This window comes from Myotis myotis, unplaced genomic scaffold (assembly GCF_014108235.1).
Source record: "Myotis myotis isolate mMyoMyo1 unplaced genomic scaffold, mMyoMyo1.p scaffold_m19_p_22, whole genome shotgun sequence".
NCBI classification, from domain to species: Eukaryota; Metazoa; Chordata; class Mammalia; order Chiroptera; family Vespertilionidae; genus Myotis; species Myotis myotis.
Window position 1 is genome coordinate 632270 of NW_023416327.1, and position 112086 is coordinate 744355.

At 54.2% G+C, this 112086-nt stretch overlaps 3 protein-coding genes across 8 annotated transcripts; 1 reads left to right on the top strand and 2 right to left on the bottom strand.

The window, feature by feature from the left end:
- The first annotated feature begins 11606 nt into the window (after window positions 1–11606).
- Window positions 11607–26520, top strand: CTXND1 (cortexin domain containing 1). The gene is made up of 3 exons (XM_036355514.1): window positions 11607–11666; window positions 22927–23067; window positions 25382–26520. The coding sequence occupies exon 3, from the start codon at window positions 25444–25446 to the stop codon at window positions 25621–25623; it is 180 nt and encodes a 59-aa protein (XP_036211407.1). The 5' UTR covers window positions 11607–11666; window positions 22927–23067; window positions 25382–25443; the 3' UTR covers window positions 25624–26520.
- Window positions 26521–27335: 815 nt separating this feature from the next.
- Window positions 27336–47875, bottom strand: FAH (fumarylacetoacetate hydrolase). Of its 2 annotated transcripts, none has more exons than XM_036355494.1 (14): window positions 47699–47875; window positions 44563–44673; window positions 41854–41975; window positions 40372–40421; window positions 39199–39289; window positions 38200–38297; window positions 38032–38084; window positions 34641–34794; window positions 33646–33776; window positions 32259–32334; window positions 31603–31649; window positions 30009–30110; window positions 28763–28880; window positions 27336–27561 (listed from the first exon to the last, which is right to left on the bottom strand). In XM_036355494.1, exons 1-14 carry the CDS (start codon window positions 47777–47779, stop codon window positions 27482–27484), a joined length of 1314 nt encoding a protein of 437 aa, XP_036211387.1. In that variant the 5' UTR covers window positions 47780–47875; the 3' UTR covers window positions 27336–27481. The 2 variants fall into 2 exon arrangements, with proteins under 2 accessions (XP_036211387.1, XP_036211388.1); XM_036355495.1 differs by having other exon boundaries at window positions 34641–34740; window positions 47699–47874.
- Window positions 47876–51390: 3515 nt separating this feature from the next.
- On the bottom strand, window positions 51391–102522 carry ZFAND6 (zinc finger AN1-type containing 6). Of its 5 annotated transcripts, none has more exons than XM_036355420.1 (6): window positions 102374–102522; window positions 64835–65005; window positions 63285–63393; window positions 62312–62412; window positions 54887–55000; window positions 51391–52333 (listed from the first exon to the last, which is right to left on the bottom strand). In XM_036355420.1, exons 2-6 carry the CDS (start codon window positions 64986–64988, stop codon window positions 52185–52187), a joined length of 627 nt encoding a protein of 208 aa, XP_036211313.1. In that variant the 5' UTR covers window positions 64989–65005; window positions 102374–102522; the 3' UTR covers window positions 51391–52184. The 5 variants fall into 5 exon arrangements, with proteins under 5 accessions (XP_036211313.1, XP_036211312.1, XP_036211315.1 ...); XM_036355419.1 differs by having other exon boundaries at window positions 102364–102511; XM_036355422.1 differs by lacking the exon at window positions 102374–102522 and adding an exon at window positions 93825–93910.
- Window positions 102523–112086: the final 9564 nt, after the last annotated feature.

Genomic DNA, 112086 nt, shown 5'->3' on the forward strand with positions numbered 1-112086 from the left:
AGAAAGGTTTTAGTAAAATTTCATAACTTATTTTTACAATGTCCTGTTGTACATCATTATGAACAGCGAGCTACAATGTTCGCTGATGACTGATGACTGTCATCGTGTTGCATTCGCGTCCCTCACCGCCTCACGCGCAGGCGCACCGTCTCTCCCCACTGACACCGGCAGCGAAGGTCCCAGCAGCCGGTGGCCGCGTCCTTGGTCTGGGCCTGACCTGCTTGGTGTGGCAACAGGAAATACCTCGCTTCCGGAGAACGAGAGAAATGGGTTTATCTGCGTGACGCTTATCCATTTGTGCAGTTACTCAGGGTCTGGTGAGTTCATGTCCAAGGAAAAGTATTAATTTCTATTAAAACGTTCTATTCCTTTAGGTGAACGATGATGCATTTATCTCCGCCCTTTGCATTCAGCACGGCTCCATCGAGATAAACCTGCGTTTCTATGAAAACGGAAGCTTTTGTCTTTTTGCGGCCACGTCCACGCAAACCGTGTTCATCTGGCCCGTGTCGGCCTCTGAGTGGGACATGCTCGCTCTGAGCCAGCGGTTCTCAACCTTCCTCACGCCGCGGCCCCTTCATACGGCTCCTCGTGTTGTGGGGACCCCCGATTTCATGGTTACAAATTGAACATCATGAAAGCACAGTGATTCATCACAGAAACAATACGTAATTATAGACGTGTTTTCCGACGGTCTTAGGCGACGCCTGTGAAAGGGGCGCTCGACCCCCAGGTTGAGAACCGCTGCTCTAAGTGCAGGCCAGGCTGGAATCCGGGCTCCCTGGCTCATTCCAGTTCCGTGTTCCCTGTGCAGCCCGGGCCGTGCCCAGGGCTGCTCCGTGGACGTGGCATTCATACTAATCGATGGTGAATAGGACCACGTGGTCCCTTTCCTTCTTGTTTGAGCAACTCTCAGCTCAGCACCGCCTTCTGGAGGGAAGCAGCCGTCCATGTTTTTTGGTTTTTTTTGTGTGTATTTTGTTAATGCTCCCCCGAGGATATTTTCCCATTGATTTTTAGAGAGAGTGGGAGAGAGAGGGAGACACATCGATGGGTTGCCTCCTGCAGGAGCCCTGACCAGGGCCGGGCCGGGGAGGAGCCTACAACGGAGGTCCGTGCCCTTGACTGGAATCAGTCGGCAGGCAGATGCTCTAGCCACTGAACCACACCAGCTGAGGCAGCAGTCCTTTATTTATTTATTTTTATTTTTTTTAAAATATATTTTATTGATTTTTTACAGAGAGGAAGGGAGGGGGATAGAGAGTTAGAAACATCAATGAAAGAGAAACATCGATCAGCTGCCTCCTGCACGCCCCCTACTCCGGAGGTGCCCACAACCAGGGCATGTGCCCTTGACCGGAATCGAACCTGGGACCCTTCAGTCCGCAGGCCGAAGCTCTATCCTCTGAGCCACACCGGCTGGGCAGCAGTCCTTTTTTTATTTTTTTTTTATGTTTGAGAAAATGCACAGAGGTTTCTTTTTCAAAATTAAATCCACATTTAAAAAAAAATGATACAAGACTTGCCCGGCCGGTGTGGCTCAGCGGTTGAGCGTCGACCTATGAACCAGGAGGTCAGGGTTCGATTCCCGGTCAGGGCACAGGCCTGGGTTGCAGGCTCCATCCCCAGTGGGGGGCGTGCAGGAGGCAGCCGATCCGTGATTCTCTCTCATCATGGATGTTTCTCTGTCTCTCTCCCTTCCTCTCTGAGCTCAGTAAGAATAAAAGAAAAGAAAAGAAGGGAAGGGGAGGGGAGGGGAGGGGAGGGGAGGAAAGAGAAGAAAAGAAAAGATAATAAAATAAAAAAAAATAAATAAATAAAATAAAATAAAATAAAATTAAATAAAATAATTAATAAAATAAAATTAATAAAATAAAATAAATAAAATAAAATTAAAATAAATAAAAAATTAAATTAAATAAATAAAATAAAATAAATAATAAAATAAAATAGATAGATAAATAAAATAATAAAATTAAATAAATAACATAAAGAAGAGTCCTGAGGACTCGGCCACGGGCTCTCCCGGCCGCTGGACCGTTCCTTCCTCCTCCGAGCTCTGCCCTCCCTGCCTCCGTCCTTCGTTCCGGAGCCATGGACTCTCGGAACCGCCCAGCGCCGACCCGCCCCCTTCCTGCCCCGGCCTCTGCCCGGCCGCCCCCCCAGATGGGGCCGGAGCCGGACTCCGCCGGTCCCGCTGGCAGCCAGCCGGCCCCTCCCGTGTGTGCCCGGAGGACGCGCGGGACACCGGGCAGCTCCCCTCCCGCGGGCTCGGCACGGAGCCCGGGTCCAACGGGGAGGCCGGCGCCGCGGGGGATTCTGCGATCGGCCCGCCCGCCCGCCCGGCCTCCGGGGGCCCCGCCGCCGCTGGGATGGGGACGGAGGCGCCGGTGGGGAGAACGAGGGGTTTTGTTTTTCCTTTTGCTTCCGGGCCGGGGACAAAGGCGGCGCAGGGCGGCGCGGCTTCGGAGGGGAGCCCCGGGCGCCTGCCTTTGCTGTCGGTTCCCGGGGCCGCCGGCGGAGGGCGCGCTCGGGGCGGGGACGCCAGGGCCGCTCCTCCCCGGAGCCTCGGATGGACGGGCCGGATCCCTCTGCTGCGCCCCCCTCCCGGGCCCGAGGGAGCGGGCGGAGCGGTTTCCTTCGGAATCCTGAGCGGATGCTTCCTTTCCTTCCTTTCTTTTTGCTTTTTTGTTTGGTTTTGTTGTGGTTAATCCTCGCCCCGCGATAGTGTTCCCATTGATTTTTAGGGCGAGTGGAAGGAAGAGAGAGAAACAATGATGTGGGAGAGACGCATCCATGGGTGGCTTCCTGCACGAGCCTTTTCATTTAAAATATATTTTTATTGATGTCAGAGAGGAAGGGAGAGGGGGAGAGAGAGAGGTAGAAACATTGACGATGAGAGAGAATCATGGATCGGCCGCCTCCTGCGCGCCCCACATTGGGGATCGAGCCTGCCACCCGGCCCTGTGCCCTGGACCGGAATCGAACCCGGGACCCTTCAGACGCTCTATCCACTGACCCACCCCAGCTAGGTAGGTCCCTGCACAAGTCTTGACCAGGGCCCAGGCCGGGAAGAAGCCTGCAACCCAGGTCCGTGCCCTTGACCGGAATCGAGCCCCAGACCCTTCCGTCCACAGGCCAACGCTCTATTCACTGAGCCACACCAGCTGGGGCTAAATATATTTTTTTATTGGTTTCAGAGAGGAAGGGAGAGGGAGAGAGAGAGAAACATCCATGATGAGAGAGAGACATGGATCAGCTGCTTCCTGCACGCCCCCCACTGGGGACTGAGCCTGCAACCAGGGCATGAGCCCTGACCGGAATGGAACCTGGCACCCTTCAGTCCGCAGGCCACGCTCTGTCCACCGAGCCACACCGGCCAGGGCCTGAGCAACATTTATATATATATGTGCGTTTATATATATTTGCTTTGTTAATCTTCACCTGGGGCTATTTTCCCATTGATTTTTTTAGGAAGAGGGAGAAACAGAGAGAAACATTGATGGGAGAGAAACACATCGATGGGTTGCCTCCTGCACGCGCCCCGACCAGGGCCCAGGCCGGGGAGGAGCCTGCAACCCAGGTCCGTGCCCTTGACCGGAATCGAACCCGGGACCCTTCGGTCCGCAGGCCGGCCCTCTATCCACTGAGCCACACGGCCAGGGCAGGAGGTATGTGTTGCTACATCACCAAGCTAGAGAGACACCTACAGGCTTATTATGTGAAGGAGACTCATTTGCTGGAGAGAAGGCACCCAGATCCCCTGATTGGACTGAAGGGTCAGTGTCACCCCTGAGTTCCCCTCAGTGAGGTTCCCTGAGCTGCAGGCCGTGCTCGGAGCGCGTGGGAACGGGCGGCCGAGTCGCCCCTTTCATTGGCCATCCCGAGGAGTAAACGTGACAGAACCGCACTCCCTATTTCAGCCGGCGGCTCGGGGACGGAGGCTGGGCGGGCTCGCCGGACGAAACAGGACCGAGCCGCCCTGAATCCCTGGGATGAGGGCACAATCACGTCTTTCCCATTTTCTGTCTCAAAAGCGAGCACTGAACTCTTCAAGCTTTCCTCTCCGAGGGTCAGTCATTGACCTAAAAGCCAGAATGGATGGCTGCCGGCCGGCGCGGCTCAGTGATGGAGCGTCGACTCAGGAACCAGGAGGTCAGGGTTCGGTTCCCGGTCAGGGCACAGGCCCGGGTTGTGGGCTCGACCCCCAGCGTGGGGCGTGCAGGAGGCGGTCGGTCCATGATTCTCTCTCATCACGGATGTTTCTCTCTCTCTCTCTCTCTCTCCCCCCCTGCCTTCCTCTCTGAATTCAATCCTATATAATAAAAGCCCAATGTGCTAAGTGTCCGGTTGTTTGCTCAGAATTGTCCTTCTCAAAGGTGACACGGTAGCCATCGGCCAAGATGAGTGTCTTTGAGCAACCGAGAGAAGGGCAAGGCCCTCGGCCCCTGCACATGGGTGCGATTTCACCAGCTGTTGAGTAGGTACATGTTAGCAAGACAGACTGTCCCACCACTCCCGTCACGTGTGCCTGAGAAACAACAACATCTGCCCAAAGTAGTAATAGGCTTGGGAAGGCTACCCAAGAGGCATGATGGTATCAGCCTGTCGCTTTGAGGAACCTTCTTTACACCTTCAGTTAGAGAAATTCTGCGCAGCTGGTCTTCAGGTGGTTCTCTGTGATGGGCGTTCTATAATTCAGTTTTAATTCTGATGTGCTTCATTGACTTTTTTACAGAGGGGAAGGGAGAGGGATAGAGAGTTACAAACATCAATGAGAGAGAAACATCGTTCAACCAATCGATGCGTAATATGCTAATGATATGCTAAGGCCGCTCAACTGCTAGCTATGACATGCACTGACCACCAGGGGGCAGCCCCTCAGACTGGTGGATAGCAGCTTAGCTTGCTGCTGGGGTCTGTCCAATCGGGAAACGACCTCGAGCCCTCCCGTGGTCCCTCCCCGGCTGGCCAACCTCCCGCGTCCCTCCCTGGCCCAGATCGTGCACCGGTGGGGTCTCTTGACCTGGCCTGCGCCCTCTCGCAATCCGGGACCCCTTGGGGGATGTTGGAGAGCCGGTTTCGGCCCCATCCCGCAGGCCAGGCCGAGGACCCCACTGGTGCACGAATTTGTGCACTGGGCCTCTAGTAAAAATATATTTAGAAAAAATAATAAATGGCTATAAAGCCCAAATGACCGCACTACCGTTGACCATCAGTGCCTGTCACTCTCTTTCTGTCCAGCTGCCTTCCTTGGTCATGGAAATAGTTTCAAAAGAATAGCCCAGGCCCTGGCCGGTTTGGCTCAGTGGACAGAGCCTTGGCCTGCGAATTGAAGGGTCCCGGGTTTGATTCCGGTCAAGGGCATGTACCTTGGTTGTGGGCTTGATCCCCAGTAGGGGGCGTGCAGGAGGCAGCCGATCCATGAGTCTCTCTCATCATTGATGTTTTTATCTCTCTCTCCCTTTCCCTTCCTCTCTGAAATCAATATATATATATATATTTTAAAAAGCATTGGCAATTTAAAAAAAAAGAATAGCCTGGTATGCTCAGAATTTGACAACTTTCAGTGTAGAGTTGCCTGGCCACGGGGACTCCACGGCCCAGATACTCACAGCTGTGCATTTTTATCTGCTGAGTATATATATATATTTTTTTAATATATTTTATTGATTTTTTACAGAGAGGAAGGGAGAGGGATAGAGAGTTAGAAACATCGATGAGAGAGAAACATCGATCAGCTGCCTCCTGCACACCCCCACCTGGGGATGTGCCCGCAACCAAGGTACATGCCCTTGACCGGAATCGAACCCGGGACCCTTCAGTCCGCAGGCCGACACTCCGTCCACTGAGCCACACCGGCCAGGGCTGTGTTTTTATTTTTAACGAAGAACCGGCTCAGTGTGTCTCCCTGACACGTTTAACCTTGCTCTCCCGGGCACGTCTCCCGCGGCTTGCCATCCCTCATCCCGCTGAGCTCCGTGCAAGGCTGAGCGGGGAGGAGAACATTCGGGAGCGCTCCCATCCCTGCTCCACCTATTGGACACCAGAAATCGCTTCCTGTGAGACAGCAGCGTCCAAGCGGCAGGGGCCTCCGTGACTGATAACTCATGGCCTGGCCGGGAGGGTTCGTCCCTGCTGTCCCCCACTGTCCCCACCGGCCAAGGCTACCTGCGCCTCATCTGTCCACCTCTGAGGGCAGGAGGGGAGCCACGCAGACCTCAGATACTGATGGGAAAGTGTGCAGGAGTGGGGCACCCAATGGGTGGGTGGATGGATGGATGGATGGATAATGGATGGATGGATGGATGAATGGATGGATGGATGGATGGATGATGGATGGATAATGATGGTGGATGGTGGATGGATGGATGGATGGATGGATAAATGGATGGGTGGATGGATGGATGGATGGATGGATGGATGGATGGATGGATAAATGGATGGGTGGATGGATGGATGGATGGATGGATGGATGGATGGATGGATGGATAAATGGATGGGTGGATGGATGGATGGATGGATGGATGGATGGATGATGGATGGAGGGATGGATGGATGGATGGATGGATGGATGGATGGATGGATGGATAGATAAATGGATGGTGGATGGATGGATGGATGGATGGATGATGGATGGATGATGGATAAATGGATGGGTGGATGGATGGATGGATGGATGGATGGATGGATGGATGGATAATGGATGGGTGGATGGATGGATGGATGGATGGATGGATGGATGGATGGATGGATAAATGGATGGGTGGATGGATGGATGGATGGATGGATGGATGAGGATGGATGGATGGATGGATGGATGGATGGATGATGGATGGTGGATGGATGGATAATGGATGGATGGATGGATGGATGGATGGATGGATGGATGGATGGAGAAATGGATGGATGGATGGATGGATGGATGGATAAATGGATGGGTGGATGGATGGATGAATGGATGGATGGATGGATGGATGGATGGAGGGAGGGATGGATGATGGAATGGATGGATGGATGGATAAATGGATGATGGATGGATGGATGGATGGATGGATGGATGGATGGAAGGATGGGTGGATGGGTGGATGGATGGATGGATAAATGAGGGTGGATGGATGGATGGATGGATGGATGGATGGATGGATGGATGGATGGATGGAAGGATGGGTGGATGGATGGATAAATGGATGGGTGGATGGATGGATGGATGGATGGATGGATGGAAGGATGGATGGATGGATGGGATGGAAGGATGGGTGGATGGATGGATGGATAGATGGATGGATGGAGAAAGAACCAAGGGCTCTCGCCCACACAGGGCTGCTGCCAGTACATGGAGACTCCGAACCTTCCCTGTTCTTTAAACAAGTCCTGGCTGCTGCAAGTCACAGGGAAGGGAAGCAGCAGGCCGGCCGATGACAAGCTGTGCCATCCTGAAGCCTAAACAACAGGGCCATCTGGGTAGGGAATTATTTTTAAATGACTGAAATGTCTAATTAGCATGGTGTATGTCTTGTTCATGCTTGCACCCAGTGGGTGTTATATGAATATTTGAATACTTGATGACCGATTAATACAAATTGCTGGGGCCTGTCGTTGTTGAGAAGGATTCAAACCAGTTGCTTTTTTAAAAAGTATATATTACCCGGTCGGCAGGGCTCAGTGGTTGAACGTCGACCTAGGAACCAGGAGGTCACGGTTCGATTCCCAGTCAGGCCACAGGCCCGGGTTGCGGGCTCCTTCCCCAGTGTGGGGTGTGCAGAAGGCATCCGATCCATGGTTCTCTCCCATCATGGATGTTTCTATCTCTCTCCCTCCCTCTCCCTTCCTCTCTGAAATCAATAAAAAAATACTTTATACTACACACACACACACACACACACACACACACACACTAGAGCAGGGGTGGGCAAACTTTTTGACTCGAGGGCCACAATGGGTTCTTAAACTGGACCGGAGGGCCGGAACAAAAGCATGGATGGGGTGTTTGTGTGAACTAATATAAATTCAAAGAAAACATCATTACACAAAAGGGTACGGTCTTTTATTTCAATAGTTTTATTCATTTCAAACGGGCCAGATCCGGCCTGCGGGCCGTAGTTTGCCCACGGCTGCACTAGAGGTTCGGTGCACGAAATTTGAAATTTGTGCAGCTGGTGGGGGAGGGGGTCCCTCAGCCCAGCCTGCACCCTCTCCAATCCAGGACCCCTCAGGGGACATCCCTCTCGCAATCCGGGACCGCTGGCTCCTAACCGCTCACCTGCCTGCCTGCCTAATCGCCCCTAACCATCTCTGTCTGCTGACCTGATGCCCCTAACTGCTCCCCTGCCGGCCTGATCGCCCCTAACCACCTCCGCATCTGCCTCGGCCTTGCTACCGTGGCTTTGTCGGGAAGGACGTCCGGAAGATGTCCGGTCTAGTTAGCGTATTACCCTTTTATTAGTATATATATATATATTATTGACCCACACTCAACCACTGAGCCAACGCCAGCCAGGCCAACTGCTTTTTTTTTTTAAGGCTGCCACTATATGGGGAAAAAAGTAAAATAGGGTCAGAATAGGCTGAGGGCCATTATAGCATATCTCACATGTTTACCTTTAATGAAAGGCCCCGGTGACCTTCAAGGCCCCGGTGACCTTCAAGGCCCTGGTGACCTTCAAGGCCCTTTCAACCCCTAACAACGTGACCAAGAGCGCGGCTAGGACTCACCCGGACCCTCAGCTCCCTCTGTGAGGGCTCCGGGTGCCTGCGCTGCCCGCCTCGTGCCGCTAGAGGGCAGGCGGGAGGCGGGCGCAGCGGGCGGGGGTTTCACCGGAGCCTGCAGGCCCGGGTTCTGGGTTCTGATCCGAGCGCCCAGAACCGGGAGGGAGAAGCCAGCTTGGGAAGAGCCTGGAGTCCAGCGATGGCGAACCTTTTGAGCTCGGCGTGCCAGCATTTTGGAAAGCCCTAACTTAACTCTGGTGCCGGGTCACATAGAGACATTTTTGGATCTTTGCAACCAGAGTAAAATGAAGGCTTATATTTTTGATATTTATTTTATATATTTAAATGCCATTTAACACAGAAAAATCAAGCAAAAAAATGAGTTCAGGGGTCACCTCTGACACGGTGTCATGGGTTCGCCATCCCTGGCCTAGAACAACAAAATGCCGAAGGATCAGTTTGCGAGGTGGAAATTTACCCCCAGGATTTTTCTCTTTCTCAATCAGGGATGGATTTGGCCCTGGCCGGTTTGGCTCGGTGGATAGAGCGTCGGCCTGCAGACTGCAGGGTCCCGGGTTCGAATCCAGGTCAAGGGCACAGGCCCGGGTTGTGGACTCGATCCCCAGTGGGAGGCATGCAGGAGGCAGCCAATCCATGATTCTCTCTCTCCCTCTCCCTTCCTCTCTGAAATCAATAAAAATATATTTTAAAAAAATAATGGACGGGTTTGGAACTTGTCTTGGTCTGGGGAAGTGGGTAGAAAAATCAGCCCCGGTCATATTCCAAATGACTCTGCAGGTATTCCAACACCAATTTTGGGAAGAAAATCCACCTATTCTATCAAATTCAAGTGCCACCTTAACCACCACAGTTGCTTATGTTCTTATAACTTCGGGCTCTTTGTCTCTTACCCCATCGGGCAGTCATTTCTGGGCTGGCAACATGTGGGGGGTGTTATTTATTATTTTTTTAAGGTATGTGTTTATTGATTATTTTAGAGAGAGAGGAAGGGAGAGGGATAGAGAGATCGAAACTTCGATGATAGAGCAACGTTATCCATCGGCCACCTCCTGCACGCCCCCTACTGGGGGTGGAGCCCACAACCCCGGGCATGTGCCCTGACCGGGAATCGAACCCGGGACCTTTCAGTCCGCAGGCCGACGCTCCATCCACTGAGCCACACAGCCAGGGCCTCCATTCTACTTTGTATAAAACCTCTAGTCTCGCAGGCCAGGGTGGCTCAGCGGTTGAGCATGGACCTGTGAACCAGGAGGTCAGGGTTCGATTCCCAGTCAGGGCACAGGCCCAGGTTGCGGACTCGATCCCCAGTGGGAGGCGTGCAGGAGGCGGCCGATCCATGATGCTCTCTCATCATGGGTGTTTCTATCTCTCTCCTCCCTCTCCCTTCTTCTCTGAAATCAATACAAATATTTTTTTAAAATATATTTTATTGATTTTTTACAGAGAGGAAGGGAGAGGGATAGAGAATTAGAAACATCGATGAGAGAGAAACATCGATCGGCTGCCTCCTGCACATCTCCCACTGGGGATGTGCCCGCAACCCAGGTACATGCCCTTGACCAGAATCGAACCTGGGACCTTTCAGTCTGCAGGCCGACGCTCTATCCACTGAGCCAAACCGGTTTCGGCAATACAAATATTTTTTTTTTTAAAAAAAAGACAAAGTAGCACAGATGCCCTGGGCGGTGTGGCTCAGTGGATAGAGCGTCGGCCTGCGGACCAAAGGGACCTGGGTTCGATTCCGGTCAAGGGCACCAACCTGGGTTGCAGGCTCCTCCCCGGCGGGGGTCCTGGTCAGGGATCATCATGCAGGAGGCAACCCATCGATGTGTCTCCCTCTGTCTCTCCCTCTCTCTTCCACTCTCTCTAAAAATCAATGGGAAAATATCCTCGGGTGAGGATTAACCAAGGAAGGAAGGAAGAGAGAGAGAGAGAGAGAGAGAGAGAGAGAGAGAGAGAGAGAGAGAGAGAGAGAAAGAGAAAGGAAGGAAGAAAGAAAGAAAGAAAGAAAGAAAGAAAGAAAGAAAGAAAGAAAGAAAGAAAGAAAGAAAGGGATTTTTCATCCCCATTTCTAAGCGGGCGGTGAGCACAAGACCACCCTGACTGTGGCATGTCTCCGCTGCACGCAGCAATGGCTTTCCTCCTGCTTTCCGATTTTTCTTTAAATATATGTAATTTTTCTTTATATATAATAAAAGGTAATATGCTAATTAGACCAGACAACCTTCCGGATGAAGCCGGGGCTGCAAGGGAAGCTGGTGCCTGCAGCCGGGGGAGCGAAGATCTACTCTTGCACGGATTTTGTGCACCGGGCCTCTAGAGTGTGTGTGTGTGTGTGTGTGTGTGTGTGTGTGTGTGTGTGTGTGTGTATTGGTTTCCCAACTTCAGCATTTTTTTTTTTTTTTTTTTTTTTTGCCCCTTTCTGCACGGGCCAGGGTTTGCAGCGCCGCTTCCTGGCCTGGACCTCACTTCCGTGGACATGCCCGTGGGGTGATGGATGGGGCATGGGGAAGGCAGACGCACGGCGAGGGGTGTCTGCTCGCCCCTCCAGGAGGCCATCTGCAGGGGAGGCTCGTTGGAGGAGCCGCTCAGATGGCCCGCGCGCCCCCGCTGGGTCTGGCCCGCGCGCCCCGCCCGCCCGCCCGCCCGCGCGCCCCGGTGAACTTTCTCCCCCGGCGTTTCCGCTTGAACCCCATCCAGCCGCCTCGCCTTTAAAATGCCAGGCCGGCCGCCGGCTCGGCTCAGAGCCCCCTCGGCGTGCCCGGCCCTGCCTCGCCGGCGCCCGCACCCGCACCCGCACCCGCACCGCCCGGGCGCTGACTCAGCCGCAGCCCGGCCGCCGCGCGCCCCGCCGGGCCCGGCCGCGTCCCCTGCGCCCCCGGCCGCAGCCCTCCGCCAGGCCCCCCGGCGCGCGCGCACGGGACCCGCCTCGCCAGGTAAGGGGTGCGGGGGGCTCCCGGGACCCGCCTGCGGGCTGGGGCGCAGCATCGTGCGCGCTGGCGAGGGCGGGAGGCGCGCAGGGGGGTCCCGGGCCGCGCGGGCGAGACCCCTCCTGGGGGCGCAGCGCCGGGGGGCGCGCAGGGATCGGAGAGGGCCCGCCTGTCCCCTCAGCCCTGGGGGCCCCGGGGAGCCGGGGAGCCCCGCCGGCCCGCCCTGCAGCGGCCCGGGCTGTGCGGCTGGCGCGGGTCCCCACACCTGGGGGAGCGTGGTGCTGCGTTCGGGCATCGCCATCTCCTCTCCACTGGGGACCCGGGGCCATCCCGGCTCCAGGCGGGGGTCCTGGGCGCCGGTGCCACGGAGGCGGCTGCGCAGGGTGAGTTGTGTCGCTGAATCAAAGTTAAGAGATCGCCTCCAACTTCGGTGCCGGAGAGGCAGGGCCCTCCCTCCCGCGGCTACGGGAGCGGGACCAGGGGGTTTGCGGTTTTGCTCCGCGTAGCCCTGAAGGTCACGGTGGGTGTAACTTCGGGGGAAAGTTCTGGGGGGGCCTGGCCGGCCTTTTTCCATGTCAGGTCTCAGCGGGCGGCCCAAAGGCTGACATGGGCGGAGAGAGACGCAGAGCAGGGGTGTGGGTGGTAACTGGGGGGATGGGTTCTAGAACCGGATGTTCTAGGAGCTCCTACTGTGCGCAGGGCAAGTTCTGCAAGGGAGGGACCAGGTGGGCATCAGGCACCTTCTCACCAGATGCTCAGAAAGGTCAGTCACCCAGGTGAGGTGTCGGGCCTGCCCTCGCCCTAAGCCGCCTCCCTTTCTCTCTCTCTCTCTCTCTCTCTCTCTCTCTCTCTCTCTCTCTCTCTCTCTCTCTGCCTCACCCGAGGGTATTTTTCCATTGATTTGTAGACAGAGTGGAAGAGAGAGGGAGAGGCAGAGAGACACATCGATGGGTTGCCTCCTGCACCTGCAGACCAGGGCCTGGCCCAGGGAGGCGCCTGCCACCGAGGTCCGTGCCCTTGACCGGAATCGAACCCGGGACCCTTTGGTCTGCAGGCCGAGGCTCTACCCACTGAGCACACCGGCCGGGGCTCTGAAGCCGCCTGTTGACAAGAAACTGCAATCGCCTGAACTGTGGTCCTTGCAAACAGCAAGGCCTCCCGGGTGGTTTGCAAACAGGATTTAGATCGAGGCCCGTTTGCAGGGGTGGCTCGGCCTAGACACCCGCCGGCTGGGGGACGCGTGGGAAGGGAACCCGCACCCGCAGACAGGGGTCTGGGGGGGGGAGGCCTGTGCTGAGACCAGCAGCGCCCATTCATCCCCAAGACAAAGTGGGGGGCGGCTGCTGGCTTATCGGGTGCCACCTCTGCGTTCGTGTGCTCTCGGGGCCCAATGATTGCTTTCTCCGTCACTTCTTTTTTTAAAATATATATATTTCTTTATTGATGTCAGAGAGGAAGGGACAGGGAGAGAGAGAGAAACATCGATGATGAGAGAGAATCACGGGTCGGCCGCCTCCTGCACGCCCCCTTCTGGGGATCGAGCCCGCAACCCGGGCCTGTGCCCTTGACGGGAATCGAACCCGGGACCCTTCAGTCCGCAGGCCGACGCTCTATCCACTGAGCCACACCGGCCAGGGCTCAGTCACTTTTTCTAGTGGCTTTTTTTTTTATTTTAATTCCTGGACGAAATGTAAGTAATGAATTCGTGGCATTGAATGTGTCTGAATTCGTGGCATTGAATGTGTCTGAATTCGTGGCATTGAATGTGTGTGAATTCGTGGCATTGAATGTGTCTGAATTCGTGGCATTGAATGTGTCTGAATTCGTGGCATTGAATGTGTCTGAATTCGTGGCATTAAATGTGGCTCTGAATTCCAGTGGGCCTGGGAATCGATGGCCAACAGCTCTCGCCAGGAGATCTTTCCGACGTCCGTGTAAAATAAACACGATGATGGAGGGATAACGGTTTCTTTAAAAATAAAACAGCAGGAACCTTACGTAGCCTGGGAAATGGAAAACAACCCGGCTCCAAGAAGCCGACCGGCCGCTTGTAAGTCGCGATGGAGAGAGCGTGTTTATGGTTCCAGTTTATTTCCTTTACGGAGTTAAAAAAAAAAAAAAAAGGCAGCCGGTCTGAGTCTGCCGGCTGGTCTTTCTCCAGCAAATATTGACGCTGCCAGGCCGCACGGTCACAGCGCACTCAGAACCCGCAGTCCTGCCCGCCGGCGCGGCTCCGCGGCTGAGCGTCGACCTAGGAACCCGGAGGTCACGGGTTCGAATCCCGGGCAGGCCACGTGCCCGGGGGGCGGGCTGGATCCCCAGGGTGGGGCGCGCAGGAGGCAGCCGATCCGGGATGCCCTCTCACCGTGGACGTTTCTCTCTCTCCCTCCCTCTCCCTTCCTCGCTGACATCAGTACAAAGATATTAAAAACAAAATAAAACCAAAACCCAAACGCCTGCAGTGCTAAGGTGGCTTGTGGATAGCGTCTTTCCCATCCAACCCCGTGGCCGTGATTTAAATGGACAATGACATGGTCTCAAGGAACATCTCCTGAAATTATTCGTCTGGCCACAACAGAGAAACTGCTTACGAACTTGACGGCGTTCCAAGGCTCTTAGCGTAGTGTTTCTAGCAAGCGCCGACGGGGGGAGACCAGCATGTGGTGAGTTTTGGCATGGAAAGCGGTGGAACGGGTCCATGGCAGGAAAAATAATAATAATTTTTTTAAAAAAAAACCAAAGTTCACATTACAGTTTTCAGTGCGACGACCTTTCCGAACGCGGGTGAGTTGCCTGGGGAGGAAATATTCCTGAAGTGCGTCCGGGCCTTCCCGCACCCCGAGGGCCGGTGCCGGGAAGGGATGCGTTGGCGAGGCCGCAGGACCGGCCGGAGGGGCAGCGATCTCTCTCGCGTCCGGAGGGGAGGAGGAAACCTGGGTTCGCGGCCGGCGGTCGGCGTTCCGGGGGGCGCACTGAGTGGCCCTTGGAGATTCGGGTCTCCGCGTTGTTATTTATTTATTCTTTTGGGGGGAGTCAATCCTCCCCTGAGAATTTTTTTTTAATTTTTTTTATTGATGTCAGAGAGGAAGGGAGAGGGAGAGAGAGAGAGAAACATCCATGAGGAGAGAGAATCACGGATCGGCCGCCTCCTGCACGCCCCCCACTGGGGATCGAGCCCACAACCCGGGCAGGTGCCCTTGACCGGAATCGAACCCGGGACCCTTCAGTCCACAGGCTGATGCTGTATCCACTGAGCCACCCCAGCCAGGGCCCGAGGGTATTTTTCCCATTGATTTTCAGAGAGAGTGGAAAGGAGAGGGAGGGACGGACAGAGAGAGAAACATCGATGTGAGAGAGACCCATCGATCGGTTGCCTCCCACATGGGCCCTGACCAAGGCCGGGATGGAGCCTGCAACTGAGGTCCGTGCCCTCGGGCAGAATCGAACCCGCGATCCTTTGGTCCGCAGGCCGACACTCTAGCCACTGAGCCACACCAGCCAGGGCCAGATCTCTTATTTTTATTTTATTTTATTTTTTTTAAACAATTTCATTGATTTTAGAGAGGAAGGGAGAGGGATAGAGAGATAGAAACATCAATGATGAGAATCATTGATCGGCTGCCTCCCGCACGCCCCCCACTGGGAATCGGGCCTGCAACCCAGGCCTGTACCCTTGGCTGGAACTGAACCTGGGACCCTGCAGTCCGCAGGCCGACGCTCTATCCACTGAGCCACACCGGCCAGGGCCAGATCTCTTATTTTTAAAGTCCTTACTACATGCCAGGTGTTTTATAGATTTAAATGCCATTCCCAGAGTAACAATTATTTATTATTTTTTCCCAGAGTAACAATTATTATTTTTTTAACCAGAGGCCCGATGCATGAAAATTCGTGCAAGAGCAGGCCTTCCTTCCCCCGGCTGCCGGCACCGGCTTCCCTCTGGGACCCGGGACCCAGGCTGCTTCGCTCCGGCCCCAGCTTCGTCCGGAAGGACGCCCGGAAGGACGTTCGGTCTCATTAGCATATTACCGTTTTTTATGATAGATCCTCACCCGAGGACATGCTTAGAGAGAGGAAGGGAGAGCGAGAGACACATCAAGGCGCCAGCGAGGCATCGATCGGTTGCCTTCTGTACGCGCCCTGAGCGGGGCTCCAGCCTCCAACCCAGGCGTGTGCCCTGAGCGGGCATCGAACCGGCAACCTTTCGGTGCACAGGATGGCGCGCACCCAACCGAGCCCCTCTGGCTGGGCGGGGGTAGCAACGCTCACCCCCATTTTCCCGACGAGGAAGCTGGTGATGGGAGAAGCACCTTGAACGCCCCCAGGTCGGTTCGGGGTCGGAGAGCAGGCCTGTGCCAAACGGGGGTCGGGTTTTTGTTGTCGGTGCTAACCCTCAATGGAGCATATTTTCCCGTTGATGTTTACAGAGGGAGGGAGGGAGGGAGGGAGCCACAGAGAGAAACATCGACTGAGAGGGACACATCCATGGGTTGCCTCCCCCACGTGTCCTGCCTGACTGGGGCCAGGGGTCGAACTTGCAACCCAGGTACGTGCCCTTGACCGGAATCGAACCCGGGACCCTTCAGTCCGCAGGCCGACGCTCTATCCACTGAGCCACACCGGTCGGGGCGATAAAAATATATTTTAAAAAAGTGAAAGGACAAATAGATGAGGAGTCGTGCCGTCCAGGCCTGGGGCAGACCCTGGGGGTTGGAATACGATGTTCTTTCCGGGGACACGAATGTCCATGCGCAGGCGGCTGTGACGACTGGGCCCCACGCGACGGGCACGGGGGGTGGGGGGGGGTTGGGGGTCTGTGTGGCACCCAGCAGCTGGCACTGTGGCCAACAGGAGGCCTGGGACCCTACGGCCTGTGTCCCCCCGTCCAGCTCCCTCGGGCCACGCCGCGCCCTCCTTGGCGCAGACGGAGCCCCCTGGGCCACGGGGGCGGCAAACAGATGGCGCCCGTCGGCCGGAGCAGACACGGCGCATCCATCAGGATCCTCTTCCCCACGGAGCCCGGGAGGCCTCAGGGTCCCTCTGCTCAACCCCCTGGCGCCCGCCACCTCCTCATGGAGACACGAGCGTGACCTCCGACCTTTGTTTGTTGTGAATCCTCCCCCATTGATTCTGAGAGAGGGGGAGGGAGGAGGAGAGACAGAGAGACACATCGATGGGCTGCCTCCTGCACGCGCCCCGACCAGGACCCGGGCCGGGGAGGAGCCTGCAACCCAGGCACGTGCCCTTGACCGGAATCGAACCCGGGACCCTTCGGTCCGCAGGCCGACGCTCCATCCACGAGCCACACTGGCTAGGGCCTGACTTTATTTTTTAAATATATTTCTATTGCCCTGGTTGGTGTGGCTCAGTGGATAGAGAGTCAGACTGCGGACTGAAGGGTCCTGGGTTCGATTCCCGGTCAAGGGCACAGGCCCGGGTTGTGGGCTCCATCCCCGGTGTGGGGCGTGCAGGAGGCAGCTGATCCATGATTCTCTCTCATCATGGATGTTTCTATCTCTCTCTCTCCCTCTCCCTTCCTCTCTGACATCAATTTCAGAGAGGAAGGGAGAGGGAGGGAGATAAGAAACATCCATGATGAGGGGGCTGGGGGCAGGCTAGAGAGGTCAGTGGGGGGAAAAAGGGGACACATGTAATACTTTCAACAATAAAGTTTTTTAAAAAAAGACATCCATGATGAGAGAGAATCAGGGATCGGCCGCCTCCTGCACGCCCCACGCTGGGAATCGAGCCCAAACCCCGGGCATGAGCCCTTGACCAGGAGTCGAACCCTGACCTCCTGGTTCCCAGGCCCACGCTGAACCCCTGAGCCCCGCCGGCCGGGGAAGCTCCGAACCATTTTTTGTGGTTGTTGCTCCTCATCTCAGGATATTTTTTCAGAGAGAGGGAGGGGTGGAGAGAGGGAGAAACAGCGATATGAGAGCGCCCATCGCTTGGCTGCCTCCCGCATGTGCCCCGGTCTGGGCCAGGGATCGGACCTGCGACCTTGCGGTTTCCAGGCTGACGATCTAACCACTGAACCACTGGCCGGGCGCTGTCCTAACTCTTAGGAGGAGTTTCCAGAGGCGAGAACATGTGTAGTGAACTCACAGGCCGGGTCTGAACCTCACAGTCCAAACACGCCTCCTCGCCCTGGCCGGTGTGGCTCAGTGGGTAGCGCGTCGGCCTGCGGACCGAAGGGTCCCGGGTTCGATTCCGGTCAAGGGCACGGACCTGGGTGGCAGGCTGCTCCCCGAACCGGGGCCCTGGTCGGGCGCATGCAGGGGGCAACCCATCGATGCTTCTCTCTGTCTCTCCCTCTCTCTCTAGAAATATCCTGGGGTGAGGAATTAAAAAAAAAGTCAACTTTATTGATTTCAGAGAGGAAGGGAGAGGGAGAGAGAGAAACATCCATGATGAGAGAGAATCATGGATCGGCCGCCTCCTGCACGCCCCCCACGGGGGATGGAGCCCGCAACCCGGGCCTGTGCCCTTGATGGGGAATCGAACCCTGACCTCCTGGCTCCTCGGTCGACGCTCACCACTGAGCCACGCCGGCCGGGCTGCTGACCCTATGAGCTCATCGTCACCCGTTTCACCCGGGGGGAAACAGGCCCAGAGAGGCCCACGCTGCCCTGCTAGTCAAGGGGACTGGGCTGAGATTCAAAACCCAAGGACTGGCTCCGTCCCTCCTCCCTCCCCTGCCCCCCGCCCCCCCCCCGGCCCCCCCACACTCTCCCTGCCGGTGGAGGCGGCCGGGACACAGATCGGGTCCCAGGAGGGGTCGGTGCCCTAGGGCTGACCTTGCTGCTGTCCGCGGGGGAGATCCGGACCAGCAGCCGTCGCACCACCAGGGGACCCATGAGCAGCACGACTCCTGGCCGCTGTGTCACCTTCGCTGGGCGGCCGAGGGCAGCGTCTGCCTGTCTCTCTCTCTCTCTCTCTCTCTCTCGGCCGGGACTGTGCACACCCGGGGCCTTGCCGACCAGCCCCCTGCACCCGCCTTTCCTGCACAGACTCAGCCCGGAGTCTGCCCGACGCTTCCCCCTCCCCACGCAGAGACACGGCCAGGGCTGCGCATCCTCCTGGGAGAACACGGGCGGTCACAGCAGCCTCGGGCCCAGCCCGGGGCCCCCCATCCCCCTCTGTCCTGAGTGCGAGGCTGCGCCCGTCCGTCTGTGTGTGGGAGTCTGGCTGGCTGGGCCCGGCTGGGCTCGGGGAGAGGACGCGTGGGGCAGTGGGTGTGAGTGGGAGGCTCTGTGCCGAGCGGGAACGGGCAGGCACCTCCAGGACTCCAGGCGGACGGGGGTGGTTAGCAGCATCACCCAGAGCCCCGGCCGGTGTGGCTCAGTGGGGAGAGCGCCGGCCTGCGGACCGGAGGGCCCCGGGTTCGATTCCGGTCCAGGGCACGGACCCGGGTGGCGGGCTCCTCCCCGGCCCGGGCCCTGGTCGGGGCGCGTGCGGGAGGCAACCCACCGGTGTGTCTCTCTCACATCGATGTCTCCCTCTGTCTCTCTCTTTTCCACTTTCTCTAAAATCAATGGGAAAATATCCTCTGGTGAGGATTAACCAAAAACAAATTTTTTTTTAAATATGTTTTTATTGATTTTTGAGAGAGGAAGGGAGAAGGGTAGAGAGAAACACAGATGAGAGAGAAACATCATGGATCGGCTGCCGCCTGCACGCTCTCCTCTGGGGACCGAGCCCACAGCCCGGGCGTGTGCCCTGAGCGGGAATCGAACCCTGACCTCCAGGTTCATAGTTCAGTGCCCAACCACTGAGCCACACCAGCCAGGCCAAAAATTTTTTTAATTAAATTAAAATAAAATGAAATACTTTTTTTTTTTTTTTAAAGGGTCTGGATTCCCTAGGGAACAGCAGCAGCTCTGGCCTCTGGTCTGAGGCATTGGCTGCCACTGTTGAACTTGACCTTTGAACTTGGCCTGTGAGGATGCTGCCATGACAGAGTCCCCCTGCCCCCCCTCCTCACACTCACCCCACGATCGGCCACCCTCGTCCCCTTTCCAGGGCTCCTGGCCCGGATCAGAGAGCAGCCCGAGGTGAGGGGAGGCGAGGGGTGTCCCCTGGGTGGAAGGGGGCACCTTGCACCCCACCCCGGAGAAACCCCACTTGGCGATCCCCACCCCCAGCAACCGGGCCACCAGGAGGCCCTCCGGAGGCTCCCAAAGCCAGGCCCTGCCGGCTGTGCTGCCCGACATCCGTGCCGGGTGGCAGGGCCAGGGACCTGGGCAAGGGCGCCTGGCACGGCCTCCTTCCTGAGTGAGGAGGCGGCGGCAGGACTCAGGGGTTGGCAGACGCAAGCGGCAGGGCCCGAGGTGCTTACAAGCCCACGGCTCCCTAGCAACCTGATGGCGTGACTGCAGGACCTTTTCCACTAGGATCTGCCACCCCCACCCCACCCTGAAAGTGCACGCTTGGAGCCCTGGCCGGTGTGGCTCAGTGGATAGAGCGTTGGCCTGCAGACTGAAGGGTCCTGGGTTCGATCCGGGCAAGGGCATGGACCTTGGCTGCGGGCACATCCCCAGTGGGGGGCGTGCAGGAGGCAGCTGATCAATGTTTCTCTCTCATCGATGTTTCTAACTATCCCTCTCCCTTCCTCTCTGTGAAAAAATCAATAAAATATATTAAAAAAAAAAAAAGAAAGGAAACTCAGGGGAGGAAAAAAAGTGCACAGTTGGGGCCCTGGCTGGTGTGGCTCAGTGGATAGAGCGTCGGCCTGCAGACTGAAGGGTCCTGGGTTCGATTCCGGTCGGGGGCATGTACCTTGGTTATAGGCTCCTCCCCGGCCCGGGCCCTGGTCAGGGCGCGTGCAGGAGGCAACCCATCGATGTCTCTCTCACATCGATGTTTCTCTGTCTCTCCCCCTCCCTCCCACTCTCCCTAAAAATCACTGGGAAAATATCCTCGGGGGTTGGATTAAAAAATAAATTAAAACATAAATAAATAAAGTGCCCGGCCCGGCTGGTGTGGCTCAGCAGATTGAGCGACCTCCCATAGACCTAAAGGTCCTGGGTTCGATTCCCGGTCAAGGGCACAGGCCCTGGTTGTGGGCTTGATCCCCAGTGGGGGAGCATGCAGGAGGCAGCCGGTCCGTGACTCTTTCTCATCAGTGATGTCTCTTTCTCTCTCTCTCTCTCTCTCTCTGCCTTCCTCTCTGAAATCAAGAAAAATATATTAAACAAATAAAAAAAGAGTAAAAAAAAAAAAAATGACCCCACAGCCATGTCCCTTGCGGTCATTCACGCGCCCAGATCAGCACCCCGGATTCTGAAGCAAGTTTGCATCCAGCCCCGGCCGGTGTGGCTCAGTGGATAGAGTGTCGGCCTGCGGACTGAAAGGTCCCGGGTTCAATTCCCGGTCAGGGCACAGGCCCAGGTTGTGGGCTCCATCCCCAGTGGGGGGCGTGCAGGAGGCGGCCGATCAGTGATTCTCTCTCATCGTGGATGTTTCTCTCTGTCTCTCTCCCTCTTCCTTCCTCTCTGAAGTCAATAAAAATATATTTTTTTTAAAAAATTTGCATCCAGTGCCCCGGAAAGCTGGCGATGGGCCGCGTGGCTAGTGCAGCCTCAGGGCTGAAGGTCGAGGCAGTCATGTTGGGGACCACAGGGCAGGCTGCTGGGAGGGTGTCCCCACCCCACCCCGGGAAGGAGCAGCATCTGTGTTCAGTGCTGTGTCCCCCTGGGCACCATGCCCTCCCTTCCCCAGGGAGCCGGCTGGGGCTGTGCCCGCGGGTGGTTCAGGCTGGTGGGCAGGCTCCATCTGGGAGGCGGGGAGAAGGCAAGTCTGCTGCCCTCCGCGTTCCCATTCCTGGCACTCGCCCCCGATGGAAAGCTCTAGAACAGTGGTTCTCAACCTTCCGGCCCTTTAAATACAGTTCCTCATGTTGTGACCCAACCATACAATTATTTTCGTGGCTACGTCATCACTGTCATGTGGCTCCTGTGATGAATCGTCATGTAAATATCTGATCTGCAGGACGGTCTCAGGCGACCCCTGTGAAAGGGTCGTTCGACCGCCAAAGGGGTCGCGACCCACAGGTTGAGAACCGCTGCTCTAGAGGATGCTGGCTTCCTCTGGGTCCGCCTTCGGGTTACAGGACCCGACCCGGGCGCCAGGAGATTTGGGGGAGGGTTGCCAGGTGGTCTCTCTGTGTCTGACGCCTACAATCCCGTGGGGCTCCCCTGTGAGCTGGACGCACACCCTGGACTGGGGAGGGGGGCGTCAGAATTCAGGGTCCTGCTCTGAGGCTGAGGGGCGTGGAACTCTAGCCCCTCCATCCTCCCCCAGCGCCCCTGAGGGCCCGAGGAGTACACATCCCGGGCCCACGCGCAGGCCCGGGGCGGCTCAGACACGCGGGTTTGCTCCAAGTCGGCTGTGTCATTGCTCTGAGCTTTTTTGTTTTTCCTTTAAATATTTTATTGATTTTTTACAGAGAGGAAGGGAGAGGGATAGAGAGTTAGAAACATCGATGAGAGAGAAACATCGATTAGCTGCCTCCTGCACATCTCCTACTGGGGCCGGAGCCTGCAACCAAGGTACACGCCCTTGGCCGGAATCGAACCCGGGACCCTTCAGTCCGCAGGCCGATGCTCTATCCACTGAGCCAAACCGGTTAGGGATGAGCTTCATTTTTAATCCTCACCTGAGGATATTTTTCCATTGCTTTTTTAAAAAATATATCTGTATTGATTTCAGAGAGGAAGGGAGAGGGAGAGAGGGAGAGAGAGAGGAACATCCATGAGAAGAGAGAATCATGGATCGGCTGCCTCCTGCACACCCCCTCCTGGGGATGGAGCCTGCAACCCGGGGTATGTGCCCTGACCGGAATTGAACCCAGGACCCTTCAGTTCGCAGGCCAAAGTTCTATCCACTGAGCCACCCGAGCCGGGCACTTTTCTGCGTTGTAAGTTTGTCGAACAATTACAGCAGCAGATCTTTGACTGCAGTGAAGAAGGCACCTTCCTGCTTCCCTCCCCTCCCTCCCCAGCACATGCATTTGAACAATCCTGAAGTTCCCTTTGCACGATGAAGAAAATTCTAGAGGCGGTTGGGGGGGGGATGGCTGTGCAACATGTGGGTGTACTTAACCCACTAACCCGCACACCTAGCCATGGTTAGGATGGCGAATATCGTTACTCCTGTGGTACCAGAATTTTTTTTTAATTATCATTTTTAACAGGGAGCAATCAACATCAGAATAAAGCCCAGGCCAGAACTGACCCTGACCCTGTGCCCTGCTCTGTTTCAGCCACACCGACCCCGGCGCCTGCTCTCCGAGGGACCGGTCACTGCTCTCAGCGGCTCCCAGCTGCGATGCCCGGCCACTGCCCCTCCCTCCTGCAGCAGCCCCACCCAGGGTGCCAGCCCACCCCGTGGCCCTTATGAAGAGGTGACTCCGTTTTCTCTCATCTCCTGCTTCTCTCCTGAATCTATTTAATCTCTCCCTTGTCTGTGGAATCTGTTTTCTCTGCACTCTCGCTTCTGTCTTGAGTTATCCAGTTGATTTTTGCTGAGTCATGCAATTGATTTTGCTGAGTCCTCCAATTGATTTTGCTGAGTCATGCAATTGATTTTGCCGAGTCATCTGATTGATTTTGCTGAGTAATGCAATTGATTTTTGCTGAGTCCTCCAATTGATTTTGCCGAGTCATGCAATTGATTTTGCCGAGTCATCTGATTGATTTTGCTGAGTCATGCAATTGATTTTTGCTGAGTCCTCCAATTGATTTTGCCGAGTCATGCAATTGATTTTGCCGAGTCATCTGATTGATTTTGCTGTCATGCAATTGATTTTGCTGAGTCCTCCAATTGATTTTGCTGAGTCATGCAATTGATTTTGCTGAGTCATGCAATTGATTTTTGCTGAGTCATCCAATGGATTTTGCTGAGTCCTCCAATTGAGTGACCAGTCCGGACCAGCAGGTCAGTGCCCTCCGGGGACAGGTGAGGAGGAAGACAAGGTGTGGGCGAGGGGACAGCATGGTCCCCTATGGTTACAGGTAGGCCAGGTTGCCAAGCAGAAGCCGGCCCCCAGGTGTCCTCCGGACGCTTCGGATCGGGTGGGGGAGCCGGATCCACTGCTTCCACCAGAGGAGGGCGGGGCCTGCAAGGCCCACGGCTCAGGAGGTGGTCCTGGGGTGACTCATTTCCCCTTCCTGGGCCTCAGTTTCCACAGTTATAACACGGCCAGAGTGACGCCTGGCTGACCTGCCTCCAGGGCTGTCGTGAGGATGACATAATTGACGGCAAGGGGAATGCAACGTGCAACTACGTGCGCCAAGATTTCGCACTTGGCTCCCGGGGGGGCAGGGGGAGCAGCGGGCTGTCACTCCAGGGGGCCGAGGCAGATGAGGAGGGGAGTGGGTGCCCTCCCCCTGCCTCAGGCCAGTGGGCACAACCCTCCCTGCCCACAGGAGGACCAGGGTCCAGAGCTTCTGTTCCATGTTGCAGCCGGGTCCAGTTCAGTATTCAGACTAATTAAAATGTACGTTAGTCCACGGTGTGGGTCCCTCAAGGCCGTGGGCCACGTGAGTGCAGGGGAACGTGACCCCTGCGACAGGCGTCCCCAGAGGGTCAGAGGGTCAAAGGCCAAGGGCCAAGAGCCGAAAGCGCCCTCCTTCACTCAGAAGTTGAAATACTCAGGTTTCCTGCCCTGGCAGTGGCCACAGCCTATTTGGCCACCAATTTGTTTCCAGGGGTGACGGACAGACAGGTAAACACCTTCCCATACTTCTCAGACCTTACTGGACATGCGTCTCTTGACCAGGGCCTTCCCCCATCAGTCAACAAAAAACAGGCCTGGAGAACGTTAAATGGACAAAGCTATACTATTCAATCTTTCTTTTACTCTTTTCCTATCCTATATAATAAAAGGCTAATATGTAAATTGACTGAATGGTGGAACAACTGGCCGCAATGACACACACTGACCACCAGGGGGCAGACGCACAGCACAGGAGCTGCCCCCTGGTGGTCAGTGCGCTCTCACAGGGGGAGCGCTGCTCAGCCAGAAGCCCTGGGCTGGCTCACTGCTGGTGAGGGCAGCAGCGGTGGCGGGAGCCTTTCCCGCCTCTGAGGCAGTTGGACATCCCCCGAGAGCTCCCGGACTGCGAAAGGGTGCAGGCTGGGCTGAGGGCTTCCGCCCCCGGAGTGCATGAATCCCCCAAGTGCATGAATTTTGTGCACCGGGCCTCTAGTTAAATAATAACTGCCCAGAAGGTGTGGCTCAGTGAGCCTCAACCTATGAACCAGGAGGTCACGGTTCGATTCCCAATCAGGCCACATGCTGGGTTGCGGGCTCGATCCCCAGTGTGGGGCGTGCAGGAGGCAGCTGATCCATGATTCTCTCTCATCATGGATGTTTCTGTCTCTCCTTCTCCCTTCCTCTCTCTGAATCAATAAAACTATTTAAATAATTTAAAAAATAATAATGAAATGATGAGCCCTGACCAGTTTGGCTCAGTGGATAGAGCGTCGGCCTGTGGACTGAAGGGTCCCGGGTTAGATTCCGGTCAAGGGCATGTACCTTGGTTGCGGGCACATCCCCAGTGGAGGGTGTGCAGGAGGCAGCTGATCGATGTTTCTCTCTCATCGATGTTTCTAACTCTCTATCCCTCTCCCTTCCTCTCTGTAAAAAATCAATAAGACATATTTAAAAAATAATGAAATGATGACCACGATCTCGCTGGCACAACTCTCCGCAGGGCTGGAAGATGGTCCCAGGCCCCCGGCAGCCGGAGGAGGAGCCCCCCGCCGCCGGCCCGCGATGGAGGAACCCACGCCCGAGCCCGTCTACGTGGACGTGGACAAAGGACTGACCCTGGCCTGCTTCGTCTTCCTCTGCCTCTTCCTGGTGGTCATGATCATCCGCTGCGCCAAGGTCATCATGGACCCGTACAGCGCCATCCCCACGTCCACCTGGGAGGAGCAGCACCTGGATGACTGATGGGGGCGGGGCGGCCACTGGGGCGGCGCCGTTGGGTCCCCGGGCACCGGGCGCTCAGCCCGTCCACACGGGAGGGGACGCGGTTCCCCTGTGGGCGGAGAAAGCCCCCCTTGGCCTCACCTGCTCCCACCCGCGCGTCAGGGTGACATGCTCGGGGTGCCCCAGGGGTTCCAGCCGGGGGTGAGTTTGGGGAACGCGGTGACTACGGGGCGGTCACCTCCCCGGGCTCCAGCAAGACACCCAACGTGACACCACCGTGGCCTCCTTTTCGGGGGCCCTCTGCTCATCAGATGCAAACCGGCCCGTGCACTGGCCCTGGGGGACCCCCAGCACAGATGTCCCCCCAGAACCCAAGCCCCTCTAGGGGGCCATTGTGAACGGGGGGTGAGGGGGACCCCCCAAAAAAGCCCCATAGAAGGCACGGGGACTGCTTCCCGGCTGCATTTTTAAAAACTGAAAACAGAGAGGGGTCTATTTTTCCTGTTGCCGGTGAAGTGTGCGTTTCAGAAATTTGGGGGAAAATACAGAATCCTAGAACCCCGCCTCCCAGAAGCCGCTCCTCTGAAAGGGTCGCCCAGCCTTTGCGACACACGGATTTCACATAGATCGCACCGCGTGCAGGACGTGTCGCTCATGTGACAGCGTGAGGACTCCCGGTCTGTCACCCGCAGTCCCTGTTGGTGGCGAGGTCGGCGGCCAGGAATCCTCTCCTTTGGTCCGACACTGAAATCTTCTGCTGATTTTCTCTCCCACAAAATTGTTGCAGCCAGTCACAGCTTTCTATAAAAATATGCTCTTATGGATTTCAGAGAGGAAGGGAGAGAGAGAGAGAGAAACATCCGTGATGAGAGAGAATCGCGGACCGGCCGCCTCCTGCACGCCCCACACTGGGGATCCATCCCCCAACCCGGGCCTGTGCCCTGAGCGGGAATCGAACCTGTGACCTCCTGGTTCCTAGGTCGACGCTCAGCCCCTGGGCCACGCCGGCCGGGCAGACGTTGAATGATGTTGCCGGTTTTGCCTCCCACGAAACTGTCTCACCACTCACGCCTTGACAGTGCGCCATCCCCACAGGAATGATGGACGGACGCGGAGACCTGGGTTCATACGTCAGCCTCTCTCTCCAGGGCTGTGTGCCCATGAGCAAGTCCCTCCACCTCTCGGTACCTCTGTTTAAATTTTATTTATTCATTTTTCTTTTTGGTGAATCCTCCCCCGAGGATATTTTTCCCATTGATTGATTAGAGAGAGTGGAAGGGAGAGGGACAGAGAGAAACATCGATGTGAGAGAGAGACACGTCGATGGGTTGCCTTCTGCACGCGCCCCGACCAGGGCCGGGTAACCTGCGACCAGGGCATGTGCCTGTGACCGAAATCGAACCCGGGACCCTTCAACCCGCAGGCCGACGCTCTAGCCACTGAGCCACACTGGCCGGGGCTGCATGTTCTAATTGGATTGGGAGAGCCGTGCCTCCCTGTCCCCTGAAGCCGTCCCAGAATTCCAGGCGCTGGCTCAATGCCCAAGGGGTCCTGGTCCGGACGCCAGGCCGAGGGACCCACAAGCCTGTGTGTCCACTGGTGCGGGTTCATCCCCCCCCAGCTCACCCCCCATCCCCCCCGCGCCATCTCACTGATAAAAACAGACGAATGAATGGCTCCCCGGGGAGCGGTTCCCACCTCGACCCGCCGAGTTAAGACGCCCACACTGCGCCCACAGGGCACCATGGCTTTTATTCATTTGTTCCTGAAGGCGGGCGGGAGGGGCCCACAGCCACAGAGGGGCCCCTGGTCCCGGGGTCGGTGGTGGGGGGGGCAGCTGGGGGTCCAGCCAGGTGTGTCCAGGACGCCCGAGAGGACCTCACGCCGGTGGGAGGGCGGGCAGCACCTTCCCCGTGCAATGGCCGAAGCCCACGCGGTAGCCGTCCCCCTGGCAGTGTCCTGGAACAGAGGGGACAGGGGTCAGCGGCGGCCGCTGGGGCACGGGAACCAGAGGCTGGGCAGCGGCAGCGACAGCCGTCACGGAGCCGGGCCCGGGGCGGGCGGGCGCCGACGGGAGGACGGAAGTGCGTTTTCCACGGGAGGACAGCCCGTCGTAGCCGTCAGGGGACTTCGAGGTGGGACTCCGGGCCCCAACCCCCCCCACGGTCCCTCGGGAAACACCCCAAGGGGCTGCACAGCTTCCCGCGTGGGTTTGGGTTTAGCCTGAAGCGAGAGGCCCGAGTTCAAAGCCTGGCTTCCCCACCGACCGGCCCCGTGACTCAGTTTCCCCATCTGTGAAATGGGTTCAATGAGCAAGCACAGCAGGGAGGACTGTCGGCAAGATGAGATGGACACACAGAAAACTGAGCTCGGCCCCCTCACCTGGGAACAGGAGTAACGGCCCCCGTCTCTCAGGTACATGAGGATCCGATTAAATGCCCCGCGTAGCCCCCCTCCCCCAGCACATGCTCGCCTACAGAATAGATGCCCCACTGGCGTTAGTGCCATTCATTGAATCCCCCCTCACCCCCAAGGATATTTTGAGGGGAAGGCAGAGAGGAGGGTCCAGCACGTCTAGACAAGGGTTAGAGGAGAGAAGGCAGCCAGGCGCCGAGAGGGCAGGAAGGAGGGAACATCTGAGCTGGGCATTGACGGGTGAGTAGGAGTTTGCCGGGAAGGGCATGCCAGACAGAGGGAACAGCATGTGCAAAAGACACAGACTGCGTTTGCTTCCTGAATGCAGGCGGCGATGACATCCTCTCACTCCACCCCCCTACTCGGTCCCGGTGGGCAAAGCTGGCCCCCACCGCCCCCTCCCCTGTCTCACAGACACCCGGACCCGGGTCTCCGCCAAGTCCAGATGGACGGCGACCTGACATTGTTTTTTCGCTCTGCGCAGGGAGCCGGGGACAGAGCAGGGCATCCGGGGCCTTTGTGGTCTGGGAGGGTCCAATGGAGAACCCCTGGGGCCCCAGGCTGGGGTGAGGGACAGAGCGAGCAGACATGGGGATGCCGGAGGGGGGCCGAGCCAGCCAGACGCCACCCAGCCGACGGCACAGCGCACACAGGCAGGAGACGGCACAGCACACACGGGCAGGAGACGGCACAGCGCACACGGGCAGGAGACGGCACAGCGCACACGGGCAGGAGGCGCCCGCACCTGTGATGATGACTTCGTCCCCGTCTTGCAGGAACCGCCGGGTCTGCCCGATGCCCAGCTCGATGGGCTGCGTGCCGCGCCAGGACAGCTCCAGCATGGAGCCGAAGCTATCTGGCTCCTGCGGACAGAAAAGGCAGGAGGTGTCACAGGGCCTCGCGGGCGTGGCTCCGTGGCTGAGCGTGGACCTAGGAACCAGGAGGTCAGGGTTCGATTCCGGTCACAGCACAGGCCCAGGTTGCGGGCTCCATCCCCAGAGTGGGGCGTGCAGGAGGCAGCCGGTCCGTGATTCTCTCTCATTGATGTTTCTCTCTCTCTCCCTTTCTCTCCCTTCCTCTCCGAAATCAATAAAAATATATTTTTAAGAAAAGAAAGAAGAAAAACAAAGAAAGTATCACAGGGACCCACCTCTGGGTAGCCTGTCGGCTCCACACGGACAAGACCTGGGAGCCCCGGGCGGGGGCGGGGGATCCGGGCCCCCCCAGACCCTGCCTTGGTGGAACCACACAGGAACGCCCTGGGGGGATGCCAGGCCCCGCCCCCCACTGGGGACAAGAGGCTGCAGTCAGGACCTGGCCGGAAGGGACTGGCACATGCACTTCCCCCTCACCCCCCACCTCATTGGCAAGGCACCATCTCTGGGGTTCTGAGACCCTACCCTGGCCTGACAGTGGCACGGGGATGGGGGTGGGGCGGGGCGGGGAGACCACAGCAGCCAGGCCATCCTGGGAGCACACAGTGTGGGATGGTGACACCACACACTCAGGCTGCTTCTCCCTCCCTCCCCCCACCGTCCCCCCCGCCCCGACAGACACAGCCTCCTGCTCCCATGCCCGTCTCTTTCCCTCAGAATTTGAAATTACAAATATTTTTAATTTTTTTTAATTTCGGAGAGGAAGGGAGAGGGAGCGAGAGAGAGGAACAGCCATGATGAGAGAGAACCATGGATCGGTGCCTCCTGCACGCCCCCCACTGGGGATGGAGCCTACAACCCAGGCCTGTGCCCTGACCGGGAATCGAACCCTGACCTCCTGGTTCCTCGGTCCACGCTCAGCCACTGAGCCCCGCAGGCCGGGCCCTTTCGCCCTGAGTTTGGAAAGGAAGCCCCTCCCCCACCCAGACGTGGAGGAAGCAGAGTAGGACAGAGGCGTCCACACGCCCGCCGGGGGGTGAGCTGGGGCCCTGGGGGCTGCGTGGGGAGCAGGGAGGGGGGCGTGGGGGGCTGGATCTGCGTGAGGTGGGTACTCACCGGCCCGCTGATGGTTCCGGAAGCCAGCAGGTCCCCGGGCCGCAGGTTGCAGCCGTTGACGGAGTGGTGAGTGAGCTGCTGCAGCATCGTCCAGTACATGTGCTGCGGGCGAGGGGGGGGGCGGGGGATGGGCCCTCACACAGCCAGGCCTGCACAGCGGCCCCCGGGCTTCTTCCAGGCCCCCCGGATTCCCCCCCACACCGCACCCGCTCTCCCAGGTTCCTCTGGGCCATGACAGCAGCCCAGGGACCACCCCCCTCTGTGCCAGCCCTGCACCCCCACCCACCTTCCCCTCACAGCCTCAACGTGCAGCCCACTCCTCTGTCCCTAAGGACACTCTGCCCCTCAAGTGCCCCCCCGAGCCCAGGGGCACAAGGTCCTCACCACGGCAGAGGCCCCTCGTGAGCAAAGACCCCAAGTTCTTTCTCCCACCCAGGGCCTCGGAACAAGGCACCTGCAGGGAGGTCGGGTGGGGGGGGTGGGGGGCCGGGACCATGTGCCCCTCCCACAGGCTCAGGTGCAGGGTCCTCCCGCGCCTCCCCACGCCCACAGTGTCCGAGATCTGCCACCCCCAGAGCCACCCGTCCAGGCAGAGGACTGACTCCTCAGAAACGACTCTTGCCCGGCCAGCGTGGCTCAGTGGTTGAGCCCCGACCTATGAACCAGGAGGTCAGGGTTCGATTCCCGGTCAGGGCACAGGCCCGGGTTGCGGGCTCCATCCCCAGTGGGGGGCGTGCAGGAGGCAGCCGATCCGTGATTCTCTCTCATCACTGATGTTTCTCTCCCTCCCTCTCTCTCCCTTCCTCTCTGAAATCAATTAAAAAATATACTAAAAAAAAAAAAAAAGTTCAGCCCTAGCCAGTTTGGCTCAGTGGATGGAGCGTCAGCCTGTGAACCGAAGGGTCCTGGGTTCGATTCGGGTCAAGGGCATGTATGTCGGTTGCGGTCCGGGTCGTGCGGGAGGCAACCATTCGATGTGTCTGTCTCCCCCTCGCCCTTCTACTCTCCCTAAAATTCAACGGGAAAATTATCCTCAGGTGAGGATTAAAAAAATAGTAATTAATACATTTCTGAAAAAAGAAGTTCACTTAAAAAAAAAAAGTCACTCTGACCCATCCAGCCCCTAGCTCAGCGGTTCTCAACCTGTGGGTCGCGACCCCTTTGGCGGTCGGACGACCCTTTCACAGGGGTCGCCTAAGACCATCCTGCAGATCAGATATTTACGTGACGATTCATCACAGGAGCGACATGACAGTGACGAAGTAGCCACGGAAATAATTCTATGGTTGGGTCACAACACGAGGAGCCGTATTGAAAGGGCCGGAAGGTTGAGAACCGCTGCCCTAGCTGGACAGAAGCCCAGACTAGACCCTCCCGGGAACATGAGTGGTTTCCCAGGAAATCCCTGGCCTCCCTCTGAAGGCCTCGTGACCCAGGGCCGGCTCCGTGGCGTCCACAGGCGACCCTCCAGCATCTCCCCACATGGACGCTGCTCCCCGGTTCCCGCCAGAGGGAACGGCTCTCCTGGTCCCTCCTATCCGTCCGTCCGTCCGTCTGTCCGTCCGTCCGCGGCTGGCCCAGCGCCCACGCTTACCTTAAAATTGGACTTGCAGATGGGAACGCCCTGGCTCATTCCCTCTCCTGTGGGAGAGACGGGGAACATGGACAGAGGGACTCACTTCCGTCCATTCAGAAGGAATAAAACCAAAAAACCCCAATAAAAACCACCTTGTAGGGTGGACTTTGTGGCCTGAGCTGCCCACCGCCCAACCTCATGTTTGCCTAATGAGTCCCAAAAGCCATCGGCGCGGCCCTGGCCGGAGCTCAGTTGGTCCGAGTCTCGTTCTGATCCGCCAAGGACTCGGGTTCGATCCCCAGCCAGGGCACACCCAGGGCTCAACCAGGGCCCGGCGGGCGGGGCTCAGGGGCTGAGCGTCGACCTAGGAACCAGGAGGTCAGGGTTCGATTCCTGGTCAGGGCACAGGCCCGGGTTGCGGGCTCCATGCCCAGTGGGGGGCGTGCAGGGGGCAGCCGGTCCATGATTCTCTCTCATCATCAATGTTTCTCTCTTTGTCCTTCTCCCTTCTTCTCTGAAATCAATTAAAATATATTTTCAAAAAGAAAAAAAGAAAAGACGTGTCTCTAAGGCTGCAGCAGGAAATACCCCCCCTTCTCCCCCTCACCCCCCTGCCGGCCCCCGAGCTCAGGAGCCCAGAGCCCCTGGCCACACCCTCCAACCCTGGATGGTACCTCTCAGGGCGACAGAGAGTTTGATGTCGAACGTGTAGGGCTGGTCATGGCAGAGATACGGCAGCGGCTTGGGGTCCTGCGAGGGCAGAGCACACAGAGGGTCAGTGGTGGTGGTGGGGGGGGAAATGGGGGGGGGGAGCTCAGCGGAGGACACGGGGTAGAGGGGCAGCTCTCCAGCGACCCAGCGCCAGGTCCCTGGTCCGTGAGAGGTGAGGGTGGTCCCATGAGCCAGACTCCAGGGAATGCGAGGCTGAGGGAGGGGCAGGTCAGAGGTGCAGGGGCCAAAGAAGGGGCGCCCCAGACAGGCAGGGAGGGGCGCAGTCGGGTTAGCCTGGCTCAGTGGTTGAGTTTTGTCGACCTATGAACCAGGAGGTCACGGTTTGATTCCGGTCAGGGCACATGCAGGAGGCAGCCGATCCATGATTCTCTCTCATCATTGATGTTTCTCTCTCTCTCCCTTCCTCTCTGAAATCAATAAAGAAATATTTTTTTAAAAGAACAGAAAAATAAAAGAGCCGTAGCTGGTGTGGCTCAGTGGGTAGAGAGTCGGCCTGCGGACTGAAGGGTCCCGGGTTCGATTCCCGGTCGGGACACATGCTCAGGTTGTGGGCTCGATCCCCAGTGCGGGGCGTGCAGGAGGCAGCCGGTCCATGATTCTCTCTCATCATGGATGTTTCTCTCTCTTCCTCTCCCTTCCTCTCTGAAATCAATAAAAAAATATATATTTTTTAAAAATAATAAAAATAACGGAAAAACGCTGAGTAATCAATGGTTCGGAAGTGGCCAGAGTCCTGCCGGTTGAGCCCAGGTGGTGACCGGGAAGGGCTGTAGAGGGGGGTGTTTGGGTGCAGGGGCGCAGAGGGGGTGGGGGTGGGGGTGGGGCTCGAGCAGGGAGATGCCGGGCAGGGGTGGAGGACGGAGTCACGTGGCCACAGCCCAGGACGGGAGACGCAGGGAAACTGGGCCAGGGCACTGGCCGGGGGGTCACAGGGCGCTGGGGGAGGCCACGCGGGGAGGGGGAGGGGGGGCGAGGGTGAGACGAGGCCGGAACATCAGCTCCAGGACCAGCTCCCAGTGCATTCTCCCCCGTGGCCCCCGGGGGGCGCCATCGCACAGACAATACCGGCCGCCTGGTGCGTTGTGCAATGCGGTGACCCTGGCAGGGACTCTTTGTCCTGCCAAATGCCAGGTCCCCTGGCCTCAGAGGGAGGGTTCCGCAGGTTACAAAACGGTGTGTTTTCCCCCAAAAGAACTGTGCGCGGGGAGGGGGGTGGGGGGGCGGGCGGGGGAGGGGGCGGGGACAGCACAGCGGAGTGATGGGCGCCTGCCTGGAGGTCACGGTGCGCACAGGGCCGGGGTGCGGGGCTCCCTGCGGACGGGCGCTCACCTGCTCCGGGTTGGGCACCACGAAGGGCATGAGGGCCTCCATGGGCACCACCCACGGGGAGATGGTGGTTGCGAAACTCTTCCCCAGGAACGGCCCCAGCGGCACGTACTCCCACCTCTGAATGTCTCGGGCTGCGGGAGGAGGGCGGGCAGGGCTGACCCAGGCTGCCCGGACCTCGGCCCCCGGCTCCCTCCTCCCCTGACCCCGGGGCGGAGGTGCCCAGCACGGCCGCCCCCACTAGGCCCCACCCAGGCTGCCCGGACCAAGGGCTATCGGCCTCCGATGCCCAGGACAGAGGTCCTTTGGGGGGGGGGTGTCACTGTGCCGGGATGACCCGGCAGGCGGGATGGTCCCCCGTAAAGGGGCTGGACGCTCCCAGGCACCGTCTCCCTCCCGCATGGGCCGGGGGTGGAGGCAGGTTCGGAAGCTGGGCTGCTGAGTTTGATGGAAACCGTAGCTCAGCAACTAACGGAGACCTCTCTGTGCCTCAGTGCCTCATCTGTAAAATGGGGATGATAAGATCGCCAGGAGGCCCGGCCGGCCGGTGTGGCTCAGTGGTTGAGTGGTGACCTAGGAACCAGGAGGTCAGGGTTCGATTCCCGGTCAGGGCACCGGCCCGGGTTGCGGGCTCCATCCCCAGTGGGGGGCGTGCAGGAGGCAGGCGATCCGTGATTCTCTCATCATGGATGTTTCTCTGTCTCTCTCCCTTCCTGTCTGACATCAATAAAAATATATTAAGAAGAAGTCTCGCCAGGAGGCATTCGGACGGCCACACACAGTGCTCAGACCTGTTAGCTGTGCCCTCAGCCGTGTCCCCGGCCCGGGGAGGGGAACGCGGGGCTCAGAGCGGAGAAGTCTGTGTGGGGCCCATGCCCACACCCCGGGCTCCCCGAGCCAGCACCGCCCCCAGGGAGCCAGCGGGGCCTCTGGGAAAACGCCCCCGACACCCCGTCTCCGCCCGCAGCGGAGCGTCTGCAGGGGGCAGCCCCACTCACCGCTCCAGTCGTTCATCAGGACCATCCCGAAGATGTGCTCCTGCGCCTTGGAGATGGGGATCGGCTCCCCCAGGCGGTTCCCGGGGCCTACGAAGAAAGCCTGCCGCGGGGAGCGGGTGAGGTCTGGGCTCACCGGGCGCCCCAGGTCGCGCGCCTGGAGGGCAAAGGTCAGGCCTGTCTCAGGCCCCGAATGCAGTGTTTCTGACGGGGGCGGGAGGGGGATATCGGGGGCCAGCTAGAACCATAAGACACAGCGATCACGCTCAGTTAACCGCGACTGTGCTGTTCTGAGTAGAGGAGGCGCCTATTAGCCTGGCCTGATGGGAGCTGCAGTGGGACCTGGGAGCTCACCTGGAAGTGCAGCCCATCCTCCCACCCAGGACCTGCCTGTTACCATGGAAACATGACAACCTGGTTGCAGAAACCAGGGCCCCCAGCCCTTTGAGGACCCCCAGCCTTTGCATACCCACAGGCCTTTGCATACCCACAGGCCTTTGCAAACCCCCAGCCCTTTGCAAACCCCCAGCCCTTTGCATACCCACAGGCCTTTGCATACCCCCAGCCCTTTGCATACCCACAGGCCTTTGCAGACCCCCAAACCTTTGCATACCCACAGGCCTTTGCAAACCCCCAGCCTCTGCATACCCACAGGCCTTTGCAAACCCCCAGCCTCTGCATACCCACAGGCCTTTGCAGACCCCCAGCCTTTGCATACCCACAGGCCTTTGCAGACCCCCAGCCTAAATTGCCTGTGCACCACCCACCTGGCCCACCCTTTGCCTCCTCCCCATGCATCTCTGTCCTTCTCCCCAGTGTAAGCAGCCGCCGGTGGTGGGGGCAGAGCGGATGTTTGTGGGTGACCTGCTGCTCCCCACGCTGCCGGCGGGATTGGAATCAACGCTCACAGGCGATGCCAGCCTGTCTCGGCCGCATCGGCTCAGGGAGGGACAGGCGGCCCAGCCCCCTTGCGTGTCCGGTTCTATTTCTAAGTCGTGTGCTGCTCCTCGGGGGACCCATGGCCGCCTCGGGGAGCTGGGGCACTCCAGCCCATGAACCTTCTGATCAGCCCTGAACGCCAAGCACAGCAGCCGCCTGGCTTCTGCCCTGCTGCCCCCCACAGCTCTGCATTTCAGGACCCGACGACACGTGAGGCTGGTGGCAACTGAGGGGATCAGCCCCGGCAGGTGTGGCTCAGTGGATAGAGCGTCAGCCTGTGGACTGAAGGGTCTGGGGTTCGATTCCAGTCAAAGGCAAGAATCTGGGTTGCAGACTTGATCCCCGGCCCGAGTCAAGGCATGTGCTGGAGGCAACCAATCGATGTGTGTCTCTCACATCGATGTTTTTCTCTCTCTCTCTGTCTCTCCCCACTGCCCTGCCACTCTCTCTAAAAGTCAATGGAGCCCGGCTGGCACGGCTCAATGGTTGAGCATCAACCTATGAACCAGGAGGTCATGGTTTGATTCCCAGTCAGGGCACATGCCCGGGTTGCGGGCTCGATCCCCAGCAGGAGGGCGTGCAGGAGGCAGCCCATCCATGACTCTCTCTCATCATTGATGTTTCTATCTCTCTCTCCCTCTCCCTTCCTCTCTGAAATCAATAATATATATATATATATATATATATATATTAAAAATCAATGGAAAAAATATACTCAAGTGAGGATTCACCCACAAAAAAGGGGAAAAAAATAATTATTCGTGTAAAATCAAAAGGCTGCCTCCAAAACGCAGCCAAGAAGCCGGTGGGGTGTACCCTCCCCACCCCAAGCCCATCACCCACCGCCCCGGGGAGAAAAACACCCCCAACACAATGGCCAGGAACCAGCAGAATAGCCACACGTCATGGGGGCAAACTGGGGCGATGACCGTCAACAGCACAGAGTCACGGTGACATTTGCAAAAACAGAACCGGAGTCCTATTTGCTGAGTGATGAGTGTTTACACATGGCAAACATCTCCTCCAGGTCAGACAACAGACCCAGGGCCCCGGCTGAGAGCGGGTCGCACCGCAGCCAAGACCAGGGGCCCTGCCCTCCCCTCCCCGGCTCTGCACCGGGAAGCACCTGCCCGCAGAGTCCTCGATGCACCCGGAGAGAAGGGCGCCCCCAACCTGGGCTTGGAGGGTCTGGGCTGGGAGACCTGCTCTGGGGTCCACGGGGCACCGTGGCTACGGCAGCAGGAGGCAGCAGGCCGGCTGAGAGGGCCTTGCTGGGGCTGGGGGACCCCCCAGGAGGTGCCCACACATTTCCTTCTCTGGACAGAGTCGAAATAGACCAGCAGGCAGGACTGGACAGACCGGGAGCTCCTGCTGCCTCCAGCCGACCTGGATTTCCACAGCCACAGCCCTGGGGCGGCGGGTGGGGAGCCCACACCCCTTCTCCTCCACCTGCCGTGAGTGGACACCCAGAGCTTCCCCAGGCCTCACCTAAACCATGGGCGTGGCTATGAAAAGTCCCTCCATGCCCTGGCTGGTGTGGCTCAGTGGACTGAGCATCAGCCTGCAGACCAAAGGGTCCTGGGTTCGATTCAGGTCAAGGATACATACTTGCTTGCAGGCTCCTCCCAGGCCCGGGCCCTGGTTAGGGCACGTGCGGGAAGCAACCCATCGATGTGTCTCTCTCACATCGATATTTCTCTCTGTCTCTCCCTCTCTCTCTCTCTCTTTTTTTATATATTTCTTTATTGATTTCAGAGAAGAAGGGAGAGAGAGATAGAACCATCAATGATGAGAGAGAATCATCGATCGGCTGCCTCCTGCACGCCCCCCACTGGGGATCAAACCCGCAACCCGGGCCTGTGCCCTTAGCCGGAATCGAACCTGGGACCCTTCAGTCCGCAGGCCGACGCTCTATCCACTGAGCCACACCGGCCAGGGCTCCACCACTCTCTTTAGAAATCAATGGGAAAATATCCTTGGGTGAGGATTAACAACAACAAAATTAATTAATTAAAAAATAATAAAATAACAGGAAAGAAAGTGCCTCTATGAGGCAGGCTGTTCTCCCCGGCTGGGCCAGGCTCCACCATGTGGCACCCAGCCATCGCTTCTTTTTGTTTGTTTTGTGACTCCTCTCCCAGGGGTATTCTCCATTGATTTAGGGAGAGTGGGACGGAGGAGGGAAGGAGGGGGGAGAGAGAGAGAGAGAGAGAGGAACATCGATGCAAGAAAGACACATCGATTGGTTGCCTCCTGCATGTGCCCCGAACGGAGCTGGGGATCAAACCAGCAGCCCAGGTACGTGCGTGCCCTTGACCTGGCATTGAACCCAAAACCCCTTGGTGCTGGGGCCGACGGGCCGACCCCTGAGCCACACCGGCCGGGCTTGCCATCCTGGTTACGGAGAGCCCGTGCCAACACCACGCGGAGACCCCGAGACCCCACAGACGCTTACCATTTCCAACTCGATGTCCAAGAGTTTGCTGGGGCCGTACACGGGAGGCTTCGCTGCAACGACATCGGGGACAAGGGGCTGCCGTGAGGGCCGGGCCCGGGGACACGCGTGGGGACACGCGTGGGGACACGGGGCCGCGCGGGCGGGGCCTGGCCGCGGGGCACTCACAGTCATCCGGTCTCATCTGGCCCATGGGCCTGCGGATCGGCGTGCCCGACACCACGATGGAGGAGGCGCGGCCGTGGTAGCCCACGGGTAAGTGCAGCCTGGCGGAGGGAGGCAAAGGGCACCGGCGTCAGTGCCGTCGCGTGTGGCAGAAGACATGTCAGCATTCTTTTTTAAAAAGATCTACTTTTACTAGAGGCCCAGTGCACGAAATGTATACACGGGGTGGAGGGGGTCTCCCTCAGCCCAGCCTGCACCCTCTCCAATCCGGGATCCCTGGCTAACTGCTCGCCTGCCTGCCTGCCTGATCGCCCCTAACTGCCACCCCTGCCGGCCTGATCATCCCTAACCGCCTCTGCCTGCCTGCCCCCAACTGCCCTCCCACCCCTCCCCCCGCACCAGCCTGGTCACCCCCAACTGTCTCCCTTGCTGGCCTGGTCGCCCCCAACTGCCCCCCTTGCCAGCCTGGTTGCTCCCAACTGCCCCTCCCTGCTGGCCTGGTTGCCCCATGCAGCCTGCTCTGCTGTTCATTCGTTTGGTCGTCCCTCACTAACCCCCCTGCCGGCCTGCCCGCCCCACACAGCCTGCTGTTCAGTTGTTACTGTTACTGTGACGGTGTCCCGGAAAGTTAGCAGATTCCTCTATCATTAGTATAGACTGCTTCCAGAGAGGAAGGGAGAGGGAGAGAGAGAGAAACATGGATGATGAGAGTCACTGATTGGCAGCCTCCTGCACGCCCCCTAGTGGGGACCGGGTGAGGATGGACAAAAATAGGAGATGAAGGGACTGCCCCCTGATCCCACAGCAGGTCCGGGCGGAGCTGAGAGGACCAGACGCTGAGACCCTTGTTTCCAGAAGGGGTGACATGTGATCGTCATCACCGTCGGTTTTTCCTTCAACTGGTTTTCGGAACCCCAGGAGGACTTGGCCGCTCCCGGGACCGCGTGCCGCTGGGAGTGGACGGACAGGCTCGGAACCGTCGGACTCGGGCCTGGGACGTACCAATTGGGCATCAGGGCGTTGTCCTTGCCCCGGAACATGATCCCGACGTTCGCAGCGTGCTGCCGCGAGGAGTAGAAGTCCGTGTAGTCACCTGCGGAGGGAAGTCGGAGAGAGAGAGAGCCCATCGGGGACCCGGGTGCCTCCGGACAGAGAAGGGACATGCCAAGGATGGGCTGACAGGAACCAGGAGAGCCAGCTTCCTGGGCACCCCGTTCCGAGGGGCGGCAGGCGGGGGCACCCCCCACAGCATTGGCACCAAAGCTCAGCACAAGATGGACACAAATGAGCCTAAAAAATGGTTTCAGACCGGCCGGCGTGTCTCAGTGTTTGAGCGCCGACCTAGGAACCAGGAGGTCAGGGTTCGATTCCCGGTCAGGGCACAGGCCCGGGTTGCCGGCTTGATCCCTAGTGTGGGGCGTGCAGGAGGCAGCTGATAAATGATTTTCTCTCGTCATTGATTTTCTCTCTCTCTCCCTCTCTGAAATAAGAAATATATCAAAAAATAAATACCCTGGCCAGCATGGTAAGTGGTTGAATGCCGACCTACGAACCAGGAGGTCAGGGTTCAATTCCCAGTCAAGGGCACAGGCCCGGGTTGCGGGCTCCATCCCCAGTGGGGGGCGTGCAGGAGGCAGCCGGTCCGTGATTCTCTCTCATCATGGATGTTTTTCTCTCTCTCTCCCTCTAGCTCTCCCTTCCTCAATTAGATCAATAAAAATATATTTTTAAAAAACTCAATCAAGCCGTAGCCAGTTTGGCTCAGTGGATAGAGCGTCGGCCTGGGGACTGAAGGGTACTGGGTTCAATTCCGGTCAAGGGCATGTACCTGGGTTGTGGGCACATCCCCAGTGGGGGGTGTGCAGGAGGCAGCTGATGGATGTTTCTCTCTCATCGATGTTTCTAACTCTTTATCCCCCTCCCTTCCTCTCTGTAAAAAATCAATAAAAATATTTTTTAAAAAATGCAATCAATAAAAATGTATTTAAACAATTAAAAAAAATAGAACATTATGTCAGAACTCCTCACTGAGAAACAAACAATACAGAAGAGCTCCAGCCTTCGACTGGGCCCGAGTCGGTGATGGGGAGGGGGGTCCCAGCCCCAGAGCCCCTCCCACCAGGAAGCAGGGACCGGCCACGCTGGCCCAGGAGGCCGCCCCGAGCAGGGACTCACCGATGGCAGCCGGGAGGTGCATGGTGGCGAGAGCCTGGGGGACCAAAGCACTGAAACAGAGCCAGGGGTTTCAGGGTCAAGCGCGTGGCGAGCCGAGGCGCCCCCTGGGGGTGGCCACCCGCAGGCTCAGCCCAGCCCCTCCCAGAATCCTGTGCGCGCTGCCGGGTGACTGTCTCCAGGCGGGGCTGGGCCGGGGAGGGGTCCACCCACTAAAGCCGAGATACCGCCTCTCTGGCTGCAGATCTCATCCTAGGAATCGGGCGCAAGCCCTCCACTCGGAACCAGACAGGGACACGGAGGGCCCGGCCGGTGTGGTTCAGTGGTGGAGCGTCAGCCTAGGAACCAGGAGGTCAGGGTTCGATTCCCGCTCAGGGCACAGGCCCGGGCTGCGGGCTCCATCCCCAGTGGGGGGCGCGCAGGGGGCAGCCGGTCCATGATTCTCTCTCATCATCGATGTTTCTTTTTTTTTTTTGGTTTGTTTTTTTTCTCTCTATTTATTTATTTATTTATTACTTTTTTTTTTTTCATTTTTTCCATCATTGACATTTCTATCTCTCTTTCCTTCTCCCTTCCTCTCTCTGAAATCAATAAAAATATATATATTTTCTCTCTCTCTCTCTTTTTTTTTTTATTGCTTAAAGTATTACAAAGGGTATTACATATGTGTCCTTTTTTCCCCCCCGCCCTTGACAGTCCCCTAGCCTCCCCTATTTTTAAAAAAACCTGCCCTAATCGATTTGGCTCAGTGGATAGAGCATCGGCCTGCAGACTCAAGGGTCCCAGGTTCGATTCTGGTCAAGGGCATGTACCTTGGTTGCGGGCACATCCCCAGTGGGGGGCGTGCAGGAGGCAGCTGATGGATGTTTCTCTCTCATTGATGTTTCTAACTCTCTATCCCTCTCCCTTCCTCTCTGTAAAAATCAATAAAATATATTTAAAAAACAAGCAAACAAACTTAGCCGTAGCCAGTTTGGTTCAGTGGTTGAGCATTGACCTATGAACCAGGAGGTCAGGGTTCAAACAGTCCAAGCCCGTTTGCCGCAGTGGATAGAGCGTCAGTCTGTGAACAAAGGTCCCGGGTTCGATTCTGGTCAAGGGCACAGGCCCGGGTTGTGGGCTCCATCCCCAGTGTGGGGCGTGCAGGAGGCAGCCGGTCCATGGTTCTCTCTCATCATGGATGTTTCTATCTCTCCCTCTCCCTTCCTCTCTGAAATCAACAAAAATATATTAAAAAAACAACAACACACAAATGTATTAAAAAAAAAAAACTTTTAAAAAAAGGACCGGCTGATGCTGATGAGGCAGGAAGGGGGCCAGTGGCCAGGGGTAATTCAGTCCCCCCGGAGCCCTGCCACGGACGGGCAGCCTGGGCCGGGGCTCCCCGAGGCCAGGGCAGCCCTGCGGTGACTGCGAATGGTCCCGGCTGTCACGTCACCGTCGCCCTCCCCGCCCCGGCCCCCGACGTCCCCGCGCGCTCCTCACCGCTTGCGCAGCTCCGCGTCGTCCCGCAGCCTGGCCTGGCCGGCGGACAGCAGGTTCTGCAGGAAAGCGCGCGCCTCCTTCCAGGCGGCCTGGCCCAGCCCCATGAAGTTGTTGAGAGTTGGCTGCAACGGGGGAAGAGAGGGAGAGAGAGAGAAACATCAATGAGGAGAGTCAGTGATTGGCAGCCTCCTGCACGCCCCCTCATGGGGATCCAGTGAGGATGAACCAAATACGCAACCGAGAAGAGAGATGGAGGGACTGCTCCCTGATCCCACCAGCAGGTCCGGGGCGGAGCTGAGAGGACCAGGCGCTCCTCCGTGGGATGGGAGAGAAGGTCACGGGTGGGACAGTGCTGGGCGGAGCCCCTCCTGCCCACAGGGGAGGCCGGCCTGCCCTCCAGGGCCCTGTCACTCCTCTCCTGGGCACGGCAACGTCCAGGACGCTCACTCTTAGCTCTGTCGCCCGTGCATCAAGGTGGGGAGAGGGGTCAGCTCTCCTGATGGGACTCAGCCCCTCACGGACTCGCACACACAACGGGCAGAGCCAGGAGCCGCTGTCGGACGCTGCCGGTGCCGCTCGGCCTGGCCCTCGGTGGGAGGTGGCTGTGTGGCTCCACCGGACTCTCCAGTCTGCGGGTTATCACAGTCTATGCCAGCCGTGGACAAACTACGGCCCGCGGGCCGGATCCGGCCCGTCTGAAATGAATAAAACTAAAAAAAAAAAAAGACCGTACCCTTTTATGTAATGATGTTTACTTTGAATTTATATTAGTTCACACAAACACTCCATCCATGCTTTTGTTCCGGCCCTCCGGTCCAGTTTAAGAACCCATTGTGGCCCTCGAGTCAAAAAGTTCGCCCACCCCTGGTCTATGCACACCCCCGTCAGTAAGTCAAGAAAAGGTTTCTTGCCTGGTCAGTGGGGCTCGGTGGTTGAACGTTGACCTATGAACCCGGAGGTCACGGTTCGATTCCCGGTCAGGGCACATGCCTAGGTTACGGGCTCGATTCCCCAGTGGGGCGTGCAGGAGGCAGCCGACCCATGATTCTCTCTCATCATGGATGCTTCTCTCTCTCTCTCTCTCTCCCTTCTTCTCTGAAATTGGTAAAAAATACATTTTTTAAAAAAAGAAAAAGAGCCCGGCTGATGTGGCTCAGTGGTTAAGCATCGACCTATGAACCCAGAGGTCACGGTTCAATTCCCGGGTTGTGGACTCGATCCCCAGTGAGGGGCATGCAGGAGGCAGCCAATCCATGATTCTCTCTCATCATGAATGTTTCTCTCTCTCTCTCCCCCTTCCTCTCTGAAATCGGTAAAAATATATATATATATGTTTTTTAAAAGAGCCCGGCTGGTGTGGGTCAGTGGCTGAGTGTTGACCTATGAACCACGAGGTCACAGTTCAATGCCCGGTCGGGGCACACGCCCGGGTTGCGGGCTCCATCCCCAGTGGGGGGCGTGCAGGAGGTGACGGATACATGATTCTCTCTCATCATGGATGTTTCTCTCTCCCTCTCCCTCTCCCTTCTTCTCTGAAATCAGTAAAAACAATTTTTAAAAAGAAAAAGAAGAGAAGAGGTAGCTTAGCCAGTGCGGCCTGGCAGAGAAAGCGCTGGTGAATGCCGAAGGCTGGAGGTGCAGCCCCAGGTCCAACACGTGGAGCCAAGTGAGCCGGGAGAGCCACGTCTCCCTTCAGATCATCGAATGAGGGTTCGACGTCTACGCCAGAGGCGCTGTGAGGACCGGGCCAGGAGGGCGCTGTGTGTGGAAAACTCCTGGCCCAGAGCAGGTGCCCAGTGGATACCACTCTCCCTCCTGACCCCTGGGATGGGACGATGCCTGCAGCGGGTGCGGCTCAGTGACTGAGTGTTGACCCAGGGAGCAGGAGGTCGCCGGTTCGAATCCAGGGCAGGGCACATGCCTGGATCGCGGGCTCGATCCCCAGGAGGGAGCGTGCAGGAGGCAGCCGATCGATGATTCTCTCATCATTGGTGTTTCCCCCTCTCTCTTTCCCTCTCCCCTCCTCTCTGAAATCAATAACACACACACACACACACACACACACACACACACACACACACAAACACACACAGAGTGGCCAGATGATGATGGCCACCCCATCGGTACAACGAAGTGAATTAGTTATGCAAATAATAATAATAAAACCTTGAGAGTATTTGCTTAGGAAGTTCTCAATATTCTGTATTTTTGGAAGCGTCCATGAAGTACTGATGGGGTGGTCATCATAACCTGGCCACTCAGTGTGTGTATATATATATATATATTAAAGCCATAGTTAGTTTGGCTCAGTGGGTAGAGCGTCGGCCTGTGGACTAAAGGGTCCTGGGTTCGATTCCTGGTCAGGACACATGCCCAGGTTGTGAGCTCCACCCGCAGTAGAGGGTGTGTAGGAGGCAGCCGATCCATGATTCTCTCTCATCATTGGTGTTTCTCTCTCTCTCTCCCTGCCTCTCTGAAATCAATAAAAATATATTTTTTTTAAAAAAAGAAAAGCACCAGACCTTCTTCAGGGGAGTGAAGTCACATCCCACAGGTGTGTACCCTGCAGGCTGCCAACACAGAGGGCACTGGGCCCAGCTGTCCCCGCCCCCCCCCCCCGCCACGTGCCCCCCCCCAGCCCCCCGGGGCTGTAGGTCCGGCTCTGCAGGGCCACTGGGATCGAGGCCACGCCATGCCGCCATGCCCTACCTGCACAAACACATCCTGGTGTTTGGAGAGGACGGGCCCGGTGAAGAGGTGCTTGATGACGCTCAGGTCCAGGATCTGGTCGCCGATGGCCACGCCGATCCTCGATCTTGGCTGGGAGGAAGGCGGCACGGTCAGCGCAGGGGAAAGCCTCAGCCGAGCGCGGCTCAGCGACCCAGAACGTCTGTCTGCTGAGGAGCCCAAGGGCCCCCCGTAGAGGGACAAAGGGACCGGGTCCTTAGCACCGAACCCCAGCTTTCCGTGCCCCCCAAGGGGCTGAAACCGCTGCAGTGACAGCTTTCGATGAGGCCCAAAGGCCCTGGAATCTTCGGGAAGGCCAGAGGCCAAGCCCCCACCCCAGCACTCTCCAGAGGGTGGTGGGAAGGGGCGATCTCCCCCAGATGTCCCTCGTGGCTGTCCCTGCAGATTCCCACAGGAAACGGGGGGGCGTGGGGCGGGGGAGCCTCGGGCCAGTGGCTGGATTGGTTGAAGCATCAATCCTGTACAGCAAGCGTGTCAAACTCAGAGGCGAACGCGGGTCAAACAAACAAGGTTTGCATGGATGTGGCCGCGAAAAAACTAAAGCTTCCATTTTCATAGAACTAGGTTTGTTTCGATGGAGCCGTGCTGAATGCAAAGGCTGAGATAAACGAGTCATTGTTCACATAAAGTAATAGAACGTTTTAATAAAAATCATTATTTTTTTCTTGGACATGAACTCACCAGACCCTGAGTCCCTGCACAAATGGATAAGCCTCACGCAGATAAACCCATTTCTCTCGTTCTCCGGGAGCGAGGTATTTCCTGTTGCCACACCAAGCAGGTCAGTCCCAGACTAAGGACGTGGCCACCGGCTGCCGGAACCTTCGCTGCCGGTGTCAGTGGGGAGAGACGGTGCGCCCGCGCGTGAGGCGCGTGAGGGACGCGAATGCAGCACGATGACAGCGAACCTTGTAGCTCGCTGTTCATAATGATGTACAACAGGACATTGTAAAAATTAAGTGATTAAATTTTTATTAAAACCTCTCTTGCATACCGTTACATTGGCTGGCCACAGAAATACTCATTGTGGGCCGCATGTGGCCCGCGGGCCGCGAGTTTGACATGCTTGCTCTACACCAAAAGGTTGTGGGTTCAATCCATGGGCCTCAACCAATCCATGTCTTTTCTCTCACATCTATGTCTCTCTCTTTCTCCCTCTTCCTCTCCAAAATCAATAAAAGCCGCTCTGGCCGGTGTGGCTCATGGATACAGCGCCGGCCTGTGGACGGAAGGGTCCCGGGTTCGATTCCGGTCAAGGGCACGGACCTCGGTGGCAGGCTCCTCCCCGGCCCGGGCCCTGGTCGGGGTGCATGCAGGAGGCGACCCATCGATGTGTCTCGCTCACATCGATGTTTCTGTCTCTCCCTCTCTCTCTGAAAATCAATGGAAAACTATCCTCAGGTGAGGATTAACAAAACACACACACACACAAAAAAACCCAAAACCACAAAATCAATAAAAGCAGATCCTCGGGTGAAAATTAAAAAAAATAAAAACAAACAGCCTGGCCGGCGTGGCTCAGCGGCTAAGCGTCGACCTATGAACCAGGGGGTCAGGGTTCGATTCTGGTCAGGGCACACGCCCGGGGTTGCGGGCTCCATCCCCAGTGTGGGGCGTGGAGGAGGCGGCCGATCCATGATTCTCTCTCATCATGGATGTTTCTCTCCCTCTCCCTTCCTCTCTGAAACCAATACAAATATACTTTAAAAAATAAAAATAAAATAAACAGCACCCAGCCCCGGCCAGTGTTGCTCAGTGGATAGAGCGTCGGCCTGCAGACTGAAGGGTCCCGGGTAAGATTCCCTCTTAGGGCACAGGCCCGGGTTGCGGGCTCCATCCCCAGTGTGGGGCGTGCAGGAGGCAGCCGATCCATGATCCTCTCTCATCATGGATATGTCTCTCTCTCTCTCTCTCTCCCTTCCTCTCTGAAAAATCAATAAAAATATATTTTAAAAAAACACAGCAGAAGGGGACGGATCTGCAGGCCACTGGCCGCCCTGCCAGGGGCGGTGATTCCAGAAAAAGCCCGTCCCCGCACCCCACCTGCCTCTGGCCACAGCGTCCCCCCCTCATCGCTGGGTGCTCCCCGAAACAGTGAGGCCAGGACCTCCGGGGACAAATACCAGGGCCTCGCAGCCGCTGGGGTGCTCATCGGGTTACGGTTTAAGCTGCCCGCCCCCCCCCCCCCCCCCCGCATTGTCTCTGCGCCCCGTGTCCCTGCAACCTCTGCCCAGGCCTGGCAGGTGCTCGGCCACAGGCCGGCTGTCCCAGACCGACAAATGGACGGAGGCACTGGCTGCAGGGTGGCCACAGAGGCACCCTGCCTGGGGGCCAAAGGTCACCCTGGGGGCAGGGGCCCAGGCGGCACCCAGGGGTGCAGGCCGGGTCTGGGGTTCTGCGGTTTCACCTTGAAAGCTGGGAGCCGGCGTCTAAGCAACATGACCACCAACACCCGCAAAGGAATGGGGGTCCCCTTCCCCGCCCCCCAGCCCCCAGCGCCCCCCCCAACCCGGGGCCGGTTCACCCCCGTTTGCCCATGAGCCCGTCTTCAGGGCTCACGTCCACCCAAGTCAGGCCACACGGCGGCTTCCAACCGGCGTGCGTGTCGCAAGAATGTCCAACCGGCATGTCGCAAGGTTGGAAGGTCGCCGGGCCCGGCCGCGCGAAGGGAGAGTGGGGTTCCTGGCCCCCCAGGGCGTCGGAGGGACCCCCAGCCCCGCGGCCTCGAAGCCCCGGACGACACGGGGCGCCCGCGCTCCGGGGACCCGGGGTCCCGCCGGCCTGGGAGCGCGATCGCCGAGGGCAGGGGCGCCCCCGATGCCCGCGGGGTCCTGGGGACACGCTGCCTCGGCGGGCGACCTCCGTTTGCATCTCGTTCCCACGCAAACCTGCAGCGGCACCGGGAACCCGCGGGCGCGCACGACCCGCTCCTCGGGTGCAGAGTGGGCCGGCCCCCCGCGCTCCTCGGGGCTCCCCGGGGCTCCTCGGGGTTCCCCCGGGCGTGCAGACGGCGCGGGGAGGCCCGAGCGGAAGGGGAGGGTCCCTCCCGGGTGAGGGGTCCAAGGTGAGGGGTCGCCCGCCCGCGCCCCCGGCTCACGTTGGCTGCGGTGGAGAAGACGCCGTAGGGCAGGTTGTGGATGGAGAAGTCCGAGTCCTCGGCCACCGGCACGAACGACATGCTGACGGGACCCGAGCCGCGAGCGGGACTCCGGACTCAGCGCCGCGGTCCGTCCCGCCGGAGCACTCCTGCGGGCCCGCCCCCCCGACGTGACGGACAGCCCGCCGCTGACCACGCCCCCGAAAAACCACGCCCAACTAGCCACGCCCCTCGGCAGCCGCGACCCTGCTAACCACGCCTCTCGGCAGCCCCTTCCCCCCGACCACGCCTCCATTCAGCCCCGCCTCAAAGGCCACGCCTCTCGCAGCTCCGTCCCCGCGGACCAGACCTCCCGGAAGCCCCGCCCAATTTGCCCCCGATACTCCCGCCCCCTCTGACCACGCCTTCCGGAAGCCCCGCCCAATTTGCCCCCGATACTCTTGCCCCCGATACTCCCGCCCCCTCTGACCACGCCTTCCGGAAGCCCCGCCCAATTTGCCCCCGATACTCCCGCCCCCTCTGACCACGGCTCCGGGAGCCCCGCCCACTGACCACGCCCCCGGGAAAAGCCCCGCCCCATGGACCCAGCCATTCTCCCGCGGGCTCTTTTTTTTTTTTTTTTTAAAATATATTTTTATTGATTTTTTACAGAGAGAAAGGGAGAGAGATAGAGAGTTAGAAACATTGATGAGAGAGAAACATCGAGCAGCTGCCTCCTGCGCATCTCCCACTGGGGATGTGCCCACAACCCTGGTACATGCCCTTGACCGGAATCGAACTTGGGACCTTTCAGTCCGCAGGCCGCAGGCCGCCGCTCTATCCACTGAGCCAAACCGGTTTCGGCCTCCCGCGGGCTCTTGACTTGTTCAGTCTGCACAGGCCTGACCCTCCCCTTAAAGGCAGCAAGGTTTCATTCTGTGAGCAGCTTGGTCAACACCCAGCAAAACACGGGGTACAGAGGGGCGCTCCATGATGCCTCAGGGATTGATTCAAAACTAGTGACGAAAGCAACCGACCCCCAGCTGATGTGGCCTGTTCTATGCGGGGGTGTGTGTGGCCATAGGATGACTGAAGGGGAAGATTTCATCGTTTTAAAATAGACCTGCCAACCCTCTAATTACATATAAGTGTCTGAAAAGGCCAAAACTGTTGTGTTTGAAAATAAAAACCACTGGAAGTCACTTGCAAATACACTCTACTTCCTTTTCTCCGTTTCGGGGTGGGGGTATGTTGAACATGCCCGTTACAATGATAATAAACCAAACCAAACAAAAAACAGCCCTGACCAGTTTGGCTCAGGGGATAGAGCGTCGGCCTGCGGACTCAAGGGTCCCAGGTTCAATTCCGGCCAAGGGCATGTCCCTGGGTTGCGGGCACATCTCCAGTAGGGAGTGTGCAGGAGGCAGCTGGTCGATGTTTCTAACTCTCTACCCCTCTCCCTTCTTCTCTAAAAAATCAATAAAATATATTTAAAAAAAACAGAAAAAGATTGCCTATCATCCCAGAAACCTCCATTCTTCATTTTCTCGTTACTTGTTACTTTGTGTTTTTAAAAAAATATATATTTTTATTGATTTGAGAGAGGAAGGGAGATAGAAACATCAGTGATGAGAGAGAATCATGGATCAGCTGCCTCCGGCACGCTCCGTACTGGGGATCGAGCCGCAACCTGGGCCTGTGCCCTTGACCAGCATCGAACCCGGGACCTTTGTCCACAGACGGGCGCTCTATCCACTGCGGCAACCGGGCTCCGGCTGTTTGTTCCCTTTGCATGCACGGCATTTTCCCATCTTTGTGAACTTCACGAAGGGCAGTTTTTCGGGCTGGCCCTCCATTTTTCTCCTGAACACTTTTCCCTGGCCAAACAGGCTTCATTCCCGTCACTCTCACCGGCGGAAGAGGCTGCCATGCTTTGAGTGGTGACAGTAATAGAGCAGTGGATGGAGATCTGTGTTGTGACTTCCTGTTGGCGGGGATCTGCAACGTAACTTTGAATTACGTACGCCGTGAGCGCGGGCATCCCTTGGTTTCTCTTTTTTTTATAATATATTTTTATTGATTTCAGAGAGGAAGGGAGAGGGAGAGAAACATCAATGATGAAAGTCATGGATCGGTGGCCTCCTGTACACTCCCTACTGGGGATCAGCCTGCAACCCAGTCCCTGACCAGGAATCGAACCTGGGACCCTTCAGACCACAGGCCGACGATCTATCCACTTAGCCACACCGGCCAGGGCCCAGCCCTTGCTTTCTGACTTTGAAAGGGAATGAGTTGTCTCTTTTTACAAGGTGCCTGCTTTCTGTGTGGCTGGTTTTACACGGAAACTATCAGTATAAGGCAATTCCTTCCTAGTGCTCACTTATCATGAGTTTTTAAAAATCACGAATGACTGCTAAATTCTATCAAATACTTTATCTGAATCTGTTGAGACAGTTCTAATGGATTTCCTCCTGTTTTCGTCTGTTCATGTGATAAACTTACATTTACAGATTCTCACGCTCAGCCACCATGACACACTAAGACAGAACAAGACATGTCGTAAGTGGACACACTGAAACCTAGAGCTTTGCATGGTGACGATACTGCTGTTTTACATCATATTTCTTGGTTTAAAAAGGATGGCTGCCTGGTGAAGCTTGGAGGGTCTTTCTCTCTCCACAATTCTCCAACTGCTCGGTCTGAATTTACGCGCTGTTTTTCTTTTCGATTTTTTCCCCCTAGTTAGTTCTCTTTATAGACTCTGGTTATAGGAAAAGGGTGCCTGTGTGCCGCCGGGGCCACCACTCGGACAGGGCTGGGCTATTTACAGGCCCACCGAGAGGGCTATACCATGGCGCCTCCCGCCAGCGCTCAGCCAGGGTGGGGTTGGCAGGGGCTGTACACACAAATTCGGGGGCTGGGCCTCAATACTGTCAAGGGAGGGGGCTGTAAACATGGCCGGGGGGTCCTGCCCACCCCTAGTGGTCTGTGACTGGATCTGGTCCACCAACTGCGGGGCCGACGGCACGTCCTGGGCACAGAGGTTGTAAACACGATGAGTCGCCTTCCCATCGAAGGCGGCCTTCTCATCTGCCGTCTTGGGGGCGCCACAGGTGGGAGTGCCAGACACCATGGCCTCCTCCTCTGCCAGGCTGATGACCCCTTTGCACTCTGTACCCATGCGGTGTAGCTGTGCTCCGTTCTCATCTTACCAGAACAGCAGTTCTCCTGGGCCAGTGACGGCGAACCTTTTGAGCTCGGCGTGTCAGCATTTTGAAAAACCCTAACTTAACTCTGGTGCCGTGTCACATACAGAAATTTTTTGATATTTGCCACCATAGTAAAACAAAGATTTATATTTTTGATATTTAGTTTATATATTTAAATGCCATTTAACAAAGAAAAATCAACCAAAAAAATGAGTTCGCCATCACTGTCCTATGCTGACTCGGTGTGACCGAGAGCAGAGCAGGGAGCCAGACAAGAGCTAGCAAGTCTGACAGCTCAGCGACAGACGCTCTCGGCTTTAAAGACATGCTGGCATCCTCACCTCACGGGCGTGTGCGATCACTGTAGCACGGGAGATCACTCACGGGCAGGTGCGAGCTGAGCAGGGGGCCCTCAGAGGATGGGCGAGGCAGGCGGGACACAGCAGGACGGGGAGTGGGACGAACCGCCAGGAGAGGAACAGAAAAGGCAAGCACGCGGGCAGGTCGTGGTTTTGCTTTTTATTTAATCAAAGACTGGTGGGTAAACATAAATACAGCACAATTACTTCAGATCATTCTTCATATCGTGTACACACAGACCGATGAACGCAATCTGAAAGAAACCTGCGGTCAGCGATGAAATGCACTCAGCTTTCTCTTCCCTCGCTCAAAAAAAAAAAAACAAAAAAAAATTTAAAACATACAAACTCTAGGATCTCCTCAGCACACTCTCTCCTGTGACAAATGATTCAGACATAAATAGTGGGTGCAAAGAAACGCTATGCTAACGTATGCAGAACCTTTGTTAAGGAAGAGACCAGAAGCAGCCGTAATGATTCAGATACATTCAGTCACCGATAACTAGCCGTGCCCCGGAAGGCATTACCAAAGGAGTCGTGCTGCAGAGAAAAGCTCTATACACATACACAGTGAGAAACCAACCGCAAGGTTAACGCATGCATGTTTAATACTGGGGGGGAAATAAAGAAATCACAGCCCGCCAAAATCTCTCCACGTTTGTTATAAAAGCCCTCTGCGCTCAACTAAAATGAAAAGGATCTTAAAAGGATAATACTTGTAAAGTTTACTTAAGTCTTCTCAGCCACAGAAACTGCAATGGAAATAAATGTTCAAGAGTCATTTTCAAAACAAAAACAAAAATCTATTCTTCTGGTGACATGCATGATTAAAAGGTCTATGCAAGGGACACTGCGCTACCCGCCCACTGACCAGGAAAAACACCTCAAGTCAATGTTTAGTTTGCAGATGGTCAAAGGATTTTGTATTCCAGCAGGAGCTCAAATCTTCTGGATCTTTTCGCCGACCACCACCGGGTTTTCTTTTCGGATTTTCTCAGCAGCGTCGGCTTTGTAATTGTAAGAGCAATTGTGTACATCGGAGTAGCGGTGTACCCCACAGTAAACATTTCCACACCGGCATTCAAACCCTGAAACGGGGTGAACACACACATCTGAGTCGGGGGCAGGTGGGAATCGGGAGCACATTTCAAGTTCAGCACAGATCGCGTGTTCGGGTCGTCCGCTAGAGCACCGTTCACAGCCCAAGAACATTCGAGTTCACTAGCTGGTCGCTTCGGGTTTGAGCCAGAGCACGGCTCCGGGCTCCAGGTCCCTCACCTATGACAGGGCCACCACTACCTCCTCTCAAAGCAGACTGCTAAGTGGAAGAAGGGAAACATTTCTCGCATCTAAACTCTGCAATGTGACAACAGGCACATGGTCAGCGGGCAGGCTTACATGTTAACTAAGAAAGACCAACGGCCCCTGACAGCTGTTAACAAGTAACAGCGCCCACACAGCTGTCCTTAGCTAACCCCTCCCCACCCCCCACCCCCGCCCCCCGATGGAAAGGGAGCTGAACTTTGGCTCAGCGGCTAAGACCAGGGGGTGCAGTTAGGGTGCCCGTGCATGAACCCACTGCTAACGCGGGCCAATTCCTTAGCCGCTCTGAGCCTCAACTGCCATTGTAATTTTGGAATAAGAAGTTGCTGTAAAGGATCAAATGAGGACTGTTCCTTGACACAGAGTAAGCAATGGACAAACGCTACTTCGTTCAGGAAAATGCCCAGCGTTGAAGCCAAAAGAGAGATGGAAGGAGGGGGGCTGGGTCGTACACAAAACTGGCCCCGCTCCCCTAATGAGGATTGGATGGTGTGAGAGAATTTCTGGGAATGGAACACAGGATTTTCACCACTGACAATTCCTTTGCTACGTTTTTTAAACGTTAAAAGTATATTCTGGCCCTAACAGGTTTGGCTCAGTGGATAGAGCGTCGGCCTGCGGACTGAAGGGTCCCAGGTTTGATTCCGGTCAAGGGCATGTACCTGGGTTGCGGGCACATCCCCAGTGGGGAGTGTGTAGGAGGCAGCTGATGGATGTTTCTCTCTCATCGATGTTTCTAACTCTCTATCCCTCTCCCCTCCTCTCTGTAAAAAATCAAAAAATATATTAAAAAATATAAAAATAAAAATCATCATTCTCCCCTTAAAAAAATTAAAAAAAAAACAACAACTATACTCCGTAGCTTTCTCAGAAGCATGAATGACAAGGAAGCCAGCAGCGACCCCAGGCGGACGGCCTGGGCAGGGCGGGGTCAGGAAGTCTGCGGCCCCGTCGGAGTGGGAGGGTTTCTGAGCGTTGGAAGGCCTCGTCTGACACTGAGTGCTGTGTATTTCCGCGTGTCTTCTCTGCGCGTGCTCGGACGGGCCCGTCTTAAACATCTTGGATGTGAGACTAACACCTCCTTCCGCTTTTCCTCCCACCTGCTCCTCGGCAGGGACCCCTTCCTCACACACGGTTTTGTTCAAAATCCGACCCCCGCTCCTCTCAGCTCGTGCTGAAGTCAGCACAACGCCGGGCACACGGCAGACAACGAATGTCGCCAGTGCAGCTGCGGCTGCTCCCCCCGTGCACCCCCGTGGGCCCCAGTGCACCCCCGTGCACGGCGCTAGCCTCTCCTCTGGTCTGCCTGACCCTCACGTGCTCTGCCCGCGGCCACCGTCCCCGCTCCTGGTCCCTGAGCTGCCCTGTTCCCTCCCTTCTCGAGTTTTCCTCAGGCGACTCTTTCTGGCTGAAACGCCCGTTTCCATCAGGGAAGCCCCGCTCATCTCTCAAGTCCCAGCTACATCATCTGCCTCCATCACACTTTCCTCCACGGGCCTCTCCTCCTTCCCTTCTTTTTAAAAAAAATACGTTTTTACTGATTTCAGAGAGAAAGGGAGAGAGAAACATCAATGAGAGAGAATCATGGACCAGCTGCCTCCTGCACGCCGCCCCCTACAGGGGATCGAGCCCGCAACCCGGGCCTGTGCCCTTGACCGGTAATCGAACTCGGGACCCTGCAGTCCGCAGGCCGATGCTCTATCCACTGAGCCACCCCAGCCAGGGCGCCTCTTCTTTTACTCAGTAAGTCCGTCACTCCCGCCCCGACCTCCCAAACCAACGTGATAGCACTTCGTGCCCTTCCCTTGCTAAATACCCAAGTGGCATCTGGAACACTCTCCCTCCCTCTCCTAACGACTACGCCACCTGACAGCCCTGCATAGCGGTCCACACGGATCGATCCCGTATTGCGTGGCAGCCCGGGGCGCACTGCCTTACATGCGTTAACACGTGTGAACTCACGGAACCCTCACAGCAGCCTATGGTCAGCCCTTTATCCGAAGCCCTTCACAGCTCGCCCGGCTCTGACAAAGCCTCTCCACTGCCGGCCCCGAAGGCAGGGGCCACAGCCTGGCTCACGGACCTACCTTGTCTGACTCCCTCAAACTCCGCTGCAACCATCGCTTAAGAGAAAACTATCCACTCCGCTTTTAGGTACGGAATTAAAGCTGCTTTTATTTCGTTACGGAAGCGCAGAAGCTGAGCTTGCCCATGTCCCCTCTCCCGGGAACAGAGCCGGCCTCGCTGAGGCCGGGAGCGGGGAGCAGGCGTCACTCAACACGCAACCTTACGTTCGAAGCGTTTGCCGGAGCCCTTACCGGTAAGTCCCACTTTCTTCCTGCACATGAAACAGCGATTCTTTTTCTGTTTTGGTTTTTCGAGAGATTTGTTCTGCTCTTCGGTCGGCTGCTGGGCCGTATCTGATACTGAAGCTGACAAAAACAGGGCGGGGGGAGATGCGTTATTCAGGAAGGGGGGTCGGGTGGCCGCTGTCCCGCCCCCCCCCCCCGCCCGCCCCAGCTGGTCTGTTACCCAGAGGATAAATGAGGGATTTTGTGACATTAGTTACGAAGCAGTTTCTGTAACCCCACCCTTGCTGTTAAACGTATGTAGGTTTGTATGTAATGTATGTACACACATGTTCACAGTGACTCCAAAAGGTGGTGGAATTTCTATATTTTGTGATAATTATGTATTTGACCAATACAAGGTATGCGTGCGTACGTACATGTCCGTGTACACACGTACGTGCGTGCGCGCACACACACACACACACGCACACGCACGCGCACACACTACCTGTTACCCTGAGCGAGTGCTGAGAAAACGGCCCATGCAAACGTGTGAACGTGGCTGGGTCAGAACTACGCAGGTTCCTGGGGGGCCGGGGGAGGGAGCTGAAACCAGACTCAGTGGAATGCGAAGGATGTTTACAATTTTCGGAATGCCTCGCATAAAACCTTCAAGATGCTCACAATAAGATAAAGTGATGAAGTTTTATGGTTAAGGTCACACATGGATGCATTTAAGTAGTGACAGCAAGGCCAGCGGAACCAGGGCCCGCGTCAGATGACTGCCCTGGACCTCCTGTGCCCCCGTCCCCTGCCCCCACCCGCTCGGCCTCCGAGGCGTCACCAGGCCCGTCTGTAGCACGACCAGCAGACGTGACCCGGGCTGCGCAGCACCGCCCTGCCCGGACCAAGGTCTCAACCTCCCCACTGCGTCACCGCGGGTCCCCCTCCTTCAGAAGCTCAGCCTGTGGGGCCAGGCCGGCCCCTCCGCCACTCCCAGTCCAAAGGCCTCCCCGTCTCTCCCTTACGCCATCGAGGTCATCCTCACCTTTTAAAGGCACACCTGGATGATGCTCTCACCGAGCTCCCAGCCAGGGCCAGTCTTGTAAGGCTGAGTTCAGCGCCCGTCCCCCGGGACGCCCCGACCCAGTTCTCTGCAGCTCCCCCTCGGATGACCCAACACGGGGCCACGGACCCTCTGCAACCCACGCTTCAGGCGCCCGCCATCTGCCGTAAGTGACAAATCTAACCGCGTGCTGGCGGGCGGGACCGGAAACGAGACACGCAGCCCACATGGTCAGCGGCATCTGACATACTGTCAGGCCGGACCCCATGTTCGCCCTTCCACCGGGGCCGCCTACTGCATGGCAGGCGTCGATCAACATCTGCGGGACCAATTCCTGATGACGCCCCACTGTCTCATGGGCCCCGTTTCCCGTCTACCCTGTAAGCCCACGGAGGGGTAACACGCGTCTTATTCCGCTTGACTCTCCAGCACCTGCCGCAGAACTACACGTAGGAGCTGCTCCGACACTGGAAGTCATAACTCTAACCCTGTGTAGCTCACGTGCCATTGTAACCAAATATGATGAAGGGAAAACACCACAAACAAACAGGTAAACAGGCACCAGCTACGTGTGAGCACGGCACCTCGGCATCAGAAGCTGACGGAGGAAGTGCTAATACACAGTTTATTTTTGAAAAGCACATGGCCACGGAAGACCCTTTATTTTCAACTAGAGGTCTGGTGCACAAAATTCGTGCACTGTGTGTGTGTGTGTGTGTGTGTGTGTGTGTGTGTCAGCCCAGCCTGCACCCTCTCGCAGTCCGGGACCCCTCGGGGGATGTCCACCCACCTGCTTGCTGCTCCTCCTGTTGCAGTCGGGGACCCCTCGCTCCTTACCGCCCACCTGCTCGCTGTTCCTTAGCACTTCCGTGGAGACAGGAGAGGCTCCTGCCATCGCCGCTGCACTCGCCAGCCTCGAGCCCGGCTTCTGGCTGAGCGGCGCTCCCCCTGTGGGAGCGCACTGACCACCAGGGGGCAGCTCCTGCATTGAGCGTCTGCCCCCTGGTGGTCGTTCCACTGTAACGGTCACTTAGGCTTTTATTATATAGACAACGGACTGTCCCTGCAGGTACACTCCACGGGGGCGGGGCGGCATGCCTCGTTTCCAGTCCTACCCTCAGCCTAGAACAGTTCCCGATACGGCTGGGCTCAGAAAAGGTGTGACTTGCAACCTGAAAACAATCTATTCTATTTCTTGCCTCTGAAATCTCGAAGCTGGAATACCTCACCTGTTCTCCCGCTCACATTCGAATAAACATACCTAAATAGCGCTATAAGGGCAGGGCCGCCACAAGGTCGCGTTTTGAACAGAACTGGCTTCCTGCTGAGACGCAAGCTCTGAGTGGCAGGTGGAAACGGGGAAGATGGAGAAGTGAGAGACACGGCGATCTGCGGGGCACACGGACGCCACTGCACAGCCCCCGGCCGCTCCGCAGACTAAACCTGGAGACCGAGTGGTTCCTCTTTAACTGAGTGAGCGCACCCCCCCCCTCCCCCCCCACTCTGCATCAGGACCCTCTGAGAGCGGGAGAGTGAGGCCCCTTGTGAGGCCGGTCGCGTCCTCTGACCCTGGGGGCCGGCGGCCTGAACGGAAACACCCCCCAGTGGCTTCGTGGGAGATGACAGAGTCCCTGTGAGCGTCTGACTCCCCGGCCGCCCCCTCTGTTCCTATGTGAGACTTCCGACCAGCGCGAGCCTGGTTCTCTTACGTAAAAGGAAGGAGCAATCCTTTCCCAGGGCCGAGCAGAGGGCTCCAGGCCCAAGGACCATCCCCTCACGGACCCTGAAGCCATGAGGGCAGTGCCCCGCACAGCAGGGCTCCGTGTCCTGGGAGGAGGCCGCCTGCTGTTACTCCTTCACAGCGGTGACTGCAGAGCGGCAGCCTCGGGGCCCAGAGGTCTTTGGGGGCCTCTGCCAGGCGCCTCGCTGGTCAAACAGCCTGCGCAGCACTCGCTCACGCGCTTCTCAGTGGGAATGCCAACTCGACGAGTCTAGGGCCACGACTGTTAATATACTTCCCAGAGCAGCAGGCAGGTGAGAGGACGTAACCACCCACAGGGAGGGTCACAGTCAGGAGGAACAGGCCCTCTGCTCTGGGTCCTGCGGAAGGACGGACGGACGGACGGAAGGAAGGAAGGAAGGAAGGGTGGAAGGAGGGATGGAAGGAAGGATGGAGGGAGGAAGGAAGGGAGGGAGGAAGGAAGGGAGGAATGAAGGAGGGATGGAAGGAAAGAAGGAAGGAAGGAGGGAGGGAGGGAGGGAGGGAGGGAGGAAGGAGGGAAGGAAGGAAGGAAGGAAGGAAGGAAGGAAGGAAGGAAGGAAGGAAGGAAGGGAGGGAGGGAGGGAGGGAGGGAGGGAGGGAGGAAGGAGGGAAGGAGGGAGGGAAGGGAGGAAGGGAGGGAGGAAGACACGAACAGAGCCATGAGGACACAGAGCCGTCAGCACTGCCTCTGGGCAGATGCACCTGCAGGTGAGGACTGAAACTGAACATCACACGGATCCAGTGTCCACGTCACAGGCCGGGTACCCTCCTCCCGGAGCCATGACAAGCCTCTCCTGCTCGATGCACATCCCACCCCAGGGACACGGAGCAGCCGCTCGACACGCCTACTGAGCAAGCGCACGCGTTACCATCGCCACGGCCACAGCCACGGAGCCCACTTCCCTCTCTGGACCGCCGGTCCCGGCATGCCAAAGGAGGGGCTGGGCCCAATGACCGCTAAGTGCCTCCCAGCTCAAAAATTCCTGACCAAAGGAGAACACTGTAAACATTCAAGAGAAAAATAGGCCTGCCCAGACCGGTGTGGCCCAGTGGGTAGAGCGTCGGCCTGCGGACTGAGGGGTCCCAGGTTCGATTCCGATCAAGGGCATGTACCTGGGTTGCAGGCACATCCCCAGTAGGGGGCGTGCAGGAAGCAGCTGATCGGTGTTTCTCCCTCATTGACGTTTCTAACCCTCTATCCCTCTCCCTTCCTCTCTGTAAAAAATCAATATAATAAAAAAAGAATATATATATATATATATATATATATATATATATATATATATGTTTAAAAAGAGAAAAATAGGCCTGTCTGGTATCAGGGTCCAAAAGAAACATGGGCGTCTTCTATTTAATTTTCTGTTTTCTAGCAGCCACATTAAAAAACAAGACGGATAAATCAATATACATTATCATTCAAAAATGTACTCAATACGAACCATATTAATGAAATGATAGTTCATGTTTTTTGGTGCCAAGTCTTCAAACCCAGAGCATCATGAAGCGCACAGTGTGACTGGCAAACACATTAAATGCTAAATATGTAGCGCCTTTCAGACCAGCCCATTCCAGTGCCGAGAGCCACTCGAGCCGGGGGCCACCGTCTGGGGCAGAGCAGCTCTGCCCACAAGACCAGTTTCCATCAGCAGCTACCTGGGGGCAAAAACTGTTGAATGAGTCTCTTTACAATACAACGTTGTTTCTTTATCTTTTTAGAAATGTATTTTTACTGATATCAGAGAGGAAGGAAGAGGGGGAGAGAGAAATATCAAGCAGAGAGAATCATGGATCGGCTGCCTCCTGCACGCCCCCTACTGGGAACGAGCCTGCAACCCAGGCCTGTGCCCTGACCGGGAATGGACCTGGTTCATAGGTCGATGCTCAACCACTGAGCCACCCGGCCGGGCCAACTTTGTGTTCTTAAACAAACAGCTCTCTTCCCTGACCCCTGGTGAGAACCAAGTAGCTTTAGGTATTTCCACACTCTGGTTCCAAATCATCTTTCCAGCTCTAGTTCCAACGTACACCTGCCTGACACAGTCACCCAGACCCGTGTTCTGTCCGTTCCCCAATATCAGCTTCCCGCCCTGTACACCTGCCTGACACAGCCACCCCAGAACCTGTGTCCTCACTGCCCGTTCCCCAGTGTCAGCTTCCCGCCCTGTACACCTGCCTGACACAGGCACCCCAGAACCTGTGTCCTCACTGCCCGTTCCCCAGTGTCAGCTTCCCGCCCTGTACACCTGCCTGACACAGTCACCCCAGAACCTGTGTCCTCACTGCCCGTTCCCCAATATCAGCTTCCCGCCCTGTACACCTGCCTGACACAGTCATCCCAGAACCTGTGTCCTCACTGCCCGTTCCCCAGTGTTAGCTTCCCGCCCTGTACACCTGCCTGACACGGCCACCCCAGAACCTGTGTCCTCACTGCCCGTTCCCCAGTGTCAGCTTCCCGCCCTGTACACCTGCCTGACACAGCCACCCAGACCTGTGTCCTCACTGCCCGTTCCCCAGTGTCAGCTTCCCGCCCTGTACACCTGCCTGACACAGCCACCCAGAACCTGTGTCCTCACTGCCCGTTCCCCAGTGTCAGCTTCCCGCCCTGTACGCTTCTGCTCACCATTTCTTCTCCTCTTCATGCACCTGGCGTCCACACACCTGGACCCACACAGCAGGCACCCCCTGCCACGGTCCTTGCATTTAGCAGGTTTCAAAGTTCGCCCCGTGGTAGCAGGACCAGCACGTCATCCCTTTCGGCGGCTGAATAGCACCCTGTGCATGTGTTTGTCCACTCACCTGCTGATGGCCACTGGGTTGTCCCCACACTGTGATAATTCTGAGTAAGGCTCCGGCCATGCTTCAAGTTTCTGCCTGACTACCCTCATGCCCGCACCACGAGTCTTGATTACGGTCGTGTGTCGTTTAGTCCTCCGCCAACATAGCTCTACTTTTTCTAGACTATTCTGGCTCTTCTCACCCACTCTTTACAATCAGGATAAATGTGATTTTGAATCCACGCAGCTTTCCTAAATTAGTTCGAAGGGACTGTTCCTCTCTGACTGTCTGAACCACTGACTCAATGATTCCACTCTGTATGGAGGCGGGAACCCTCAGAGCTGGAAAGAGTCCGAGACCCCGCCTCGCTCTGCCCTGAGCCTGGCAATGACCCGCTGTCCTAGAATGCTCCCGTGACGGGGAGCTCACCACCTCAGGACAGGCCTTTGTTCTGCTGCTGGGAAGCTGCAAAATTCTCGCCCTGTCACCTCCAAAGGAGCTTTTAATATTGAAATTCGATTCCTTTCCACTAGCTCTATGTGAAACCTGTCGAACCAGGCTGCTCCCTTCCGCCTCCCAGCCTGAGGCAAGGCACACGCCACGCCACAGACCTGACCGCATCAGCACCCCGTCTGACCTCACATGTCGAGGGGATAACTACGTTTTGGGAATTTTCTCATTTCTACTTTTAAAATACCCCTCATCTCTACCCTTTCTTCAACATTTCTATTCAACTAAAACATGAAACTATACACTTATATTTACTAGAGGCCTGATGCATTAAGATTCGTGCAAGAATGGGCCTTCCTTCCCCTGGCTGCTGGCTCTGCCTTCGCTCCGGCCCAGAGCTGCCTTTCCGCCTTCCCATGCTGCCTAGAGGCCTGTGTATGCAAATTAACCCACCGTTGTTGGGTTAATTTGCATACTCACTCCTGACTGGCTGGCGGGCATCATGAAGGTACGGTCAATTTGCATCTTTCTCTTTTATTAGCGTAGATGAGTTTGTAAGGACTAGAACAGTTATGTTGGCCAGGCAGCACATCATTTGTTGGCAAGAAGTCAGAGCAGGGGGATTCGCTGTCTTAACGAATTTAAACTTGAGCAAACGGAGGTGGAGAGGGACGGATGTGCCCGTCCTCACCATGCAAACACCATGTACAATGGAAGGTTTCCCTGGCGAGGGCGTCTTCCCCTTGAAAGCGTCCCACAGGCAACAGGACGCACCGTGCATCCCTGGCCTGTCTTCACTTCACACACCAGGGGAATTAACTCAGGAAACACGGGCCACTGAACAAATGCCTCCTCTACGATCTCTGTGGCTAAGAGCCTTTCTACACGCCCCCACGTCTTCCTAGGTCCCTGGGACCCACGGCTGGGACACAGAGAGGAGGGGCCAGGACAAGAGACATCACCTGAAAATGCCAGCAATGCATGCACCTGTGCACCGTGAGTCACGGGTGGGGAGAGGTGACTGCCAGGCCAGTTCAAGAGTCTCTTAGGAAATCGGAGTCAAAAATAGGAGGTTCCTCTCAACCCAGCAGCCCCAGTTTGCTCGGAGAGGAAACAGCACTTAGGCTAAACTCGCTGAAACAATTACAGATAATCATATAACACGACCACGCATTCAGTTCCACGTATCTGTCAAACGAAACAGAATGTGACGTTGCTGAGCCTATGAGGCCTCTCCGTCAGCTAAACACTTGATTAGAGAAAACACTCTGCTCAGAGGAACATGAATGTGAGATGTTTGAGGCGACGAATTTAGGAACTGTGCGCACGCAGGACAGTGCCCGACCCATCAGTCACATGTGACATCAATGACAAAGGAGATGCCGGCTCGTATGCAAACCTTGCAGGTCTTCTGTCTCAGGCGCTGCTTTGTCCGCAGATGTGCTATCCCCTTGGGAAGATGTTACAGATTCTGATAAAAGTGGCTGATTTGATACAGGACTAGAAAAGCAAACACATTTTAGGTTTTAAAATGGCATCTCTACACATGAACAGTAACTAAAGGGACATAATAAGAAGAGTTCAGCATCTCTAACTAGATCATTAAGACAAGAATTCACACAGAAATGCCTTTGTTCACTGAATCACAGAACTCTGAAACTAGAGGCTCATTGGGACCCCCAGTTTATAGTTTTGGAAATAAGGCAACAGGTGCGTTCCCTGTGTGTGAATTCAATGAATGAAAACTGGTGTGATACAGACACGCCCAGGCAACCCTAATACAAAGTTTATACAGTATCCTGGCAAAATGGAGTGGGACATCTCCCGTCATGAAGTGAAAAAAGAAACGATGTAGTAGAAACCTAGGATTTGTTTCCTAACAGTAGAATAAAAATAAAACAAATATTCTGTATTTTCTGGCTTCTAAATGATGTGACGTCCAAGTTTAAAAAAAAAACCACACACTACGATACAAATAACTATGAGTTCCACATCATGATATGAAACAGAGAGGACCTGTGAGAAGACTACTTTTTAATATGAAATGCTACCACTTGCAGAATAAGACTACAGCTGGAAGAACTTCGTATGCTTCTGAAGGACTTTAGGGTTGGATCAGATATACGAGGAGGAATAAGAGAAAAGCTTTCTGAATAGGAAATCTGAAAGACAATCTCCCCAACCCCACCTCAACATAAAACCTGAAAAAAAAGGCCTTTTCTAACTCGTCAGGAATAATAATGAGACAGACAGGACTTGAGGCCAGTTAATCCTGACGTGACCTGACATAATTTTCCTTAACAAGACTGATCCCACACAGAATAGGGTCTTTACTTCCTCGCTCCCCAGTCCTGCCCAGAGGCCACACCTACCTTGGCTGCATAGATGAAGACGTCGAGTCTAGCGTGGACGGTGCTTCCGGGACACTGCCGTCTGTGCACTGAACTGGTAGAGAGTCAGACAGGCTACTGACAGATGTGGCTGCAACGGTACCACATTGCGTATTAGTGATTCTGCACACGGGACAGCCCACCACCTCATCTAAAAAAATCAAGATCGGTTCTCCACAAAATGCAGCACATGAACCTGGTTTTCCTATATAATAGGCTGGTGAATTGCTTCTAGTTAAAGTGTTTCCAATACTATGGTTTTCCAACGAAAATACCGTGGATGTTTAATCATGAAGGAAACCATACACACTCACGTGTTAGCACATGGAGCCGCTGCTCTGCGGACTGAGTATCACCAGGCCCTGTGCCTCCCAGACAGCTCCCAAGCCCAGCGCGGAAGCGAGATGGTGGCAATGAGATAACTTCCAGGGAGGCGAACCCAGGCTCAGAATGGAAACCCTGCTCAGCACATTAGGTCGCATCATTTTCCCTGCCCTTCATCAGGCAGAAACACGGATGATGATTTCGGTTAAAAAACAGTCATTTGTACGCCTAAGGAAACTTGGAGAAGTTTGAACAAACAGTTCTAGCTCTTGGCTTGAACACAAAGTGCTGGTGAGAAAGATTCTGTAAAAAACATTTAGCTCTAACCGGCTTGGCTCAGTGGTTAGAGCATCGGCCTGCGGACTCAACGGTCCCGGATTCGATTCCGGTCAAGGGCATGTACCTTGATTGCGGGCACATCCCCAGTGGGGGGTGTGCAGGAGGCAGCTGATTGATGTTTCTCTCTCATCGATGTTTCTAACTCTCTATCCCTCTCCCTTCCTCTCCGTAAAAAGAAAAAAAAATCAATAAAATATATTTAAAAAAACACACATTTAAATGAACTAACAATCGGCCAGCATGTCCATCAAGCACAGAAACTAGACACACGGGATTAACCTGTGCGTGGCCCAGCCTGGGGAGTTCTAGAAACGCCTGACTTTTGCAAAGCTGACCCTCGGAGTCCCTGCCTCCCCCCCGCCCGTCACTTTCCACAGCTGTTGACCCAGAAGCCCGCCTCACCCCCAGGAGGGTCCTCTGACGCGGGAAGGCACAGAGGACTCAGTGGCTGGCGCTGCACGCCCCTTCCCCGCCACGCCTCTCCTCCCTCGCGGGCTCAGACTTCCTCTCGGGCCAGCTGTGGCTACCCGTCACCTCTTTCCTTCAGGAGTCCTCCAAGATCCAAGAGCCACGGCCCTCCTGCAGCCCCCCCTGACCTTACGCTCCTGGATGGTGGGCACACCGGAGGCCAGCCTCTGTTTTAATAGGACAGCGGAGTCTGCAGCTCCGAGGCTGTGACAGGGGCTGAGGGTAGTTCTTCTCAGCGGGCCACTCCCATGCCGCTGCCCTACCACTGATCACCACGCTGCGTGACGAGACGTGTCCCAGGCACGGACGGAGTAGAGCGAGCAGGACAGGGGAGCTTTCGGGAAAGGGTCCGGTGCGCGCCCTGCGCCATCCCAGTCGCTGCACTGTGCGGGGTCACTCACCGGGGGGGCTTATCCTGTCGTTACTGCTGTTCTGTCGCTGGAGGTGCTCCTTGTAGCACACGGAGCACATGCCGTTGGTGCGCGGGTTCCCGTAAAACCCGCAGCCCGTGGAGCACAGCATAGGCACTTGGCTGTGGTTCGCTTCTTGCGCCATGTTCCTCCGCTGCACACCTGGAACGGACAGAGGGTGAGCAGACGTTCACGCTGCCGTCACACGCCACCCAGATGTGCTTTGTGTGATACAGAGAAGCCCACACATCCTCCCCCCGAGCCCCCACAGTGCAGGGAAAGAAAACATAAACGTTACAAGGACACACACTGAGCCTGCATCTCTTGCCCGCTCTACACGAGCAGGTCTGCCAGCGGAGAGAGCAGGAACACCTCCCAGAGAAAGGTCCCCCTCAGAAGACTCCACACCAGCAGAGGCTAAGGAAAATCCTCTAAGCCTAGCTCAGTTTGGACTCCTAATCGTACCTAATAATAGACAAACATGTAAATTGACCGTCCCTCCGCTATGCTCACCAGCCAATCAGGAGAGTATGCACATTAACCCAACAAAGATGGTGGTTAATTTGCATATGTAGGCACGAAGCGGCAGAGCGAAGACTGAAGGCTCCGGCCGGAGCGAAGGCCTGGGTCCCGGGTGCCGGCAGCCAGGGGAAGGGAAGGCCTAGTGCACAGATCTCTTCGTGCAACGGGCCTCTAGTAATAATAATAATATACCTTATACTAGTAAATGTTGCTCTGTAATACTGTTAATGTCTAACAGTTTAAACTGTGGTCTGAGGCCACGTTTTAACGTGCGTAATTTCTTCTGTTTAAAAAGCATGTAGCCTAGCATCCGTGCTGGCCAGGGCATGGGGAAGTGGGCAGATGCTGTGAAATGAGAAACTGGGGCAATGATTCTGGAAAGCAACCTGGCCGTTCCCCCTAAGGGCCCTGTGAGAGACTGCCCTGCGGCCCCTCACGCTCCCGGAGGGTCTCCCATGGGGGTAACTAGGCACCATCAGAAAAAGAAACGGCACAATGTGAAACGCACACACAATATGCTGCCAATTCGGCTAAAAGGGCATCGATGAACCATCCCAAAGGACGGATCAAGATGGCAAAGCGAACGGCGACTCTTTCTGATCGGCACCTTTTAAAAGCCTCTTCAGGGAAGACACGACTTGCCTAATGGAACAATGTTTTTAAAGATCATTTACGAATTAAAAACCACCAGGACAGAGGCCCTGTGTGGGGAGCACGTGAAGGCAAGGGCAATCGGAGCGGATGGGAGGGCCCCGCGTGCCCTCTCTCAGCAGCAAGGGGCACTGGCCGTGAGCAGCATGGCAGCGGGGACAGCAGGCTCTTCCTGTAAAAGCTCCCACAGGAACGGAAGGTGTAGGTACATTAAGATGTGTCTGTGTTCCGGGATCTGGAACACGAGGGGCCGCGTTTTGCCATTCATGTTACCACCCCGACGTTTCCACACCTGAACTGCCAGGACAGACGCCGGTGGGGGGTGGGGGTGAGGGGGGATCTAACGCAGATTCAGAACCAGGAGCCACAATGCACTTGACTGGATCACAAACCAAGGCAGCCAGCTGATGGAGCGCCTTCAACCCTCAGGATCCAATTTTGGGTTCTGACAGCCACCTTTCTTCCTCCACGAAGGCAGGTCATCCCAGGACCCGATCCTGCCGCCCTGGAACACACGTATGTGCGCCACTTCAGGCCCCGCCCCCGCACGGTTCTGTGCAGAGCCCTGTCACATTTTACACAGTAACTAACAGTGACGAGATACAAAAGCTGCGAACACACATTTTCTGCCTGGGGCCTGGCTCCTGAGGGAGGTGTGTTTGCCTGGCCTGGGTGCCAGGGCCAGGGCTCCAGGTCACGTACGCAGCTTGGAAGTGATGGCCCTGGGCTCAGTCCAGGTGGTCTGGCTCCGAAGTCCGCGCTGCCCCCGGGCTGTCCACGTGTGCGCCACGGGGCCCGGTCACACTTTTGTACCAACACTCATTAGCTATTTGCCTTTTCACTCTGACGTGTTACAGAAGCAACAGGGGACACGCCTGGGGCCTGGCCAAGGAGCCAAACCCTGCCAGGGCCCCCGAGAAAAGCTGGGGGACTCTTCATCGCCACAAGCTCACACAAGTCCATTTTTCTGAGTCTTGGCCCTGAACACGTGTCTTGTCAGTAACCTGTGTGACGGGCTGGGCGGCACGCATGAAGCACGCCTGGCTGAGCACGGCGGCAGGACAGGTGGGAAGAAAGAGTGCTGCGCTCTGTCCCAGCTGCACGCTGACTGAGTCTTCTTTTCCTGAAACAGGCTTTTTGTTTCAACAAACTCTCGTTATTCAGACGTGAGTACACGGCAGACATATTCTCAAAAATGAACACAGGGAGCCTGTCACTGGAAGAAACACAGCTAATAGCACTTATGCCAAGGACAACATCCGAGCGGAAAACCATCGAGACCAGCACCCCCAATAGTTAGGGGGCTCTGGCTAAGATCGGTGGTGACACTGATGAGAAGTGGGTGGCTGGTACCACATCAACGTTTGCAAGATCAGTGCCAGTCAGCGAACCAGTATTTTCCGAGTGACCACTGCATAACGGCACAAAATTACTCACGAACAAAATAGCTATTCGAAGTGAAAGACAGACCAATGTATTTTAAAGCAACAGAACAAAAGTCTTTATGGTGCCTGAGATCCTACACTGCATGGACCCCTTTAAGAAGCTACACACAGTTTTCGGGTGATGCCAAAGGACCCCTCTGTTACCTGAGAAGGTTACTGACATGCTCCTTCCCCTCCCACTACACACAGTGTGACACCGCGTCTCCGCAGCATCATAACAGACCGAGCACAGGGCACCTGGGAGAACTGGCTGTTGGCTACGAAGCCAGGCCCCGAAGCGACGGCAAGAAGGGGCAACATGCCACTTCCCCACCTAACCAGACAGACACACACACACACACACACACAGACAGACACACACACACACACACACACAGACAGACACACACACACACACACACACACACACACACACAGACACACACACACACACACACACACACACACACACACACTAGAGGCCCGGTGCATGAAATTCACGCACGGATAAGGTCCCTAGGCCTGGCCAGCGATCAGGGCCAATCGGGGACTTCCTTCCGGCTGCTGGCTGCCCGCTGGGGCCTGCCGGCCGGGGGGAGGGACCAGGGGAGCGTGGCTGTGGGAGCGCAGTGACCACCAGGGGGAAGCTCTTGCATTGAGCATCTGCCCCCTGGTGGTCAGTGCGTGTCATAGCACCCGGTCGTTCTGGTTGTTCCAGTCGCTTCGGCTTTTATATATAGAGATACGTATGTGTGTATGTATGTAAAATGCAGACGCAGACATACAGTATATCTGTAAAATTAAAATTGTATAGAGTGGGAGTCAAATTAGGAACAACTGTGTTAAAAGGCTTCTCAGGTGTGCAATAAAGCAAAAAAGACCAAGGGAACACTGTTCTAAACCACCTCTTGGATGCTGCCGAATCGTGACGCTAAAATGAAGATAAGAACTAAAGGAACTTTGCCCACTGGCACTTTACTACATGGCTGGCAATCACATACCCCCCAAAAGATAAATATTCTCTTTCTACTAAAACTCAAGTAAACAGCCACAGATTAAAAAGTACATGACAACTGAGCTGTTCTATGTCACAATACCCGCTTTGAACAGTAAGATTAAAATGGAAAACCCAGGAACGCTGGCCATTTCCCGAAGCCAAACTGCCCCACACAGCAGCAGATTCACAATGATTTTCAAAGCCAAGAGCGTTCTCAGAAAACACTATTGTCCTGGCAGAGAAGAAGCACAAAGGATTTCACAGCTCCCTTCACAGCAAGAAAAGGGAGGGAGAACCAACCTTCCGTACTCAGGTCCAGGCCTCGCAACGCAGATGCGGAAGAACAAACCACAGAAGGCTCCTGGTTACGGGAACGGGGGGGGGGGGGGGGGGGAGATGTGGGACCTCCGTGGCCACTGTGCCCACTCAGCAGGTAGCACAGCGCGCGAGGCCCACGGGTCTGGCATTCGGAGGGAAGGGAGGAGAATGGAAGGGTAGGATGGTTCCCTAGCTGCAGTTCTGTGGGATTAGAAAGCTACAAATCCAGAGAGATCAGGAATGGCATTACCAGCCCTGGCCGGTGTGGCTCAGTGGATAGAGCGTCGGCCTGCGGACTCAAGGGTCCCGGGTTCGATTCTGGTCAAGGCATGTACCTTGGTTGCGGGCACATCCCCAGTGGGGGGCGTGCAGGAGGCAGCTGATCAATGTTTCTCTATCATCGATGTTTCTAGCTCTCTATCCCTCTCCCTTCCTCTGTAACAAATCAATAAAATATATTTTTAAAAAAAGAATGGCATTACCAGATATAAACAAACAGAATTGATGAGCATGGTGTAATTTTTTTTTAAAAGTCTAAGAATTGCAGAGAAGTCAGAAAGTGTGTTTTCTGACTCTGAGTAACATTTGTCATCAAAACCGCAACCTGATGCCCTAAATGGTTTGGTTCAATGGATAGAGCGTCGGCCTGCGGACTCCAGGGTCCCAGGTTCGATTTCGGCCAAGGGCATGTACCTTGGTTGCAGGCACATACCCAATAGGGAGTGTGCAGGAGGCAGCTGATTGATGTTTCTAACTCTCTATCCCTCTCCCTTCCTCTCTGTAAGAAATCAGTAAAATCTATTTTAAAAACACACACAAAAAACCCGCAACCTGAGAGGGTAGAAGCCCTCTAGACAGGGCTGCAGAATGGGTCGGAGCTTCCTATGGACCAAGAAGTGCTGAGCTTTATTTACATGATCTCAGTTAGTTCTCTCCAGAATCCTATGGTGTTGGTGCTACTGATAGCCACCTCCATTTCATTTTATTTTTAAAAAAATATTTTTATTGATTTTAAAGAGGAAAGGAGAGGGAGGGAGGGAGGGAGGGAGGGAGGGAGGGAGAGAAACATCAATGATGAGAGAGAATCATTGATCAGCTGCCTCCTGCACGCCCCCTACTGGGGATGGAGCCTGCAACCAAGGCATGTGCCCTTGACTGGAATCGAACAAGGGACCCTTCAGTCTGCAGGCTGACGCTCTATCCACTGAGACACAGCGGCTAGGGCAGCCATCCCCATTTTAAAAACCAGGACTTAACAGAGACTTTACAACCTGCCCCATGTCACACAGGTAGTAACAGCTAGGTTTTTATTTAAAAAATGAAGATAATGACTTTCAGAGTCCATCCTCTAACTTTCTGAACATTCATCACTTCTTAATTTCTTAATTTGAAGATCATTTAAAATCTCATTCATTTATTATTCAACCATAAGATATTATGTAGCTCTGATTAGCTTAGCCAAGCTCTTTAATTTTCCATTAAGTCCTTTTACCTAAGGAATTGTCATGAGCATAAAAATTCAAGATCGTATATTTTATTTTATTTTTAAAATATATATTTTATTGATTTTTTACAGAGAAGAAGGGAGAGGGATAGAGAGTTAGAAACATCGATGAGAGAGAAACATCCATCAGCCGCCTCCTGCACACCCCCCACTGGGGATGTGCCCGCAACATGCCCTTGACGGGAATCGAACCTGGGACCCTTCAGTCCTCAGGCCGATGCTCTATCCACTGAGCCACACCGGTTAGGGCAAGATCATATATTTTAAGGCTGCAAAGAAATTCAATAGCAATTTTTAATTGGGGGATGTCACCTAAAAATTCCCGATTTCCAGCTTCACTGGGGAACTAGCAGGCCCAATTCCAGCCGCCCCCACTCCCAGCGCCCCGACTCATCGTGTAAGCATCGGTTGCTAGTTCCTAGGTTATGCCCTCTGACCGTTTCAACCCGGGGTCTTTACTGCTCATTCTGGGGGAAGGAAACATTCAGACCATGTTGAGTTAAGTAAGAGTGGACAGCCAACTGACCTTGCACTGCAGGCACCAGAGGGCGAGGCCAGCTTTCCCCTCCCCGCCTGCCTTTCGCAACCCTCAGAATTGGCTCATCGACTTTGCAAGCTGATCAAATGGACAGCCCAGAAAAGGACAAAGTAGGACTATGGCATCCTCTACTGTAATTTATATTTATGTATTTATTTATTAAATGTATTTTTATTGATTTTGGAGAGGAAGGAAGGGAGAGAGAGAGAGAGAGAGAGGGGGAGAGAGAGAGAGACATCAGTGATGAGAGAGAATCATGGACCAGCTGCCTCCTGCACGCCCCCCCCACTGGGGATGGAGCCCACAACCCGGGCCTGTGCTCTTGACCGGAATCGAACCTGGGACCCTTCAGTCCACAGGCCAACGCTCTACCCACTGAGCACCACCGGCTACGGCACGGCTGAAGCGTTTAGAGACCCTCTGACTGGCATTCCCACCTGCGACGCCCTCAGGCTGCCTCTGCCCGCTCCCTGGCCTCAGGGTTGGCCGCTTTCTGTGAATGACTGCACAGGGCCGTAGGCTTCTCGGACCTGCACACAGGCTCTGCTGCCACCACCTGACCGCACGGCGGTGCGAAGGCAGCCACAGACAACCATGAACACAGACGTGGCTGCCGTGGCCAGTACAGCCACACGATGGCCACTACACCCCGAATTTCATAGAATTCTCACCTCACAAAATGTCACTCTTTTAATTCCCTCCATCCCCCCCCAAAATTCTCAGCTCATGGGCTGAACAAAAATAGGCGATGAGCCCTGACCGGTGTGGCCCAGTGGATAGAGCGTTGGCCTGCGGACTGAGGGGTCCCGGGTTCGGTTCCGGTCAAGGGCATGTACCTTGGTTGCGGGCACATCCCCAGTAGGGAGTGTGCAGGAGGCAGCTGATCGATGTTTCTCTCTCATCATGGATGTTTCTAACTCTGTCCCTCTCCCTTCCTCTCTGTAAAAAAATCAATAAAATATATTTTTTAAAAAATAGGCGATGAGCCACAAACTTGCCCATCTCCGGATTGACTAAAGAAACACCTTTCGTGTGAGATGGAGGGAGGCTGGGGGGACATGGGACTTAGCACGGAACTATTAACTGTGGGTTCTCCGACCCAAAGCTGAGTGTAAACTAACTAGAAGCCTGATGCGCGAAATCGGTGCAGGAGGCCTTCCTTCCCCCGGCTGCCGGCACCGGCTTCCCTCTGGCACCCGGATCCCGGCTTCCCTCGCAGCCCCGGCCGGACGTCCGGTCTAATTAGCATATGATACTTTTATTATTATAGATAAGTGTTACTCTGCTCTCATAGCCGATCAATGATTCTCTCTCATCATGGATGTCTCCATCCCTCTCCCTCTCCCTGCCTCTCTTTGGGGGAGGGAGAGGGAGAGGGAGAGGGAGAGGGAGAGGGAGGGGGAGGGGGAGGGGGAGGGGGAGGGGGAGGGGAGGGGGAGGGGGAGGGGGAGGGAGAGGGAGAGGGAGAGGGAGAGGGAGAGGCAGGGTTCATCCCAATTTGCACCCCTAGATATGGCTGACGTGGAGCGTTGCAGCTACAACGAGAAAAATGACAGGCAGCTCTTGGTACAATCCCACCCTCTTTTTTTTTTTTTTTTTTAATAGCAAAGGTGGAAATTTATTGAAGAACAAGTACAGACTCCCACGTGGGGAGGGGGATAGAGTCCCCAATCCCACCTCTGTATAGCACACAGCTTTTTACTCACCAAGACGGAATAAATCAGTGCCTTAGAAACTATACAATCATTCAATCACTGAGCCTGGGCGAGATCTATATTCCAGAAACTGACCGCTAGTGCCTGCCTGGTCTGTTTTCCGTCATCACTTATCTCCATCCTTATTCACTATTAAATTACACCGACGCAATCTGTCTCCCCTCTTCTGAGACGGGACCCGGTAATGGCACAGACTGTGTTCATTCACTGATGCTGAAGATACAGCCGGACGAGGCAGGCCTGCGTTTGCTGGATGCGTGGAGGAGAGCGCCCGCCCCCGTGCCAGCGCACAGCTAGCGGTGGGCAAGCCTCGCCCCGAGGCATCAGGCTCTTGGAGAAGAAAATGGAGCGGCTGTTTGCGCAGAGACCTGGCGGACGGGCGGCCAGCAGGGGCTGCTGCCTGCAGTTCACCGAACACGATGGTCGGCCTCATGCTACAAGCTCTGCCAATGCAGTCACCTCAGAGGGGCTCACACAGCCACCTGCCTGACGTAGCAGGCCGGACATGGCGATTTTATGAGTCAAACGAAGTTGCAGCCAATTTTATGTTCTCAAACTGACCCAGGTTCCGTATCACAGAATTAGCCGTATTTGCCCGGTCGGCAGGGCTCAGTGGTGGAGCGTCGGCCTAGGAACCAGGAGGTCATAGTTCGATTCCCGGTCAGGGCACAGGCCTGGGTTGTGGGCTCCATCCCCAGTGTGGGGCACAGGAGGCAGCCGATCCATGATTCTCTCTCATCACTGATGTTTCTCTCTCTCTCTCTCCCTCTCCCTTCCTCTGAAATCAATTAAAAAGTATATATTTTTAAAAAATTAGACATAGTTATTACCCGCACAAGGCATCCCAATATCCTTTTTTTTCCCCCGGGAAAACCCCACTGGAATTTTCCCAGTGGTCTCCATATTCCTGGACTTCCACTCTTTTCTTCTCCAACAGACTAACATAAAGGAAGATCTGCACACGCACACATAACCCTTCCTTATGCCCCCTCCACTCTGACCTGAAACACTGCACGACAATCAGGCAACCTGTGCTTCACCTCCACCCCACCGGCCCGGCCCTTTCAGGGGTCCCCTCTCCTAAGGCAAATCTCCAACTTGGTTTCCAGTATCTGCAGATGAGTATCTCCCCTATTGGTCACCCCGTCAGTTCCAATCTCCTCTGTCCCCTGGAAGTCTGTACGTCACGTTTTATACAAACAACTGGCTTTCCTGTTTCACAATATTGACAGAACGCGCTCTGTGCCCAGACTGCTCTGAGCACTTTATAACGATAGACTCCTCTGGCCCTGTAACATCCTGTGAAATGGGTATTGCGAACACCCGCGTGTCACAGACAGGGGTCAGAGGGTACGTGAATTGTTCAAGGTGACCCAGCTCTTCACCGATGGGGCTGAGATCAACCTTGGCCCCCTGGCCACAGTCGAGGCTCCAGCCAGCAGTCCCCAAGGAGCCCCGGGGGCCCTAAGACCCTGCGGCCCCTCCAGAAGCCCGGGGCTCAAAGCCATTTCCCCACAAGGGCTTGCTCTCTGCCCTCCACGGTGCCGCCCGGCTGTGAGCGCCAGGAGGGCAGACCACGGCGGCGGCACCTGCTGTGCCAGGCAGTCCCCGCAGTCCCGGTCGCCGCCCTCAGCAAAAGCCACGTCACTTCGGAACATCCTCAGAGAAACAACCTTACTCGTGTGATGGATCTTGGGCTGACTGCTCTTGGCTGTGCCGTCCCCTCTGGCCCACTCTGGGACTAGGGCCCCGGGAAGCAGAGGGAAGCCTTCCCCATCCTGGGTCCTGTCCCCAGGCCCCAAGCTGAAGCCACCCCGGGGTGAGCTGTGTTCCATTTTGGGGAGAAGCGGCTAAGGAAACGCCGTCCACGAATTCAGGGGACAAGAACCGACAGCTACTTACAATCATCAACATCGTCCTTCAATACGAACCGAGATGTGGACAAGGAAAGAATAATGTGGTTTGTAGGCGGAAAACGTAAAAGACAAGAACCACGCTAAACAGAGAGAGCAGTTAATCTGTTTGCAGGGCTGGACTCCCAGTGCAGCAGGGAATGGCCGGCCCGACAGCACCCGATGGAGGCTGTGTGCCGCGTAGTCTCGTCGAGCGCCCAACCCCACCGTGGCCGTGAGAAAGCCACGGGCTTACGTACACGAAGGGGCTCAGTGTCCTAGCATGAGGCCTGCAGTTACAGTGAAGAGGTGACAAAAGCACGCGGCCCGTGAGGCCCCGCAGCCAGTCTCCGCCTGAGGCCAATGCCAGGCACAGAGGAGGCACTCAGGTCGGTGCTGGAGGAATAAACGACCGATTCCAAAACTGTGTTCCTTAGAATATTCTCAGGAAAGACATGGCAAAATGCGATGCCTGTTTTATAGCCTCTGCCACAGCCGAGCTCAGGGCGCCGTACTGTACTTACTGCGGTGCCCTCTGCCCTCCCCGGGGCATCAGAGGAGGCCGTGACACACGCTTCCGCTCCCCAGAATCAGTGCAGGGACAGGGACGTCTGATTTGCATGTGTCTGCTCAGAGAGCGCAGATCTAATTCCAAAACCACGAACCTTCCTTATCAGCCACAAAAACAGAAATGCTAAGCAGCATCTTCATGGGTGTGTATGAAAAATGCCCAAAATGATTATTGCCAGGTATTCCAGGAGCTGAGTCATCTTTTTTTAAAATTATATTTTTAATCAGAGAGGAAGGGAGAGGGAGATAGAAACATCAACGATGAGAGAGAATCATGGATCGGCTGCCTCCTGCCCGCCCCCCACTGGGGATTGAGCCCAAAACCCAGGCATGTGCCCTTGACTGGAATTGAACCCGGGACCTTTCAGTCCGCAGGCCGATGCTCTATCCACTGAACCACACCGGCCAGGGCTGATTAACCCTATTTTTTTTTTTTTTTTTAGTGAGGACATACTGCCTTGGGAAGAGGGACAGCAAACACACGGTGGGAAGAGGAGTTACTGTCCTTCGCTGCGAACTGCTGTAGACCCAGGGGCCACGCGGGGCAGCGAGGCACAGGGGGACAGGGCAGAGCACCGACTGCACCGTCAGGGTGACCAGCGCCGCCACTTCCTACCTGCTCAGGTCAACGGTCGTGCAGACGCAGCGACAGATAATAACGAACAGAGCACGACTGCAATCCAGCCACACTTACGGCCACTGAACTGAGTGTCACAGAATTCTCACAGCACAAAACGGCTTTTACGAGGAGAGGGCAGGAACGGAGAAAACACTGAGATAGAGGACTGGGTGGGAAATATCCGCCTCCAGCAGAAGCGTTGCTTTTGGCGTTTTCACACACCACGTTCCACTTTACTTTCTTTTATAAATATCTATGTTTATTATTTCAGGGAGGAAGGGAGAGGGAGAGAGAGAAACATCAATGATGAGAGAGAATCACGGATCGCTGCCCCCTGCTCGCCCCCACACTGGGGATCGAGCCTGCGACCAGGGCATGTGCCCTGACCGGGAATCGAACTGTGACCCCTGGTTCAGAGGTCGATGACCAGCCACTGAGCCACGCAGCCTGGTCATCTGCACTATTTCCACATACACGGGGAGAGCTTATCAGCGCTGAAGGCAACTCCTTTCAGCTTCTGGCAGGAGCATCCCAGGCGGAGGAGGCTCTGATAACAAGGCAGGAAGTGATACCCAGCGTTCCTGGGAGACCCGGGTGAAGGCACCCCCCTGCTGTCCCCCATAGAAGCTTCCAGAGCAGAAAGCGCTTCGCCAGCACCTGAGCGGGAAAGACGGCTCCCTCCAATCCCAGAAGCAGCGATGGCGACAGAACTCACACATGGAAGCAGGGCACCAAGTCACCGTCACCCCATTTCCCCCAAATCCTTAATATGATTTCCCCCGTGTGTTCCTTCTGCCTCATCTCATCTTAAAAACCAAAGTTTCAGGCCTATATTCTCAAGGCCTCCTTCACCTTATTTTTGACACGAACTTAAAAAGAGAGGAGGCTAGACCAGTGGTCGGCAAACTGCGGCTCGCGAGCCACATCCGGCTCTTTGGCCCCTTGAGTGTGGCTCTTCCACAAAATACCGACTTCTGCGCATGCGCCACGAAGTTTCAATCGCACTGTCCGTGCGGGCCCGCACGTGGTATTTTGTGGAAGAGCCGCACTCAAGGGGCCAAAGAGCCGCCTGTGGCTCTCGAGCCGCGGTTTGCCGGCCACAGGGCTAGACCATCCCAGTACACAGGATAGCACCCAAGTAAACTGGGCCCTACACAGGAAGCACCAGTAACCGGAGAATGAAACCTCACTTTAGACCTGAAAACTGCATTGAAGTGAGACTTGCCCGCACTAACCAAGGAGATTACAGCATTTCCCCTTCGGAGCTGCTGAAAGATCAGCAACTGGGAACGCTGGAGACTGCACACTGCGGTGTCTGCTGACCAATCCGGGAGGGGAAAATACTGGGCACACTGACATCTCGGGCTCCCGTTTCTGAGGGGACTGCACGCCTCCGTCATTTCTGCCACGAACCTCTGACGACTGCCTAAGAAGGCCCCCGGTCAGGGCCGATCTCCCTATGCTCTCTACATGCCTGCTCATTCCCCATCCTAGAGACGGGCAGCCCTGATTTTTCTTCAGCCAACACACTGGTGATGCGACAGCAAAAGCTAATTGACCTGAATGCAGACAACATTCCTTCCAGTCCACACCTCCCTAAATAGTTGGTAAGATTTCATAAACCTTTATCCATCTGTGCATCTGGACAACCATGCCTTCCTCCAAAGGGAAAAAACATCCCACTAAGAGCCTCACTCTGAGTCCCGCTCCTAAATCTAAGAAGAACCAAAACGAAACAGGAAAAGTCGAAAAAAAATTAGACCCCCCCCCCCCAACTGAGTCTTAAGATGTTAACTTTTAGTATGAAAAAAAGAAAGGATTTTTCTTCTTCAATGGGCATTTCTATTATCAACGCACTTTTAAAAACCAAAGTTGGCAAGTTTACAAGATTTCCATTTGCATTTAGGGAACAAGAGTTCCTTTACTTTGAAGTATATGCTCTCTGATCAAATAGAGCTATTTTTTAAAAAATTATCTATACTAATAAAAGGGTAATATGCTAATTAGACCAGACATCTTCGGGACGTCCTTCCGGACAAAGCCATGGTGGCAGGGGCCGAGGCAGAGGCCATTAGAGGTGACCAGGCAGGCAGGAGGGAGCAGTTAGGGGCATCAGGCTGACAGGCAGAGGTGGTTAGGGGCAATCAGGCAGGCAGGCAAGCAGTTAGGAGCCAGCGCTCCCGGATTGCAAGAGGGATGTCAGACAGCCCCGAGGGGTCCTGGATTGGAGAGGGTGCAGGCCGGGCTGAGGGAACCCCCCTCCCCATGCACGAATTTCGGGCACAGGGCTTCTAGTTAATTATAACTTAATTTACTCCCAAGAGCAATTTCCTACATTAATACCTAACATCATATTCCCAAAATTATTTTTGTGGTTGTTTGGCCCAAATATGAATTTTAAAAGGCTGAAATCAACGGAGAAATAAACAGCAATCTAAAGAATGATCATCTTTTGCTTCACAGTGAGATTCGTAATGTGGGTTCCACCACTTAACATAATTCTGAAAAAAAGACACAAAAACTAATGATACTTAGTTATTAAGTGTTATTCTCAAAAATACTTCATAAATAAAAATCTGCCACCCCATTCCACCCTCAGGATCCTACCCACCAAAAAGAAAAAAGAAAAAAAAAAGATCCTAAGAAAATCTCTCATCATGCTGACGTGAGGCACCTTGGAGCAGTTAGATTAAAAAGTGGTCGTTGCTACGCCCAATTACAGAGGGTTCCGGGCTGAAGGCTACTCACACAGTTGAGGATGATGAGCAAACAGCTGTCCTGTGTCTTGAGACAGACATTAGCGTCCTGCCTTCCCTAAGCTCATAAGCAGCTACTTAAAGTTTGAGTTTATGCAAGAAAACATGTTAAAGCTTCAGTGCTTTCCTGCAGCAGACTTCAGATTCATTCCTGTAACACAGTCAACAGGAAACAGAGTTGAGACAGTTAAAATCGACCATGCACATTGTCATTGCCTAAAAGTTTAAGGGGCGCTTTCACTATCACAGTTAGATAAGAAAGGGTGGGTGAGGCACAATTCAGAAAAAAAATAATTTCATTTGGTATTTCACACCAATGTGTAATCTTGCAACAAGTAACTTTACCATATTTTTTTTTGCCTGGCCATAAGCCAGGGGAGCAAGGGTTACCTTTTTCAATCATTTGTAAGCAAAGCAAGCCAACAAGGTTGTTGCTTTTGTCCCCTAAGGCTTGGCTAATTTATTCAGCATAAACAAGGAAAGAATAACTTTTACAGCGATGGCTGGACCTCAGGGTCCCCACACTACCCCTGGAACCCTCCCGCTTGGGGAGGACGAGATTCTGGGTCCTGCTGTGACAGGGGCAGCGGCCACATTTCTGACATTTGCTCAGAAGGTTAGAGCACATCACCCAGATCCAAGTGTCTATGGCACCATTATTGCTACAGGCTGATCAATGTTACAAGGCTTGTCTGAAAAATAAAACCGCATTCCCTCAAAATATCCCAGAACACCCAGGTAACGACCTTTCCCCTACATATACAATACTGGAGGCCCAGTGCACGGGTGGGGTCCCTCGGCCTGGCCGGTGATTGGGGCCACAGGATATTGGCTGTGGGAGCGCACTGACCACCAGGGGGCAACTCCTGCGTTGAACGTCTGCCCCTTGGTGGTCAGTGCGCGTCATAGCGACCGGTCGGTTGGTCCCTTAGGCTTTTATAGATATAGATTGGCCTCAATTTCTACAGTAAATTTTAGGGAAAACTTTAGGATTTCACAAACATAGTAAACTTACTATTTATATTAGCAACATGGTTTAAAAATGCCATGACAGCCCTCGCCGGTTTGGCACAGTGGATAGAGCGTCGGCCTGCAGATCAAAGGGTCCTGGGCTCATTCCGGTCAAGGGCACGTACCTCGGTTGCAGGCTCCTCCCCGGCCCTAGTCTTGGTCAGGACCCATGCAGGAGGCAACCAATTGATGTTTCTATCTTTCCCTCTCCCTTCCTCTCTCTCTAAAATCAATGGAAAAATATCCTCCAGTGAGGATAAAAAAATAAAAATGCCATGAGAAATAGCAATCAAACACTAGAATTTCATAACTTTTTAAGTATTATTTAATGCTGAAATTTTTTTTAATATACATTTTTATTGATTTTTTTACAGAGAGGAAGGGAGAGATAGAAAGTTAGAAACATCAAGTCAGCTGCTTCCTGCACACTCCCTACTGGGGATGTGCCAGAAACCAAGGTACATGCCCTTGCCCGGAATCGAACCTGGGACCCTTCAGTCTATAGGCCGACGCTCTATCCACTGAGCCAAACCGGTTAGGACATTAATGCTGAAATATTTAGTTCACCTTTGCTATGCCCTATAAGATGGCTGAAGGTTTCAGGGCTCATTTGAAACAATCAAATGCTTCTTTATAATCTACTTATACTACACCTATAATTCCAGGCCCTCGCCGCCACCTCAGTTAGTTAGAGCATTGTCCGTATACACCAGGGGTCCTCAAACTTTTTAAACAGGGGGCCAGTTCACTGTCCCTCAGACCGTGGGAGGGCCGGACTATAGTTTAAAAAAAAACTATGAACAAATTCCTATGCACACTGCACATATCTTATTTTGAAGTAAAAAAACAAAACGGGAACAAATACAATATTTGTATTTGCATGTGGCCCACGGGCCGTAGTTTGAGGACCCCTGGATACACTAAGTTTGCAGGTTCAATCCCACCCAGGGCACATACAGGAATCAAACAATGAATGCATACATAAGTGGAACAACAAATCAAGGTTTCTCTCTCTCTGTCTCTCTCAAATCAATAAATAAAATGTAAACACATAATACAAGACCTTATAAAAGTTGTAATTTTATGGAATAATTTTCACACAAGTCAAAGTAACTGTCCCAGGATCTGTGCCTCTGCGAACTGATGAAACCTGATTTTCAATGCAAGTTTAAGTGAGCCTGCTGTGGTACCCACAATGACTGGAAAATAACTGTGCCAATCTCGGGCTGAAAAACAGAAGCAAGCTCTTCGTACAACATTTAAGGAGCGATTCAGGCAAAATTACCAAAGAATGTTACCATTCTTTTTTTCTTTTTTTAAATATATTTTATTGATTTTTTACAGAGAGGAAGGGAGAGGGATAGAGGGTTAGAAACGTCAATGAGGGAGAAACATCGATCAGCTGCCTCCTGCACACCCCCCACTGGGGATGTGCCTGCAACCAAGGTGCATGCTCTTGACCAGAATCGAACCCGGGACCCTTCAGTCCTCAGGACGATGCTCTATCCACTGAGCCACATCCGTCAGGGCAAGAATGTTACGGTTCTTTGTGGACCACAGTTTCATGAGGACTAGTACAGACCGAGTCTCAAAGTATCCCCCGCAAACCACCAAAGGAAAAACAGTAACTTTAAGTGGACGAATCTGCAGACACCACATTAACCGCAAGATCGGAATTAGTGCCACGGGAAACGGGGCAGGCGGCCATGTGCCCCTGACGTGGTGCCCGGAGCAGCACACACCAGCACCGCAGTTCTGCCCCAACTGCGTTTCCTAAACACGATCACCAGGACACGCCCAACAAACCCACACTGCGGCGATTCTAGAAATGAACGGTTTGCCGTTCTCCAACATGCCCATGTCATGAGAGACAACGGAAAGCTAAGGAAATGCTCCGGTTCAATGAGAACAGAGACCTCACCACCAAGTGCAATGAATGGTTCTGGGTTGGCTCCTGGACCAGAAGAAAAACGATAAAGCACATCGCTGGGAAAACTAGAGAAATCTGAACGTGGACTGAGAATTGTGTTAGAGAACTGTATTATGTCAGTGTTAAATGTCCTTAATTCAGTAACTGAAATTTCACCGGAACTATGGGAATGCCCACAGTCTTGGAAAACACACATCTAAGTATTACGTGGTAAAGGGCGTGACACATACAACTTATTCTCGAACAGTTCAGAAAAGAGTAACATAATCACACAGGATAACCGAGCAGAAAGTTAATAAGTGGTGTATCTTGCCAACGGGTATATGGGAATTATCTGTATCATTACTGCATATAAATAAATCTGAAATTATTTCCAAATAAGACCTGAAAAAAAATTAACATTTGAACCTGACATTCTTTTTTTTTAAATATATTTTGTTGATTTTTTACAGCAAGAAAGGAAGAGGGATAGAGAGTTAGAAACATCGATCAGCTGCCTCCTGCACACCCCCTACTGGGGATGTGCCCACAACCAAGGTACATGCCCTTGACCGGAATCGAACCCGGGACCCTTCAGTCCGCAGGCCGACGCTCTATCCACTGAGCCACACCGGCTAGGGCTGAACCTGACATTCTAAGGATTCTGCATACCTAATAAGGGAGCCAGAATTCCTATAATCTCCACACACCCAACAGCAATGAAGTATAAGAAGCGGTGCTCTGGTTCCAAACATCCCGTGAGGGGTCAGTGCCGGGTGGGACTCTGTGGACCTGAGTCACGTCCACGTCCACCTCCTCCCAACCTTGTTACGTCTGCAGCTTCCGCAAACCGCACTGCCGCTGGAGAGACCAACTTCTCTAACCGGACACGCCGGCCTTCCATGGGGACACAGCAGAAGTTAGGGGGTGTGCAGGAGGCAGCCGATCCATGATTCTCTCTCCTCACTGATGTTTCTCTCTTTCTCTCTCTCTCTTGTCTTTGAAATGAATAAAAATATTTTTTAAAAAGATTGAACTTTAAGAAAAGCCTTCCATGTACATTAGAGCGAAGGCCCCGCCCCTAGGTACTGCACACACATCCACACAACGACGTGTCCTCGACTGTTCACAGGGGCCTGGCCTGAAGGGCCCAGAACCAGGAACATCCCCGATACCCACCGAACGGGGGTGCATCCACCACCTGTGAACGGTCCACCCACCGAGCTCTCCTTCGGCCACAGCGACAGGAGCGGCTGCTGGGGCTGAGGGCCTGGGTGTCTCCAGCTCGTTACGCGAAGGGAGTGAAGACAGACAGAGGCCACACTGCGGGATCCACTGACAGGAAATGCCACAGGCAGCCACGACAGAGAGCAGACGGGGCGAGTGCAGGGTCCGCCCAAGGGACACAAGGACACTCTGGGGTGAGGGCCATGTTCCCTGGTGGTCACGGGGCTGGGCTTGTCACAACCAAGACAGCACATTGAAAAGTGGTCAGTTCTGCCCGGCTGGCGTGGCTCCGTGGTAAGCACTGACCCAGGAACCAAGAGGTCCCTGGTTCGATTCCCAGTCAAGGGCACATGCCCAGTAGGGGGCACACAAGAGGCAGCTGATCCATGATGTTTCTCCCTAATTGATGTTTCTCTCTCTCCATCCCTCTTGCTTCCTCTGTCTCTAAAAAGCAATAACAACCATTTTCTTAAAAAATAAAAAAAGTAAATTTTATTATATACAAATTTACCTCGATAAAGCTGATTTAAACAATAAAATAGGACAAAGGAGTGGAAACGGCCATTCTGATTCAAAATATGACTTGAGTAATCCTGTGCTGGGTGGAGGATAAGTATCACAAGCCTGAGTTATGCCAAGAGGATCCATATGGCCAACGAGTTCAGGTTTCAACTGGTATCAGTTTTCCACTAAGTAAATATTTTATATCTTACAATAATTTTCTAACTAATTATTCTCATTATTTCTAAGCAGAGAAACAAACCTTTTTCCTTTCTTACCTTCCCTCTACATTCACTTCTTAGATCATGTCAACACCTTGACAATGATGAGGTGCCTTCACCCTAGCTCAGTGGTCGGCAAGCTCATTAGTCCACAAAGCCAAATGTCAACAGTACAACAATGGAAATTTCTTTTGAGAGCCAAATTTTTTAAACTTAAACTATATAGGTAGGTACACTGTTATTATCTTACTTAGGGTACTCCTAAGGCTTAGGAAGAGCCACACTCAAGGGGCCAAAGAGCCGCATGTGGCTCACGAGCCGCAGTCTGCCAACCACGGCCCTAGCTGGTCTGGCTCAGTGGATAGAGCGTCGGCCTGTGGACTGAAGGGTCCCGGGTTTGATTCCGGTCAAGGGAACGTACCTCAGTTGCAGGATCGATCCCTAATAGGGGGCGTGCAGGAGGCAGCCGATCAACGATTCTCTCTCATCACTGATGTTTATCTCTCTCTCTCCTCTCCTCTCCTCTCTGAAATTTATAATATATATGTATGTGTGTGTATATATATATACATATTTAAAATAAAAAAACTATGTGGTACCTTGAACAAGGTCAACTTGGACTGCTTTTTAAAGAACACATCATTATTTTACAATAAACATGAAGCATGAATTGGAGCTTGAACGTGTTCATCGCCAATTTTTAAAGTTGTGTGTGTAGGAGTGTATAATTCTGACAAATTCTACTAAACGTTATTTGCTAGTTTTAGATTTTAAAGTATAATTGACATGAAGTAATGTATTGCATTTCTGCAAAAAATACCTCCCAAATAAAGGCAGCAGCTCAATCATTAAAGTTACATTACAAAATAATTCATATTCCTAAGGAGTTCTCAATTTTTCACAGAACTTAATTTTTTTAAAAAGGTGCTTCTCTTGAAAAGATTAGTCACCAGTATTCAAGTATAAAATTAAAGATTAACTTACAGTAAACTGGGTAATTTGAGGCCAAGAGACTTCTTCATAGAACTTTTGGATCTTAAAAGTATTTTTACAAAAAATATAATTAAGCCCAGCTTGTGTTGCTCAGTGGTTAGCATCGACCTATGAGCCAGGAGGTCAGGGTTCGATTCCCAGTCAGGGCACACGCCTGGGTTGTGGGCTTGATCCCCAGTAGGGGGCGTGCAGGAGGCAGCCGATCCATGATTCTCTCTCATCATGGATGTTTCTATCTCTCTCCCTCTTCCTTCCTCTCTGAAATCAATAAAAACGAATTTAAAAAAAATATATAATTAAAAGCGTTTACTTGTTTACCACAAAGTTAACACAAAAGCTACTACCCATCTAGTAACACTTTTAATTCTTAACAACTGGTATGTTTTTAATACCATTTCGGTTTATTATAAATATGTTCAGTAAGGATACACAGTTGATTTTTTTTAAGTATCCAACAACCATTAAGTCATTTTTCCCCTATAAAATACTCTTGCATCCATCTTGGTTAACAGTTATCTTGCAGAGAAATACTATCGGTTACAAGTGGGATAAATATATAAAGAAAAAACCACGGCCAAAACCGGTGTGGCTCAGTGGATAGAGCGTCGGCCTGCGGACTGAAGGGTCCCGGGTTCGATTCCGGTCAAGGGCATGTACCTGGGTTGCGGGCACATCCCCAGTGGGGGATGTGCAGGAGGCAGCTGATCGATGTTTCTCTCTCATCGATGTTTCTGACTCTCTATCCCTCTCCCTTCCTCTCTGTAGAAAATCAATAAAATATATTAAAAAAAAAAAAAAAAACCACGGACAAAAACATCACTTCTTAGAAAGGAAGCACACATCGATACGCATGTCACTTTCCTGGCCAAGGTTAGGCGTGCAGTTTTTTTGTTTGCTTTTATTTTGTTATAAGAAAGCCATTTTGGGTATTAGATGGTAAGACACACTCTGGCATAGCTTTCTTTTTAAAAAATATATATTTCTTTTATTGATTTCAGAGAGGAAGGGAGAGGGAGAGACAGAAACATCAATGATGAGAGAGAATCATGGATCGGCTGCCTCCTGCACGCCCCCCACTGAGGATCTAGCCCGCAACCCGGGCCTGTGCCCTTGGCCGGAATTGAACCTGGGACCCTTCAGTCTGCAGGCCGATGTTCTATCCACTGAGCCACACCGGCCAGGCTAGGCGTGCAGTTTGATAGCACTGGATGTCAGGAGTCATCGGTCTTGCTCAGACTGCATTTCCAGTCAGTACCTGGCACAACCCTGCATGGAGCAGGTCCTCTATGTTGACAGAGTTCTAGGCACTCAAACGTTTACATAACGAATTCACATTAGACCTGCATTTATCCACATCACAGAAACAAAGGCTGGTCCCGCTGGTGAGGCTCACGTGTGGCTCGGGGGTTGGGCATTGACCCAGAGCCCAAGAGGTCACCTGTCTGCCCACCAGTGAACATGCCTGGGCTGCGGGTTCCATCCCCAGCAGGGGCGACAGGTGATGGTCCTCTCTCTCTCTCTCTCTCTCTCTCTCTCTCTCTCTCTCTCTCTCTCCTTGTCCCTTCCTCTCTCTCTAAAAATCAATAAAAACATTAAAAACAAAAGGAAACTCTGAACCCCTAATATGTCACCTACAGGAAGTCCAATCACCCAAGTAAAAATCTAACGCACAAACGTGTCCCCCTTTAATCTGTGGGGCCAATCAGGAGGCTTCAACAGTGTAGAGCGTACGAGTCCAGTGTCACGAACTCCTTTCCTCCCTCCGGCCATTTAATCTATGACAATCTAAACATGACATGCCCAATGACAAGTCCGCTTTTAAGACTTTCTAATTTGTACTATACTCTCTTTGAGAATTGAATGGCACCGAAAGGTCATTTTTAAAAGCATATCTATATCTATATCTACATCTATACTAATAAAAGGGTAATATGCTAATTAGACCGGATGGACCGGACATCTTCCGGTTCTCCTCCCAGACAAAGCCACGGTGGCAGGGGCCGAGGCAGAGGCGCTTAGGGGTGATCAGGCCAGCAGGCAGAGGGGTTAGGGGCGATCAGGCCAGCAGGCAAGTGGTTAGGAGCCAGCGGTCCCGGATTGCGAGAGGGATGTCCCGGATTGGAGAGGGTGCAGGCAGGGCTGAGGGACTCCCCCCAGCCCCCCCACCCATGCACAAATTTCGTGCACCAGGCCTCTAGTATATATATAAAGCACAATGGAAGGAGTCTCTTTTTCACACCATTAAAATACCCTACATGCATATTTTTATTGCTTCTAATACTGAAAAAAACTAGTAATTTGACAAATTTTCAAATTTCAAGTCTCCCTTAATTGGGAAAAGAAGAAGCGCATCAGCTCTGAAAGTACTCAGGAGTCCACACCGGAACCTGCACTGATCGGGTGCCAGCGTTATATAGAGACCGACCACCTTGGTAATTGCCGGCTCCTGTGCCAGTGGTACCTGACGGACTGTCTGGCAGGCCGACATCAGCCATTCCCCAAAGGCCCTTCTCGTCTATCTCTATGTGTCGTTATAAAACACAGAATAAATTACTAAGCACCATACTCTCTGAAGCCACTTAGCATTCGGGGGGAAATTGTTTCCACTTCATCGACAATGTGCTCTATTTATTTATTGTTCTCCTTACTGATTGGCCCTAAATCCGCTGGGTGAGGGCCAACTGGCCCCAACGCTGGCCTCAGTATATTTACGGCTCGGAGGCTGAAGTCCCACCGAGCTGGCTTCGTGTCAGCCAGAACCAAAGACCCAAGGGACTCTGAGTCACAATTTCAGGAGCTAAGCAAGTTGAAAAAGCCAAGTTTTCCTGAAATGATCACTGAACATGGATTTCCCTCTATAACCTTTACACCGGTGTTCCTCAAATACAGGGATTAACAGCATCAGAAATACGCACACCTCTGTGTCCCACTCCACACCGACTGACTCCATTTCTGGAGCCCGAGCCCAAGGATTAGCACGCTCCACCCAGCTCCTGAGGGAGTTTCAGGTTCACGTTCGAGAACCACTACCTTAGTCACCTACTGGAAAATAGTACTTTAGTACAGAACACAATCCTATGTAATAAAAGCCCAGCGGCCATGACAGCGAAATGACCAGAACGACAGCTCGACCAGTCGCTATGAGGTGCACTGACCACCTCTAGGCCCCCCCTGGCCCCCCGCAGGCTCCGATGGCAGGATGGCGAATGGGAAACCGGGGTGGATGGCGGCGGCGGGACTGGGGACTGGCGAGCGGGCGGAAGATGGCCCTGACCACAGGCTGGGCCTAGGAACCTACCCACGCACGATTTCGTGTGCTGGGCCTCTAGCAAGTACATATTTACAGTTGAAAGAAAAATGGTTTCAAATTACTGCAAAGTTGGTAACTTTAGAATAACTGAGGTCAATTAAAATTAGGTCAAAAGCTGCAATTCAAAAAATACCTCTCAAAAAACCAATGGTTTCTTATAATAAACTCTGGAGAACCACTATTTAAAGTTTTTGCAAGTGCTTTTTGTTGGTGTGAGGTAAGAAAACATGGTCAGTTCTAACTACAGCAGGTGGTAGGGAACAAGTGATTTTTACCTTTCCAGCATTTAGAGATGACAACTAAAATAAGGGAGGTATTAATATACAGAGTTGCTACTCATATTTGGGGACAAAAAGGGAGTAGCTACCAAGATTTGAAATCCATTGAGAAAAGATACATGATATGTTTTATGCAACTGCCTAAAACTTTAAGAGAAATTATTTTGTATTCTGTTTATGAAAGCTAATTAATAGTCTTTTCAAAGGATATATTATTTTATTATTAAATATTATAACGTTTAAAACCAATTAAATGAACTGTCACTTTGCATTTTTATTATTCTAAAAAGCAGCAATTATTCTGGGTAGTGATATATACCAAATTAAAAATCTGAGCCCAGCCATGGTGGCTCAGCTGAGTGTCGAACTATGAACCAGAATGTCATGGTTTGATTCCCGGGCTCGATCCCTGACCATGCAGGAGGCAGCCGATCAATGATTCTCTCTCATCATTGATGTTTCTATCTCTTTTTCCTTCTCCCTTCCTCTCTAAAATCAATAAAAATATATTTAAAAAAAATTTAATACAGAACACAAACCTATGTAATAAAAGCCCAGCGGCCATGACAGCGAAATGACCAGAACGACCGCTCGACCAGTCGCTATGAGGTGCACTGACCACCTCTAGGCCGCCCCCCCCGCCCCCAATACCATAACAATACCATAATGGTTAAAAAAAACAAAAAGAAACAAACCCCAAACCTTCCGCTTTTATAATGAGCAATCATGCATTTTTATTAAAAGTTAATAACTGCATCAACTCTGGACTACAGAATTCAACCCTTTCAAAGAAAACAACATTCATCTATATTTTCAAAAGTTCTATCCACTTGATCTTTTTCTCTTACTACCAAGACGCTTTCAAAACTACAGATGAAAAAGGATGGTTTTTTAAGCCCACTGGAGGTGCTTTTGCCATAAAATATGCTAGTGGGGGATAATGAAGAGAAATAAAGAGGAAAGAAAGAGAGTATTAGAAATAAAAAGTGATTCCACATCAGCTATTTCCCAGTTTGCCTCACCTGTTTTCTAGGTGAGATTAGCTGCAGCGTGTCGCGGTTTTGATGACGTGGTATTTGATGTGAAAAAATGTGTGGCCGGTTTTCCTACCTGTAGGTGACCAGCAGCCTGACTGTGCTCACAGGCGGACGCTTCACACACCTGGAGGCAAAAGTGGCCCCAGGTCGGGCTCACTGCAGCCTGAGGAGGTCAGCAGCGTCTCACGCTCAGACAAAGCCTGTCACACCTGACCTCGCCCTCCTCTTACAGCCTGGCCTCCAGCTTTTATTAAATGTGAGGGATTCAACAGCTCTGAAACTCAAAACTTACCACACATGGTCACTACCTTTATGTTCCCTGTGTCTCATTCTTTTATCTTTTCACTAGAGGCCCGGTGCATGAATTCGTGCACAGGTGGGGTCCAGCCAGCCTGTCCTAATGGGGGCCCATTGGGCCAGGATGGGGGGGGGGGGGAGGAGCTGTGGGCAGTTTGCGGGCCGGCCCCACCCCCACTGGGGTGTTGGGGGCCAATTGGGGCGACTGGGCCCGGATCAGGCTGGTTGGCTGCCACAGCGCACGTCATAGCCACTGGTCGTTCTGGTCATTTCACTGTTCCAGTCGCTGGGCTTTTGTAGAGAGCTATTCTGCACATTCTGAAGTGTCTATCTTGTTTGGGATGTTCCAAAAATTTGTCAGAACTGCTTTGAAAAAAATGTTTTCCTTCAAGCACTTTTAGACGAAGGCCAAACGTTCGAGTCCCCCTAGGAGGGAGGCCTAGTGAAGAGGAGCTGGGGGAAGGCTGGCGACACAGAGGGCCGGCCCAGGAGGCACGGAAGGGCTTCGGCCAAGTTCAGTTCCACGTGTGGAGCCACCGTCAGCGAAGGCGGCCGGGGGCCCAGGCAGCCTTTCTGAAAGGCCTCACTGGTTACATGAACGGAACACCCGGGACTTTTTCAAAGTGTTTGGGGGCTGCAGGCGGGAATGTTCCGCGCAGAACTGGCTGGTGTGGCCACGCACCCCAGGTGGGCAAGAAAGCTCAAAGGGCAACAAGGAATCAGGCCGACGAGCCGCACGGAGCAGAGTGGGGGCCAGAGCCAGAGCTGGAGGCAACCATCAGCCACAGGCAGGCAAGTCACCGAGTGAGGAGCCCGCGTGGCCTGTGCCGAGATGGAGGAGACGGCGCGTGGAGTCCAGCGATGCTGTGGCCGTGAACTTGACAGGAAGCTGTGGCTACCTGGTGCAGGAGGAGGGAGGGAAAGGGTCCCAGGGAGCTGCTGGGAGGACAAAAGGAGCAGGTGGGTTTAGCCTGTTGAGGTCCAGGCATGGAGGACGGGATGGCTGTGGGACTCAAGCGCAAATAAAAGTCCTGGATTTAAGACGCAGATCTCGGAACCACGCAGGCGCACGTGTGTCACTGCACAAGGGGACTGGAGGTTACCCGAGAAGGGACTGGAGCCCCTGAGAACGGGGCAGGTCAGACCCTGTGCCATTCCCGGACTTAGTGGCTGTGAAGAGGGAACTTGCAAGGACGGAGCTATTACACGCGTGGGAAAAAGTTATCCGCAACCGTTACCTCCTCCCATTCGCCGGCTTTTACAGAGAAGCCATTCAGGACGCACAGGGCCGACGGTCCGGTCCCCGGGATGGAGAACAGGGACTGTCCCTGCTTCCAGGGTAAGTTGTGCGACTTACTGCCCATGAAAGCCACCCCTCCTGTTGTCAGAAAAAACAAAGCTCAGGCCCTCTCGACTCTAAAAGAATGAGACAGAGCCGCCACCCGTCTCGTCTTGCCTCAACGTCACGTCATTTCAGGATTCACTTCTCCCGCTAGGAAACGGGTTTCTGCCTCTGAAGCAAACTTCTTACTACAAGGCAGGACGAGATACCCCGGTGCAGCCAACCAGAGACAGGACCGGAGAGAACTACGGGAAAGGATGAAAGACACGCCTTCCTCCAGGTTCCCGTGCCCCCGGGGGACCAGGAGAGGAGGGTGCCTTTGCCTGGGGCCCATTAACACGGAACCTCCAGCCAAACCTGAAATGACTTTCCCTAAAGTGTTATATTTTGTTACGTATCTTCATCTCTACCCGGCAGCAATAAAATTAATCGGTTAAGAAGAAAATTAAGTACATTTCCTCAAATTCAGGACAAAGTTAATATTCATGACATAAATATTTAAGCACCAACACAATTTTTTTAACATGCAAGTGAAACTCAATCATTCTATTCACAAATCAAGTATGTATCTGTCTAAATTCTGGCTTATCTAGGAAATTCAAATGCCTAGAAGATGTTATTTCAGAAGAATTCTGTCACTAATTAAAAGTGGTTAGTTTTAAGTTTTTCTTTTCTTTTCCAAATAAGAAAACCAGTGTCTGGAAATTTGAACTTTTCAGGTCTAAGAAAATAGACACTAAAACAAACAAACAAACAAAAAAATGCAAAAAATCCTTCCCCTGAAACAAACACCATAACCAACACTGGCTCGGAAAGTTGGACACACTAATTTATCAGTAAACTGAAGTAAACATTCACAGATAAGTTATTTAAGTTTCAAAATGAGCGAGACAAATCCAGGGCACACCGGCTCAACGTGGCTGCATCCATGAGTCGGAGCTTGGCCAGGGCCTCCCACCGCCTCCCATTTGAAAGTGGCATTCGGACTGAATTGTCCTGGTTTTTGCTTTAGAACAACTTCGCAAGTTTATTCTGAACAACAGTTAACAAGTTTCATAACGTGAGCGGGTGCCGCTATTCCAGTTCACAGACTCTGGCCAGAGGCCACGTGATCAGCAGCTGCTGCCAGCAAAGCAGGCTCTTAAAGACAGACAGACGGACAGACGGCCTGCGGGGACCACCTCGGGCTGCAGCCCTCTCCCCTTTAACTGACAGCCTGTGAAATCCTAGGAAGGTGCTGACACACCCCTTTCCACCCTGCATCTGCAGAGACACGTTCTGCATCTACGAGGCATTTTACAAACTCAGAAACGCGCCAACAGTGACAAAGGTGCCCATGGCTGCTCAGGGACAGACAGAGGGACGTCAGCTGGCGCTGTCCCAGCCCCCCTCCCACCCTGCTCCTGAGATGTGTTATTCCAGAAGGTATTTCTTCTGGCGTGCGCGAACCAGGAAAGCAGGCCTGAACCACAGTGCCCGTGTGAAATATTAAGCCAGCGGTTCTCAACCTGTGGGTCGCGAGCCCTTTGGGGGTCGAACGACCCTTTCACAGGGGTCGCCTAAGACCATCGGGAAACACATCTATAATTACATACTGTTTCTGTGATGAATCACTATGCTTCAATTATGTTCAATTTGTAACAATGAGATTGGGGGTCACCACAACATGAGGAACTGTATTAAAGGGTCGTGGCGTTAGGAAGGTTGAGAACCGCTGTATTAAGCCCTTCATGGATGGAAAGCAATAGATGTAACGAGTAAAATATCCAAAGATATAATTGCTCACTTAAAAAATTTCCCCATGACCTTGAGGTGATTTTAATGTCCAGAAAATGGGTTTAGATCCATCGACATCCTGGAAAAGAGAATTTAAACTAGGCTGTTGTTTTAGGCAAAACGAATGAACAAGTCCGAGGGCGGGAGAGGCACACGTTACCAGAACATTCCAGGGCCACGTTAAAGAGCTGGAAGCACTGCCCGCCGGGGGCAACAGAAGCTGGAACAGCCTTTGAGAAAAGCGATGTGGCAGCGAAGTGTTCGCATCCTCTGATCTAGGTAAGCCCACCCCGGGCGATTTTCCCAAAGCAAACGAACCATTTACAGAAAAGGGAAATATTCTTTAAATTTCCACACGGAAGTGTGTTCAACGCAATGCCATTTTAAATGGTGAAACATCAGGAACAATCTAAATATAACACAGGCAAGAGCCTAAAGGAAGGTCCCACTAACAAAAAAATTATACAGCAACAGAAATTAAAGCAAGTTGAACATCAGATGATACGGTGCAGTAAAAAAACACTGCACTTCTTTACAATTGTGGGGGAAATACAAGAACATGGTAGGACACAGAAGGGAAGATAAAAAAGGTAAGACCACCACACACAGATCTCGTGGGTGTGTGGGTGAGTTTTCTTAATTTTTTAAAAATTATTATTATTATTATTACTGCTGCATTACTTAAGCGATAGAGTAGAAAAGCATTCATTTAAAACCACTGCGTGATCTGCAGAAGCGGTTTAGCAAATAAAGCACTATACTGGCTGAAATGCTCAGCCAGCGCTTGGGTTGATGACTCAAACTTTTATACCTTAATTTCTACGAAATCAAAAAGCAACCATGTGAAGAAACAGCATCTAAAGAAACTTCTGGCACTGCAGTAACACAATCATTTCCTAGGTGGGAACCGTCAACAGACTCACAGACCCTTTAGGAAAAAGTTCTGGTCGCCTACACGGAACTCATGTCCTGTCACAAAGCGTGTTCATCGCTCACCCACGCCTTGGAAATGAAGTTTGAAGGAGAAAGCAGCTTCACCTTGTCCGTATACAATAAGTCACTGAATTCTTAAAGGAAAGCTAAAAGGAGAAGCATATTAAAAATGCGAACATATTGCTAAATTTAGAATAAGCTGAAGTTAAAAGGGAGGGGTGCGCAGGGGGGAATTAACGGGCATTTCAGCGTTTTACACACACACTTCCCATGTCGCGCAGCCACTTCCCACCTCGAGTTTCAGGAAAAGGACCTCAGGTCGCCCCCGGCTGTCGGCTGCAGAGCCTGGCAGGTGACCCCGCAGGCCAGCCCGAGTGGAGCGGTTGCTGGAGAGGATCTGACCCGGACATTTTTTTTTAAAAATGACACTCAGACTCGGACCTGAAAATCACGGTAAAAGAAAGTCGAGTTTGATCTCTCAACACCGCTTTCCTGCCCAAACAGCCCTTTTGTTCTGCTCCCTGCCTAATCCTCACGGTGTTGGCATCAGAAACGGCGACCAGGACAAACCGGGCGGACACAGAGCGGAAGCGACCAGAGCGCAGGATGAAGGGTCAGGAGAAGAGAACAAAAATCCTACCAACAAAACCTCCACAATGTTGTTTGCTTCACCTCAGATTAACTTCACTGAAGCTGTGCCCGGGGCAACCAAACCTGCACGCCAAGCCCCGCCCTCGCCCATTCCAGTGGCCCAGACGCCAAGTCCCCGCCCCGCTCGCGAAACCGGCGCCTGTGATTGGACACGGCTGCTATCCATCATCCTAAAGAACTTTTCCTGGCTAGCAGGGTAGGTTACACCCACTAAACCCCCGGCGAAGCTGGTTTCTTAAAGGAACAGAACGGAATGTTCCCGCTGCCCCCTCCTCTGCTATTTGCTGACTCTTTTGTCTGCGTAAAAGCAAATGAACTAACAGCCGTGAAAACCTCACAGAAGCAGCATGAGTTTGTAGTTCGGCGACCAGCTGCATAGAACACGAGGCTTTTAGCATTTGGTATTTTTCAGAGCCGAGAAGACCCCTTTTCAGGGAGTTAACATTTTGCCTGAATAGTTTACATTTTAGAGCGGCCACAGAAATCCACGGCCACGCTGCGCAGAGAGGCACAAAACGGCGTTTCCGCTAAGGCTCTGGGAGACGACTGGAACTTAGGTGAACACACAGGTTAAAATGCCGAGCCCAACGCAGGGACGTCTACGCCGCCGATCGCATCCTGAGACTCACGGCCTCGGTGTAACGACAGCGAAATCGGCAGCGACACCAAAAATGGGTATTTCTGCTTAAAGCCGAAACGTGTTGGGCAGAAATGTCACTTCCCTGTCCGCACACGTACAGGTGTGACGATGTGCGTGTTTTCCGGGGTTCAGACTGAGGCACAGCCCGCGGGCGAATAGAACAGGAAAAGGCAACCGCTCTCATGGCCCGGGCAGGTGAGCAGCCAGGATGGCCGTGATGTTGGTTTACGCTGTTTTTTAAAATAAGGGCGGATACTGTTTTGTGCTTTAAGGCGGCAGGGCGCCCTAAGACGCGGCTGAAGGGTAGACGCCCCTTCAACTACTAGATCATAGTAAGTGTTATTTTTACTGTAGTTTCTAAAGAGAGCATACGGACTCTGATTTTTAAACAAACAAAAAGAGGCCTCGTATCACGTTAAGCGTTACTAAATTTGCTACCTATTACTCTCTGTTTATTTCGTTAGAACTGCTTGTGTTTTAACAGGTTGGCCCATCAAATATGACTCCAACATGAATCATTATCTGACTGGACATTTACCTCATTCAATAAAGTTGATTTTTCGCCTCTACCAAAAAATCTGACCGAGTTATAAAAACAAATTCAAAATGAAAGCAAATTAGAAGGGCTCTTCTTCAAATATACGTTAAGTTTATATAAAGAATTTTTAATATAAGTTTACAGTTTTCAAAGTTCAAAATCCTGCGAGCATTTTTCCTCCAAGAAAATTCACGTATTAGAGCACAAAGCCTAGGGGCCTGTTTTGAATAAAGAGAGAAGCCTTTGTGAGAAAATGAAAATGCACATAATTGCAACGAGACACGAACACGGAGCAATACCCTGCAGAGGCCCAAACAGCTGCGAACGCCTTTATGCCTCTGAAGTGGACAGACTGAAAGGGCCATTCACAGAGGTCTCCTCCCAAGATCCTTTGCAAGGACTGCGGCTCTGAATGCCGGGCACCTCAGGAGTCCAGTCCAGGCTGTCCCCCCGGTGGGGACGGACCCTCGCTGGAGAACACAGGAAGCAGAAGGGGCCCAGGAGCCAACAGCAGACACAATACGCAACCTGAGAGACAGCCTGGGACTGGGGAGAGCAGGTTCCAGACGGCGCGATTGCGCAGGGGTACAGAGAAAGACATGGCAAACGGTTAAGTCTTAAAATCTGCCAAGCATAAAACCAGTGGACAGTGACGGGAACCAAAGAAACCTTTGCCCTGACACCGCATCTCACTGCAAAGGTGACTATTTGTATACAACAGGCATGCATCACAATCGATATATATAGAAGGCTAATATGCAAAGTGTCCCCTCGGGAGTTCGACCGGGACACCAGGCGTTTGATCCCTCGCTATGACGTGCGCTCACCACCAAAGGGCAGCATGGGACGAAGGCAGGCCCGGCCAGCAGCCGGGGAAGGGGGCCCCAGCCGGCAGCCGGCAGGTGGGGAAGGAAGGCCCCGGTGGGCAACGGGAAGGCCCGATCGCCCCGATTGCCGGCCGGGCCAGGGACCCTACCTGTGCATGAATCTCGTGCACCGGGCCTCGAGTGTAACGCCAAGGTCACTCTCAGTCTATAGCCAGACGAGCAGAGAGACGTGGACGTGGCTATTCCAGACGGCTCAGAGTTCTCCGGGATCTCCTTGAGAGAAGTTCAAGGTGATAAATACCATCCTAAGGCAGCTCACAGGTTAAAAATAAAGGTATTGTGTTCGCCTTCTAAATCCGCAGCAGAAGGAAACAGCAGAAATAAAGGAAGGACAGTGATAGCACGCCTGCGATTATTTAACAACAAAATTGCCTCACAGGAACACGGTGTCTGCGAGGTCTCGGACGCCCCGACTGAAGGTGACAATATCACTTCCCCAACATCAACGAGTCAAAGGACGGACTGTGTCTCCCTGTGGGAGCTGCTGGGAGGTTCACATCAACTGGAAACAACTCAGGACAGAACGAGCTGACGGACTTGTTCTCGACTCACTTTTGATTGAAAGTCCCTATCAAGGCTCGGTATCTAGTCCACGAGGAACAGCCTTTGGTACGGAGAGCAGGCTGGAGCCGTCTTCAGAATCTCACAGGATGAGAACAGCTCACACTCGCCTTCCTACAGCAGAAGTGAGTCCTTCGCGTCATCCCTGGGCCCCACGGGCGGGTGACATGGCTGAAAGGACCCCTCTGACACGAGCAAAACATGGCTGGGGTCACTCAGGAGAAAGTCTGAAAACCACCAGCTAATGGAGAAAACAAGTAATTTTAAAAAATGTTTCCCTGGCCCTGGCCGGTGTGGCTCAGTGGGTAGAGCCTCGGCCTGAGGACTGAAGGGTTCCGGGTTTGGTTCGCCTCCAGGGCACATGCCTGGGTTTGGGCCCGATCCCCAGTGGGGGGCGTGCAGGAGGCAGCCGATCCATGATTCTCTCTCATCATGGATGTTTCTCTCTCTCTCCCTCTTCCTTCCTCTCTGAAATCAATAAAAGTATTGTTAAAATAATAATAAGTAAATAAATATATCTCCTTGACAAACACACACTGCCTACGAAAGCGAGGTCTGTGCCTGGGCGCGCAGTCCCCGATGTGCATCTTCAAAGACATGAAGGGGAGAAAGCAGAGTGAGTGGCAGGAAGGGGAGGTGGTGACAGAATACGAGCACAGAGGAAACTAATAGATAAGAAAGCAAAAACCAGCTGAAAGAAGACGCATCTTCCTCAGAGACAGTGAATCGCTTTAAGTCCAGCGGGCGAACAATAGATGTGAATTAAAAAGGAACAGGGAACCCTAACCGGTGTTGTTCAGTGGGTAGCGCGTCGGCCTGTGGACTGAAGGGTCCCGGGTTCAATTCCCCTCAAGGGCATGGACCTAGGTGGCAGGCACATCCCCAGTAGGGGGCGTGCAGGAAGCAGCTGATCAATGTTTCTCTCCCATCGATGTTTCTAACTCTCTATCCCTCTCCCTTCCTCTCTGTAAAAAAATCAATAAAATATCTATATATATAAAAGCCCAGTGACCAAAGAGTGGAACAACCAGAACGACCGGTCGACCAGTCGCTATGATGCATACTAGCCACCAGGGGGCAGATGCCCAAGGCAGGAGCTGCCCCCTGGTGGTCAGTGCGCTCCCACAGCGGGAGCGGCCGCTCAGAGGGCAGGCCCACAGCCACGCAGCTGACCGAGGTGAGTGGTGCTCCCACAGCAGGCTGATCCCTACAGGCCACGCCCCCACCAGTGCACGAATCGTGCACCGGGCCTCTAGTATAAAAATAAAAAATAAATAAAAAGGAACAGGGATCACAATGCTGCGACCACAGGATAGCAACGGACAAAAGCATCCATAATCCTCAAGTATGTTCACGCGCCGTGTCACATACCCACGTCGGCTGCGCGACACAGAAAAGTGACAGGAGACAGACTGGCAGCCTGTAAGTCCCCTTCTCTCCTTAGCAGCCTCAGCGAGGAAAAGGTGAACAGATAAACGGTGGATCACTAGCTGTCAAAGAAAAGCTTCCCTCCTCATAGAAAAATCTTAAACATTATAGTCACAATTTTGAAAAGCACCAAACAGGTGACATTCTCTGATGATTACACAGTAAGAGTCCAAGTTAACAGGAAAGCGTATTCATTCATCAAACCTTCTGAACACCTACGACATGCTGGACTCCACCAGCTGCTGCGGAGGCCACTGTAGAAACGTAGGGTCTATAGTCAGTGAAAAGTTTAAATTTTATTGTCTACGGAGACGGATCGTATTTGGGATAAGCTTTGAAGGGGGAGGCAGGCTAATCCTGTGTTGAATTCAACTTGTTTAGGAGATGCGGATACTCACAAACAGAAAGGCTGGGGGTGTACCGCCGAAAACATCAACAATGGTTACTTATTCTCACTTTCTATTCCTTCGTCAAGCTGGTTTTTTTTTTAAGCCCAAAACACATTGCCCTTATAATCAAATCCAAAAATGAGGTTTTTAAAAAACAGAACAAAGCCCAGCTGGTGAGGCTCAGTGGTTGAGCATCGACCTAGGAACCAGGAGGTCAGGGTTTGATTCCCGGTCAGAGCACAGGCCCGGGTTTGGGGCTCGATCTCCAGCTGGGGGCGTGCCGGAGGCAGCCAATCCACGAATCTCTCTCATCATTGATGTTTCTCTCTCTCCCCCCTCCCTTCCTCTCTGAAATCAATAAAATATATATATATATATATATATATATATATATATATATATATATATATATATCTTTTAAAAAGACAGAAAACAGTCCTTCCAAAATAAAGCACCCTGATTATTTGTCTGCAAACTATATATACTGTAAAAAAATTTTTTCAAATCAGCTCTATGCCTATGCCTTTAAATAAAAACAGGTTATTCAAAGCTATACATAAACTCCTATTACACACACACACACACACCCCATTTTCAGGAAATGAATGCTGCTCCCTCATTTGTCATGTCCCTGCAGCCAGCAGGATAAACAAACAGAGGCTCACCTTGGGCGCTCCCAAATCTAGGGCCAGGAAGGGACACGTACTTAAGTGGGTGGTGAGCAAACAGCTCCCGGTGAATACCCACCACGGATCTTCCCCCAAAGGACACCCTAACCTTCCCTGCAGGCCCTGCCACCTGCCAGGGGCTCCCCTTAACCCCCGTCTGTGACCCTCGAAGGATCAACCCATACAGGCTGTTTTCCCCCGAGCCTGCTGGGGCGCGGGAGGTGCCAGGGCAGGCTCACCTCGTTCCGTGGCACCCCGCTTTCATGTGCTTCACTGAAGTTGCCTTTTTTTTTTTTTTAACTGAAGGCAAGACCCTCCACCAGCAAAAAATGATTCTTTGCGATCCTTTTTTTTTTAAATGATTTGCAGAGATTTCCTGACAGCTTTGTGGCTTGTTTTCATTATTTTTTTTTTTAAATATATATATTTCTTTATTGATTTCAGAGAGGAAGGGGGGGGGGGGAGAGAGAGAGAGAGAGAGAGAGAGAGAGAGAGAGAGAGAGAGAAACATCCATGAAAGAGAATCATTGATCGGTGGCCTCCTGTACCATCGATGCTGCAACCTGGGCATGTGCCCCCAGGCGGGCACTCTACCCACTGAGCCACACGGGCCAGGGTTATTTGCGATACTTGCTTTATGAAGGCGATCTGGAACCAGACTCACAACATCTCCAAGGTGTGACTGTCATTTGCCAGATTACACAGGGGGGAGGGGGAACACAGCCAGAGTGACTGATGTCACATACAATCAAGTGTGTTTTTCCTACTTCAGATGTCAACCCGTAACCTGCTGGTGTACGGGACAGACACGCCAACCGCGCCACACTGGCCAGGGCTCTTTGACTTTCACACTGAAAAAGGGGGTCACGCCTACTGCCAGACGTCTCACAATGTGATTCCAAAGGAAAAGATCCATCACACGCAGGTGAACAAGAAATCCCGGCTTCTCAGGCACAGGCTCAAAACATAGGCACGAATCCTATGGCTACGCACCTCCTCCCATGAGAACAGAAGGGAGAACCCTAACGTTTTTCGGGCTTTTGATTCATTTCATTTCCAGCATTTCGATCTATGTCGCTCCCGACCACCTAAAACTCTGGCAATGCAATCCGCACCCTGTGCTCTCGACAGGCTCTTGCTCTGGGCACCAGGAGTCAAGAAACAAGAAATGTTCCGAGGGCACGACTGCTGACAGCAAAACAAAATAAAAATAAAAAACAACCCCCAATCGAAACGCCCGTGAGTGATGGAAGATGAAGACATCGCTGTGCGGCAATGAGATGAACAGACTACGATCACACGCAATTTTTATAAAACCCAGAAGAAAAAGCAAACGGAAAAATGTACAAATATTATGTCATGGAACTTTCTTTTTTTTAAAGGCAAGGGGATGATAAACACAAAACCTACCAGACTAGACCCATTACCTGGGCGAGGAGAGGCAAGGACGGGTAAGAAACACAGACACAGATGCAAGTTTGGGGGATGTTCTAGGTCTAGGTTTGGGGGTGGAGTCATGGATTTTATACTACGTTCTACTTCTTTATACCGTATTGTGTTACATAGCCGTCTTTTGTGGCACATTAAACACATATTACATATTAAACATACATATACACACACACACACACATCCCACATATCTCTATAATCCTCACTGGAGGACACGTTTTCATTGATTTTAGAGAGAAAAGGGAGAGGAGGCGAGACAGACACACACATATGGGTTGCCTCCCGGAATACACCCTGACCTGGGGTCGAACCTGGGACCCTTCAAGTGCATGGGGGGAGTGGAAGGGGGGGCGCCAAGCTCCTACCCACAGAGCCACACCGCTTGGCCAGGGCTAAAATATATACTTCAGTATTTTTTCAGCTTCCTGAAGGTATAACTGACACATGATAAACCGCACCTCCTTCCCGTGGGAGGTGTGATCGGTTTGGACACAGGGAAGTTCTCGCCACCATCAAGATAAATAGTCCACAGCCCTGGCCCGTGCGGATCAGTGGATAGAGGCTTGGCCTGCGGACCGAAGGGTCCCTGGGTTAGATTCCAGATCAAGGGCACATGCCTGGGTCGCGGGCTCCATCCCCACTAGGGGGCGTGCAGGAGGCGGCGGATCCACGATTCTTTCTCATCGATGTTTCTCTCTCCCCCTCCCTCTCTCTCTGCAATGAATAAAATAAAAAAATCTATTTAAAAAAATAGTCCACCAACCCCTAAAATTACCTCCTGTGCCTTTGGGATACCTGCACCTCCCCTTCCATATATTTCCATTTTGTTTATTTTTTTAATGCATACAACAGGTTTTGTATATTAAGCAATCCTAGAGCAATTGTCAATTTTATTTTTTTAAAAACTTTCATGGTTCCTGAGCCCACCGACATTCAACAGTATCGACCGAAAGAAAGCGTTGCAAAGCCAAATTTGGGGGGAAATGTTTAAATTTGGGGAAATTTCAATGTGCATTTATTTGGCAGGAAAAACTTTTCCCCACCCCCAATACCTGGACCTTGAGGACCCGGGCAGGGAGGGCGCCCTAAAAATAAAAAAATAAAAATAAAAGTGGTAATATAATCGTTACATAATTAACCTCAACATCCAAAGTTTGTGGGTCTTTGGGGTTTAGGAGACACTGGGGTCTAGACACGTAGCGTCACCGCATTGCACCCTTGAGGCTAATATCACGTGCCAACTACACTTTAATTAAAAAAAAAAAAACTTTTTGAACAGTGTAGGGGGCGTTTGACACTTTAAAAAATAAAGTAAAATCCCGGGTTTTGCAAAAAGGAGCTTGCAAACCATCCGAGACCGCCGCCCCGCGTTGACGGCCGGGAAACGGGTCCAAATAAAAACGTCCACGCGCTGCGGGCAGGTCCCGTCGGGCCACGACTTCCGAGTCGTGAAAACAACAACAAAAAAACATCAACAAATCACGACAGCGCGTCGCCCGCGCGCGGCCCCGAAATAAAGTTAAAATCGCTCCCAACACCCACGGGACTGGCCCGCGCCACCCCGAAAGTTACGACGTCGAAGGTGGGGGGGAGTGAAAAATGCACAAACTCTGGGCCCAGCCGCCCGGGAGCGCGACCAACTCCGGCCCCTTCCCGTCGGCGGGCGCGGCAGGTGGAAGGTCCCGGAAGGGCAGGCAGCCCGGGCGCTCGGGGACTTGGGAACTCGGGGACCCCGGACGTCCGGGACCGCCGCCCGACAACTGCCCTGGAACACGGCCGCGGGGGTTCCACACGCCGCGCCCCCCGCCGCGCCCGGACCCTCGGCCTCGGGCCCTCAGCGGCCGCACGGCCCCCCCGCCGCCACCTGCCGCCCTCCGTCCGCTTCCGGCCGGGCCCGGCCGCGCCTCACGGGGAAGGAGGGGGGAGGGGAGGGGAACCGGCGCCGCCCCGGCCGCTCGCTCCTCACCTCGCCTCACCTGGCGGCGGCCCTCTCCGCCGGACGCGCTGCCCGCCGCCGGTCGCCGCGGGTGAAGAAGGACAGGTGAGGCCGACGAACCGCCGCGCTCGTTCTGGTCCCGTCGCCGCCGCCGCCGCCGGCCTCTCGTCCGCTGTTTAGTAAACTTTTCTGTTTGGTTGCTCGGCCTGTGACGCGACACGGGAAGTGCTCCTGATTGGTCGGCGCCCGGCGCTGACGCGTCGCCCCGCCCCCCGCTGCTTAATTATTACCGGCCAGGCGGCTCGCAGGCCGAGGCCCGGGGGCGGGGCCGTGTTTCGGGGCGCGTAACGATTGGCTAGATCCCAGGAGGGGGCGGGACCTGGAGAGACCCCCGCCTCCTCCGCCGGCGCGGTTCCGCCTTCGCCTCCCCTGACCTCCCGCCATGGCCTCCCCCCGTCAAGGCCGTGGAGCGCGGTGCCCGGGGTCTCGGGGACCGTGGAAGGGGCTGGAGAGGAGGCGCAGGTGCCTCTGCCACCCGCCGCGCCGTGTCCCCGGCGGGGTCCTGTCCGGGACTGCGGCTCCGGAAGAATCGCGCTCCGCCTGCTAGTTGTGCAGGAGGGAATCCGGGTGAGCTCGCCGACCTGCACCCCCGGGGGCTCCCCGACTGTGCAAAGTCCGAGCTCCGGGTGCGGCCTGGAGGAGGGCGGGGCGCCGCCCGGTCCCGAGCCACGGCTTGCAAGAGAAGGATCGCTCCGGGAAGCGCGCGTGCACACGCCCTTCTGCCCCGGGTCCCTGCAGCGCGCTCCCTGCACCTCCCAGCCGCGCGGGGCGAGGGGTGGAGGACCATGGCTCCCCGGAGCCACCCCGACTTCGGGCTGACGTGCAGCACCAGCATCGAGTGCAAGGCCAGGTTGGAGGTCATGGTTCCTCCCGGGACCGCGAGTGAGCGGCTCGGCTGGGCTGAAAGGTAGGAGGCGGACCGGGTCCCGTCGTCTTTAAAGTTTCATGGTTTGCTCCTTGTGAATTTTTATTTTATTTTTTTGCATCATCCATTTTAAAAATATAGCATGAAAGGGCCGTGTATCAGGATTTCTGAGCTTCGGGGGCGTCCCTATGAATTGCACGCTGTGGATGGAGTCTCTCGCACCGCCCTCGCCCTGGGGTGGGTCTCACTTGGCGAGAGGGAGGTTTGGAGGAGGCAGCTGGGGCTTTGCGCTGGTGGGAACCGAAAGCAGCGTTTTCCTGCTCAGTAAAGAGGCAATTCCAGTTTTGATTGATAGATGCTCCAGGGGCGTGGTCAGGGATGCACGTGTCAAGTTGAGCCCACAGGGCAAACAACTACTAGGGGGTCGGGCCGGTGTGGCTCAGTGGTTGAGCATCGACCTAGGAACCAGGAGGGCAGGGCACATGCCCGGGTTGCGGGCTCCATCCTCAGTGTGGGGCGTGCAGGAGGCAGCTGATCCATGATTCTCTCTCATCATGGATGTTTCTCTCTCTCGCTCCCTCTCCCTTCCTCTCTGAAATCAATAAAAATATATTAGAAAATAATAATAAAATAAAATAAAAACACTTTCATTATGTTGAGGCCCTGGGCAAGCACCCTTGTATTGTTTTAAATATATTTTTTATTGATTTCAGAGGGGAAGGGAGAGGGAGACAGTAGAAACATCAATGATGAGAAGGAATCATGGATGGGCTGCCTCCTGCACGCCCCACACTGGGGACGGAGCCCACAATCCGGGCCTGTGCCCCGACCGGAATTGAACCGGGGACTCTTGAGTCCGCAGGCTGGCGCTCTATCCACTGAGCCACACCAGCCAGGGCTGGCGTCTTTTTAAAGGGAATTCCACTTTAAGTTGAAAGTGCCTTACAAACTATGGACTAACTCCACAAAATAGGATTTTTGCCCAAGGATGTCTTCTCTGATAGAGAGGCCGGATTATAATGGAGGTGAGGGATTGTTTTAGCCTCAGTGACTACAGGTCTAAAGAACCAAATTAAAAAATAGATAAATCAGCCATAACCGCTTTGGCTCAGTGGATAGAGCGTCGGCCTGTAGACTGAAGGGTCCCGGGTTCGATTCCGGTCAAGGGCATGTACCTTGGTTGCGGGCACGTCCCCAGTAGGGGGTGTGCAGGAGGCAGCTGATGGATGTTTCTCTCTCATCGATGTTTCTAACTCTCTATTCCTCTCCCTTCCTCTCTGTAAAAAGTCAATAAAATATATTTTTTTAAAAATAGATAAATCATCATAATAAAAGGCTAATAGGCAAACGGTCGTCACAACTCAACACCATAACACTGTAACGCTGTGAGTGACACCTTAAGGACCGATCAGCAGGGACCTGAGTCTGTGCGCTCCTCCCACCCCCCACCCCCCGGCCCAGTGGGGCTTGACTGGGGTGGAGCAGGCCAGGTCTCGGTCTGGTGCGATTTTGAGGCGCGTGTGGGTGGGGACTTGACTCTGGGTCCCGCGGTGCGCCCCAGACTCTGACAGGAGTCTGATTTTCAGATACATTTTACTAATTTTCTTTCATCTCTGACATGTCTATAATAGAGAAAGGGCAAATATCAGTATTAAAATATTTCCTCTAGCCGAAACCGGTTTGGCTCAGTGGATAGAGCACTGGCCTGCGGACTGAAAGGTCCCAGGTTCGATTCCGGTCAAGGGCATGTACCTGGGTTGCGGGCACATCCCCAGTAGGAGATGTGCAGGAGGCAGCTGATCGATGTTTCTCTCTCATCGATGTTTCTAGCTCTCTATCTCTCTCCCTTCCTCTCTGTAAAAAATCAATAAAATATATAAAAAATAAAAAAATAAATAATAAATAAATAAATAAAATAAAATATTTCCTCTAATGAGTCCCCTTTTCATGTGCACGGGTTTCATGCACCGGGCCACCAGTAAATAAATAAAGAACCAGCCGAAACCGGTTTGGCTCAGTGGATAGAGCGTCGGCCTGCAGACTGAAGGGTCCCGGGTTCGATTCCGGTCAGGGGCATGTACCTGGGTTGCGGGCACATCCCCAGTGGGGGGTGTGCAGGAGGCAGCTGATCGATGTTTCTCTCTCATCGATGTTTCTAACTCTCGATCTCTCTCCCTTCCTCTCTGTGGAAAATCAATAAAATATATTTTTAAAAAAATAAAATAAAATAATAAATAAATAAAGAACCAAATTCAGCCCCTGACTTTGCTTAATGGGAAATGGGAAGCCACTGTAGAACTCGAAGGCGGAAAGGAGATGGTGGGTGGTAACGACTTGGTGGGTTCTGCTGACTGTAGGGATAATCTTGCAGCCTGGGGTCCTTTCAGCTGTTCTCCGTTCTCTGGCCGCTGGGTGGGAGGATGATAAGGAAGGAATTTAGAATCTCGCACAGGGGTTCCCGTTGCTCGTCCATCACGTGTTGGCTTGGTGACCGTGAGCAATGCCCAACTCCCTGGGTTTCGATTTCCTATGAGTTTGGGAAACATCCATGAACAAAACAGAAGACCCCTCTGCCTGTACAGATTTATTGCTCTAATGGGGGAGATGCAGTTGGAAAACATAGGTTTTTTTTTAATATATTTTTTGTTGATTTTTCACAGAGAGGAAGGGAGAGGGATAGAGAATTAGAAACATCGATGAGAGAGAAACATCGATCAGCCGCCTCCTGCACACCTCCCACTGGGGATGCGCCCGCAACCCAGGTACATGCCCTTGGCCGGAACCGCACCCGGGACCCTTTGTTCCACAGGCCTGCGTTCTGTCCACTGAGCACCACCGGTCGGGGCGGAAAACATAATTGTTTATGCTGGGAGTTGGAAGACTGTAGTAAGTGGTGGAGACAGGAGAAAAAGTAGAGCAGGCCCGGCCGGTGTGGCTCAGTGGTTGAGCGTCGACCTAGGAACCAGGAGGTCGGGGTTCGATTCCCGGTCAGGGCACATGCCTGTGTGGCAGGCTCGATCCCCAGTGTGGGGCGTGCAGGAGGCAGCCGGTCCATGATTCTCCCTCATCATGGATGTTTCTCTCTCTCTCCCTTTCTCTCTGTCTAAAAACACACACACACACACACAAAATTAATAAAATTTTTAAAAGCTTAAAACTAACATGATCCGACGAAGATTTGATTCGATTTTTTAAAATTTTATTTTTATTCATTTTAGAGAGGAAGGGAGAGAGGGAGAGAGAGGGAGAAACATCAATGATGAGAATCATGGATCGGCTGCCTCCTGCACGCCCCCCACTGGGGATCGAGCCCACAACCCGGGAATCCCATGCCCTGACCGGGAATCAAACCGTGCGACCTCGTGTGGCTCAAACAGTCGATGCTCAACCACTGAGCCACACCAGCCGGGCTCCAACTTAGGTTTTAAAGGATCGTTCCGGCTGCCGTGTGGCGAGCAGACCAAAAAGACAAGAAGCATAAAAGCAGGGACACCTATGAGGAGGAGGCCCTGGCTGAACCCACGTGCCCGACAGCAGCGACTCGGACCAGGGTGATGGGGTGGAGGCAGGGAGAAGTGGTCCCATTCTGGATATATTTTGAAGGGGCCCCGCTGGTTTCCTGGTAGATGGGGGGCAGGGTAGGAGAGAGAGTTGGCCATGATCACACATCCTGGATGCATGAGACGAGGGTTCAGGGCAGAGGCGTGGGGTGAGGCGGGGAGGATAGCATTCGGGGACTTGTCATCCCATAAATGATACTTAAAGCTCTGAGGCTGATCAGGGAGTGGGCACAGAGCAGACGGAGGCCCAAGCCGGGCACGGAGTTCAAGGAGAAGGAAGTGGAGGGATGAACCCCCGGAGGCCACAGGCGGAGGAAACGGGGGTGGGAGGAAGCAGAACACCGTGTCCTGGGAGCCAGGGGTCAGCCGTGTCCAGAGTGCTGGGAGTTCAGGTCTGATGAGGACAGACTTGACAGGTGCATTCGGGTTCCCGCGGAGGTCACCCCGGGGGAGGGCGGTTCGGGTGGCCGCAGGGCCTGGGGGGAGTGGCATTCGTCCCTGACTCATGAGGGGTTTAATGGGGGTGGGGGGGGAGTTAACATCAGAAAGATCGTCACCAACTGGCAAGGAGAAGAAGAAATTCTTGAGTTTATTTAGAATTGATTTTTCTTCCGATTCTTTTTTTTTAAAAAAAATATTTATTGATCTGAGAGAGAGAGATTTGTTCCACTTATTTATGATTCATTGGTTGATTTATTTTTAAAAAAATGCATATATATGTTTTAAATATATATGTTTTTATTGATTTCAGAGAGGAAGGGAGAGGGAGAGAGAGAGAGATAGAAACATCAATGATGAGAGAGAATCATGGATCGGCTGCCTCCTGCACGCCCTCCACTGGGAATTGAGCCCGCAACCCGGGCCTGTGTCCTGCCTGGGAATCGAACCGTGACCTCCCGGTTCCTAGGTCGATGCTCAACCCCTGAGCCACGCCGGCCAGGCTGTGCCCCAATACCTTGTCCCTAAAGCGGAGATGATACCTTCTTCACTGGGTTGGTCAAACGGGAGACAGTTCATGCAGAATGCTCAGCGCAGGGCCCAGCCAGACATGAGCGGTCGGCCAACGGTGGTCACACAGGCTATCGAATTCGTTATCTGATCCCGTCGAGCCTAAAAGCAGACGGTCTTTTGCCATAGGTCAGTGGGTAAGGACACACGGGCCCACTGGCCAGCAGCTCAGAGTCCCTGGCAGGCAGGGCCGTCCAGGCGCCGAGCCTGGCCAGGAAGCTGAGAAAGGCGGGGTGCAGCAGCCCTGTGGTCCCCCGTCTGCTGACCAGACCGGGGAACGGTGCTCCAGGGAGACTTGGAGCTGGAGGACACGGCGAACCGGGGACTCCCGGTCCTTCGGGGCGGGGCTCGGCAATCCGATGTTAAATGCACCCACAGAAATACACACAAGCCAGTGGGTGCGGCTGGGTGGGTGCGGGGCAGAGCCCACAGGAGTCGCCCGGCCAGAGCTTCCAAGAGGTCACCATGAGCCCCTGGCCAGTGTGGCTCAGTGGATAGAGTGTCGGCCTGCGGACTGAAGGGTCCCGGTTTCGAGCCCGGTCAAGGGCACATGCCCGGGTTGCGGACTCGAACCCCAGTGTGGGGCGTGCAGGAGGGCAGCCGATTTATGACTCTCTCTCATCTCCCATCATTGATTGACATTTCTATCTCTCTCTCCTTTCCTCTCTGAAATTTAAAAAAAAAAAATTTTTTTTTTTTAAAGCTTTAAAAATAAATAAATAAATAAGACATTCCTTCATTTTCTCATTGGGGAAAAAAAAACACAATGATTGACATGCAACTTTCACAATGCGATAACATAAAGTCAGAAAGCAAGGGCTGGCCCTAGGCAGTGTGGCTCAGTGGATAGAGCGCCGGCCTGCGGTCTGAAGGGTCCCAGGTTCGATTCCCAGTCAAGGGCACAGGCCCGGGTTGCGGGCTCCATCCCCAGTGGGGGGCGTGCAGGAGGCAGCCGATCCATGATTCTCTCTCGTCATGGATGTGTCTCTCTCTCTCTCCCCCTCTCCCTTCCTCTCTGACATCCATAAAAATATATTAAAAAACAAAGTCACCGTGAAGACATCGCAGCCCGACCCCTGTGACTCAGTGGTGGAAAGTCCACCTATGAACCAGGAGGTCACGGTTCTATTCCTGGTCAAGGGCTCCACCACTAGGGGGCGTGCAGGAGGCAGCAGGCTAATGATTCTCCTCATTGATGTTTCTCTCTCTCTCTCTCTCCCCCTCTCCCTTCCTCTCTGAAATCAATAGAAATGTATTTTAAAAAAAAAAACAAAAATGACATCCCAGCGGAGGTGTGGGGTCAAACACAGGGTCCTTCTCAGCGCAGCTGCCCGACTATGCAGCCAACATGTGGGTGGTCAGCCCAGGAGGTGGAAACCCCGCACTGGACCCTGGGAAGTTGGGCAGGAATGAGGCTCGGCCACTTCAGGGGGCAGGGGCTGGGCAAGGGGCCTGGGAGCTCAGAGGGTCCCCGCAGGTGGGGAAATGAGAGAGGGCTGGGTTCCAGGCCATGTGGGTGCTCCAGGCTGGTCCCTGGGGACTGGAGGCCTGTGTCCAAAGAGCAGCAGGGTTGGGGGGGAGGGGAGCATGTGGCCTGGTTGGGGGGTGGGGGGGCATGTGGCCTGGTTGGGGGTGGGGGGGGCATGTGGCCTGGCTGGGGGGGAGGGGGCATGTGGCCTGGTTGGGGGGGAGGGGAGCATGTGGCCTGGTTGGGGGGAGGGGGGCATGTGACCTGGCTGGGGGGGAGGGGGGCATGTGGCCTGGCTGGGGGGGAGGGGGGCATGTGGCCTGGCTGGGGGGGAGGGGGGCATGTGGCCTGGTTGGGGGGAAGGGGGCATGTGGCCTGGCTGGGGGGGAGGGGGGCATGTGGCCTGGCTGGGGGGGAGGGGGGCAGTTGGCCTGGTTGGGGGGAGGGGGCACGTGGCCTGGCTGGGGGGAGGGGGCACGTGGCCTGGTTGGGGGGGAGGGGGCATGTGGCCTGGCTGGGGGGAGGGGGCATGTGGCCTGGTCAGGGCTGACTCAGGCCCACTGAACAGGCATGAGGCCACCCCTCACTCATGCACGCTCCCTAGGGCAAGCATGTCAAACTCGCGTCCCACACGCAACATGCCTCATGTATTTGGCTCCTGTTTAGCCTTTGAGTTTGACACGCTGGCCCGAGAGCCTTGCACCAGCGACTGAGGAGGGAGCAGTGGACAGAGCTCAAGGCCGCCCTTCCTGCTTCGGCTTCGGCCGGCAGGTGAGGCGTGGCCGCGGCAGCCGGCAGCAGGTTCCAGTGGCCTGGATCCCGGAGCTGGGGCTGGCCGGCGCCAGGCCAGGGAGGCGGGCGCTGACACCAAGGCTCGTCGGGGCAGCAGGTGACTCCTCTCTGTCCCTCAGCCCCGATCCGGACCCACTGCCCCGGGACGTGTGCAGACGGGCACGTGCAGGGAAGGAAGCACACGGGCCAAGGGTGACCCACTGTCCCCGCCAGCCCAGGACTGAAGGGTGTGCAGGAGCAACGCTGAACACAGACGGGGGGTCGCTGGTGTGGAGTGACGAGGCCACCCGGCCCGTGTGGCTCAGTGGCTGAGCGTCGACCTAGGAACCAGGAGGTCAGGGTTCGATTCCCGGTCAGGGCACAGGCCCGGGTTGTGGGCTCCATCCCCAGTGTGGGGCGTGCAGGAGGCAGCCGATCCATGATTCTATCTCATCACTGATGTTTCTCTCTCCCTCTCCCTTCCTCTCTGAAATCAATACAAATGTATTTTTAAAAAAGAAGAAAAGGGAGCCCCCTCCCCCCCCAGGGGTGCGTGTGTCTCAGGGGAACTCAGGCCCACAGGCACACGTGCAGTAGAGAAGCTGTGAGGTGTCCTGTGTGGGTGTCTCTCTCTCTTTTTTTTGATATATATATTTTTTATCGATGTCAGAAAGGGAGTGGGAGAGATAGAAACATCCATGATGAGAGGGAATCACGGACCGGCCGCCTCCTGCACGCCACACCCTGGGGATGGAGCTCGAAACCTGGGCCCGTGCCCTGACCGGGAATCGAACCCTGACCTCCTGGTTCCTAGGTGGACGTCCCAACCACTGAGCCGCACCGGCCGGGCAGGTGTCTCCTTTGAAAGGCCGAGGCGTGACCTGGCAGGTGCAGGCCAGAGCCTTAGGGCAGTCAGAAGTGGCCCACCCCGTGGCTCCTCGCTGCTCCCGCACCTGCGTCCTCTCTCACCCCTGGCGGCCCCGGGCCTGTCCCCAGACCTGCCCGTCACATGCCCCCGGCAGGTGCGGGCCCCACGCGGCTCCGGGCCTCCCGTGCCAGCTGACGCTGGCCGCTGACTGGCCGTTGACTCACTGGCGACTCCACCCTCCCCCGCCCACGGCCTCCGATGCTCTCTCTGTGTTTGCCTCCTGCCCGGACCAGCTCGTTAAGTCTTGACGTGCGCTGCTTGGTCTGCAAGGCGGTGGGCTGGGCGGCGGGCCGTGGTGGTAAACAAGGCCAGTCCCTGTGGGCTGGTGCCCAGGGAGGAGGAGGAGAGCCGGTCCGTCAGAGGCAGGGTGCTGCGTGCCACCTGGGTGCAGGGGGGGGCGGGAGGGGGCACCCCTGGGCCGGGGAGACCTGGAGGCTGTAGCTCTGTTTCCCGGTTGCAGGCTGTGCTGTGGGTTATGGCTTCATACCTGGTCCATCTGCCCCCATCCTCCCTTCACCCATTCATTCGGCGGCTCCCTCACAGACTGTGGAAATGAATGCAGCAATAAAAAGAACTTGCCTCCAGCCCCGGCCTGTGTGCCTCAGTGGGTAGAGCATTGGCCTGCGGACTGAAGGGTCCCGGGTTCGATTTCGGGTCAAGGGCACATGCCTGGGTTGCGGGTTCGATCTCCAGTGCGGGGCGTGCAGGAGGCAGCCGGTCCATGATTCTCTCTCATCATGGATGTTTCTATCTCTCCTCCCTTCCTCTCTGACATCAATAAAAATATATTTTAAAAAAGACAGCTTCCGGCCCCACCTGGGACTTTCAGGGTCCCCAGCGTGTCCTGTCTCACCTGCCTCACTCTTCCCTCTGCTTGGAAGAGCCTAGTCCCCCACTCCTCCCCCCTCCAAGCATTAGACCTCGGCTGAAGGTCACCTCCCCGGGGCAGGCTCCCCTACCCCTCGACCAGCGTCAGGCCCCATCGTGACGCTTTCGTAACCTGGCGTTGTCACCCCGATTGCCGGTAATTACGTGTTCGTCAGTGGGGCTGTTTCATTAATGTGGGTGCTCCCAGGCACCTCTGGCAGCGTCT

Bases quoted from the DNA above. Each gene is read 5' to 3' on its own strand.
- CTXND1 (XM_036355514.1), top strand. From the start codon at position 25,444: ATGGAGGAACCCACGCCCGAGCCCGTCTACGTGGACGTGGACAAAGGA.
- FAH (XM_036355494.1), bottom strand. From the start codon at position 47,779: ATGTCGTTCGTGCCGGTGGCCGAGGACTCGGACTTCTCCATCCACAAC. The intron at 39,290-40,371 runs GTGAGTCCCTGC...TTCCCTCCGCAG, and splicing joins GCACCTCCCGGCTGCCATCG to GTGACTACACGGACTTCTAC. The intron at 34,795-38,031 runs GTAAGCGTCTGT...TTTGCCCTCCAG, and splicing joins TGGACATCGAGTTGGAAATG to GCGCGCGACCTGGGGCGCCC.
- ZFAND6 (XM_036355420.1), bottom strand. From the start codon at position 64,988: ATGGCGCAAGAAGCGAACCACAGCCAAGTGCCTATGCTGTGCTCCACG. The intron at 55,001-62,311 runs GTTTGCATACGA...TGTTTTTGTCAG, and splicing joins TGAGACAGAAGACCTGCAAG to CTTCAGTATCAGATACGGCC. The intron at 52,334-54,886 runs GTAAGGGCTCCG...ACCCCGTTTCAG, and splicing joins GAAGAAAGTGGGACTTACCG to GGTTTGAATGCCGGTGTGGA.